Source organism: Euphorbia lathyris, chromosome 1 (assembly GCF_963576675.1).
Source record: "Euphorbia lathyris chromosome 1, ddEupLath1.1, whole genome shotgun sequence".
NCBI lineage: Eukaryota > Viridiplantae > Streptophyta > Magnoliopsida > Malpighiales > Euphorbiaceae > Euphorbia > Euphorbia lathyris.
Window position 1 is genome coordinate 97,788,528 of NC_088910.1, and position 144,179 is coordinate 97,932,706.

A 144,179-nucleotide genomic window follows, 5' to 3' on the forward strand; every position below is an offset into this window, starting at 1 on the left:
ACCGTATATATAGACTTATTAAAATCTAACTTTTAAGACCAAAATAAGATATTCAAATTATTTTAGGGTCATTTTGATATGTTGTAACGCAATGTAATATAAGGTTGTAATGTAATTAAATGTGTAATCAAATTTGAAATGTATTCTATTACCCGTTCTTTACTTTTCCAGTTCTTTTCCCCCTTTTTGCTCTTTTCCGTTTTTTCTCATTTTTCTTTTCTCATGGTTTTCATGTTTTTTCGTTTTTTTCGTTTTCATTTTTGCATCTCATTTTCGGTTTTTTCACATTTTTCTCCTTTTTAGCACTTTTCCGATTTTTATGTTTTCATGTTATTTTTCGGATTTCGTCATTAATAATAAAAAATACAAGGGTTAATCGTAATAGGGATTCATGCATCTTTTGTGCGTAATGGTCATTACATAAATTTGCAAAGACAAATTGAGTGATGTATTTGTGATTTCATTACGATAAAACTGATATGACTAACCAAACATGGTAATAAACCTTCATTGGAATGGACATTCCGTTACAACGCCCATTACAACGTACCAAAAGAACCCTTAGTGTCCGTTTGGTATGTTGTAATGCAATGTAATGTAATCAAAGTTGTAATGTAATCAAATTTGTAGTGCAATGGAATGGAATCATGATTACATTACCATATTTGGTTGACAAATTTTAATAAAATTCATAAAATGCAATTTTTTTTTTGATAGAAATTGGGACGAGACAGAACTTGGACGGGGTTCATAAAATGCAATTATTATAATACGTATGTTTATATTAGTTAAATACGATTTTCATGTTTTTTTTTTTGCATTTTTCGGATTTTCATGTTTTCTTCAATTTCTTTTTTCATTTTTCGTTGTTTTTCTCATTTTTTTTTTCATTTCACATTTTTTCGTGTTTTTTCTCGTTTTCGTGTTTTTCATATTTTTCCTCGTTTTCATGTTTTTTCATTTTTTTTCATTTTTTTCTTGTTTTCGGTTTTTTCACATTTTTTCTTGTTTTTTCTCGTTTTACCATTTTCGTGTTTTTCATATTTTTTCTCATTTTCATGTTTTTTCGTTTTTTGCATTTATTTTCTCGTTTTCGGTTTTTTCACATTTTCGCATTTTTTTTTGTTTTTATGTTTTTTTCGTATTTCGCCGTTAGTAATAAAAATACAAGGGCTAATCGTAATGGAGATTCATGTTTATTTTGTTTGTAATGTCCATTACATAAATTTGTGAAAAAAAATGATGTAATAGTGTTGGCCCAAAATAAAATAAATTTTATATTATGTATATAGAATACTTGGGTTTTGATTTTAGGATTTAGTTTGTATTTTATCTAGAAAATAATAAAATAAAAATAAAAAATACATTTGTAAACTCACCTCAAACACGCAGGGCGTACCTTCCTATACGCGAAGCGTATACCAGCCATCCGAAGACGTTCCGCTTCAGAGACTCCACTACACGGGACGTACCTCGCTATACGCCACGCGTAAAACGCATCAACAAGGCGCTTCAGGATCAGGAGCACAAACAAGCGGGGCGTACATTTCCATACGCGGAGCGTATACCGCGCATCCGAAGACGTTCCGCTTTAGAGACTCGTTTATGTGGGACGTACCTCCCTATACGCCACGCGTAAACGTCATCGACAAGACGCACCAAGTTCACGAGCCGCACTACGCAGGGCGTAGCCAGACATACGCGGGGCGTGCTCTCTCTCTCTTGGCAAGCAGTTAATGGCAGTTAAAGGAAGTTGAGGTAGTTGATGAGGTGGCAAGTTAGTGGGAGAGAATTTCAAGGGGTAGTTGATGAACAATTACCAAAATGCCACTGAACAATTACCAAAATGCCATTCCAAAAAACTATAAATAGACCCCCTCCCCTTCATAAAAAATCACTCATTCAACACACAAAACCCCCTCTCAAAGCTCCAATGCTTAGTCTCTAGTTTCTTTTGTTCTTAGTTCTTCAAGTTCTTCCTTTCGTTCTTCATTTCTCTTAGTTTCAATTCCTTCTTTAGCTCTCCTTTAGCCTCAATTCAATTCCAATAGCCTCTTTTCAAGTTTTTCAATTCAATTTAGCATTCCTAAGCTCTTAATTTGCTCAATTCTTAGCTAGAACTCTGTTTCCAAATTAATTTTCCAGATTCGTCCATTTATTTTCAAAGCCCGATTTTGTCCATTTAAATTCATTTTCTGCTTTCAATCCCTTCGACAAAGTTGTTCCTGACGTCCTGAAGTTCGATCTAGTGTATTTATTTTCCCAATTCCGTGCCCAGAAACCATAGTTACAAGCCAATCTTTATAGCTCAAATTCTTTTAGATACTCTGTTTCCAGAATTTTCCAGATTCGTCCAGTTATTTTCAACTCTCAATTTCTCCCTTTTAAAGTTCGTTTTAGCCTTAGATCCCTTATAGAAGTTTGTTCCTGACATTCCAAAGTTAAATTTAGACTATTTAATTGTTCGATTCCGAGTTCTTAAGCACCCAATCGAGCTCCCCAAAGTTAAAGATTAAATTTGCCCCATTGGCCTACCACACGTTTCGACATTGCCAAAGATCACGTACCGTACGGGCCCGACCGGCTACAGCTCTCCGAGGACCTCGCACCAACACCAAAATTCAACATCAATCCGAGATAGCTATTGTGGCTCCGAGTTTGTTGTTGAATTTCAATTTATTTTATCGCATTTCAATTCTTTGTATTGATTTGTTTATTCTAATTCAATTGATTACCTATATGTTTAATATCGAGATTTCTCAATTGTAATTTATTTCATTTTAATGCTTACTTTGAACACATATATTCAAACACTTATTCATATCAATAAATATCATTTTTCCCAAAATCTCGCGTTAATTTCGCACTTTAATTTGCTTTATTTTCCCGTCTTCAATTTGCACGCTTAGCTTAAATAAAAATAATCAATCTAGCAAAGTTTCTATAACGGCGCTAGAGACCCAAGAGGGACTTTTTCAATCCTTGCGTCCCTCGCCAATCGCTTCGATTTAGAATTCATGTCTTCGGCGCACAATTTCACAAACGTAACCGTTTTTCATAATTGAGAAATAATTTCTCTGGCACGCCCGCACCCTAACCACACGTGACAAGGTTGAAATTAGCATATTTCGAAAATATCGCTAACAATTTTTGGCACGCCCAGTGGGACCTATTTTTAAGCTTTGCCAAAAATTTTAGAACCCGTTTTTGTGCCTATTTCTTCCGTAACTTTTTTTCATATCACATTTATTTTTTTCGGCCCACTTCCACTTTACCAAAATTTATTAGCTAACGCTAACAATTTTTGGCACGCCCAGTGGGACCTTTTTTCTTAGGCTTTGCCAAAAATTTCAATACTCGTCACACACAATTTTTCCACACTCATTATCCCACTTTACCTTACCAAAATTTATTAGCTAACGTTAACAATTTTACACCATTGTTTTTTATTTTTCAGACCTCGTATTGTATTTTTCATTCAGTTTTTAAACTACTTGTTTTTCATGCTTTGCTTTTATTCCATCAATAAGTGTTATTTATTTTCTTGTTCTTTCTTTCTCAACACTAGATTACTAACTCGATTTCATCATTTTTATCTATAAATACTCACGAAGGATGCCTCCTAGGAAGAACACCGGGAAAGATCCAATTCCATCGGACTCCGAAGAGAGTCAAAATCAAAACCAAGACCGTAACAATGAGTCCGGAATGCCCGAAGGCTTTGTGGCTGAGACTGTGAGTCATAGTCGCGATACAAACCAACAACCACCTCAAGGCCCGCCCACATTCGACTTGGCACCATTTATAGCAAATATGGAGAAGCAAATCAACCAATTTCTACATGGGTTTTCACAATCCATGAGAGAGAATCATGAGGCTATATACAGCGCAATGCAAGCTAGCAACGAGGCCATGTTCAAAGCTAACAGCGAGGCGATAAACGATTCCAACAAGGTTCCGGCCCTCGAGGAGAGGATTGTCGATTTAACCGGAGAAATCGGCAAAATCCCAGAAAAATGTGCCGAGCTTTTCTCACAAAAGTCAAGATCCCAAGGACCGGCAAGCAATGGAAAAGGAACACCGATCTCAGGTGCCAGTGAAAGGTATACCCCTCCACCAATCCGGGAAGAAAACCTCAGGTTCAATGAGTGCGACGATAGGATCAGCCCAGAACCCGTTCAAGTCCCACCACCTCAACAACAGTTTAGGTCTCATACTGGGCCTAGTAACCATGCCGAACATTACGAGGAGAGCTATACTCGTAACTTGGGGGGCAATAGGAGAGGAAGCAGCTTTCACCCACAACGGACGACGCACACACGCGTGGAACCCACCAGCAACGTAGGAGAGGCCCAACGCATAAAGAACATCGTCCAAGAGATTTATGGGCCAGTCGTGAGGGAGGTGTACCGACCCGAATTCTAAAAACCGTATCCACGGCAGTACGACCAACTATATCCCTTACCTCACAATTTTAGAGTCCCTGATTTCACTTTATTTTCAGGAGAGGAAGGGCAATCCACCGTAGAGCATGTGGCACGCTTCACCTTTCAGTGCAGTGGTTTGAGCATGGACACGAACTTCGACATGTTGCACTTGCGACTATTCCCAGGATCACTAACGGGACCAGTGTTCTCTTGGTATGCCACTTTGCCATCAGGATCCATTCATGTATGGGAGCAAATGGAAAGGCTTTTCCATAACCAATTCTATCGAACGGAGCCCGAGGTTTGTGTTGCAGAGCTATCCCGAATGACTCGACATGGGGAACCGGTTGAAAATTTTATCAATCAGTTCAAAAAGATGCGAAATCGATGTCAAATCAATATCCCCGAGGTCGAATTCGTAAAGATTGCCCAACGCGGACTAGAATTCGAAAACCGGAAGAAATTTCAGGGAATCGATTTTCACGACTATTATGAGTTGGTGGCCAAGGTTTCAGAGTATGAGGAACTGATGAGAGAAGATCATCGACGCAAGAAGAACTCGATGGGAAGCTATCAAGGGGATGTACAAACACATGAGGTAGCCATCGCCGATTTAACAAACACCAGATCTCGAACATGTCTCGTGTTGTTAAAAAATCCCAAAACACCAGAGGTAGTCAAAAGGAATCCGACCACCCAATATACTTTTGACATCTCAAAGACGGAAGAAATTTTCGATTACTTGTTAAAAGAAAAATTCATCACGTTACCGCCTAGACACGTGATCCCATCCAAAGATGAAATACGCGGAAGAGATTATTGTAAGTATCATGACAACTGGAGCCATAATACTCAAGCTTGTTTTGGTTTTAGAAATGCCGTGCAGGATAGGATTAACCGTGGGATACTCCAATTCCCGGAGAAGAAGGAAAGCATGCTGATCGACGATGACCCATTCCTAGTAGCCAACATGATCAATGCCACTTCGCTAGTGTGGGGGGGGGGGGCAAAGGAAAGCAACGTTGCGACCTAAAGACCCGGCAGATATGGGTACCAAAAGCGATACCGTCTAAGTTGGAGGAAAGTTCAAGGCAATCACAAAATACAAAGAAAAGAGATGTGCAACAACAACAACAACGACCACGTTTTGTGACACCTTCGAGCACGTTGCCCATCGATCAATGGCAATTGAATAGCCACAAGAAGATCCCAAGGCCTCTCTCCAAAAACGCGAAAAGAAGATTAAGGAAAAGAGAGGCAGAAAAGAGAAATGATCGAAAGGAATCATCCAGCGCCAACTCTAATGATGCGAAAGGAGGAGGAAAAAACCAAGAGAAAAACCTTCAGATCCGGGTTGGAGATTTCATCATACAGATAGAGTGTGCATCTACCTCTTTAATCTTACCTTCGGGTTTTAGAGGGGAAGACACCAAGGAGGAAGTCCCCAGACTCAAGCATAAGGAGCAAGAAGACACGATACCGAGCGCATCGAGTGAAGAGGGTATGAAGAGGGTTTATTTTGACAAGCCTGTTGGTCCCTTATAACGTTACAAGTATAGTTCTAAGGGGGGGTTAGGAACTATTTAAAAATTTTAAGCTAGGGCAGACTTCTTTTTCGTGAGAAAAAGGTTTGGACAGCGACGCTGAGTGAATAGCAAGATACTGGCTTAGTCAACTAGTGACTAGGTCAGTTTCTTTACTTGAGTCAGGAGATAGCACTTGGAGTCTATTCCTGAGCTCAGATATTCAATGTGCACAACTCAGCTTGACCTCTTTACTTGGTCAGTTTTTGTTTAAGCAAGCAATAAATATATAAAGGAGTTTAAGGTTAGAAATATGTTACTTAGCAGATTTATCCAGGTTCGGCCTCCAAGCCTACGTCCTGTCCCCGGAACACGTTCCGAGATTTCGAATTCTCTACTGAGCTCTTTAACGGTAGAGCATCAAACCTTTTACAATCTTAGTAACTGAGTATAACAAGAGTACCTTCCTCTATACCTCTACTCAATCCTAATCTCTCGCTGAGTACTATAACCGAGTACTCAGCCTCTCCTTTCTAATCTCTAGAAATGATAAGTGTTTGTCCTAAACAATGATTGCTAAGACACCTTAGATGATTGAATAATCACTCTAGACTTTTACACAAAAGATATGAAATTTAGTGTAAGATTGCTTTGCTTTTTGCTTGCAGAACTTTGCGTAGAAATTTGGTCAGCGTAATGGCTTGATCAAGTTCTATGTCGAATGAAGCAACTGATGGCACTATTTATAGAGACGTCTGAGGTGTCGGTCATTTCGAATTTCGAAATAACCGTTGGAGGGAAACGGCTTCCTGTCGTTGTCATCCTGACTTGCTCAGAGCTCTCGGCCAATCAGATTTGAGTATCTTCTGTCCTCGGTCAGCTTTTGGTCAGCTCGGCAGAGTGTCTCTCCATTTATGGTAATGTCAACTAGACAGCATACTGTGTCTTCTGAACTTTACCCAAAGTGGAAATACTTTATCTGGAAGTTGTTCTTAGTCAGCTGCTGTCTTGTACTGTTTGTCGAATCAACTCAGCAGCTTCGTCCCGAAGTTGTTCCCTGAAGTTCTTCTAGATCCTTCTTCTGTTGAGTTGCGTTTTGTCCACAACGACAACGTTTTGACATACGCGGGCCGAGTTGCCTTAATCTGTTTGACTTGGGCTTTGACTTCCGAATTGGGCTTGGGCCTTTTAAACTTTGTATCTTATAAACAATTTAACTCAACATTGAACAAACACATTAGTAGTGTAAATCAAAGCATTTAAACTTAGTGTGTTTAGAATATGTTTTTAATTATACTTAAAACAATTTTGTCAAATCAAAATTATGTGGAAAGGTGTTTCAACAAACTCCCCCATTTTGATGTTGGCAAAACTATTCAGCGAAGAACTCAGTATTGAGCTCCCCCATGATAGTTGACCTAATATAACTTAGCAAACTCCCCCGTAAGGGTTGAGCTACTGACTTAGTTTTACTCTAAACATTTGAAGGTTTAATCGAGTAAGTCTAAGGTCAGTTTTTAGATATAGGTCAGCTCATGGAACATATTCTATTTTACTCAGTGTTTAAGCGGAAGTTATAGCATTCAGAGGGCGCTGAGTAATTTGTTGTTCAATGAGTTTTATAAGACAATGTTATATAAACATACAAGTCAATGTCAAACATGTTATCAGCATTGGGTACAATCAACAAGTTTTATAAGCATTAAACATGGTTGATGTAATTGAAGATACATAATAACTTAATACTCAGCATCATAGATAATAACTCATAACTCAGTTTTTGGATAAAAAGATGCAAGTATTGATATTACTAAAAGTAGTCAGCGTATACAATGAAAGACAAAAGAAAAAGAACATAGAGACTACACATAGCATATACTGAGCTAGCCTACTTCTATTTCTTTTTCTTTTGCTTAGACTGACTAAGCTCATGCTGTGTTCTAGCTACTTCTTTCTCCCCCGTTTTGTCAGCATCGGGAGGAGGAATCCTAAAGGCGTCGGTAAGGACGGCTCTAGTCAGCTCTGTGGACAGCGCCTTAAGCCTATCGGCGCTTTCATTGACACCATCAAAAATTGCAACTCCATTATCTGATACCTCGGCAGGTATATTGAGTTCAGCAGCGCTGATCATGCTTACTATGAAAGCTTGAGATTTACCTATCCAGGTAAGTGCATCGGTCAGACCAGCAACGACTTGATGGAATGTCTTGAGTAAGGATGTGTCGTAGTATTGACGCTGAATATTTGTGTGACGTATGTGGTTGAAGGTTTGTATGGTGATAGACAGCATTTCATTTTTCTTCATAGCGTCAGTATCCATCTCTTGCTTGTTCAAGTTCAGCAATCGAACGACCTCACCAATTTGCTCTACTGAGCACTGAGAATAGGAGACCATTTGCTCGTTGGTTTTGATTTGCTCGGTGTGAAGCTGAGCAAAAAGCATTTTGACTTCATCAGAAGTTGCATAGCGTGTGTTCGCAGCTGACAAAGTCTAAACTTGTTCTTGAAGAGCGTTGAGATGTTGAACTATTGTCAGCTGGATCTCAGCCAGCTTTGCGATGGAATCCTGCTTAGCTTGCTGTGCTTGAAAGGTAACGATGACACTCAGCAAGTCCTTGAATCCCTTAACTTCGTTGAGAAGCTGAGTTACATGGGAGAGCTGAGATGTCTCAGCAGTAGAAGACCCAGCAGCACGTTGAGTGGTTTGATGAAGGTATTTGATTAGTGTTTGCACCGAGTCGATGATTCTTTTTCCAGACTCAGTGGCATGCAAGTAGCTAAGAGAGCCTTCATTAACTTATCTTGTTTCCTCAGTATGACCGGTTGGGAGAGGAGTTAGAGAAATGATATGGTCAGTGACTGGAAGTGTGTTTCCAATCTGCATTTGAGTTTCAGGTAGAACTGATTGATCGGTAGAGGTGTTGATTGGAGAAGAGGTAATTCTAATGCTGTCTGTGCTGACTGGTGCAGGAATGTTGTGAGTCAGCACAATGCTTGGATTGACAGCATTTACAGGAATTGACTCAACTTGACTTGTTGAGTTGGCGGAAGCATTGCGTGTTCCTTTGGTGAAGAAACAGAGGCTTGCTTTTCAAGGGAAGCCGATGGAGTGGTGGTTGGTTGTTTTCTGAAAAATTTCAGCTTCAGTTTAGAAGGGTCTTGGGTCGGCTTCTGAATAACAAAGTCAGGGACAGTTGGTGGTTGAACAGGAATGTCAATTACTGACTTCTGACTTGCCTTAACTAGTCTTCTTTTGCGAGGAGGAGTGTCAGCTTGAATAGACTCTCCTGAGTGAGAGGGAGAAGTTTCCTCTTGATCAGCATTAAGCTGGTCAGCTTGTTCTTGTTCTTGATGAACATTGGGTTGGTCAGTTTCTTGTTCATTTCTAGCAGCCAACTCAGTATTTGTTGGCTCAGCTCCAACCTCACTAGCTGTCTCCTCTGTGTCCTCAGTGTCATCCTGACCGCTGGCTTCTTCTTCTTCTCCATCATCTTCTTCACTATCGCCATCTAACTCTTCCTCAACTTGTGCAATGAACTGATCGTCCAGATGCACCTCATCTTCTTGATGCTCAGCTACAGTTCCTAGACACTGTGTGTAGTGAGAGTCTCTAGGGACAACTACATCAGTAGGAATAGCATCAATAGGAGTCAGTGTAGAAGATTTTTGCTTCTTTTGAGGCTGCTCATCAGCATCTGTTCTTTCCTCAGTTTCAGGCTCATCTTGCCTGCTCATTTTCTCAGCTGACTTAGGTCTCTCATGACCTGGTTCAGCAGCTGACTTAGGCTTCTTGGCCTGAGGCTCAGCCTTCTTTGAAGGAGTCCCAACAGCTTTCCTCTTGCGGGCAGCTGGAGCCTTTGTCCTTTTGCTTTGCTTTGGAGCTGTTTCCTCAGCTTGTTGTTCAGCAGCAGCTTTTCCTTTCTTTAGTGGCTGATTGAACTTCAAAGCCCTCAGCGAAGCCGCAGTAATCTCAGATCCTCTAGCCTTTGTTTCCTGAGATAGATCAATTTGATGATCTAAGAGGATTCTGGTGATGAGTGATCCCAGCCTGAGAGTTCCAGTGCTCCTTAGGAACCCAGCAATCAAGAATACTGGCATATTGATCGGCTTGTACGTCAGCATATGCCATATGAAGCATTGCTCAAAATTCGTTGCTGAGGTGGTGCAGTTGATCTTGGGATAAATAAAGTAGGTCAGCAAATAGTGAGCCATCTTTTGGTGCTGACCCATTGAGGTACTTGAGATTTCTCTAGAATGACCAGGGGGCTTTCAAAAGTTGACTTCGTAGTTAGTGTTATCCTGATCTCCAGTTCTTCTCAGTTTTGCTCCCTCATTTTTCAACTTCAGCAAATTTGCCAAATAGGTGGGATTGATGAAAATCGTTTTCCCCTTTACTACTATTGCCAGATAGTCCTGGTTATTATCAGCGACTCGGAGGTTGTTGTAGAACTCCCTTACTAGGTCAGGATAGGTGTGATCCCTAATGGAGAACAGCTCGGTCCAACCATTTTGCGATATCCATTCGCAGAAGGGTTGCTCGGATGTCACAAAGGTCTCAGAAACCCATCGTGAGAAGTCTACTTTCCATTCGCTAATATCTTCAAATACCTTGGAATAGGTTCTTGCCTTGGTCGGCTTTGCCTTTGCTCGGCGTAGTGACCTTGGTAATTTCAGGCACAGTAGTTTGCCTGAAGGGTTCATCGGAGCTAGTCTTAGGGTGACCGACACCGGAGATGTTGACGGAAACTCTAGTCATTGTTTCAGAAAAGGATTGGAAGCTTTGAGGGTTTTTAGAGAGAGAATGCTTTGCCAAAGAATTCGGTAAGTGTAAAGAAAATAAAAATGGGGATTTACCCATTATTTATAGTGGTGAAGTGTGGATCTTATCGAATCCATGTGTCAGTTTTGCCTTGGGATTGTCAACCGACGAAGATCCTGGCTTTTATGACACATTCGGCGCATACGTCATCCTAGGTGGCTATTCACGTGCTTTTGCATTTAATGCAACGGATCTAACACTCAGCGTTTAGAATACTAAGCGTTTTATATTCTAAGTGGTCAGTAGTATATGAAAGGGCGATTTCTCAGTTTGAGATTACTACTTGGTGTGCACATTTACTCAGTATTGATATGTATTTTGCGTTAAGTACTCAGCATAACAATCACTCAGCATGCATTTGCATAAATCATTCAGCATAGTAATTCACTCAGCATAAATTTTCTTTTTAGAACAGGAATTTACTGAAGAGGATTAAACATACCAATGGCTTCTCTCAGTATGTTGAACTGTTCACGAGCCAGTGGCTTTGTGAAGATATTCGCAAGCTGCTCATCCGTTGGGACATAGGTCATCTTTATCTCACCCTTGAGTACATGGTCTCTAATGAAGTGATGCCTTATGCTGACATGCTTCATTTTGCTGTGTTGAATTGGGTTCTTTGATAGATCAATTGCACTTTTGTTGTCGCATTTGACCTCAATTGTCTTTGTTTGAACACCATAGTCTTCAAGCTGTTGCTTAATCCATAGGACTTGAGCAACACAGTGACCACCAGCAATGTACTCAGCTTCAGTGGTAGACAAGGCTACTGACGCCTGCTTCTTGCTGAACCAGGATACAAGACAGCTTCCTAAGAAATGACATCCTCCAGAGGTGCTTTTCCGTTCTAGCTTGTCTCTACCATAGTCAGCGTCAGTGTATCCAACGAGTGTAAAGCCATGAGTGTTGGGATACCATAAACCTGCGTTCACTGAGCTTTGCAAATATCTAAGGATTCTTTTTACAGCTATGTAATGAGATTCCTTAGGGTTAGATTGATATCTAGCACAGTAGCATACTGAGAACTGAATGTCCGGTCTACTGGCTGTTAAGTAAAGTAGAGAGCCTATCATACCTCGATACAATTTGTTGTCTACTGACTTACCATTCTCGTCAGCGCAGAGGACAGTGTCAGTGCCCATAGGAGTGGATATTGGCTTGCAATTTTCAAGATCATATTTCTTCAATATCTCCTTGGCATATTTAGCTTGACTGATGAAGATGCCATTCTTTCCTTGTTTGATTTGAAGTCCAAGGAAGAAGTTGAGTTCTCCCATCATAGACATTTCAAACTCAGTCTGCATTTGCTTGCTAAATTCCTTGCACATTGACTCATTAGTAGCACCGAAAATAATATCATCAACATATATTTGAGCCAGCAGGGTATCTTTACCCTTTCTCTTAATGAATAAGGTTGTATCAGCTTTTCCCCTGACGTAGTTTCTAGTCAGCAGGAAACTGGTCAGCCTCTCATACCAAGCACGTGGTGCTTGCTTGAGCCGTACAGAGCCTTTTTGAGCTTATAAACGTGGTTTGGGAATTTAGGATCCTCAAACCCTGGAGGTTGATTAACATAAACTTCCTTGTTTATAACTCCATTAAGAAATGCACTCTTAACATCCATTTGAAACAGTTTAAAGTTCATGTAAGATGCATATGCACATAAAATCCTAATAGCCTCTAGCCTTGCCACTGGGGCAAAGGTCTCACCGTAATCAATACCTTCTTGCTGACTGTAGCCCTGAGCTACAAGCCTTGCTTTGTTCCTGACTACGTTTCCTTGCTCATCCAGCTTGTTGCGGAAGACCCATCTTGTTCCAATGGTCTTCTGACTCCTTGGATGTGGCACTAGCTCCCATACATCGTTTCTTCTGAATTGGTCAAGTTCCTCTTGCATTGCGCTCATCCAGAATTCATCTTCCTCAGCATCAGCGAAGTTCTTAGGTTCCTGAACTGAGACGAAGGCTACTGTTGGGCGATTTCCGCAAGTGCACGGTATACGCTTGTAGTAATAAAAGATATCGATCCCACATGGAACGTTTTTCGAACAAAACTTATTTATAATCGGTTAAATTTACTTTTAGGTTTATAATATGGAAAAATCGTTTAATCGGTTTTGGTTTTGAAATTGCTAGAATAAGAATTAGATTAGAATATGAAGATGTTAGAAAATATTTGATTTAAGATTGAATTTGCAAAACAGGAACGTTTTAGTACTTTAGAAAAGTAAACATGTATATTTGTTTGCATTAAGCAAAGAAACAACTTTAAACTTTGTACGAATTATAAAGATGAAATAAATGACGGAACCTCTAATTAATTGGCTTTGAACGCGACAAAACCCTTATCCGGGATAATTGCCCTTAACCAAATTAAAACTCTACCGAGATGATAATTTGCCTAAGTGTTCAACAAAGTTTCCTTATAAAGATTTGGATTAAATACGTTTTAATGAAAACACCAGCATCAATCCACTTCGGCTCATTTACCAAAGTGCTGCATAAGAATCTATCGAATAGAACGAAATTTATTAGATGAAATATAAATTGATACAAGTTTACAGAGAACATGGAGCATTGAATTCTTCGACGGCGTGCAAGTGAACGGGTTGTCAATCCTTTCCTTGGGTTTCGTTCGAGTTTGTTAGGCTCAGGGGCGAATCCTCTACTCAATCTTCTCGCTGAATCTTCGTAATAGAGACTGGGTCGGTCTACTACCAAAATGAAAACTAAACTGGAACAATGTCTAAACGCTACTGAATTTGTTATTATTGAATAAACAATGTGTGTACAGCATATTGCTTTGAATAGAAATGAAATCTAATCTCTGACTCATTTCTGAGTCAGAGTTTTTGCATAAACTCTGCACTAATCTAACTCTCTCAATATTCATTCAACTCTTAATCAACTCTTTATTTATAGATGTTGAAGAGTCGTGATTGAAGTGTCGTGTCCGTTGTGAAGAGACGTATCCATTGTGAAGAGACGTATCCATTGTGAAGAGACGTATCCATTGTGAAAGGACGTCTTTATCCACCCGAACGAACGTGTTTCTTGGAATTAAACATGTGTTCATTGTACTTGGCAGAATTTCTGCTCTTACCGAGAATGGAAATTCTCTGCCGAGAATGAGAAAGTGATTTTTCAGCCTTCGGACGAAAGGGGGAAGGTGACTGGCGACGCGTGTCGCGACCGAGAATTTTGAGATTCTCGGTCGCGGCCCCCAAATTCTCTACCGAGAATTTTGGATTCCCTGCCGAGAATGTACATTTTTCTCTATTTCTGACTTCGTCTTTGTCCTCGTTTTGGTGTAATTGATCTTTGTTGTTTTTGACTCCTTTTGTAAGGTTTTTCTTCTGTTTTTAATCTCTTTTCGTTCATATTTGGATTTTACCAAATATTTATGTACCTTGCAAGAAAGAAACATATTCAAGAGTAAAAGCTTTCCAAACAGTTATAAATAGTATAAATTCGTAGCAATATTGATGTAATTATCGATGATATTTTAGGTATATTTTGGGCTTAACAAATCTCCACACTTAATCTTTTGCTAGTCCCGAGCAAAATTTCTCTGATTTTATTCTTTAACTAATCTCTTTATGAAAATAAAACATATATCTTTGTATTACCTTTTAAATTAGTTAAGCCGAAAAGACTAACTTCGCATGGCAAATTTATACGCAAAATATCAAACTAACTTAGTATAAATACGATATATCATTCGTCTTGTATTTCCAATTTTTGTATTGAAGCATTGGGGACGAAATAAGCACGCATGTTATTGAGTCTTTCATCTTAAGGCAGTTCAAAGCACAAATTTTCCTTTCCCAAACCTAAACTAATATATGAGATATATTAAAATGAATAAGTACTTGATTGTAATTTATTTGCTTGGTTACGCCCGAAATAAGGGTGGTTTCAACCGTAACCTTATACGCTTTTTACTTTGTGTTCGCTTAAGAGGTACCGACCATGCCATGGGTGGACGCAATCGTTACTTTAAACTTAAACACGCTTATTATTTTTTTTAAACGTTCATTCCATACCTCGATTGTGATAAGGGTGGTCGCAACCATGGCCAAAAGTAAACGGTACTTAATTTTCTTCCCTTCCATACCTCGATTGTGATAAGGTTGGTCTCAATCGTGGCCAAAAGTTAAGAATTCAACTAATTGATTAATTAATATGAATTATAAAATTGTAACTTGGGAAAAAGAAAGATAGCACATTCATCCTATATTGACTTTAAAATTCAACATGTATTATGGCTAAAGTTTCCTTAAAAACTTCAATTGGTTTTAATGTAAGACGAAATCAAACCGAGCTAAAATTGTTAGTTCAATTTAATGCCTATAAACCTAATTGAAAATTTAAAATAAGATTTATTGTATCATGAATTGCATGATATAAAATAGAGATTGAATAAAAATTTTTTACTTAAATACATTCACTCGAGACAATTTTACTTAAAATCGTATCGGAGATTTGTGAAAAATTTGAAAAATATATTACCCGTATAGAAATATTGTTTCTAACGATAATGATAACCTAAACAAATAATCATAGGTTAAAATATTTTAAACATATGAAAAATGTTATATAAAAATGTTATTGAAAATGTGTTGCAAAATATGTTGCACTTGCACAAAAACAAGTGTTGCGTTTATAAATTTTGGTTTAAAAATTATTCGTTGCATTTATTCGTACTAAAAACAAAATGATATATGCAATATCTCCTCCCACACTTAAATTGGACCATGTCCTCATTGGTGCAAAAATTGATAAAACACGAAAAATGTGTACGAAATAAATCATAAAAATAGATAAATATGAAATGGATTTTATCCAATCAGAAATAGAAATAGAAATTTTACCAAACGTAAGCAAAAAGAACATAAAGGATAAATGAGTGGAGAAAAGATAAGATAAAACCTATTCTGGAGAAGGGGAACCCGGTGGAGATGGTGTAGTCACTACGTTTGGACGACGGAAACATTGATAATAACTGGCGTCATGTTGACGTGTGATCTCTCCTCAAAGTATGGATATGTGTATCCACCGCGTTTAATCATGAACTCATCTCTTGATTATTCTCCATAATAGCATCGAACCGCAAATGCATATGCCGATTGTGTGGAGGCATATGGTCCAAAATTTGTGGCAAATTAACTAGATCATTAACATTGTGCTCTTCCTCAACATGTCCTTGTGCTTGTGTGGAGGCATCAACATGCGCATCTTTCTCACCTTCTTCGTCATCATCATAATGCATATCGTCATCCGCACAAAAATATGTCTTCGCATTACTATCCTCTTGAATACTATTACCATGTGAACTGGAAGTACCAACTTTGAACTTGCAAAACTAGCCAACAGTGGCTAACCACTATGGATGTGTAAAAGGTGTGGCATAATCCAATATCGGAAAATAAGTAGGAGTAAGTGATTAGAAAACTAGTCCATAATACTCGTGGCATCCAAAACAAAACCTGTAATCCAAGGACGCATATGAACGTGCTTAGTGGTTAAAAATGGAAACATGGACCTAATTTGTCAAAAACTAATCCAAGTGAATCTACCACGAAATCCTTTGCTTAATCCAAAAGGAACAAATATACCCTCACTTCAAAACTTGAGATTAATTGCATCCAAACTAGGCAAATTATGTCCAACCCGGATTGGTTAGAAAATTGAGGGCTTAACAATAACCTATTTTGTATGATATCCAAACCAAATACTCATCTCATCATCCTCATCTTCATAAAATTAACCTAAATCCTAAATGTAATCCGCTCATTCTTTTGAGAATAGGAAAGAGTAACCAATACAATAATGTCTGTTTCACGATGCATTATGTCCAAAATAGTGCTTGTACCATGTGCCCAACCCCATCTAAAATAATGTTGAATGGAGGTAGAGGAAACCTTGTGAGTAACCTTCTTATGTTTAGGCATGGTGTGGAAAAAGTGGAGGTTATGGATGTGGTGTTTGGGAAAGATGTATATAGGTATGAGGAAGTAGTGTAGGAATAGGAAAAGGTTGCAAAATTGGATAATTTTGTGCCTATACCCATCCTACAGGTCGCGTGTCGCGACCGAGAATCGCAAAGCCGCGGCCGCGGCACGCGACTTTCATGGAAATTTGGCCCTGAATTGTGGTCCATTTTTGCTGCTCATACTGAGAATTATTAATTCTCGATAGAGAATTGGTCAAAACTGGCTATTTGGATGCATTTTGATTTGGTTTGTGCAATTTTGTTGATGGATTGGTTCCTGAATGTAATATAAACTGTACCTGCACTCAAAAACTAAAATAAATAACATTAAATGTAAGGAAAACCAAGGGTTTATCCTTATTAAATTAGTAGTAAGGAAATATTAAATTCCTAATTAGAGTTAATGTAGAATCAATGTGCATTAAGTCTCATAAGGTAAATTAATCATGAAACATTTATTCATGCGTAAAACTTAAACATGATCTTTATTCAAATTAAAGCAACATTCAAATAATGAAACATTTAACCTTAAACATTTACCTTATTCTAATTGATACAGATTCATATGAAAAATTGTATGTTTCATTATAACAAGTTCATACATATTTATTTAATAATCAACACGAGATAAGTCCATAATTTCATAATTAAAATTAAACTCAATGGTTGCATGAAAATGAAAATTATTATCATGTGAAATAGTTAATAAGGATTATGACTTATTAGTAGTTAAGATATATGGATAGATTAATTTGCTAATAGTTTATAAATTTTAACAGACATAAACCAGAATAGAAGATTAAAGTATGAAATGAATTGAATTCATATTGCAGGAACTCATATGTACATAAATCAACAAGAATATATGTACTAGGAAAACAAACATATATACAGAAACAAACAAATAGATTAAAAATAATAAAAACAAATTATTAATCACTAATTCACATTAAATCTGAAGCATTGAAACTTATGCAGATTAATGAAATGATATACAGATTCATTTTAACATCATATACACATTCATGTTTGAAGGTTTTACTGATTCATGTTAACATATAGATAGATTCATTGAAATAATTTGCATATATACTAATCAAAAATAACCAAAGAATCAAAAGTGGATATGTTTATCAAAATTGAAAAACATATGTAGAGAACTAAACTTAGAATTATCATGTAAAATGAATGGTCATGAACTCGGCCAATAGGTAGAATTATCGTATAAGACGAATTAACATATACTGTTCCGAATTAGTATGTAATATATATGAAAAGTCAGATGTTCAGAAACATTTTCTGAAATGAATATAGATTCATTAAAAATAAATAAAGATTCATGTTAAAAGATAAACTATTTCATTGAAACTGTAGATTCAGATGTATTCCTATAGCTTGTATGGTTAACGTATATTTAAACAGAAAGAATCAAAGAATCAAACTTGATAGTTTTATTAAAATTAGAAGAACACATGTAAATAATAACACAAAGAACATACATATATAAAAATGAAAACAAACCTATTTACAAACTAAACACACAAAAAGTAAAATTAAACAGAACAAAACTAAATAAACTAAATTTTCATCTCGTTGAATTGGGATTTGCGTAGCCCGATAAAGATCAATCTTCGCTTGCACGAAGATCTGTCTTTTGTCAAAAGAAAGAACTCATGGGCCAACTCATATGGTGTGCAGCAGTAATCTTCTTGGAAGATTAATGCTTGGAAATCATGGTTCTAAAAGAAGAAAAAGTTTCTGTAACTTTGTTTTTTTTATGTGTGCTAACTAAGAAGAAATCAGATTTTGTCTGATAGAGATGAATAGAAAATGTAAGCAACAAAAATCTGATCATTGCCAATTGTTTATAATGATGTGAAGAGGAATTAAAGTTTCTGTTGGTAACGAAAAGGTACAAATTCACACCATTTGAACATGAAGAAACATAATTTTTCAAAATGGTGTGGAACTGAGGAAGAAAGAGAAGATACATGTCTGATATAAACCCGTGTCGCGACCGTGAATGGCGATTCGCGGTCGCGGAAAAGTTTTTTTTTTTTTTTTTGTCTGAAGTTACAGAGAATTTTAAATTCTCGGCAGGGAATTTCAATTCTCGGTAAGTTCAGAAATAAAAATTTTTGTGCAAAACATTTAGAAAGATGATTTTAAAGAATTTTTATTGGATAAAACTTGTTTATACACAAATCAAACTTATGAAATAAAAATAAAACAAAAATAAATTTAACTAAAAATAAATAAACATAAAAATTATGAACAAGAGATAAGAAGTATGAAAATCTAAACGTAAAACTAAGCGAATTAATTTTCAAAGAACTTGTTCGCAAATTCAATTGCTTGAATTGGAGCTCTTTCTTATTCAAAATATTTTTATCAACTAAATACGAACTTGTTCATTTAAACTTACCTGGAAATAATTTCAAGTGGGAATTAAAAAGTAGAACTATACCCCCAACTTGAAATTAGTATTGTACATATATTTTTTTTCTCTTTTTTTTTAACATTTTTTTTAACATTTTTTTAAGCGCTTTCTTTTTTAGCGTTTTCTCAATTTAAGGATCTAATGATTTCGGTTGAATGCCCGAACTTCTAGTTCTGGCCACGAACAAAAAACTACGTACATTAACTGAAACTTTCAAAACTATATTGAAAGTATACAATTCCTTCCTGGCGGATAAGATAATTTCATCCTACTTCTGATATATCTTTCTTTGATTAGCTATTTCTTAGAGAGATAAATGTAGGTGTTTGTAAGGAAAGGATAAAAAGAGAAATTATTTGGGTTTATATAGGAATTGAATAAATTTCTTAACAAAGAGATATGATGTTTTGGTGAAGGACTAAGTGTATAGAAAAGAGGTAAAGGTTTCTGGGAAGATTTTTTTTTCTGGAAAAAATTATCTGTCTTGTTCCTGATACTGCAGTTGCGGAACCCGATATGCAATTTGAAAAATTTCCATTCCCTTCTGATGTATTTGCTAGCCGAATTTCTTTTCTGTAGACTCCTTCTGTGAATTTCATTGATAATCAAATCTCCAAGTTATCTTTGAAAAAACTTGAATTTTTTATCTGCAAACATCTAATTGCAAACGTTAAATAACAACGGGGATTTAGTCCTAGTGACCATCCTCAATAAATAATAAAACTATAAATATAAATAAAAATGAATAAATAAATATATTATAAACCAAGGTTCGAAATAACACGAAAAACATAAATTTTTGTTAAAAATTTGGCGTTCCCCGGCAACGGCGCCAAAAACTTGTTGGGCGATTTCCGCAAGTGCACGGTATACGCTTGTAGTAATAAAAGATATCGATCCCACAGGGAACGTTTTTCGAACAAAACTTATTTATAATCGGTTAAATTTACTTTTAGGTTTATAATATGGAAAAATCGTTTAATCGGTTTTGGTTTTGAAATTGCTAGAATAAGAATTAGATTAGAATATGAAGATGTTAGAAAATATCTGATTTAAGATTGAATTTGCAAAACAGGAACGTTTTAGTACTTTAGAAAAGTAAACAGGTATATTTGTTTGCATTAAGCAAAGAAACAACTTTAAACTTTGTACGAATTATAAAGATGAAATAAATGACAGAACCTCTAATTAATTGGCTTTGAACGCGACAAAACCCTTATCCGGGATAATTGCCCTTAACCAAATTAAAACTCTACCGAGATGATAATTTGCCTAAGTGTTCAACAAAGTTTCCTTGTAAAGATTTGAATTAAATACGTTTTAATGAAAACACCAGCATCAATCCACTTCGGCTCATTTACCAAAGTGCTGCATAAGAATCTATCGAATAGAACAGACTTTATTAGATGAAATATAAATTGATACAAGTTTACAGAGAACATGGAGCATTGAATTCTTCGACGGCGTGCAAGTGAACGGGTTGTCAATCCTTTCCTTGGGTTTCGTTCGAGTTTGTCAGGCTCAGGGGCGAATCCTCTACTCAATCTTCTCGCTGAATCTTCGTAATAGAGACTGGGTTGGTCTACTACCAAAATGAAAACTAAACTGGAACAATGTCTAAACGCTACTGAATTTGTTATTATTGAATAAACAATGTGTGTACAGCATATTGCTTTGAACAGAAATGAAATCTAATCTCTGACTCATTTCTGAGTCAGAGTTTTTGCATAAACTCTGCACTAATCTAACTCTCTCAATATTCATTCAACTCTTAATCAACTCTTTATTTATAGATGTTGAAGAGTCGTGATTGAAGTGTCGTGTCCGTTGTGAAGAGACGTATCCATTATGAAGAGACGTATCCGTTGTGAAAGGACGTCTTTATCCACCAAAACGAACGCGTTTCTTGGAATTAAACATATGTTCATTGTACTTGGCAGAATTTCTGCTCTTACCGAGAATGGAAATTCTCTGCCGAGAATGAGGAAGTGATTTTTCAGCCTTCGGACGAAAGGGGGAAGGTGACTGGCGACGCGTGTCGCCACCGAGAATTTTGAGATTCTCGGTCGCGGCCCCCAAATTCTCTACCGAGAATTTTGGATTCCTTGCCGAGAATGTACATTTTTCTCTGTTTCTGACTTCGTCTTTGTCCTCGTTTTGGTGTAATTAATCTTTGTTGTTTTTGACTCCTTTTGTAAGGTTTTTCTTCTATTTTTAAGCTCTTTTCGTTCCTATTTGGATTTTACCAAATATTTATGTACCTTGCAAGAAAGAAACATATTCAAGAGTAAAAGCTTTCCAAACAGTTATAAATAGTATAAATTCGTAGCAATATTGATGTAATTATCGATGATATTTTAGGTATATTTTGGGCTTAACAGCTACATTGCTGAGGTACCTCCTGAGTTGATTTCTTGTCATCAGGGTATTCTCAGCGGCATCAAGGATTGCACTCTCTAAGTGCCCTCTTGGAATCCTTATCTCTTTGGGTAGATTGATGTCTTGTGCTGCCTGTGTTTCAACAATCTCTGCAGGTGAAGACTGGTCAGTGAAAACAATGTTTGGTTCACTTTTACCTTTAGTCAGCCCTTGAGGAAATGACTCAGCGGCTGTATCTTGATCAGCGGGTGCTGAGTGTGGATCATCCTCGGTCAGCGGCAGATGTCTTCCTGCAGGGTTAGTTTCGTCGAACTCAACATGTACTGACTCTTCTAAAACTTGAGTTCGTTTATTGAAAACTCTGTATGCTTTGCTGTTTGTTGAGTAGCCTAAAAAGATAGCTTCATCAGCTTTTGAGTCAAATTTAGCTAGGCTATCTTTAGTGTTTAAAATAAAACATTTACAGCCAAAGGCACAAAATTATCCAATGTTGGGCTTTCGTCCTTTCCAAAGCTCATAGGGGGTTTTCTTTAGTATAGGTCTAACAAGAGCCCTATTAAGAATGTAGCACGCTGTGTTAACAGCTTCTCCCCAAAAATACTTTGGAAGCCTATGCCCACTCAGCATTGTTCTGGCTATTTCAACCAATGTTCTGTTCTTCCTTTCAACAACCCCATTTTGTTGAGGCGTCCTAGGAGCAGAAAAATTATGGTCAATGCCGCTGGCTTCACAGAATTCAACAAACTGTTGGTTTTTGAATTCTCCACCATTATCACTTCGAATGTGAGCCAATTTTAGGTCTTTGTCATTTTCAAGTTTTCTAACCAAGTTTGAAAATGTCTCAAAGGTCTCATCCTTGCTACTCAGCAAGATGACCCAAGTGTACCGAGAGAAGTCATCTACAATGACCAAGGAAAATCTTCTTCCACCCAGACTCAGCGACTGGACTGAACTGGACCGAAGAGATCCAAGTGTAGTAATTCTAACGGACGCTTAGTTGAGACAATGTTTTTGCTATGAAAAGATTGTTTGGTTTGTTTTCCAGCTTGGCAAGCGTGGCATAATTGATCTTTTTCAAATCTAAGTTCAGGCAGTCCCTCAACCAATTGCTTTCTTGCTAATTTGGCCAGGAGGTCCATGCTTACATGACCAAGTCTCCTGTGCCATAGCCATGAATTTTCTTCCTTTGAAACTAAGCATACAGTTTTTGAAAACTTTTTCTCTAAGTCTAGCATAAAGACATTATCAATCCGAGGGGCAGTTAAAATTAACTCATTTGTTTTTCCCTCGTATATTTTACATCCAGTAGCATCAAATATAACTTTTCTCCCATTATCACATAGCTGAGCTACGCTGAGTAAGTTATATTTGAGTCCGCTGACTAGGGAGACTGACTCAATAGTAGGATTACCTCCGATGGTTCCTGACCCTACTATCTTACCCTTTTTGTTGTCTCCAAAACTTACGCTTCCTCCTCGTTTACGCTCAAATGTGATGAACTGAGTTTCATCACCAGTCATGTGCCTCGAGCATGCGCTGTCAATATACCACATCTTTGACTTCTCAGCACACCTCAGGCTTACCTGCATTGTAACTAGTTACTTTTAGGTACCCAATTCTTTTTGGGTCCTTGCTTGTTAGGTTCAACAGGTAAAGCATCATATTTTATTTTATGGCGGCATACATGGACAGTATGTCCATTCTTTCCACAGAAGTCACAGCTGACCTTCCGTTTAGGATTTTTCACTGACTGGTCAGCACCCCAGTGCTGAGCGTGCCAGCACACCTTAGTGGTGTATCCTTTCTTCCCACAGAAGTCACACTGGACATTTAGCTGGGGATTCCATCTCTGCTGACCAGTACTTCGGTACTGAGCATTCAGAGGAATATTCCTTTTATTTTGAACCTTTAGTTGGTTCTGGATATTTGTGACGTCCTTTCTCAGTTTCTTTGAATCTGATTGGACTTCAGAGACAGACTCATGTATGATTTTCATGTTATCATGCAAAGTTGAGTTGTCCTGAAGAAGGTATCTGAGGTCACTTAGCTTGACCTCTTCAACCTCGTCACAGCGCCTGCTGAGTGCTCTAATTTTCTTATTACACTTTTTGACAAGTGTATAGAGATCACTCAGAGCATTACCCATTTCGTTTCTGAGCTGGGAAAGTGATATTATGTCATTTGATTGCTCCTCATCGTCAGATGCAACGGAGGGGTCAGCATGCTCAGAGACGCACAGCTCAGCAAGTTCGTCAGCCATGAAGCATATCTTCGCTGACTCGGTGGCCTCAGCTTCTGTTGATGAAGACTCATCACTGTCACTCCATGTAGCCACCATTGCCTTTTTGCCGTTCTTCTTATCTTTCCTCAGCGTGGGGCAGCTTGACTTTATATGGCCAGTTTGATGACATTCAAAGCATGTAATGGGCTTTGAGTTGTCTTTCTTGTATTTGCTGTCGCTGGACTCAGCTTTATACTTATCAAACTTTCTGTAAGGCTTCTTAGAATATTTGTCATTTTTCCTGAACAGCATTTTCATCTTCCTTGTGAACATAGCCATCTCTTCATCATCTGTTGAGCTCCCATCAGTGGAGTCAGCTTTCATGACAAGAGATTTCTGCTTCTTGTCTTCAGACTTTTCCTTCACCTCAAAGTTTTTCATTGATATCTCATGGGTCAGCAACGAGCCGATGAGTTCGTCATATTTGTAGGTGGTTAAGTCCTGAGCTTCCTCAACAGCGGTCTTCTTTGCTTGCCAGTCTTTAGGAAGACTCCTGAGTTTCTTTTTGACTTGTTCTTCCTCAGTGAAGATCTTCCCAAGTCTCTTGAGCTCATTGATGATGTTGGTAAACCTTGCATTCATGTCAGATATACCCTCATCATTGTTCATTTCGAACAGCTCGTACAGTCTCATCTGCTGGTTCACCTTGGATTTCTTTACTTTATTGGTTCCCTCGTAGGTGACCTCCAGCTTTTTCCAGATCTCTTGCGCCGACTCACAACCTGAGATTTTATTATATTCTGCAGCATCGAGCGCACAGTGAAGCATATTTATAGCCGAAGCATGATTTTGTAGCTTCTTGAGATCATCCTCTGTCCATTTGGCCTCAGCTTTAACAACTGTTTGGCCAGCCACAACTTCGACAGGTACAAATGGGCCTTGGACTATGGATAGCCAGGCACTCATGTTTGTAGCCTGAATGAAATTTTTCATCCTATTCTTCCAGAAGGTATAGTTAGACCCGAAGAATAGGGGAGGCCGAGTAATGGATAGCCCCTCATGTAAGATCTGAGTTGTTTGGTTTCCTGGGAGAAACCGAGTGCTATTTTCGCCCATAGTGGGGGATCAGCTCAAGGTGGTTAAACCTTTTGCAGTGAGCTTTTAAGCTCTGATACCACTTGTTGGTCCCTTATAACGTTACAAGTATAGTTCCAAGGGGGGGTTAGGAACTATTTAAAAATTTTAAGCTAGGGCAGACTTCTTTTTCGTGAGAAAAAGGTTTGGACAGTGGCGCTGAGTGAATAGCAAGATACTGGCTTAGTCAACTAGTGACTAGGTCAGTTTCTTTACTTGAGTCAGGATATAGCACTTGGAGTCTATTCCTGAGCTCAGATATTCAATGCCAACTCAGCTTGACCTCTTTACTTGGTCAGTTTTTGTTTAAGCAAGCAATAAATATATAAAGGAGTTTAAGGTTAGAAATATGTTACTCAGCAGATTTATCCAGGTTCGGCCTCCAAGCCTACGTCCTGTCCCCGGAACACGTTCCGAGATTTCGAATTCTCTACTGAGCTCTTTAACGATAGAGCATCAAACCTTTTACAATCTTAGCAACTGAGTATAACAAGAGTACCTTCCTCTATACCTCTACTCAATCCTAATCTCTCGCTGAGTACTATAACCGAGTACTCAGCCTCTCATTTCTAATCTCTAGAAATGATAAGTGTTTGTCCTAAACAATGATTGCTAAGACACCTTAGATGATTGAATAATCACTCTAGACTTTTACACAAAAGATATGAAATTTAGTGTAGGATTGCTTTACTTTTTGCTTGCAGAACTTTGCATAGAAATTTGGTCAGCGTAATGGCTTGATCAAGTTCTATGTCGAATGAAGCAACTGATGGCACTATTTATAGAGACGTCTGAGGTGTCGGTCATTTCGAATTTTGAAATAACCGTTGGAGGGAAACGGCTTCCTGTCGTTGTCATCCTGACTTGCTCAGAGCTCTCGGCCAATCAGATTTGAGTATCTTCTGTCCTCGGTCAGCTTTTGGTCAGCTCGGCAGAGTGTCTCTCCATTTATGGTAATGTCAACTAGACAGCATACCGTGTCTTCTGAACTTTACCCAAAGTGGAAATACTTTGTCTGGAAGTTGTTCTTAGTCAGCTGCTGTTTTGTACTATTTGTCGAATCAACTCAGCAGCTTCATCCCGAAGTTGTTCCCTAAAGGTCTTCTAGATCCTTCTTCTGCTGAGTTGCGTTTTGTCCACAACGACAACGTTTTGACATACGCGGGCCGAGTTGCCTTAATCTGTTTGACTTGGGCTTTGACTTCCGAATTGGGCTTGGGCCTTTTAAACTTTGTATCTTATAAACAATTTAACTCAACATTGAACAGACACATTAGTAGTGTAAATCAAAGCATTTAAACTTAGTGTGTTTAGAATATGTTTTTAATTATACTTAAACAATTTTGTCAAATCAAAATTATGTGGAAAGGTGTTTCAACAAAGCCCAGTCCAAGGATGACCCGCCATATTAAACCTTTATACGTCAAGGCTCACGTAGATGGCAAACCAATCTCCAGAGTGCTCATCGACAATGGATCAGCCGTTAACATCATGCCGATGAAGATGGTCCTAGCCTTAGGAAAATCGGAGGAAGATATAATCTCGTCAGAGGTGTCAGTTTCAGCCTTCACGGGAGAAATTGCGAAGACATATGGTGTCCTGCCTTTGGAGCTCACCGTTGGCTCTCACACCGCCATGGCTGCTTTCTTCGTGGTAAATTCAACTGCGAGCTATCAGGCGCTTTTAGGGAGAGATTGGATTCATTCCAACTCGTGCATCCCCTCATCATTACACCAACTCCTTCTATTTTGGAAGGGAGACGAGGCGGAAGTTGTTCGGGCTAATGAGAAGCCATTCGAAGCTTACTCCGATGTGGTCGAAGCTAGACTCTACGAGGAATCTGTTGGCCCAATCCGAGTTGGGTCCAATCACAAAGAGCAATCATGTGGCGAAGAGATTAAGAACATCCTAAAGCCAACGGCAATCGTGCCTCGCCGAAGGCCAGTCCGTAATGAACCGATTATTGAAGAAATTCCATGATTAACACAAAATCGGGAAAAGAAGCGGTAGCTTCAGCCGCTATATCAAAACTGAATGCCCAACAACTAGCGGAGAAACTGTACCAAGAAAAAAACATGAGGGTCTCAGAAGTCAAAACCCCCAAAGGAATAACAGAACTGAATCCTCAAGGAGAAGAAATCCAACTACAAGATCTGAAGAGGGCAAACCCAAAGTTAGAAGATGAAGGTTCCATGGCAGTCGATCCTTTGGACGAAGTAAATCTAGGAACAGAAGAGGAACCTCGGGTTACATTTGTCAGTAGCCTACTACGTCCAACGTTGAAAGAGGCCATTATCAGTTTGCTTCAGGAGTTCAAAGACTGTTTCGCTTGGAATTATGATGAAATGCCCGGGTTGAGCAAAGACGTTGTGGAACATAGATTGCCAATCAAACCTGAATTCAAACCCTTCAAGCAACCAACAAGGAGAATGAGCAAAGAAGTGGAAGGCAAGGTGAAGGAGGAGATAGAAAAACTTTTCAAGGCTAAGTTCATCAGACCAGCAAAGTATGCTGTATGGCTATCTAACGTCGTGCCCGTAGTGAAAAAGAATGGTAAAATACGGGTATGCGTAGATTTCCGCGATCTAAATTTAGCCACGCCAAAAGACATCTATGTGATGCCTATAGCCGACATGTTAGTAGATGCTGTGTCTAAAAATGAATTAATATCTCTGTGTGATTGCTATGCGGGATATAACCAAATCCCCATTGCCGAAGAAGACATTGCAAAAACGGCATTTCGATGCCCAGGGTCAATCGGCACGTTCGAATGGGTCGTCATGCCATTCGGTTTAAAGAATGCCGGCGCCACATACCAAAGAGTAATGAATGCATTTTTCACGATTTACTCGGCACCTCTATGGAGGTATACGTAGACGACATCGTTATCAAGTCCAAACGAGAAATGGAGCATGTCGACCATTTGAGGAAAAGCTTCGAACGAATGCGAAAGTATAACCTAAAGCTCAACCCTCTGAAGTGCGCCTTCGGGGTCAAAGCAGGGAACTTTCTCGGATTCTTAGTCCGCCAAAGAGGAATCGAGATCGACGACAATAAGGCAAAAGCAATCAAAGAAGCACAACCTCCGAAGAATAAAAAAGAGTTACAACGATTCTTGGGTCAAGTAAACTATTTGAGACGATTCATATCCAACTTGGATGGAAAGTCCATAGCATTCTCAAATCTGTTGAGGCACAAAGATGAAGAAAGCTTCAAATGGGACGACAAGCATCAAGCGGCGTTTGAGGAGATCAAAACTTACCTGAGTAATCCACCTGTTTTGATGCCACCAAGAGAGGGCACTCCACTCAAGCTCTATATATCAGCAACCGACGAGTCAATTGGGTGTCTACTCGCCCAAGATAATGCAAACCGCCATGAACAAGCCATCTACTACCTAAGCCGAATGTTGTTATCAGTAGAGACAAGATATAGTCCAGTTGAGAAAACGTGCTTAGCCCTCTATTTCGCTTGCACGAAGTTGAGGCATTACTTGCTCAAAGCAAGAGTTTACGTGATCGCCAGCACAGACTTGATCAAGTACATGCTAAACCAGCCCATCCTCTCGGGAAGAATAGGGAAATGGTCACTAGCATTGGCCGAGTTCACCTTGACATATCTCCCGCAATCCTCAGTAAAGGGGAAAGCAATCGCAGATTTTGTAGCCGATCACCCAACCAGTTTCCAATATCCCGAAGAGGCGGAACTTCCAATCTATCTAACACATAAAGAGCCTTGGCAGTTAAAGTTCGATGGTTCGAGCACAGACAGCTCCAACGGAGCAGGAGTAATCATCACAGCCCCATCCGGGACTAAGACGATATTAGCTGTAAACTTGGATTTCGAATGCACGAACAATCAAGCTGAGTATGAAGCTCTGATCATTGGTTTGGAAATCTTGATCGACCTAGGAGCAAAAGAAGTCAAGATTTTCGGAGATTCACAATTGGTCATCCGGCACCTAACAGGAGAATACAAATGCTCAAGTTTATCTCTGTTACCTTATTTCGCATTTGCAATCCAACTTCTGGAAATGTTTGACGAGGTCAGTTTGGAGCATATTCCAAGAAATGACAATTGGGAGGCTGACGAGTTATCCCAAATCGCTTCTGGAATGAAGATCTCTAAAGAGACAACATACAAAGTCGTCATCATCAGAAGACAGGGTCATCCTTCCGTGGCGGATAGAGGTGTCCAGTTCGAATCATTCGACATCGATATCAATTTAGCTCAGGATTGGAGGAAACCGTTCATCGAGTACCTCAATGACCCATCCAAAAAAGTAAAATATTCACTAAGCATTCAATCTCGAAATTACATGTTGATGGCAGGTGATTTGTACCGTAAGAGCTACGACGGAATGCTACTTAAATGCCTCGGCTTCCCAAAAGCAATGGAGGTCATGAAGCAAGTCCATGAAGGCATATGCGGAGCTCACCAGTCGGGAAGGAGAATGCGGTGGCTTATTAATCGTCATGGGTACTTCTGGCCCACGATCCTACGAGATTGCATCACATATGCGAAGGGTTGCAAGAAATGCCAATTGTATGGCCAAGTCCAACGGGTGCCCTCAGAAGAATTACACTCAGTTGTGAAACCATGGCCTTTTAGAGGATGGGCTATCGATCTAATTGGGAAAATATTTCCAGCTTCATCAAAAGGCCATTGCTTCATCATAGTTGCCACAGATTACTTTTCCAAGTGGGTAGAAGCAGCACCAATGAAGCAAGTCGGCCAAGCACAAGTAATCCAGTTCATCAAAGAGAACTTAATTCATAGATTCGGAATTCCAGAATCCATTACCACGGATCAAGGAACCATGTTCGCAGGCGAAGATATGAATGAGTTCGCAGAAGAGTACGGGATTAAATTGATTCATTCCACTCCATTTTATGCACAAGCGAATGGTCAAGCCGAGGCATCCAACAAGATCCTGATCCAAATCTTGGAGAAGATGTTAGAAGACAATCCTAGGGAGTGGCATAAAGTTCTCTTAGAAACACTTTGGGCCATGCGAACATCTAAGACACGAGCGACTGGAGTGAGCCCGTTTTTCCTAACGTTTGGTCATGATACAGTAATACCATTAGAAGTCATCGTGCCTTCATTGCGAGTAATGCGTCAGAATGACTTGGAGCCGGACAATTATGTGCAAGCCATGGCCATGGAACTAGAAGATTTGGACTACGAAAGGCAGAAAGCGCTCGATTGCATGATGATCCAAAAGAAGAAAGTGGAAGACGTGTACAACAAGAAAGTGAAAAAGAAAAGCTTCAGAGAAGGCGAGCTAGTATGGAAGCTAATCCTACCAATCGGGACGAAGGACCGTGAGCTTGGGAAGTGGTCGCCCAACTGGGAAGGACCATTTCAAATCCACAAGGTGCTTCCCGGGAACGCGTATTGGTTGAAGAGTTTGGGTGGAGAACCACATAGGAGATACATCAACGGCAAATATTTGAAGAAATATGTTCAAAGTATGTGGGACGTAATTAACGTAGGAACCGATGAGAACGTCTTACACCGCACGGAGCGTAACTTATAACACGCGGAGCAGCCAGCCCACGAGATGTAGAGGAAGCTACTGCCGGAGGACAGCTCGAAGCTCAAAACACGCAGAGCGCTCCTCCTATACGCAGGGCGTAGATCAGACACGCGTAGAAATCATACTCCAGAAGCTCGACTACGCGCGGCGTAACTCCAGAAATGCCCCGCGTAAAACTCATCAATAAAGACGCTCCAGGTTCAGGAACTTAAATACGCGGGGCGCTCCTCCAACACGCAGGGCGTAGATCAGGCACGCGTAGAAATCATACTCCAGAGGCTCGACTACGCGCAGCGTAACACTAGAGACGCCACGCGTAATCATCATCAACGAGACGCTCCAGGATCAGAGGCTCCTGCACGCGGGGCGTAGCCAGACTTACGCGGGGCGTGCTGTCTATCTCGGCACTAACGGTAAGTATTTGGAGAAATGTTTTTTCGAAATATGTGGGATGTAATTAACGTAGGAACTTAACCAATAAATCATTTCAATTTTCAACCAATGCCTGCGTTTCTCCTTGTATCCTATGCATTTTCGATTATTTCACACGTACCATATGTTTCGGACATAAAAATAGATAAATTAGCAAATGATCAGGCGGCAATTAGCTCATAAAACAATGTCCATTTGTGCTACATAACTAAATAAATGAAAGAATGAGCGTACATGGTCACAAACTCAAAACAAATAAGGAAAGTACAGGCAACCCGTGAACGTACCTCACGGAAACAAACAAAAACCAGGCTTTGGGTATTTCGCCCAAGATTCACAAAGTTTGGAGGCAGCCTCTTTGTGTTGCTCGCTCTGTCGGTGCCATTCCAACATCTCGTCATAATGATTGGCCAATCGATCTTTCTCACGGCCCAGCTCTTCCTCCATCCGCGGGAAACAAGCTCTAAACCCGGAACTAGCTCTAACCATTTCCTCTTTAGACGCTCGAGCTTCAGCCACCTCCTTCTCTAATACCAAAAGACGCTCCTCTACAGCCGCAATTTTGGCTAACCGTTGCCTATCCGCTTCTTCAGCGTCAACCAAAGCATTAAATTTCTTGCTATAGGACTCAAGCTCCGCCATGTTTGATCTAACCCGAGCTGCAAGACCCGCTGCCAAGTTTTTCTCAGTAACATAGGACTGATATCAAAACAACACATGGTTCTTGGCAGATTTCAACGGCTCAGTCTTGAAAGGATGAGCACACGCACCCATCATGAGATCAAAATTAGTCATTTCCCTTTCAATATGGGTGGGAGTCCAGGAGTCAAGAGGAGAAGCGACGAGCTTACTAAGATTGGCACGAGCGTCACTCAACGAGTCATCACTAGGCAAGGATGAATCAGCTGCGGCAGTAGACGGTCCTTTCAAAAATGAAAAATCCAAGCCGGCAAAAGGATTATCAGCTTTAAGACCGATGGGGACCAACAAAGGACGCACAAGAGCTGATTCCTGCCATATTTCAGCAACCCAATCAATCAATCTAAACAATTTATCTCAAGCATGGTTCATAAATAACAGATTAACAGGAACATACAAACCTGAGACAATGGTGCAAGAACCAGTCGGTTCAGGGAAGATGCGGAAGGAAGATGGTTTCGTGCCGGAAGTTGCAATGGAGTCATAGCCACCTCAGTCGAGTCCTCACCAAGGGACAAGGTGCCAAGCGAAGACGTCAAGTTCCAACGTTCCCCCAGTTGATCCAGCGTTTCATTCTCAAAACCAAAGTATAGGCCTTCGTCGGAGTCCTCTTCTTCCATTTGTCTCACGGAAGGCCCTGCAGCAGTAGCCACCCGCTCTCCCTCGTCCATCATGACTGCCTTTCCTTTTCCCTTGTCGTTAATGCTAAACACATTCTGGGCTAGGAAAGTCAGATTGTTGTCCTTCCCTGAGCTACCGCTTGAATCTAAAATATATATATATATATATATATATATATATATATATATATATATAAAACAAAAAAAATTAAATAATATAAGATAAAAAATATATAACTAAATAAAGCAAAATAACTTACCAACAGGTGGGATGCAATGTTGAAAAATGGTCTCCCACCAAGCATCAAACGAAGGTTGATCTGATCCAAGAAGAAGTGGTCCCTGATCATATCCTGCATCCAGAACTGTAGCGGCTATATCTTCATCACTGGCCCCACACCGATGAGAAGAGGTAGGAAATGGGAGTTGCCCCGGGATAGATTGGAAAAAGCCTAACTGACGTGCCCAAAGACAAGGTGCATACAAGGTCAAACCAGGGTTTGATGATCGAGAGATTCTGGTTCGGTTAACCCCATGGTGTAACCGACGTGTCGCACATACCGTCATCCACCATTCAGCACCTTCATGGGGGGCAGCAGACAAGTAAGAGAGAGCCCAAGATGGTAGACACGAGTTATCCTTTTCCCAAAAAAGAAACAGCTTGTTATGAGTAGATGACACCAAAGTACGAAGAAATCTCACAACTACACTAACAGCCAAACTCGAAGAGCTGTAGCAAAGGTCCACGCCAAGATGTCCCGAAGTCTCCATTGACGATGCGGTGGCCAAATGAGGAAAATAGACAAAAAGCCACAGCTGCAATAGCCACAAACCACCTTTAGGTTTTATGAATGGTCTATCCTCAACAGTAAGAGCTAGACGGTGGAATGTTGAGGCTAACAACATGGTTCCAAGAGCTAAACGACGGCCCGAAGCCAGAGCCTTAGCGATGATCAATATTTCTGCAGTAGGTCTGAGGCCTAACGGCTCGAAGATATAATTGCTGAGCATCATCCACAGAAAATGCACATGATCCTCGTTATCCAACTCTCTCTTATCCAATTTCATTCTGATCATTTGGACATACGTCCCGGCCTCTTTGAATAAGATAGCCTTCACTTCAGGGAACGCATTTGTCTCGACACAACTCGGGACTTCCTCCCCGATAATAGGCAGCCCCGTCAAAGCAACTACATCACGTAAAGTGATAGACATGGGACCCAACGGAAGGATCAGCGAGTTACATACCGGCGACCAATAGTTCAGCACCCCCTCAAGCACATTCACACAAGGAGTAATTTCATGACGGGTCAAACGAACAAAATCCCTAATGCCAACCTGGTCCCAAACACTCGCATATCTCGGCTCTAAGCGATCTATAAGGTCATTCCATCCAATGTAACAGCGAGGGAATATCAGCCCTTTCTTACTTGCAGGGAATTGATAAGTTTTCCTATGAAGAGCCAATTCAGTAGAACTACTCATGGGATAAGGGGGCAAAGGGGAATTATTCGCAGCAACAGGGCTAATGGTAAAGACACTATCCTGAAATTGAAGTATAAATACGATAAATTAAAGCCTATGGATGCTACCTTCAAATACATGATCAGGAAATTGCAAAATTCATTGAAAATTACCTCATGCAAGCCAAGAGTTATGCTCAGGCGAGAATCAGCACGAATGGTGTCAGAATATGAACACGCAGCTGAGACAGACAAATACAAAATTTCAGCAATACAATCTCACTCACATGTGGTAGTTCTAAAATTCTTACATTGAATTCCAATTCAATTTATCAGTTTTTCAATGAATATAATTCTACATATACAAAAGCAAAAGAAAATCAACAAAGAAAGAAAATAGAGAAGGAAAATAGTTTGCATACCCATGTTTGAAAAGATTGAGAGCTTGATTCTGAATGCTTGTTGAGCTTTGGGAAAAGAAAATGGCAGAAACAAAAATAACAAAAGAGGAAGAAGAGTTGTAGATTGATTGAGATAGAGAGTTCCTAGGAATTCAAATTCTAAAAATCCTGCAGGATTCTTTCTCTATTATCTTGATTATAAAAAAAAAAGAGAAAAAGATATTTCATAAAACTTCTTTTATGCATAAATTTTATTTTTGCTATTTCATTTATGCACAAAAGAGGGGGGCAATTGTTGGCCCAAAATAAAATAAATTTTATTTTATGTATATAGAATACTTGGGTTTTGATTTTAGGATATAGTTTGTATTTTATCTAGAAAATAATAAAATAAAATAAAAAATACATTCGTAAACTCACCTCAAACACGCGGAGCGTACTTTCCTATACGCGAAGCGTATACCAGCCATCCGAAGACGTTCCGCTTCAGAGACTCCACTACGCGGGGCGTACCTCGCTATACGCCACGCGTAAAATGCATCAACAAGGCGCTTCAGGATCAGGAGCACAAACACGCGGGGCGTACATTTCCATACGCGGAGCGTATACCGCGCATCCGAAGACGTTCCGCTTTAGAGACTCGTTTACGCGGGACGTACCTCCCTATACGCCACGCGTAAACGTCATCGACAAGACGCACCAAGTTCACGAGCCGCACTAGGCAGGGCGTAGCCAGACATACGCGAGGCGTGCTCTCTCTCTCAGCAAGCAGTTAATGGCAGTTAAAGGAAGTTGAGGTAGTTGATGAGGTGGCAAGTTAGTGGGAGAGAATTTCAAGGGGTAGTTGATGAACAATTACCAAAATGCCACTGAACAATTACCAAAACGCCATTCTAAAAAACTATAAATAGACCCCCTCCCCTTCATAAAAAATCACTCATTCAACACACAAAACCCCCTCTCAAAGCTCCAATGCTTAGTCTCTAGTTTCTTTTGTTCTTAGTTCTTCAAGTTCTTCCTTTCGTTCTTCATTTCTCTTAGTTTCAATTCCTTCTTTAGCTCTCCTTTAGCCTCAATTCAATTCCAATAGCCTCTTTTCAAGTTTTTCAATTCAATTTAGCATTCCTAAGCTCTTAATTTGCTCAATTCTTAGCTAGAACTCTGTTTCCAAATTAATTTTCCAGATTCGTCCATTTATTTTCAAAGCCCGATTTTGTCCATTTAAATTCATTTTCTGCTTTCAATCCCTTTGACAAAGTTGTTCCTGACGTCCTGAAGTTCGATCTAGTGTATTTATTTTCCCAATTCCGTGCCCAGAAACCATAGTTACAAGCCAATCTTTATAGCTCAAATTCTTTTAGATACTCTGTTTCCAGAATTTCCCAGATTCGTCCAGTTATTTTCAACTCTCAATTTCTCCCTTTTAAAGTTCGTTTTAGCCTTAGATCCCTTATAGAAGTTTGTTCCTGGCATTCCGAAGTTAAATTTAGACTATTTAATTGTTCGATTCCGAGTTCTTAAGCACCCAATCGAGCTCCCCAAAGTTAAAGATTAAATCTGCCCCATTTGCCTACCACACGTTTCGACATTGCCAAAGATCACGTACCGTACGGGCCCGACCGGCTACAGCTCTCTGAGGACCTCGCACCAACACCAAAATTCAACATCAATTCGAGATAGCTATTGTGGCTCCGAGTTTGTTGTTGAATTTCAATTTATTTTATCGCATTTCAATTCTTTGTATTGATTTGTTTATTCTAATTCAATTGATTACCTATATGTTTAATATAGAGATTTCTCAATTGTAATTTATTTCATTTTAATGCTTACTTTGAACACATGTATTCAAACACTTATTCATATCAATAAATATCATTTTTCCCAAAATCTCGCGTCAATTTCGCACTTTAATTTGCTTTATTTTTCCGTCTTCAATTTGTACGCTTAGCTTAAATAAAAATAATCAATCTAGCAAAGTTTCTATAACGGCGCTAGAGACCCAAGAGGGACTTTTTCAATTCTTGCGTCCCTCGCCAATCGCTTCGATTTAGAATTCATGTCTTCGGCGCACAATTTCACAAACGTAACTGTTTTTCATAATTGAGAAATAATTTCTCTGGCACGCCCGCACCCTAACCACACGTGACAAGGTTGAAATTAGCATATTTCGAAAATATCGCTAACAAATAGTGATTCCATTACGACAAAAATGACATGACTAAGCAAACATGGTAATGAACCTCCATTGTAATGATCATTCCATTACGACGTCCATTACAGTGTACCAAACGGGACCTTAAAGTTTATATCTAATAACCCTAGATTTAACACAAACTAACCAAGTTGACTTGGTTATTTAGAGTACGTGTAAACACTACAGCTTCACTTAGACCTGTTGGCTCCGAAGAAAGAAATTGAAAAACTCTTCAACCTCTCAAACTTCAACCTACACCAACCCTGTTCCTCCTAGTTTTTTGGGCGAGAGAGCAGTAATTATCAACGATGAGAAGGGTATATATGTCAATGAAAGCTTAGCATCCATGGACTGGAAAAAACCAGTTAGGGGAATTAACATGGTATTAATTTCAGTGGTCATGAAAGAGATCCATGGCACAGTAGATACAATTTATGATAACCATCTTGTCATTAAAAGGAAACTAGAAGGGGATGATGAAGCAAGTAAGAGTAAGAAAGAAGTATGCAAAAACAAAGATAGATAGCTTGACCTGTCTGAATTGCTGAAAATATCCAGTTATAAATGGGTCCTATGGTGATCAATAGGACTATTGTGTAAGAATTGTCAAGGTATGGTGAACCCCAAAACCAAGGTTATAAAAAATGTTTGATGCTAGTCGGATGAGCATGACATTCGAGGATTAATCAGAGATTAGTCGATGATTAACCATATTTCTATTTTTGTATTTTTCATTTGTTAAAAAAAAATTATAATATAAATTCTATTTTAAAATATTTATTATACTATCTAAAAAATAATAATATAAAATAATTTAATATAAAAAATACGTATATTTGTAACATAAAAATGTGCAAACATCAATATTTCAACGACAATCTTATTGAAACAACTCAAACAAATAGAATATAATGTTCACAAGTAATATAATTCATGAAAAGCTATGAAATAATATTCTTAAAGTCTTAAACCATATCATGAAAATAAGTAGGAAACGCAGTTAAATGAAAATATTTAAAAATAATAAACACAATTCATGAATAACGATGCGACAAGGTTTGAAATTGAATTATAATAAAGCAAATAATAGAAAACTCTTTAAAAGCGGTGAAAAATCACTCAAAGAGTCAAAAAAAATGTCCAAAAGGAGTAATAAGAGAATATCGGGATGAGTTATCGATTTTGAACATCTAGATAAGATCTAAACAGTCCAGAAGACATTGTTTTTAACACTACCTATAACTTTCCACCACCTTAAAGAGATTATCAAATATCATTCTCTCATGTACTTTTTCTTAGTGAGACAGAAAAATAAAGAGCAAGAATGCTATATTTATTATCAGGGGCAAATTTAACATGATCTTGTTGGAAAATGAGAAGGAGGGTGGCATCGAGAAAATTTTTAGTGTTGATTTCAGGATGATAGATTTGGTTAATAAGTTGCAAGTTATTGATATAGGTTTCTCAAACTTTCTCTTCATTAAATGGAAGAGATCAACATGCTAATATAAAGCAGAGGGTGGGCCATTTTACAACATCAACTGAATGGTGCGTTTTGTTTGATAAAGCTCTACTATTACAATAACAACAAACCCTTCATTTTAAAATGATTCGGAGTCGGTTAACATGAACCATCATACGAAATCATAAAATCAAGTCGTGTCAGCAATATAAATTCTCTCTATCCACTCCGTCCTATCCACTCTTCCAAAGCCTACTTTGTGGTGCCTCATGATTCTCAGGATGCTTGTATGCCATAATAAAAAACAACAATTTATGCCATTAAAACAACCTATGTGCATAATTGGTTCCTTCTCTGGGTCGACTTGGTAGTTAATCGTTGAAAAAGAGTTGATTGAGAGTTTCATATCTTTGTCTTAATATTTTGGATAATCCTGCTGTTAATTCGCTTGCTACTGCTCAGTCATGATCATCGGTGGAGTTCTTTCCTTGATTTTTGTGCTAGTTTGTTTAATAAATTGATTTTTGTGCTAGTATTTCGGCATATGCCCCATGTTTTTCTTTTCTTTAATAAATTGGTTGGAATTAGAGGTGCTCCTTTAACTAAGCAGTCTACTTCTAGTAAACGTAATCTAATTAGATACTAGTAAACGTAGTCAAATGAAAGTTGAAGTAGAAAATAATTATGACAATGAGATGATAAATTTACCAATTGGGTCCGATATATCATTAAACATAAGCTCACAACTCAAACTTTGTAACCTTCCCATCCAAACTTAAACTAATTCAAAAATAAAGATGAAATCATAATGCATATTAGATACATATTGTTTCTACAAAATGCATTGACGATCCTTCAACTCCTAAACAATTTTTTTCCAGACATCTAAATTCAACCACACTTCTAATTAATAAACTATTTTTTCGATATATTAATTGCTGTAAATGTATGTAGTACAGTAAGACTTAATTATTGAACCGAGCTGGGAGGAGCTTTGGTCTGTTCATGCTCGGCTTTGCAGAAAATTAACGAGTTCAAACCGAGCTTAGTCTCTTCATGCTTGGCTCCGCAGAAAATTAACAAGTTTCAGCCGACCTTTGAGCTCTCAAAATCTTGTTCTCGAGCTATTCATGAGTAACTCGTTAATTCTGTTTATAAATGTTGCTTTGAAACATCTCATTAATTATGTTCACAAGCAAGCTCACGAGCCGTGAACAAATAAACAAATTGTCACCGCAAACAGTACATCTATTGTGTTCGCGAACGAGCTCACCTAATTAAATAATAGTTTTACTACTTAGTTTTGGAACTTACAAAACTATTTTAATTTTACATTTTCCCCTTTCAATAATAATAATAAAAATAGTATTATTATTTAAAAAAAAAATAGAACCGAACTTGTTCATGAATATTATAATTGAGTTTGTTCACGAACCTATAACTAAGCCTGTTCGCGAGCTTCCATCTGGAGTTTCGCCCTGCTCAACCTTGGCTCGTTTATAAATGGAACGGTCAAACTTTTATCGAACCAAATGTGAAACTGTTCATAAGCAGCTTGACTCACTTACATCTTGCACGTAAATGCTATTTGGACTTAAAGTGTAGGCTCAATCTACATGTACTTACTGAGCCTGTTCGCGAGCTTCCGGAGTTTCTCCATACTCAATCTCAGTTCGTTTACAAATTGAACCGAACACGGTCAAACTGTTATAGAACCAAATATGAAAGCGTTCATAAGCAGCTCGTCTCATTTACATCTTGGATGTAAATGCTATTTGTACTTAGAAGTGTAGGCTCAATCTGATAAGGATTGACTGATGGTCTTAGATTTGTTTTCAATATATCTTATTTACATTTCAACTACAGCGGGCACTTCTATTGACCTAAAACTTTCAGCAAGTTACTGTGGTTTGGAAATAGTTAGGCCATGTACTCTCATTTATCACATAATCTAACAAGTCTGGAAAATTTATCAAATGAAGAAGGGTAATATAGAGCTATAAAACATTCAAATTTTCTAACGTTTGAATAACATCAATGTCAAAAGAATCTTATCCTATATAATCATCAAAATCCAAAATCTCAACTCCATGTTTGATAATTTTGTAAGCAGAAATTCAAAAGTATTTGACACCCATGTCATGAAACTATTACTAAAAAGTTGAAACTGAGAGGTAACATCAAGAATAACTTTATTATCTTTGATAAAAACTCACACACCCAAATACCTCTTTGAATTTAAGAGAAATGAAGAAAAGAAAAGCATTTTGATTTAGGGACCTTCACTTTCCTGGCATGTATAAAAAGAACATATTTGCCGACCACTTTACATTAATAACTTCTCTTCCTATATATTCAGTTTAGGACCACGACTTTAAATCTTTCTTATTTTGTTTCAACTTTCAGAGTTGAGTGCCTCTTTTGACCACCTAAAGCTGCTCTTCCTTCCTTCCATTTACTTACTATATTTTCTTGGATCTCGTGTCCATTTTACACTTCTCTATTTTTATCTATCTATATATACAATTTCTTTTCAGCACACTTTAAGCAAAGAAAAAAAGGGTATCCTCCATCATTCCTCTTTATCTTCTCTAGGGTTTATATAACTATTTAACAAATTATTTCTAATTCAAATACATGTTTATTATAGTTTGTTCAGGTTTATAAGGGGACAAATAACTTTATTAATTGTGGTCATTAGCTGCACCGGAAACTGAAACAGAAACAAATGCAGAAAAACATTATTTAAAAGCTGGGAACCATGTAAATATTAAAAGTATAACAAGAAAAAAAATTGTATTTATACTCACAGATGATTGCAACAGTGACCAGAAAGCAGACATAATCAGAAATTGTGGAAAGAAATTATCATCAATTAAATTAAGAAGTTCTAGCTAAATAGCAAGTTTCAATTAGCTAGAATCATAGTTTGAATTGGAATTAAATTTTGTTTCGTCTCCTAAACTTGAAAAGCTTTTCCGATTTTCAATATCTAAACACACTCGGAAACGCGTTGTACTAGTTCCCAGGAGTTTTCGTTTCCCAAATGGATACTAAACACCGAAACATTACTAAAGAGGAGTTTCCGTGCAACATAATTAACCTTACCCTTAAGTAACCAAAAGTTTAAGCTGATACAAAAAGTTTAAAAAATAATATTTAGTATGTCTAATTAACACTCGGATCATTGCTAGCTATGATTCAACACCATACTGATTTATAACATAAAAAAGGAAGAAGAAAAGAAGAAGATGATGAAAAAAAAAAGCAAGGAATTAGGGAAGGAAATATATAATAAAACTCTCCTAGGAATTGATATAGACTTAAAAAATAAACATAAGATGGTAATATCTGTTACATAAAAAAAACATTTTTTAATCTAGACATACAAGTGTAACACTTAGGGACAAGTAGAAATCAATTACTAAATTGATATTTATAATTAATTAATTATGTGAAGTACCTTTTCCTCTTGATCAAGAGCTTTATTTCACCTGATAAATAAGCCTTGTATTCTATTCAAAATGATGTCATTTACAAGGAAAATCCTGGTCCTTATCAGCTGCCTGATCACTTCCTTCACTGTTGGAATTGAAAAGCCTAGGAGCTATATTAAAATGGAAACCTCTGGCGGCACTGCCTGAAGATTGATTCATAGAGTATGGATTTTGAGTAAAAGAATTTGGAAACAAGTTTTGAGTGCTTGAACTAAACATCTGATACTGGTTTATCTGTCTCGGATCAGTCTCCGCAGCAGAAGATGTAAGATTGGCAGGGAAATAAGGCTGTGGTACAAAAATCTGAGAGCCAGATGATAGAGACAACGCAGGAGGCAATGGAACAGCATTTAAGTTGTGTAAATCATGATCTGTTTGGGGGAAATTTGGATGGTCCATTTGAAAGAAGGAACCATATGGTGCTAATGTGTTGTTATTTATAAAACCTGATGATGAAGAATGAACTAATTGGCCTTCATTTCTTTCATGTTGATCATCATTTTCGGTTCTTTTAATCCAATTTTCTTTCTGATCATTCACACTAGTATGATCTCTTGCAACTTGTTTTGATTTATTCCTCAAAAGTGAGTCATTGCTCCAAAAATCTTGTCTGCTTAAACCCTCATGATCTTCCCAATTATTTATCTTGAACCCTTGCTTATTAGATTGGGAAATTGCAGCAATTTCATGAGCAGAATTTAGATGGTTGAGGGTGAAATTGAGCGGTGAGATTGGAAGTGGAGGAAGTTCATCAATTTCTTGCTTAGCAGCATTAAGCAACCAATCAACAACTTTGCTAGGTTGATTAAGACCAAGCCTGTCTTGAAGGTCATACAATTGAATAGCTGTAGGAACTGAAAGCCTAACTCTTCTGTCTCTTAATCCTCTTATAGTGCAAACCTTGCTATGCCTGTCTTTACCCCCAAAAGCACGAGAAACACGAACAATTCTTGGATCTTTCAATCTTAACCATGGTGATGCTGAGCTTGATGAAGCCTTGTTAATCTTTCCATCTTCCTCCTTCTTTGTTGGAGAATCCTCTTCCTTTGAAATATTAATCATCTTATGCCTCTCATTTTTGGTGCATATGTATCAAACTGAACCACAAGAATCATATCAGATATGCTTCTAATAAATCATAAACAGGATGAAATTATATAATCTTAACACTAGATCTATCCAAAAGCATGCTTAATGTTTAGTATTTTATGGGAAACTGAAGTTGAATTAGTAATAGATTCAAGAAACCATTGTGATAATCTCCAAATTGCAGTTCACCTTCTATTTTATGAAGGGGAAAACAACAAATTACATATAATCATAATCTCATAACTTAAAACAGTAGAATCATGCTATGCTGGTGAAATTTTGAGAAGAAATTCAAGTATATATGCATAAAACTAACTTGGACTTACATTAATAGTGAATAGAACCTGAAATTGAGTGAAAGAATTGAGCTAGAGCTGCATAGAAATAAGGAAGCTTTAATTGGAGGAGAATAAAGAGATAAGTGAAGTAGCTTCAGCATATAGAAGATGCCGGAATTGAACCGACCATGCTCCACAGGGAAGACGTAAAGGAAAAGCAATGGCATCTGTTGTGCCACGTGTGATGTCTATCAGTCAAATAAATGTGCTAGTCCATATCTTATCATTTCCTTTACCACGCATGTTCTGCAATCATTTTCTCAATCAATCTTAATTTCTTACTTCAATTTCAATAATTGTGCATAATACCAACACTTAGCTGATTAAGGCGGCTTGCTTAATTTATATGCCAACCTTCAATTAACTAAACCAAGTATGCAATAAAATGGTTGGATTTTGGGACCATATTTGGAAAAGGGGTAAAAGTAATGCTTTATCGACAACTATAAAAAAGTTTTCGTACAGAATCCTTGTCACATGGTCGAACAATGCATGCTTAATCTGGAGTAGAAACAGTCGATGTTAATGAATGATTATCAACTAAGAAAAAAGTTCATAATTCTCATTAAATCAGTTATAGTTCGTTTTCGTGTATTTGCTACTCAGATAACCATAGTAATTATAGAGTATTTAATACGTGCAACTAGTCCCAACTTCTGACAATTGTACACTTATTAGTAATAGGTCGATGTGCACGACCGCCCCCATTTCATAGACAGGTTATGCAACAAAGGGATCCTAGCCCAATCTCATACCCCTAGCTAGGTCATCCGGGATCAAAAAATACAATAACAGGCTCCGAGTCAATCCACGGACAGATTTGTGACCATTCACGTCCAACTGAGGCGGATCACTGGCCATCCGCTTCCCTCTCAACAATTTCAAGCACTCTTTAATCCTTTTTTTCAAAGTTTTTTCATTGGTTTGATCTAACAACTTATATTGAAAGGTAAAGCCAGCACCAAAAATGTCTCCCACAACCTTGAATCGTGTATATATATCATAGGTCCACTTAGTAGCGGATTTACACTCTCAATCACTTGGTATAAGAGATAATAACAAAAACTATTTTTGACAAATGAAACTTTTGATTAGTTCAATTAGTTTCTTGGCATATACTATATGAACAAACTAATTGACCTAACAACTTAAATTGATAGCTAAGATATAAGAATAACTTTTATTAGTGTCTTTGATAACAATCAACCCAAAATAGATTGAGAAATTAAAGAAAAGCAATATAAAAAAGAATCGGAGATGAGTTAAAAAGGAATGGCCTAAAATCAAGGTTTGAGTATGAAACATTAAGGCATAGCCTGTGATAAAATATTATAAGAAGATTGTAAAAAAAGCATGATTTCGACGTATGTATATATGGATGAAAATTACAGAAGAGAGTAGGTTAGGGACCAGCAATCTAAAATTGATTAAAAGAGGACCACGGTCGATGCATACTTTGATTTGATATATAAACATGGAGCAATTTGAAGTTTTTGAAACCTAACACCTCACACATCTATATCAAACATATGTGAGGAAGAGTTAATATTGCAGAAACCTGTATGCAATTTTATTAAAAAGCTTTTGCTTTCAGGTTGTACAATCATAAGGAATTTAGTCCCATCTGTGGATCCCAGTTTCCAAAACCCTAAATGCCTCTAACCACATCACAACCTACCTCTACCTCATGCCTTCTTTTCTATAAAACTTGCATTTCATTTTATATATACACACAGTATATTATATAGTGACGGATTCATAATTCACTGATAAAGGTGCTTTGTGGTGATCTGTCATGATTTATGGATGCTAAATTGATAGTTTTTGGAATTTTTTTACATAAAAAGAATAAAACTACATACACAATTTTCATTTAACTTTAGACGTTTTCCTGTCCAGTGGGTACTCAAACCCCCCTAGCTCCCCATACCATGTCATCAAGATCTTGGAATAATAATTTAATATCACGTCATATGTTTTAGGGTTTAAAGTTTATGTTTTTTCATAAAATTTTATATAAATAATTAAAAAAAAATAATTACTTAATTATAATATTTTATTAGTAAAGATGTAATGTGATATTAAATTATTGGCTCAACACATAGATAACGTGGTGCGCTGGGTGTATAAAATAGTTTCTTAATTATATGATTGGCGCACCATGTTATCTGTTCGCGAAGCCAATAGTTAGATGCCACGTTGCATCTCAATTAATAAAAAATTAATATTGTGCAATTAATTATATATTTTTTTAGTTAATTATTTATATAAAATTTTACTCTCTAAAAATAAACCCTAAATTATAAACAATAGACCCTAAAATATAGCAACATTAGACAAATTTGTTTCTGGGAATTTCTATTTATCGTGCATGATTCTTTCATTGCAGATTTTTTTTTTCCAAAGTTCTAAACTTTAGGTATGTATGAATATGTGAAGAGTTTGTCTTTTTTCATCTTCTTTGAATTGAAAAATGAAGAAATGTTGTGAAACCCTAAAATGTGTCATCTTTTTCTGTTTTTCTGAGATAAGTAAGAGAAAAGAGAAAAATATACTGTAAAGGTTTATTAGCTAGTCAGTAATTAATTGAAGTGCAGGTAATTACATCCAAATAAGAGACTTTCAGATTTTCTATGTTCAAATTTCCATTTTTAGTGAAACAAGAAATTTTTTTTTTTTTTCTTGAAACCCTAATAATACATCGAATTAAATGCAAGAAATAAAACCAAACAGCATCATCAGATCGATTATCAGAAAGTGAGTAGAAGAATTAAAATTGCAGTAAGGCTGAAAAAAGAAAGAAAAAATGAATCCCTATACTCTGACTTATGTATTAATTAATCAATGAGAGTCCAGAAAAGTTTCAGTTTTTTTTTTACTTAATTTGGATGGATCTGAAGAATTAGGATATATAAACAAGTTTACTTTTTAGGAGTAATATTAATAGAAAGAAAAGACAAAGGGTGAAAAGAAGAGACAAGAAGAGGAGAAAGAGACAGATGAGAAATACTTTTGATAACTTTCTGTCTGGCTGTGTAATAAACAAGCAGAAGCAGTAATGGTTGGCATCTCAAGAAAGAAAGAAGCAGTAGAAAAAGGTTTCTATTACAGTTCTGATAATCCAAAGGCCACCATTATTGCTAATTTAATGGTCCCCAGATTCCTCCTGACATTCACCTCTTCAATTACTTGAGACTTTTATTTCGTTTGCAGCTTTCTTCTTCCTCCATTTTATCTCCCAACCCTCCTCTTTTCTTGTTTTTAATCACCATTTTTACTTGTTCTATGGACATTATTTAGATATACTTGATTATTATGGTTTACAGGAAATATAGGGTTAAACTCCAATTTGGGGCTCACCTTCAGGTTAAAAACAACACCATTACGGCGCCATTTGCGCAATAATAGTGAATTACTAACGTTAATATTCTAAATCCGGGTGCCGGTTGAGGTTAAGTTACTTGTATAACTGATATAATCTATAGTGTTGAGGATAAAATTCTTGATCTTAAGCATAGTTGAGGATAAATATATTGACATTTAAATTTGCATAGTACTTTTATTATAGTTAAGTTATTTTTAGTTGGAGTTGGAAGGATTATAGTGTAAGTTTATATAATGATCAAATTAAGAGTTTATAGGTCAAATAAGAAAATTGGATGACATTATAAATTTTATTGACTTCTATATGTGTAAAGGTATCATTTGGAGTTTGAAGAAAAAAAAAACATTGATTATCGTAATTTAGGTAATATATATATTTCTTGACTATATGGTTTGAAGAAATCGATTGAAGTTTATTTGGTTGGACTAATGGTATATATGGCAGTGAGAAAAAAAAATAGCATAGTAGTTCAATTGAATTTAAAGAAACAAATGGAAATTATATAAGAGTGGTATAGATATTAAGATTTTATGAAATGAGTTTTATTGATAGGAAATTATATTATAATAATAAGGTTTATATTTGATTGATGATGATGATTGAAGATTATAATATGAATCATGATTGGAGTGAAAATTATAGATATAAATATTGTTATTATGATGAAATAAGATTATATATTGATGCAAATCATCGATTCAGATTATTTGAAGTTTAAGAAAAATATAATATCATACATATTGGTGGTTCAAAAGTGATTTTTCGAAGTCTATAGAACTTGGAGATATGTGAAATATATTTGATATATGAAAGGGATGAAATCAATTGTGATTTAAATCTATTAAAGTGAGATGGGGTTTAATGCTAGTAAAATACGAATATAAAGTTATCAATATAATTGAATCTATGATATTTGAAGTTTTATCGTGGATTTATTGGTGATGGAATTGACTAGGTTGAAGTTTAGAGTTACCAAGAGCTATATAAATGATTATTATAAAGATATCGATACTGATAAATGATGAAGTTAATGGAGGGAAACATTAGAATTTGTGGTCTTATGATGATTATGAGGAATCTTGATAATTTTAAATAATTTCATGAACTTGAAGAATGTTTGAGGAAGAAAATTAAGATAGATTAGAAAGAATATGAATTTCGAGGACGAAATTCTTTAAGGAGGGGAGAATTGTCACATCCGTGTCCCTAATTTTAGTTATTATACCCTAATATAAGGTTATATCATAATTATTTATTGATTGGAGAATTAATTGGGTATTATGAATATAGTTTGGAAGCCAATTTCATATTTTAAGTATAAAGTTAAAAGTTTAGGGTAAGTTTTAAAAGAAGTTAAAGTTTAGAAGGGACCAAAATGGATATTATCCAATATTGGGAACATAAATTCCACAATTCTATACATGAATTTCGGATTTACCAATATTTGGATGTTCTCAATGCTTCAACTCCTCCATTCCCACTCCTCTTCTTCTTCATTCATCTTAGAATTACATAGCTTCAGTGATCATTTGATATCCGGAGATCTAACCGTCCGATTGAGCCGAAATTTTTACAGTAGCTTCTAGACATCCTAATACACATTGTGGTCGGTGTGATTTTGATTTGGAGATTTCTATCATGGGATTCGACCTAGGCAGATTATGGTGATGAAATTTAAGGTTTTAATGTGTTTTTCTCTCAATTAGTGCTAAAGTAAGTAATTATCAACTACCCTTTAAAGTTTTTATGTATATATATGTATATATAACTCTATATTTTTCAGAAAAATTAGATTTTTGTTGTGATTTTTGACATGCATTTGATTAGTTGAAGTTTTTATGATTTAGTTTTTAACATGAGCTTAAAGTTAAGTTCAAGTGATTATATATGTATTTGCATGTCAATTTCAACATATAATATATGTTTATGTATACATGATTTGAGTTTGGTTTTGATGAACTTAGTATATTTGATTAATATTTGTGTAAGATTTGATATTTTGAAGAGTTAAAATTCAAAGAAAAGTTTGTTGAGAAACTTTATTGATAATTGATTTATGAACAATGATATATTTATATATTAAGTGATTTTCTATAAATTTATTTCTCAAAGTAAATTTTAATTTTAATTAAAGATTGTTAAGGTTGCAATTTTGATGAATTTATGATTTATTGAAATAAAGTATATTTTTAAATTATTTATTGATGATTTTAGTACTATAATGATTTATGATGAAATATTTTAGAAATTTATTTAGTAAAGGCATTGAGAAACTCTTTGATGTTTGTTTATGAGTTATATATATATTTTGATATATATATATATATATATATATATATATATATATATATATATATTTCTTTTTTTAAATTATATTATGAAATTATAATATTTTTAGTATCCATCAAGAGTAATCCGGATAGGTGGCTTTAATTAAAGTCCGTATTTAGTGAGAAATACGGCCTGTGTACACAGTTAAGACCTAATAGGACATGACAAAGAAGTGTTGAGTAAGACCATGTAGGGTTAGGCAAAATTATGAGATATACGATTTGTGAAGTAATTATTGACATACGATTTGTGAGGTATCTATTGAGATACAGTTGATGAAGCTTTTATTAAGATACAGTTTATGAAGTATTTATCGATAGACAGTTTATGAAATATTTATCGAAATACGATTTATGAAGTATTTATTGATTTACGGTTGATTTGAGTAAATGGTTAATTACGAACCTATTTATTTTGTATAATTGAGATTTTAAACAAATAAAATATATATAGCTATTTTGGATATGAGTTTTATATTAAGTGTTTTAATACCGTGATTTACGTTTTGACTATGTGTGGTATTCGAGAAATTATAGCAAGCTTATGATATTTTAAAGTGCATATTTGGTTAAAAGTACTACTTTGAGTATTTTATTATGGCTCAATCCATGAAGTGTTCATTTTTAAGAATATGAATTTTATATGATGCATTTTGAAAATTTAACTATATACATAGCTATTTTGAGTATAAGTACTTTATGTAGTTGATAATTGCTTACTGAGATTTCTGTCTCACTGTTTTTAAATGTTTTAATGTTTTAGGCGAGAAAGAGCAAGGTTTAGGAGAACTCACTGGTTGATAAACAAGGTTGAAGTATCAAGTCATCATTTTTGTCATTAGTTAGGACAATTATCTTTGCAGTAATTTGGAGATTTGGTTATGTTGGTGGCACTTAAATGTAATAGAAATATGTATATAGTCTAAATGTACTTGAGAGGAATTCTAGAAAAGAATTGAAATTTATAATATTTGGATAATTTGGAGACTTATAGATATTGATTCTGATCTTTCTATTTCACGCTCGATGCCGATTGAGGTCGTTCAAGGGTCGGGTGTGACAGATATACTTGCTATTATTATGGTTTACAGGAAATATAGGGTTAAACTCCAAATTGGGGCTCTTTGGGTAAATTAATACACATCCGGCTTAGGTAAGAAAATAATTCATGTTTTTAACCTTCGGGGTTAAAAACAACACCATTACATCACAGTTAAGTTTAAGTTACTTGTATAAGTGATATAATCTATATTGTTGTTTGTATAAGTAGGAAGTCTTTTCATTTTTGTTGGTAATGAAGTAGATATTTTAACTATGAAATTGAAGTGTTAGAATATAGTAATTTATAATGATTTAGTACTATATATGTAAAAATAACATATTTTATGTGGTATAGAAAATATTAATGTTAATAAAATAACAATAACAATGTCTTAAAAATGCATTATAGGAAAATATTACATTGTCAATGATTAAAAAAATTTGTATATGTTGGTACATTATAATATATGATTACATCTCGTACATCATTCATTAGGGTGGAAAGATAAACATTTTTACTTATGGTTTTGAAATACGACGCTTCTAGTACTTCATCAAGGAATAAATGTTTAAATTTACTAATAAATCATCATATGCTACACTGGTGTCTCAAATATCCAAAGCAATCGGATTGGATGAAGATAAAAAGTTGACGTGAATTGTCTACAAGTCTCATACATACGGAGGATCATTAGTAAACTTTTCATATTTTTTCCTATATGATGACGATGATGTTGGACTCATTTATGATAACTTAAGTTATATTTAAGGTTATCAAAATATTGAGGTGTTTGTTGAGTTCGAGAAATTCACATTTGGGAATAATAACAGATTAAAGGTCATCAGAACGAACACAACTAATGATGTAATAATATTCAGACGACTCGTACTGAAGATAGTCAGGATCCAACAAATGTTGATGTCATGTGTTATTATTCTTTTGTCCCATCAAATGATTTCAATAATTATGTTGTGAGGAGTCAATTTGAGGAGGATGTGGGCGGCAACCAGTTGCAATATTCCTATCTAAATATGACATACAATGCATTTGATGTTGATCTGAGTGATCCTTGTAGAGTTGGGAAATTTAAGTATAACAATTATTGATCGTGTGACACGGGCAGTAACAAACACATTCACGAGGATTGTGAGACTTGATTTCGAAGAAGATATTGATTTAAGTTGTATATTGCCTGATGATGATGATTTCGATCATGCCGAAATAAATGACATCGAGAGAAATGAAATTGATCTTAAGGTTAATAATGAAGACGATCGGGATGATAGCATACAAAACGAGGTAGCTAACGTGAAATGAGAATGATTGATTTAAATATATGAGTCTTTGAGGTTCCATATTTGTATGGCTCACCAACAATACATCCATTATCAGAATTTATGTTTCCGCCTTCTTATTGTATGAACCTTGTGGAATCTGATGTAGGTCTTATAGAGAACCCAATCATTGATGGTATGACCATATGGGATGTAGTATCGTAATTAAAGCTAGGTATGGTCTTTATTGGGAGACAAGATGTCCAAGCGGCGATTTAAGAGATACTGTATTAAAAAGAATGTAACCTTTGCAGCATTAGAATAAAAGTTGCACAATATTCTATGAAATATATTGATGAAAATTGTTGTTGGAGGTTGAGGGAGATTCTTAAAGAAAAAATAGGTTGTTAGCGTATCACTAGGTATAGGGATCCATATACTTATATCGAGTCTCTTGCAATATAGGATCATAATAATGGGTTGCAGGTTGGAGATGCTTCGTGAGTCACCATCGCCGCGGGTCAATCCAATAGTTGGAGATATAATAAGTCGATTTCAGTTCACAAATTCTTACAAGAAAGCTCGGTCTACAAAGAGCAAGACATTATTGACTATTTATGGAAGTTGGGAGGGATAGTATAATAAATTGTTTATTAAAGTTCCCTTAGATTATATTATTGGCTAATCATATTCATACTATAAGGATTTTGATCACAATATTTGGTCAAAAATACTTTAACCAAACCCTATTGAACATATAAATGACTTCAAACTCTATAAGGCTCACATATATGCCTATTTGATTAAAAAAATCATAGGGCAAAAGATCGAAGGAAAAATAAACCATGAAACGATTCAGTAAAAAATTGACAAGAGAAACTGTTGAAACATCTTTCCACATGATTTTGATTTGATAAAATTATTTAAGAAGAATTAAATCTCCATTATAAAAATATTCTAACACATTAAATTTAAATGCTTTGATTTATTTGTACTAATGTGTTTGTTCAATATTGAGTAAATTGAATTATAAGATTAAAGACATTAAAAGTGAAAGGCCCAAAAGCCCACAAGAGAAAGTCAAGCCCAAGTCAACATCTGAATGCCACGCGGCCCAAGTAGATCAAAACGCAGCTCAAGCTGAATGAAACGCAAGCCCAGCAAAGAGAAGGATCGAGAAGCCTTCATCTAAGAGCTTCAAGACGAAGCTGCTGAGTTGTGCGACAAGGAAGTTAGGTCAGCGGCTGACCTGAACAAACTTGGAGACAAAGTATTTCTACTTTGGGTAAAGTTCAGAAGATGCAGGAAACTGTCTGGAAGACTTTGCCAAAAATGTAGAGACACTCTGACTAGCCTGACGAAAAGCACCTGAGCACTGCCGAAGACAGAAGATACAAGAATTTGATTGGCCGAAGACGCTGAGCACAGACTGAGTGAAAGCGACAAGAAGCCGTTTCCCTCTAACGGTTATTTCGAAATTCGAAATGACTGATGCCTCAAGTGTCACTATAAATAGGCCTTTCAAACGCTTCATTGATGCATATCTTCATCAAGTCGAAACGCTGACCAAATTGATATTCGAAGTTCTGTATTAGAAAAGCAAAGCAAATCTTACACCAATTCCAATCTTTGTGTAAAAGTCTAAAGTGATCTTAGTTCATCTAAAGTGTTCTTAGCAATTGTTGTTTAGAACAGAAATACTTATCATTTCTAGAAGTATAGAAAGGAGAAGCTGAGTACTCGGTCATAGTACTCAGCGGTAGAAAAATAGGATTGAGTAGAGGAATAGAAGAAGGTACCCTTGTATACTCAGTTGCTATTGTAAAAGGTTTGTGCTCTACCTTTAAATAGCTCAATAGAGGATTCTGAAAAGCTCGGAAGGAATTCCGGGGACTGGACGTAGGCGGAGAGGCCGAACCAGGATACGCCTGCTGAGTAATATCTTTCTAACCCTTAACTCCTTTATATTTTGCTTGCTTAAACACTGCCTAGTAAAACATTAAAAAGAACATATGCTGATTTGAGTGAACTGAGAAGCTGAGTTCAGGAATAGACTTAAGTGCTATTTTCTGACTCAAGGACAGAAGCAGCCTTAGCCACCCGTTGGCTAAGCTTGTGTCTGGAATTCACTCAGTATCACTGTGCTAAAAGGCTAAGTTAAAGTCTTAGGCTAAAAACAAGTCAGTCTTAGTGACAAATTTTTTAAATAGTTCCTAACCCCCCCCCCCCCCCCCGGAACTAATATTGTCACGTTACACGGGACCAACAGAAACAACCAACAAATTCTCATTAAACAATATTTCTTTACAAGAAAAAGAAAGACAACTAACATAAAAGCTACTCTACAAGATGATCATCATCGCCCGAGTCATCATCGTACATAGGCTCATGATCAGGCAAAGGAAACTCTCATGGATCATGGAACTCATCAGTGAGCATATTATTGAGATGAGGGTGGAGGTTAACCAAGAACTTATAGTCCACATCAGGATATCTCTAGCGCAGAGCCCGTAGGATAAGAATATGAAAATGGTTTTAAACGCTGATAGCTCCACTCTTCAACTCGCTCCACTATAGAATGAGCCAGAAGGGCTAGATCCCCCACTAACTTTCACCTAGACACCTCGACATTAAGTAGCCTCTACTTAAGATCAGCTTGGAAGCACTGAAGAGATCGAGAGTTTAAAAAGTCATCATATAATGCTTGCTTCCTTGGCATATGCAAGCGACTCTCATTACACAAGTCATCCTCTCACTCCAAGACCTTCTCCTCTATTGAGGAATAAACAGCCTTCCACCACAGGCTATTTCGACGCTCTTCCACCACTAACACCCTTAGTCGCTCAATCTCATCGCGGCCACCAATCGCCTCCTCCCTCAGTCATTTAAACTCAATGCGACTGCCTATGGCCTCCTCTTTTATATGCTTAATATCATCATCATTCTGCCTCAAGGTAACATACAAAGAGCAAACTTACTTCTCTGCTCCTTACAGATTGTCTTCCAATTCAGCAACTTGACCAACCCAGCCTAGAGCCTCTTTTTCCTTCTTCTGAGCTTCTTCCTCGGCTCTTTAGAACTGAGTTGCTAAAGTGGATGCCTTTTTTTATCCCTGGTTTTGCCTTATCCGTACGAGCTTGCACTCTCAACAGCTCTTCAACGAGATTACCACCTACTCGAGCCCTCTCCAGCTCGTTCTCCACCTGAACGAATTGGTGAGCAATGATTTATTGGTCCCGATGTGCCTTGTCCAAAATCATATTAAGTTTCACATTATGCTCAGCCAGGAAACTCCTGGTTAACGAGGGAGGGGGGGGGGGGGGGGGGGTTAAAGAACTATTTAAAATTTTGTTCTATTATGCTAACTTGTCTTAGTTATGACTTAAGATTTTTATTTAATTCTTAGCATAGTGATGTTGGGTAAGGTTAGAGGCAACTTTAGTTGATCAATGACTAAAGCTGCTTCTAACATTGAGCCAGGGAATAGAACTTGGGAGTCTATTCCTGAGCTCAACACCGAATCACTCAACTCAGTATTCGTTCAGTTAAGCATTTACTAGACAAAATAAAAAGCAAGCAGATAAAGGAGTAAAGGGATAGAAAAGGTTACTCAGCAGTTTTATCCTGGTTCGGCCTCCTGCCTATATCCAGTCCCCGGAATCCTTCCAAGCTTCAATCCACTACTGAGCTCTTTTGGGTAGAGCATAAACCCCTTACAATAGTCAGCGAGTATACAAAGTACCGTCCTCTATATCATATACTCAACACTATCTACCTCTGAGTGCTAAATACCGAGCAACTTAGAGTCTCCTAACAATTTTAGAATTGATAAGGTTTTTGTTCTAATAACAAAGAACACTTTGAATGGTCTAAAAACTAATCTTTTATACAAGAATGAGAGTTGGTGTAAAATTGCTTTGCTTTGCTTTTGCACAGAACTTCAAGGAAGAATTTTGGCCAGCGTTTCGACTTGTTGAAGAACTGCATTGGTTGAAGCAAATGGGAGGCCTATTTATAGTGACACTTGAGCCATCAATCATTTCAAATTTCGAAATAACCGTTGGAGGGAAACGGCTCTGCTGTCCCTTTCGTTCCCCAGTGCTCAATATCGCGGCCAATAAGAATGTAGTCTTTTCTATCTTGATCAGTGCTTCAGTTGCTTTTGGTCAGTAAGCGTCATGTTGTCTCTCCATTTTAGGCAAAGATTCCTAGACAGCTTTTTTGTTGCGTCTGATCCTTTCCTCATTTGGATTAGCTTTGCTCCCAAGTTTATTGAGTCAACTCTTGCTTTGTCTATGTTGTCTTTTGAACTCAGCGGCTTCGTTGTGAAGGAGTTGCCAGTCTTCTGGATCCTTCTACTTGCTGGGCTGAGTTGAATCACAAGCTTTGGATCTGTTTTGACTTAGCTTGAGCCTTGACCTTGCTTATTGGGCTTTGGGCTTTATCTTAATGCCTTTCACACTTGTATAATTAAATACTCCAAACAATACTTGAACAAACACATTAGTAACAAATAAATCAAAGCAATTAAATTTAATGTGTTGAAATTTTATCTTAGGTATTTAATTCTAATTTAAATAGATTTGTCAAATCAAAATTAGTATGGAAATGTGTTTCAATACAAACAACATAGCAAGTCTATCTCTATCATTTGGATCATGTTTGCACAATCCCATTACATATTCAAATCAATAAGTAGCTGATCCACAACTTTTTCCTTAGCCTCTAACAATGCCCGCTCCTCCCTCCACATGCTTTCACTAGGAACATGATTCTAATCCATACAGAAGGGAAATCTGTCAGAATAAGGGATATTTGAACCATCCTTGTTGGGGCTAGCCAAAAAACACTTCATCTTGAACCCTTTGAAACTATCCTTCTTCTTGGTCAAGAAGTTAGTCTGTTTCTTATCCATATCCTAAATAATGAGCTCATCCACGGTCCTCAACTTGGGCCTCCAAAGGCGGTGAAATATGGCTCCGTCTAGCATGATATTGAAGTCATGACAAATCCTGGCAAAAGGAAGCACCTCCACCCAAGATTTTAGGGAGATGTAAGAAGGACAAAAAGCGAACTCTGCCAGAATATGCTCCACACTTTCTTATAAGAGGAAATCATTGCCCATCTCCATATGTTGGTATAAATACCCAAGTAAACCTTGACTATCAATACCTACTTGGAAGGATGGGTAAGGTATACGAGCGTCGACAACTTCTTTTCAGCATCCAAATAAACCTTCTCTGACTTCTTATTCGCCATGGACTTGTCCGCTTATGAGGTTTTCTTAGGGCTTTGTTTGTTTTTGTTTTTAAGAGTCATAACCAAGAAAAGGAAAGCTGATAACTCGTAGAAAATCTTTGATCGGAGCTTTTCCCTGTGAGGCATCGTTCGATTTGGTCGGGGACACTCTGATGCTTAAGTCAGTAAAGATTTTGATAGAATAAACTATAAACACAAAGTTGGGAATCAGAATGTGTACCTTGAATAGCTCAGAGTGTGAGTATTTATACTAGATTCCATAACCATCTGATAACTTGTGGAAAAATCCTTGATCGGAGCACTTCCCTGTGAGGCGCCATTGGGATCGGCCGGGGACACTCCGATGCCAAAGTCAGTAATATTTCTGAGAATAAACTGTAAGCAAAAAAGTAGAGAATCAGTAAGTGTACCTTTGATCCTAGGAAGCTAGGGTATTTATATAGGTTTTTGTAACCTTCAGCATTAATGGGGAAGCAGGTGAAGAGTTGTGCCATTACTCATCTTTGATTGCTATCAATTCTCCATTAATCACAACATTTATCATTAAAACCCTCAGAGTTGAGGTATTCGAACAGTCAAGTCTTTATTCCCCTTTAATGGCTATTAATTGCCATTTAATTGTATTTATTCCCATTCATAGATGGTAATAAAGGCGCCTTTTGGTATTCTTAGATCCGTCAAGGCGTATGTACGCTCTCCTTGAGAACAATGGCGGGTCTCCATTACTCGCTCTCATCGGGCGTATCTCGTTATGGCGTATCTCGCCATGGTCCACGTGGTGTGGCATAATGCTAGAAACTCCTTCCTTTTCCTCATTATTTGCATATTCACTCCTGCATTAATTATCATTAATTCCACATTAATCATGCATAAATATCTCTTTTAGAAGAAATAATGGTTTGTCATTATTTCTATTTATTTTCCTTTATTCCTTATTCAAGAATAATTTGGGTTGTTATCAGAAGCCCCCCTAAAGGTATAAAAAGCTCTTTAGGGCTGTCTAAATGGTGTTTTATTTTTCTATCTTGGAGGAAAGTGGACCCGCCCTAGATGGGGGATCATATATAGAAATGATGCGCCTTTTGGGGCTTCCTTATGCGGGATCTTATGAACAAGATCCGCCCTATGTGGGATCATATATGGATATGATGCACGTTTTGGGGCTTTTGATTCCTTGTGGATAGGTGGCCAACTGTATCCATCGTTATCCTCTAGGGGCTTCTTGAGAGTTATATTTCCTTTAGAAAGGGAATAACCCGCCCTTTATTGGACCATTTATTCCTACCGCATAGGATTATGATTCGCCTTAGGGACTTCTTTTGTTCAGTTCTGCCATATTGAGGAGAATGACCCGCACTTAGGGATCAGTAAGAATGATCAGCCATTTAGGGACTTTTGTGCATTTTGTGGAGGCGAGACTTTGTTATTTCTATGATGAAGATGCGGATTCATTACTTTGATGAAAACGAGGCTTCATTAATTGGATGAAGACGAGGCTTCATTGATTGGATGAAGACGAGGCTTCATGAATTGGATGAAGACGAGGCTTCATGAATTGAAAGAAGACGAGGCTTCATTAATTGGATGAATAGCAAGTAACTTTTTAGAATCTGGTTTAGGATTTCTCCGATTGTTTAGGGTAGGTGGCCAGCCGTACCCCAATGTGTGAACCTTTATGAAGGTTAGAAGCTTTTATTCCTGGTGAGGAAGTTAAGCTGCCTTAGGCGATCGATTTGCTTCCTATCTTTGAGGTGAATCGATCCGCCGCCAGGTCTTGAGACTTTTCTTTGGGAAGAGTATTTGAGAGTGTAAAGTTCTCACGTCTGAGAAATGTTTTAACTCTGTCTCTAACGACGATCAATTGTTTCCTATCTTTGAGGTAGATCGATCCGCCGTTGAGATTATTGTCCGATTGTTTGTAAAACTTAAGTACAATTGTTTTAATCCTTATTACGTTTGCGTAAGTAAATATATAAGTTTGTAGGATTTAATATGGAGTAGGTGGCCAGCCATACTCCGTTGTGCGAACCTTTGTGAAGGTTTAAAGCTGTTCTATTCCTTCTAGAGGAAGTAAAGCTGCCTAGGGGATCAACTTGCTACCTATCTTTGAGGTGAAGCAATCCGCCCGTAGGACTTGTGAACCCTTCTTTGGGAAGGGAGTGAGAGAGTGTAAAGTCCTTGCATCCAAGGAATGTTTTAAATCTTTCTCGAATGGTGATCATCTAAAGATGGATCCGCCCATGAGAGTGTTCTCCTATCTTTAAGGAGAAAGTTGAGGGTGTAATGATCTCATGTTTGAGACGATTTTAACCCGCTTTTGATGGTGGTCAATCCTTTTCCTGTCTTTGAGGAGAGAGTTGAGCTCATTTGAAAGCTCCTGAGGGTCTGTGCTTCTTATCTTTATGGAAAGGGGATCCGCCCGTAATGGGATCAATTGTCCGATCTTTGAGGTAATTGATCCACCTGTGGAACTTTTCATTCGCCAGTCACTGGGCGTATATCAGCACTAAAAGCTAGGCAAATGAATATAAGAAGTATGGCAAGAAAGAATAAATTATAAAATATAGGATACTATAACAGTTTAATGCACATATAAGAATATGTAAAAATACTGATTTTTAGGCCCATGGTTCCATCTTTTCTGAGCAACTAGAACCGCATCCTCAATGATGTTTAACTTATGAGTAATCACATCTGGGCTTACTCCTGTGGGGATCTCATTCTCCTATGTAAATACACTCTCAGACCCAATGAGAACTTTTTTAACATCCTCTTTGATCTCAAGTTTTAATCCTTTGGCGATCCGCACCCGCTTTCCATCAGCAATAAGGAGCATTTCTGTGTCGCCCAAAGCTGTAGTGACAAGTTAATATTTCTCACCTTCGTCCTCTTTGGATTGTGGGCGGATTGATAGTGATGCCGAGTATAAGTCTCTTTAGCCACCTTTTGGTTCCCACTAATTATTACTCCTCCTTTGCTGGTGGGAATGTACATTGTCAAACGACGGATGGAAATTAGGGCTGCAACCTCTGGCCCTTGGTCTGGATAGTGTGACCCGTCACTCCAATGATGTCAATAATGGTTGTTTCTATTTGGATCGGATCAACCTTTAGTTTGGCGAATGCACCTTTGGTGATGACATTACGAGAACTGCCCGTGTCTTTACTCGCTTTATTTTCTCTCCCATCCTTGAATCGCCATTGTTACTACCAATGCATCTGCATGTGGAGAGATTACTGGACCTGTTTCTGCAAAAGGAGCAATGGAGGGATGTTTTATCCAAAGCGGATATTTTTTCTTTTTCCACGGGTGGCTGATACACTGGTCCATCTGCTATGACATTAATGACACTTTTGAATTTATTTTTGGGATCTGTCTTCTGCTTGTCATCTTGTTATTTGTTATTCTGGACAAAGCTATCTAGTTTGCCAGCTCCCAGCAAGATTCAGTGTGGTGGCCAACATGTAGTACGCTTTGGCGTTTCTTCCAACAGTTATATGCTCCCCTCCTTTGGGTTCGGGATATGTAATGTCCCGTTTATATTGACTCTTCTCCTTTATATTGTGGCAAGTTGGAAGCTTTAAACATTCTGTCCGCCTCGTACCTCAAGATCTGTGCTGTGAATGGCGAATTCCTATTAACTGGATGGCGTATCTTTCTGCATTGTTCTCTTGTCTATCCAGAGCGGCATGCACTCGCCTTTCAATCTCATCATTCGTGTGTTTAATGTTGAATCATGATGGTGAAGCCGGCTCTTGATCTTGATCGCGATCATGTTGAGGTTATGTTTGGAGCTATGGTTTAACGCGGATGGATGTTGTCACAACCGTGGGAGCTATTTTATCTAGCTTCGAATATCTTGTCTCCGCATTCTTCAACATTTTGCTAACATAATAGATGGAGAACTGCTGACCTTCTTCTTCTTGAATAACCACGGTGCATATAGCTTTATCCATGACAGATTGATACAAATGCAGGTCTCCCCTTCAGATTGGTCTGCTCATCAAGGGTGGTTCTGCTAGGAATTGTTTTATACCTTGATATGCTTGTTGACAATATTTCTAGTATGATGATCCGCCCGTTCAACCTCTGGATCTTTCTCACCCATTGTGGGGTTTTCATTTAGGCGCTCTTTTCACATTTTTCCTCGCATGGCTTTTATTTAGGCGCTCTTTTCACCTTTTTCCTCGCAAGGCTTTTATTTTATCTGGATTTGCTCTAACTCCTTTTTGGCCAATGACATAGTCAAGGAATTTTTCTGAAGTGACTCTGCATATACACTTCTTTGGATTGAGCTTTATTTTTCATATCAGTGTTTGCACTGGTTGTAGTATTAGCAACTCCCTTGTACCTGTGGGTTAGCACTGAAAGAACTCCAGAAGTGGGGCATACTCTTTCCATTATTAAAAGATTGTGGTAAGTCATAAAAGCTATATTCACTTACATTGGGGATCAATGGCTTGATCCATGGAACATACTTCATAGCAAAAGAATGTTTGCATTTGCCTTGTTGGCAAATATCATGTATGATGCAATTCTCTTTATGGAATTTTTAATTCATCTTGGAATCAACTTAATAATTCCTTCGCGTTGGTCCCTGACTCTAGAATGAACTTAGTCAAAGGATAAAACCGAGTAAATATTATATGTCAAACAAATTCATAATAGAATTTTAATCGTGCTTGTTTTAATAATAATATCACGTATAACGGTCATAACCATAAAGATTGCTACTGCACATGAATATCATAATGAATTCTTAATAAATAACCATAATGAGAATGGTTTAAGAATAATGTCCTTTTGTATTTCAATGCGCATTAATATCCAAGATAGCATATTTATTTTAAACGTCATAAAAGTTATGACATTCTATATTGGGTAAGATATCTTACATAGTTGCTATTTACTTGCAATTAATATTGTGCATCCATACATTAATGGCATTCAGAGATCATTAAAGCCTCATTTGAATGAGGTGTAATTAAAGAAAGGTAAGTGATAATTTAATAATATAGTTATATATAAAATTACTCTTATATTATTTCATTTGTGCGAATAAAATAAAAGAGAAAGGGTAATTTTGGAAGAAAAATACATGTACCATGATTCTCCTCCAATTTGGAGCGTAAGGAAAATTACTCAAAATCCACTCTCACCTACCTTCACATACAATCCTCCAATTTTTAAGGAATTCTCATGTATATCTTAAGAATTTCGCATAAATTAATGTTCTGATCCGAAACCGACACTTGCACTATTTTGTAGTTAGCTCAGGACATGAAAGTTTTGTTTATCCAATTTGGTAATTCATCAACTCATAATGGCCTTAATAGTTAGGGACAATTACAGGATAATTACAAATAGACTCAATATTTTCAAGTCTCTTGTGTTGGTAACAGAAATTCTAACAATGTCAAATAAACAGTTTTTATATGAATAGACACATCCTTGTAAAAAAAGGGAATGAAATAACTGTTTGACAAAACAATATTCAAAAATATGAATTTCTGATATTAAAAGTACTATATAGGAGAAAAGCCATATATAGATGGTGAATTGTACAAAAAACCAAATATGATTTTTTTTGTAATTTCTTCTAATAGTTATATGCATGTTCATCCAAAAGACCGACCATATCTAAATCATTTGTAATTACATGAGCCCTTTTATGGTATTTTTAATATCAAATGACAAAATCACATTGAATGGATGATTTTTTGTATAAATCCCAAGATTATGGGTCTTATATATGCGTTTGTACTAATTCAATGATAATATCATATTACACTTGTCATGCATAAAAATATGAGGGCATAGTAAGAATGCAAGATTTAATGAAAGATTTGTGTTTATGACTTCATCTTTCACAGTTTATTAGATTTATCATAATAACATGTAATGATATTCATAGCACTTTATAAGAGTGAGGGATCTCAATTTTCTTTAATTAAAAATGGAATAAGAAAGGGGAGGAAACTTATCTTTTTCATCATAAAATTCCAGATTTAATGTAGAAAACTCTTTCCCACCAATATATGGAGAACTGTATCTTTGGATAGATTTGTTGTACTGATTGAGCCAAAGTTTGAGATTGTGATTTCTATTCTGTTGACTCCATTGTTTTGTTCTTTGTGAAACTCTATACAATCAAGATTTTGTGATCTTCTGTTTGTTAGAGATCCACGATCACCGCACCAATTGATAACTTGTGGAAAAATCCTTGATCGGAGCACTTCCATGTGAGGCGCCGTTGGGATCGGCCGGGGACACTCCGATGCCAAAGTCAGTAATATTTCTGAGAATAAACTGTAAGTACAAAAGTAGAGAATCAGTAAGTGTACCTTTGATCCTAGGAAGCTGGGGTATTTATATAGGTTTTTGTAACCTTTAGCATTAATGGGGAAGCAGGTGAAGAGTTGTGCCATTACTCATCTTTGATTGCTATCAATTCTCCATTAATCCCAGCATTTATCATTAAAACCCTCAGAGTTGAGGTATTCGAACAGTCAAGTCTTTATTCCTCTTTAATGGCTATTAATTGCCATTTAATTGTATTTATTCCCATTCATAGATGGTAATAAAGGCGCCTTTTGGTATTCTTAGATCCGTCAAGGCGTATGTACGCTCTCCTTGAGAACAATGGCGGGTCTCCATTACTCGCTCTCATCGGGCGTATCTCGTTATGGCGTATCTCGCCATGGTCCACGTGGTGTGGCATAATGCTAGAAACTCCTTCCTTTTCCTCATTATTTGCATATTCACTCCTGCATTAATTATCATTAATTCCACATTAATCATGCATAAATATCTCTTTTAGAAGAAATAATGGTTTGTCATTATTTCTATTTATTTTCCTTTATTCCTTATTCAAGAATAATTTGGGTTGTTATCACCATCGAAGTGGTAAATAGACAGTCCTTCATTTAATTCCCCTTGAATGTATTAATGATACATTCTTTATGTCCGGTCATTAGTGCCTTTAAAGAACCATTAATGCTATTGGTTATAGCGGTTTCCTAGAAAACGGCTTGGCGACACCATGGACGAATCTATATTGGAAGGTGTGTCTATTGCAGCCTGACGGACGTAGGTCCTTTACGGCTTATGGTAAAGTCTTTTATGGCGTATGGCTTCTGGTATATGCCACTGCCTTGACTTGGCCGATCTTTGTTGAAATACCTTTCCATATGATTTTGATTTGACAAAATCATTTAATCCATGATTAAAGGACAATTAAATTTAAGTGCTTTGATTTAATTGTACTAATATGTTTGTTCAATGTTGATTATAAATATAAATGCAAACAGAAATAAAAAGTAAGACAGGACGAAGTCAACATAAGATCACAACATAAGCTGAGTAGAGTGGAACTCAACGTGAGAGAAGTTAAGTCATCTTCAGAACAGAAGCTTAAAGATCAAGAAGCTGAGTGGAATGGAACTCAGTATGAAGAGTAGGAAAAATCCTCTTGGGAACTATGTCTTGCAAAACGAAGCTGACCATGGAAGCTGAGTAAAAAAGAACTCAGTATCTGAATTGGCAACAATCAAAGACAACGGACGTCAAAGTCAAGCTGAGTAATCTTCAGGACAGCATGAATGATCCGTTAGCTAAAAGACAAGTCCGACAACTGCTTGCACCAATAGTAGAAACCTTGGAATTACGCAAAAGCCAATTTCGAGATGCATGGGTCAACTGTTCCGTTGCTAAAAGACAAACTCGCACAAAAAGACGAAACCTGCTAGAAGAAGACAAACCTAACGACTGTAAAATTTAGACGACAGGATTGGCCTGCATATCTGAAGCTGACCAGAACATTGTCCCCAAAAGAGCCGGTTTGGATTCAACGGGCAAATCAAATTCAAATGATTTGATCTTCAGATTGCAACTATAAAGGGACAAGTATACCTCTTGGATCATTACCGAATTACAGAAAATACAAGAGAGAAAAATACAAGTAAAAAGCACATCAAAACGAAAAGAGATCTTACACCAACTTTCTATTCTTGTGTAAAAGCTAGAGTAATTTTTGTAATCATCTAAAGTGTTCTTTGTCTGAAAAAGAACAAGTCTGTATCAATTGTATTATTGAGAGAACTGTGCTGAGTACTCGGTGTTGAGTGCTTAGTGGTAGAGAAATCTAGGTGTTTGGTTATAGCACTTAGTAGGAATTGAGTAGAAGAATAGAGGAAGGTACTCTTGCATATTCATCTGCCTTGTAAACGGTTTGTGCTCTACCTTTAAAGAGCTCAGTATTGGATTTCAAAAGCCCGGAGGGACTCTAGGGACTGGACGTAGGCGGAGAGGCCGAACCAGGATAAGTCGTGTTGAGTAATCTCTAACTCTCTCAATATATATATATATCTGTATGTGTTGCCTATTATATTTACTCAGCATATAAATTGTCTAAATTAATATTGAGTAAATAAGAGTGCTGAGTTGGAAGCTGACCACAAAAGTGTGAATTCCCAACTCATATGTAAAATAGTTCTAGTCAATATCTGACTAAAGCTGTCTTACGTAACAAACGGCCGTGCTGACCAAAGCTGAGTTGACAAACTTAAGAAAATACGTTAAGTCAGCTTAATTAATTTTGAAAAAGTTATATTAGTTCCTAACCCCCTTCTTGGCTTCTTTCTTTTTACAGCCCCCCCTTTGGAACTAATCACACGGGACCAACAATCTTATCATGCGATGGGGCTTTGTTACCAATTGATCCTTTTACTTATGGATTCTTATGGGTTTGCCCCAATGATAATATCTGGATGTTATCAAAAGCAAAGGAGAAAGAGAATAGAATAAATACTTACTCGAAAGTCGAAATTGATAAGAAAAGTTCTAATGGAGAACTAAGCAAAAATGAAAATAGAGAGTAAAGAAAAACCCTCTAACAAAATCATACTTTTTTATACTATTAGGAAAATAGCCAAAGCGACAGGCGCCATCATTACTTATTAGTAATGACTAAAGAGGCATTAAATGCCTCTAACACGCACCCCTAAAAACACAATTTACGCCATATGGCGCACAAAGAGGAATTATCGTCAACTCGAAAGACTCCCAAAAGCACAAAAAATATGTCCTGACATTTGCATTTATGAATGCTGGACAAATGGCAAATTAAGCATCAGAAGTCCTTATAGTTCCTATCAATTTTTCAAAAGGTACCAAAATTAAAACCAGCTCCAACAACTTATTAGGAAATGATGAGGACAACGCTTCCTGAAGATAATACCTTTTTTCATCCTAAAAAAATGATAAATTAGACATGGGTAATCTGATATTTGACAAATATAAACTTGCCACGTGGAACTACAAATGCCTGAACCTACCCTTTAGAAGATAGAATATGTAGCTCCTTTATATAAAACACAACAAAACGATGACGTACTAAAAGCTTGATTTAGGAGACCTCACAAGACCCAATCAAGAATCCAGATGTTGCCATAACCACCTATGATCCCAAAAATCAGGGGCCAAATGGCCTTGAGGGATATCAGGCTGTGATATTTAGGCTCATACTCTCCTATCAACAAGAGATACGTCATACCCGTCTTCTACAGCTGATCATCAGTATAAATAAAGTAAGCCCTGCTCGAGGTAAGCATGTTCATTGTACACATATACATTATATTTTTAAATTATGGATTGTGAGCATCCTTTAGTCTTCTCCACGAACCTCCCCCCTACTTTTGTAATTGAGGTTGACACGTAGACTTAGAAGATTCAACCACGACAATTAATATTGAGAAACAACTCCTCATGATAGTTATTTTGGAAGAAAAAATAGTTAATTTATCAACTAGGGGTGAGCATCGGTTCAGTTACCAACCGAACGAAATATATAAATTTTTAATTTAAATGTTTAAAATTACAAATTTTTATACAAGAAAAAAATTATGAAAATAATATAGTATTTCTTGTAAATTTGAATTTCATTGAAATTAAACATTAATTAGGATTTTTCAAAATCAAATACACCATCAAATACACCTACACACACGTATGTTTAGTGAATATAAAATAAGATTATAATTTTTTTTATTTATATATAAACATCGGTTCGGTTTCGGTTAAATTAATATTTTTTACGAAATAACCGAATTGATAACCGATTATCAAACTAAACCTAAATGAAAACCGAATGGAACCAAACCAGAAAATAAAAATAACCAAATTAAATTAAAATTTCGGTTCAATTATCAGTTGGGTCATCGATTATTTTGCTACCCTACTATCAACTACTAGTAATATTATACAATTAATAATAATAACAATAAACAATAAATAACAATAGTTAAAATAACAAAATCTTGGTATAATAAACAGATGGAGGGAGGAAGATCTTGTTCTAGCCCTTTCAAATAAAAATAAAAAGGCTCTCAACCAAGAAAAATATGAAATATTGTTAAACTTATATAGCTCAGTGTTAATTAAAGTTTCCTTTTGTTAAAACGCTGCATCATATGTTGTCATTTCGCTTGAAGATAAATGAATCAATCTTAATCAAAAAATACACAAAAGATTCGCAATACTATATGACAAGAAATTTTCAAAATATCTTCTAAAAAAGGTATATTGCATTTGAGGATATTTCCAAATCAAAAGATACCAGATGGTTATGAATATATATCAAACTTATTATATAGTTTATTTTGACCTAATTTATTCCTTTCTCATTTTTCTTTTTAGAAATTTTTTGTTATGTAGTTAGCCTGCTTTTCTTTTTTCCTTTTCTTTTTATACAAGTTTTCAACTTGATATGTATACTTTCTTTTTATTGGAAAGATGCTATATTTTGAATGTTTGATTTTGGAATTTCCTTTAAATCCCCTCCTGGTTCATTTCTAGATGAATTTAATAATAATTTTGGATCATTTTTATTTCTTTAACAGCTTTTGAAGGCATAATTTGGAATCAAATAAAAAAGATGTAGAAAATTTATGTCAGCAAACATTTCCAAGGGAGGGAATATGGATCTCATTTTTTTTATTAATAGGATCTATTACAATTTACATCCGACCCGCCGTAAAACTTTTAGTATTAATGAGGGGAAAGTGCTCCCTCACAATTAACTTATAATGATACACTATAAAAAAAACAGTCTTTACCGACGGAATTTATCTTCTGTAACAACACTTTTTTCTGTCGTTATAGACTTTAGCGACCGCCGCAAAAACGTTGTTTCAACAGGCGTTGCTACTCTAGCGACGGTTGTGGCGTTTTGACAGTTTTCAGACGATATTGTGATGGTTTTACGACAATTTTGAATTATGATACTGACGGTTTTGGTTTTACCGACGGTTTTACGTCTAGAGGCGTTTTATGTTGAATAAAACGATGTGTTTTAATTACTGTTATTGATTAATATTGTTGTTAGATATTAGGTTTAGTATTAGTATAAATATAGGGCTTGTGCATATGTTGACATTACTTTTGTTTTTTTGCGTTTCTTCTTCTTCTTCAATATTATTCTCAATTTCTTCTTTTGTTATTTTTGAGATGGTATCAGAGCATTCCGCATAATTTTCTTTTCTTTCTGTCTCTTATGAGATTTTCTCGAAGCTCTTTTTAAGAATTGATTTCGATTGGATTTTTTTTCTCTTCTTTTTTTCTTCTTGGTTGATTGTTCAATCGTTTCAATGGCTAGCCCTAGAATTCCAGAATCTAGTCCGTATTATATACACCCGAGTGAAAATCCATCACTGGTATTAGTTTCACCTATGCTTACCAATACAAATTATCATTCCTGGTCAAATTTGATTTTGTGGATGGCACAATTCAGAAACCTAACTCGACAGACTCAATATTTTCTACATGGAAGAGATGCAACAATCTGATTTTATCATGGTTTGTTCATTCCGTATCAACTTCAATTGCTCAAGGTATTATTGGGCAAGAATCTGCAAGAATAGTTTGGGATAGTCTGAAAGAAAGGTTTTCTCAAGGGGATGTGTTTCGCATCGCTGATTTGCAAGGTCAGATTTACACAATTCATCAAGGTGATAGATCTGTGACAGAATATTTTACTTTCTTGCATAATCTGTGGGATGAATATGAGGATTTGAAAGCTTGGCCTGAGTGTGTGTGTAATGGATATGACTGCAATGCTTTGGCTATTATTAAGTCCAAATTATTAGCAGATTTTGTTATATGTTTCTTAAAAGGACTTAATGAAACTTTTTCTACTGTGAAATCTCAAATTATGGTGATGGATCCATTGCCAGTTGCAAATAAAGCCTTTGCCATGGTTTTGCAACATGAAAGACAATTCTGTTTGCAAGATTCCTTTGGTTTGCATCAAGAAGTTGTTGTTTTGGCACAGAACACAGAATTCTAATCGTAATTTTAGAAAGCCTATGGCTAACAATAATAAAAAGGTTGTGTGTACTTATTGTGGTTATGTTGATGGACACACTGTGGATAGTTGTTACAAAAAACATGGGTATCCTCCTGGTTTTAAAAGTAAGAACAGAGTAGCCAATGTTAACATGGTTAATTCAGAGGATTTTTCTTTAGGTGAAGATGAGGGTTTAAACGATTTTGGTATGCAAAATGTTAAGCAAAACAGCGGTTTAGAGGGTAAACAGCAAAATGCAAGTTCTTTTGGAGGATTTTCAACGGAACAATTGCAGCAGATTGTACAGATTGTGCAGAATCAGAATCAGGCTCATTCTAAGGGGCAAATTAATGCTGTTTGTGGTAACGTTACTTCAGGTATGTTTTCACATTATTCCAATTCATGGTTTCTTGATACAGGAGCAAGTGCTCATGTAACAGGAACATTGAGTTTTTTTAAAACTTATAAGGCTGTCTCTAATTGGTTTATTACATTACCTAATCATCAGAAATTGCAAGCAACTCATATAGGAGAGGTCTCTTTTTCACCTGATTTTGTGCTTTACGATGTGTTGTATATTCCTGATTTTGCATACAATCTAATTTCTGTTACTAAACTAACATCTTCACATTATAATTTGGTATTTTCTGCTCTTCAGTGTGTGGTTCAGGATATGAAGAGCAGGAAGAAGATTGGTTTAACTAGTGTTGAAGGTGGATTATATCGTTTAGTTGAACCTGTTTTGTTTGACAAAATTAATGTTTTGACTAGTTGTAATGCAGAAGAATTATGGCATTTTAGGCTTGGACATTTGTCCAAAGCTAGACTTTTAGATTTGCAAAAAGTTTATCCTGATATTGATGTATCTACTGACTTTGTTTGTGACATTTGTCACTTGGCTAAACAACGAAAATTGAAATTTCCAGTTTCAATAACCAAAACTAAAGCTTGTTTTGATATTTTACATATGGATATATGGGGTCCTACTGTGCTTTCTATCAATGGGGAAATATATTTTTTAACTATTGTAGATGACTTTAGTCGTTTCACATGGGCTATTTTGCTAAAGAAAAAATCTGATGTTTCTGCTGTTATAAAGAAATTCATTATCATGATAGAGACACAATTTAGGAAAAGGGTTAAAGTTATTAGAAGTGATAATGGTCCAGAGTTTAAGTTGTTCAATTTTTATGCATCAAGAGGTATTTTACATCAGACATCCTGTGTGGAAACACCACAACAGAATGGTTTAGTTGAAAGAAAGCATCAACACATTTTAAATGTGGCAAGAGCTTTGAAATATCAAAGTAGTTTGCCTAGTCTTTATTGGAATTTTTTTTTGTAGGGCATGCTGTATTTCTTATAAATAGAATTCCAACACCTTTATTGGAAGGGAAAACACCTTATGAAGTTTTATATGGAGAAATGCCTGATTATTCAGATTTGAAAAATTTTGGTTCATTGTGTTTTGTAAGTACTTTACAGAGAAATAGAACCAAATTTGATTCAAGGGCACAAAAAGTTGTTTTTTTAGGCTATCATCAAGGACAAAAAGGCTATAAAGTATTAATTTTAGACACTAAGCAAGTTGTGGTATCTAGAAATGTAATTTTTTATGAAACAATATTTCCTTATGTAGATAGTTGTTCTAGAGAACTACATGATATAGAATTGCAGATTTCACAGAAGCCAGAAGAATCTAAAGAGAGTCTACCTGAGTTAGTATTTAGGAAGTCTAACAGAGTTCTTAGACAACCTAAGTATTTACATGATTATCATTGTGCTTTGTTAGATTCTAGTACAACTAGCACATTAGAAAAAGATATATATCATCCTATTTCTGATGTAGTTACCTTTGTTACAGTAACATTTCAAGCGAAGTGCAGATTTAGTCCTAATGTATGAAATTATGCAAATTTAACACTAATGTTTTCAATGAAGATCAATTTTAACCATACGCTATCGGAAATTTGAAATTTTTTTTTATAAAATAAATATAATAAGAAATTAGTGTATCATTTTATAAAAATAAAATTATATATTACAATAATGTTATTAAAATTTTCGGTAGCGTATCGTTAAAATTGATCTTCATTCGACAAACCAATTTCATACATTTTTTTTGTAATTGTATTAATAACACAGTAAAATATTTTACACAATTTAAAAAAAAAAAACTAAACTTGCTACATATAAATTAATCACAATTTTTTTTTAATTGTCTAAAATATTTTACTGTGTTATTAATGCACTTAATAGTTTTTTTTGGGCCCTCAAAGTCCCCTACCGCATTAGGAGTTTCCTATGGCTGGGAGTCAAAGACAGGCTCCTCACGAATGCAGATAGACACAGAAGGCACTTGGCTGTATCTGGTGCCTGTAGCAGATGCAGCGGCCATGTGGAAACCTTGTGCCATGCTTTGAGGGATTGCCCGAATAGTAGAAAGGTTTGGGAAGGGGTCCTTCCTCACCACATCCTTCCTTCCTTTATGGGGTTCTCTGATATTGACTGGTTCTCTGAAGGCGTTAATGGGAATTTGTTGGCCAGTATGCAGCACGGGGCTATTCTCTTCGCTATTATTTGTCACCAAATGTGGAAATGGAGGAATGAAGAGTTATTTGCTGAGAAGACTGTCTTTATTCCTGACCTCCGGTTTTACTTCTCGAAAAAACTCTCTGTTATTACAAAGAGTTTTGAAGGAGAGCTCCTGGTTCACCCCTCTCCGGTTAAAGAGGTCCAGTTAGTTGGTTGGAGGAAGCCCAGGGAAGGGGTTGTCAAGTTGAATACGGATGGCTCCTGCCTTAGTAATGGCAGAATTGCTGCTGGTGGAGTTCTTCGGGATGCTGGTGGCGCCTGGCTGGCTGGGTTTACCCATAACTTAGGTACGGGCTCCTCCTTTACTGCAGAGCTCTGGGGGATCTTGTCTGGCATTAAACTCGCCATTCGCATGGGTGTTAAAAGACTTTCGGTGGAGTCTGACAACTTGGAGGCTATCAACAGGATTTCGGATAGACATGCTGTTTGTCTTAAGAGTCAGAATCTCATTAAAGCCATCTTGAGGCTTCGTCCTGCCTTCGATTCTCTTACCTTCTCCCATATTTATAGGGAGCAAAACTGCGTGGCGGATCGCTTGGCAGCTGCTGGGCATGGGGGGATGTTAGGTGTTTCTACCCTTTCCGTTCCTCCTTCTTTTCTGTTACCTTCTCTTCTTGAGGATAGGATTGGGGTCAGTCTTCCTAGACTGATCCCGGGTTAGGTTTTTGTTTGTTTGTTTTTTTCTTCCCTTCTTACCAAAAAAAAAAAAAATAGTTTTTTTTTTTGTTAGTAATGCACTAAATATCGAACATATACGTTTCAAGCGAAATGTAGATTTAGCCCTAATGTATGAAATTGTGCAAATTTAGCCCTAACGTTTCCAATGAAAATCAATTTTAACCATACGCTACCGAAAATTTGAAAAAAAATTATTTGACTGTTATTTAGCCACGTCAGACTTTTTAAACCAGTTTGTCGATAATGTCTAAAATATTTTACTCTGTTATTAATATACTAAATATATTTTTTTGTTAGTAATGCACTAAATATTTAATCATAACGTTTCAAGTAAAATGCAAATTTAACCACAACGTATAAAATTGTACAAATTTAATCCTAATATTTTTAAGCAAAATTAAATTTTAATTTTAATCAAAATTCAATAACATTATTGTAATATATAATTTTATTTTTATAAAATGTTTTTATATTTGTTTTATAATTTTTTTTTTAGTTTATTAACAATATTGAAAACACGAGATCCAAAAAAAGGAATGGCGGAAACCCTAAGAACTCCCCAGCAAACCTCGCGCCCACCACCGTATGTTCCGCCGGACAAGCTTGGCTGGCCTCCGTCAGATGAACCAACCACAAAGCTGTCTTGGAAAGATATCGCTTCTTCAAAAGCGAACTCCCATCAACCTCGGCCACGAACCGACCTGTGCGCAGCTGGTCTTATGCAAATCTCGATAGATGAGGCAAACCCCTTACAACCAAAAGTGATGATCGACCCTGAATTGAGGAAGAAACTTGAGAAGCCGTGGGAGAAGGCTCTAATTGTTAAATTGCTGGGCAGGAATTTGGGCTATGTTGCCCTGCAGAAACGAACTATTGAGCTATGGAAACCAATTGCTGGCTTTAACATGATGGACCTAGGAGAGGGATTTCACCTTGTCCAGTTTGATGATGACATGGACAGAAACCATGTTATCAACGATGGACCCTGGCTTGTACAAGGGCATTATTTGACGGTTCGCACCTGGTCTGCTTCGTTTAATCCTTCAGATGCATGTGTTGAGAAGTCGATGGTATGGATTAGGTTCCCACAACTTCCCCTACTGTACTATGGTGAAGATGTGTTGATTGGACTTGCAGCGACTGCAGGCAAACCAATCCGGGTGGATGAGAATACAGCCATGAAGACAAGAGGCCGGTTTGCACGGGTATGTGTTGAAATTGACCTACTAAAACCTTTAATTGGGCAGTTTGAGCTTGATGGGGAGATTCAGAAAGTGGAATATGAAGGCTTGCACATTGCTTGCACACATTGTGGACGCTACGGGCATATCAGGGCAGATTGTAGCTGGCCAAGTGCCATTCCTCCGAAGGAATCCCCAACTACTAGTGCTTTGATCATTGGTGAACCTAATAATACAGAACCAGGAGATCGGACTACAGAGGTACAATAAGTATCAGAAACAGAGGACTTGAACAAGGCAAATATCGATCCGAAAGTTTACGGACCCTGGATGATTGTGCCTCAAAGAAGGTACAATCCTCGCGTGGCAGGGCAAGGGGGAGTTAATAAGAAGTATGAGAAGGAATGGGAACAGATGAGCACTAACCCGTTTGCAGAAGTTGAGGGGACAAAAAAATATGAATCAGAACACAGCTGTTTTCCAGGGTTTTGGAAAGAATGGTGAAGCCTCTAGCCTTCTACAACCAGCCGATAGTAATCTGAAGCAAGTCAAAGGAAAAGCTATTAGAAATTCCAGCGCAAGGGCTAAGGAAAACTTAGGGACAACAACTCACGAACATCCGAACAGATTTGCAAGCCACTTGGAGGGGCACATGGAAGTTGAATTTGGAGGAAATTCAGGGACAGCTCCCCCAGAGAAAGAACCAGGAAGGGGGAAAAGGATCCGGGTCGACTCAGATCATCAGAATCCACTCCTCGAGATAGATATGAACAGAATAAGTACGACAACGCAAGGGGGTAAAGGGAACATGCGTTTAAATCAGAAGTTGCGTGACCGCTCAATAGTGCAAATTTTGATAAAAGATCCGAGTGAGGGGGAGCCTTCCCCGCGCGTTTGACTTTGGCTGGTTAGCCGCCATCTCAGTCTTGATATTCTTATGATGAAAGTCCTAGCATGGAATTGTTTTGGTGCAGGAGGTACTGCGTTTCAAAGAGCCTTAAGACACATAATCCGTATTCATCGCCCGACAATCCTTTGTTTGATGGAAACTCGGATTCCCGGTTCTAGGGCGCTGGCTATTGGCAAGCAAATTGGGCTTCCCAAGTATGAACTGATTGAGGCTGAAGGGTTCAGTGGCGGGATCTGGATATTTTGGGATGAGTCTGCCATAAAGGTTGAGGTTATTAGTAGGAACATCTAGTTTTTACATTGCAAAGTGACTATCCAAAGGGGCATATGGCATAACAGTTCCTTCCTTTTATCTGCTGTCTATGTTCGCCCGCAGATGAAATTTAAAAGGATGTTCTTTCAAGATATGAAAAGTCTAAAAGAGGATGTGGATAGCCCTTGGCTGGTCTGTGGGGATTTTAACTGTATCAGAACTATAAATGAGAAGCAATGAGGGTCTGCTCGGGTTCTTGACCATTGTGCGCCTTTTGCTGATTGGATAAACCAAATGGAGCTTGTGGATCTTGGTTTCGTTGGACCCCAATTCACTTGGTTCAGAGGCTCGTCCCCGAGGACTAGAGTCGTTTGTAGGCTGGACAGGGCTTTATCGAATGTAAGTTGGAGGAATCAGTTCCCGGGAGCTATTGTGCGCCATCTCCAGCGCATACAGTCGGACCATGTGCCCATTTTAATTGATTTTCAAACACCCGAAAAGACAAATGGGGTGCCTTTTCGTTTCATGCGAGCCTGGCTTGAGGATGAGTCCCTTTCGCCTTGTATAAAACACAGCTGGAATCCTGACAATTTGCTAGGGGATGCTCTAAAAGGCTTATCTAAGGAGCTTACGGTTTGGAACAAACATGGCTTTGGGAATATATTTTGGAGGAAAAAACGCACTTATGCGAGGTTGGGGGGAGTCCAACGGAAGTTGGTAGAACGATGTACGAAGGGACTGTTGCGACTAGAAAGACGGCTAGGAGCGAAACTGGACTCAATCCTCCACCAGGAGGAGCTGTATTGGCGGCAGAAATCCCGAATTACCTGGATCAAGGATGGTGACCGGAACACCACTTTTTTTCATACTTCTACGGTGATCCGCCAAAGATGTAACACTGTTGCAGGACTCTGCGGTGATGATGGCTCGTGGATTTGGGAGGAGGGAAAGTTGAAGGAAATGGCTGGCGCCTATTTTAGTAAGCTCTACCATGAGGATCTCCTAAGCCGTGTCCAGCTTACCACGCAGCATTCATTTCCCCGGATGGAAAATTTTGAGCTTGAGCAACTTGGTAAGGCGTACCAAGCCAAGGAGGTTCAGATTGCAATTGAGTCAATAGCGCCGTGGAAAGCTCCAGGGCCGGATGGATTTCAGGCAGGCTTCTACCAGAAATTCTGGGAAACGGTAGGACCCGAAACTTGTAAGTGTGTACTCAGAGCCCTGAATGAAGGAGTGTTGGATGAAGGTTTGAACGAGACTCTTATCACCCTTATACCAAAGGTCAAAAATCCGGAGAGCCTGACTCAGTACAGACCTATAAGCCTTTGCAACGTCAGCTACAAGATGATCACCAAATGTGTTGTTAATCGCCTGAAACCAATTCTGACGGAAATAGTGGGACCTATGCAATGCAGCTTTGTGCCAGGGAGGCAGATCACTGAGAATGTTATTTTGGTGCAGGAGACAATCTTTTCTTTCAAACGGAAGAAAGGGAGGAAGAAATTCATACTGCTCAAGTTAGATTTGGAAAAGGCCTATGACAGAATCAGTCGGAGCTTCCTAAAGGATACGTTATCAGTCTTGGGGTTACCGTCAGGTATGATTGCAACCATAATGCAATGTGTTACGTCTTCTTTCATGAATGTTCTGTGGAATGGGAACAAGGGAGACAGATTCTCTCCGTCTAGGGGCCTCCGCCAGGGTGATCCCCTCTCACCGTATCTTTTTGTCATGTGCATTGAGCGTTTGAGCCACCTAATTCTGGATGCTGTGGCTAATGGCTCGTGGAAACCGGTTGTGTTATCAAAAGAGGGACCAAGGCTGTCTCACTGTTTCTTCGCAGACGATATTATTCTGATGGCAGAAGCCTCTCATGAGCAAGCGGTTGTAATAAAGGACATTCTAGGATATTTCTGTGACTGCTCAGGGCAGAAAGTCAGCCTGGACAAATCCTGTGTGCTTTTCTCGAACAATACCGGAGTAAGAACTCAAATGGAAATTGTCCGTGAGCTGGGGATTAAAAAAACAGAGAACTTAGGCAAATGCCTTGGAGTTCAATTGATTCATGAGAAGATTGATAAACAAACGTATGGCTATGTGGTGGATCGGGTTAACTGTCGGCTCGCAGGCTGGAAAGAAAAAAGCCTCTCTTTTGCCGGACGCTCAACCCTTGTGCGATCGGTACTCGCAGCCTTACCAGTTTTCACTATGCAAACAACACTGCTCCATGTCTCTGCATGTCGGAAATCGGATGCCATTAGTAGGAACTTCCTTTGGGGAAGCAATGACAGGGGTAAACGAGTTCATCTAGTTCGATGGACCGCTGTATGTAGGCCTCGCAAGCAGGGGGGTCTGGGAATCAGAAGCACCAGGCAGGTCAATCTCGCCAGTATAGCGAAACTAGGATGGAGAGTGCTAACGGAACCAAGTAACCTTTGGGTTCGTGCGCTGAAAGGTATATATTCGGGTAAGAGGCAGGGTATGGATATGTTCAGGAACAGGAAAGTAAAAAGCAACACCTGGCGGAGTATTATCATGGGTGCTAAGCTTCTTGAAATTGGAGTTAATAATCTGGTTGTTGACGGAAAATCCACTCGGTTTTGGAGCGATTTCTGGCTGAAAGACAGACGGCTCTTAGACGAAGCCTTAATTCCGGTGACGGAGACAGAGAAGGATCTCAGAGTAGCTGATTACTGGTGCGCTGCGAATGGTTGGGATTGGGAGCGTCTGTAAGGCTCTTTACCAATTGAAACGCTGTTCAAAATTGCGTCAATGGTGCTGACTCTGCAACATGGAAGATCAGATGGATGGACTTGGCGACTAACAGAATCAGGAACTTTCTCGGTTAATACGGCTTACCAATTGTTAATCAGGAGGTTGGGGAGCAGAGAATTAGAAGAAGACGAGATAGACTGGAGCATCATTTGGAAGGTAATAGCAATGGAACGAATCCGTTTTTTTTCCTATGGACTGTAAATCACAATGCGATCCTGTCAAATACTAATAGAGTCCGAAGACACATTAGCACATACGATAGATGCTCAGCGTGTGGTAGACCAGAAACGATAGAGCATTTGCTAAGGGACTGCGATAGAGCCAGAGCTGTCTAGAACCATTTTGTCCCACAGACTTGGCAGAGGGAGTTCTATGCAGGCGAGCTAAAGGGGTGGTTAAAGCGGAATTTGAGGATACAGGCGAGTTGGGGAGGGACACCTTGGCCGACGATCTTTGCTGTCGGGTGTTGGTGGATCTGGAAATGGAGAAACGAACAAGTTTTTGAAGACTTGGTAGTTGATAATACCAGCAAAATAGAGACTATAATTCGATCAGCAAAAGAGATGTATGCGATCAGTAAGAAAAATGGCTAGGACAGGGAGGCGAGGAACGACCAGCAGGTTATGCTCGTCTTCTAGAATAGGCCGTCGGGGGGCTGGGCTAAGGTCAATTGTGATGGCGCAAGTAAAGGAAACCCCGGTTTCGCTGCGTGTGGAGGATTGCTTCGGGATGAAAACGGAGAGTGGATAGGGGGTTTTGGTTGCAATTTGGGGATATGTACGGCAACTCTGGCCGAACTATGGGGACTGTATTATGGAATTGTTCTAGCTTGGAGGAAAGGAAGGCGGAAAGTTGTTTTTGAAGTTGACTCGTTATCAGTAATGAAGCTTATTAATCAGCCTGGTCAAGTGAATCATAAATATATCTGGCTGATCGAGGAATGTCGTGTTATGTTAAAGCAAAAGTGGGAAGTCACGGTTGTTCATACCCTTCGCGAGGGAAACAGAGCAGCTGACTGGTTGACGAACTTCGCAGGATCATTATCCTTTGGGCATCACGAGTGTGAAGGTCCCCCTGCAGGCCTCTTGGACATTCTCATTTCTGACAAAAGCGGAACTGGCATCCCTCGGAACATAAGAATTTAGTTTTTTGGTTTCTTTTTTCCTGCTTTGGGGTTGTTTGTTAACCCTTCCCTGGTATAAAAAAAGAATAATTTTTTTTTATAAAATAAAAAAAAATTTGTTGGGGGCAGTGGCCACTGCCTCATTTGTGTTGTGGACAGGAATAGAATTCCTATCCACTTACTCATTACGACGCCTTAGGCACCGTAATGAGTAAAACCAATTAAAAAAATATAAAAATTAACCCTGGTTGGGAAACAGCCCATTCTAGGAAAAATTTCCAAACCAGGTCTAGTGGGGTAATTTTTTATATAAATTATCCCAAATTAAGGTTTAATCCCATCATCAGCCTCTTTCTCAACAACAGCTGCCTCACACTGAACAGCCAGTCGATTATTTCGTTTCTCAAGCTTCCATTTGAGGCCAGTACAAGAAAAACATTTATTGAGAACGCTACTAGTGGACAGAAAAGGACTTGTTAGATTGAAGAGGTTTGGAGTGGCTGATCGACTCGGGAGAGGAGAACGGCACAGTGGTCAGGGAGAACACTGAGAAGATCAGAGCGAGCAGTCTCCCTTTGCTTGGATCTACACCACGCCGCCTGAATGAAAAACTTAGAAATCCATCTTATTCGTAATGGTGTTGGCCTTGTAAAAGCTTTAGATATCCATTTAGGTTTTGCACAAAAGCAGACAAAAAAGCAATGATGGGCCAAAAATGAGTGAACATTAATTGGGCCTTTTACATTGCTTCGTTTTACAAAATAAAGTAACTAGTTGGATAAAATTGAAGTAAATAAAAATAAAGGCTTAATGGTTCTCCAGCCCCCTTAACTTGTCCAAATTGATCATTTTACACCCTCAACTCATCGAATGTCCTGTTTAGCCCTTTAACTCCATAAAAATGGTATTTTTCACCCCCTCAACTTGTCCATTTATCACCCCTCAACTTATATAATGTTCTATTTACCCCATTAACTCCACAAAAGTGGTATTTTCACCCCTTACAATCCGTTATCGAAGCCTAAATTGATAACTTTTTTTAAACGTTAAACCTATATTTATGCTATTTTATAAGTGGAACCTAAATTGATACTTTTCTAAAAATCATAGGCCTATTTTGGTACATTATCCCTACATATAATGTATTTAACTTGTTTATATTAATGTTCTTGTTATTTATATTTTTTATTCGTTAAAGGGATAAGAAATACCATTTTTATGGAGTTAAGAGGGTAAATAAGATCATACGTGGTGAGAAATACCACTTTTATGGAGTTAAGGGGTAAATAAGATATTCGATGAGTTGAGAATGAGTAAAATGACAAATTTGGACAAGTTAAGGGGGTGAGAAATACCATTTTTTTGGAGTTAAGGGGTAAATAGGACATTCGATGAGTTTGAGGGGTAAAATGACCAATTTGGATAAGTTAAGGGGGCTGGAGAAGCATTAAACTAAAAATAAATAAGTAGATTTTTTGTGACTTTTTAAAAAATGTATTTACAAAAGTGTTGTTATTGGAGTATCTTCTTGTAGTGATAGAAATTGTGGCCTCATTAAATTATTTATAATCATAAAAAAATTACATCTATATTACAAAAAATAAATAAACACTACAAAAAAAAAAATCACTATTGTCTACAAAAATTTCCGTAAATAATTATCTAAATTTCAACAGAAATTACAATCTCCAGCGGATTGTTTTCCCGACCAAATTTGTATCGCTAATTATTTTCCTAAATTAAAAAATTTTAAATTATTTTTTTTATTCAGTTTCTTTGGATTGAAGGGAAATATATAAACAACTTAATAAAATAAAGCACATTGAGATTACTTCATTTGAGAAAATTCATACATATAGTTGCAAGGGATAAATCTGATATAAATAACCCACTACTAAACATATAGAAAAGTAGATTTAGCCAATATCTAATAAATTAATATAAATACTATTAATGGATTTCAAATTAAAAACGTAATCTTTTAGTTTAAGTGGTTCCATGATATTATATTAGAGTCTTCTAGACCATGTGGTCAAAGGTTCAAATCATGACAACTTCATTGATTGGTGAAATTAAAAACAAATGGTGAGATAGACATGTGTTGTACATACTTCAAGCTTAAGAGGCATTAGCATACAAGAATGTGTTAGAAATTAATATAAATATTATTATTAGAGTTAACTATCAACTCAAGTTTTTAATTAAAGTAGTTTTATGGCAGTTCAGATTGATATATTACATCTGTAACTAGTATTTTTGGCTTGTGGCTTCTTCCCATAACCATTTTGTCTACAACAAATGCAAATAATGCAAAAGGATTTAGAATTATCCAAGTTACTCCTAATATGCATCTGTTATCACGGAATTTTCTGACCCTAATAATGAAATTAGTTTGCTGGTGCTTGGTACATTACAGGTGGATCTTGCGTCTCTCTGAACGGGATCAACGGTAAAAAAATTAGAGTTTAAAGTCAACTATTTTCTATTTTAAGCCTAACATACTTTTTTGGATTCAATTCGGAGGTCAAACGAAGGAGTTATGACCATTCGAAGTTTTCCGAACGGAAGTTCCATTTAGAGCTATTATTCGGCTCATGTTCAGCCTTGGACCTTAACATGAAATATCCGTCTCGTCGAGACGAATCCAACTGTATAAGAATCATCAAAATTGAAGGTCGAAAAGGAGGTTTTCAGACCTCCAAACGGTCTGGGCGCCTGTTTGAGGAAAGGGCCAAATCGGCCACAGACGTCAGTTACATCATATTTTCTCCATTAATTTCATTTAACTTGCCCACTAATTTGGCAGTTGATTACATATGTCTATACACGACTTAAGAGGCCTAAAAACATTCAGAATGAAGAGGAAAATGATAGTTTTGAGAAAAAGGGGAATTCACAGAGGTTTAGTAGATATGCTAGAGAGAGAAAGTGGGGATTCAAAGGTTCTTCTTCTTCAATGAAAAAAAAAAAAATCTAAGGTTGAGAATCCACCCTAAAATCATTCAAAAACACCATAAAAGATCAAAACCGAGTGATTAAGGAAGATAGAAAAAAAGAAAAAAAGAGTTACATGAAGTTACAAAAAGTATAAAGAGCTCCAACTTCATCTTCTTCAACTGAAATAATTCTAAAACCATCCCAAATCTTCCCCAAATGATCTTAAACACCAACTGAGATCAGAATATTGAGTGAAATCCTCAATTTCTCTCACTGATCTTTCGGGTAATCACCCAATTCAACATCCTAATCCTTCCAAGAGGCAAGGAAATGGATCAAATCATTCTTTTGAAGTCAATTCATTTCAATTCGGGTCTAATTACACTGATTTGGGATTTTGCTCGCGGGTTTCGATTGCAATCCTGTTTGTCTGTTCGTGAGTCTACCTTCATGCAAAGCTGGATTATAGCACCAAAGGTCTTTGAAGGGTTTAAAAGTCTTCTGTTAACTGTGCTAATTGATTTTGATTTTTTTTTACACTACAGTAGTTTGTGGTGTAGAAAAACAGAATTCTGTAATTTCTGTTTTATTCTAGGTTGTTTATGTAACTTTCATGCTTTTGGTAAATTTATATTTAATTAGGTGTAAATAGACGAATAAACACGCAAACACGTAAAATGCGATTAATAACGGGTTAGGGGTATTTCTGGAATCTATTAAATATGTTAGAATAGATAGATTTAGTTCATAGATCGAAATGCATCACTCTATCAAAATTGATGACGTGTCCTGGGGCAATATTGTAAAATAAAATCACATTTTTTTGCTACCTTAGCAAAATCATGAATTTTGCCTCACTCCGTCAAAATTTTGACGTATCCTAGGGCAATGTTGTAAATAAAATCACATTTCTTTTATTTTGAAGAGTATTGTGAATTTTGGCATCACTCTGTCAAAACTGATAACGTATCCTGAGCAATATTGTAAATAAAATCACATTTTTTCTGTCAAAATTGATGACGTATCTAGGAATATTGTAAAATAAAATCACATTTTTTGTTCATTTGCTCCGTTAGCAAAATCACATTCTTCTTCTTCACATTTTTTTCTTTGCTCGGTTAGCAAAATCTCCTCCTCTTCCTTCAAACCCCTAAAACCTCATGTTTTTAAAAGTCTTTTTATTTATCTATTTGAATTTATTTATTTATTATTATTATTAATCACTTTCTATATATTCTCAATTCTTTTGTACTATTTTTTTCCTAAATCAATTTTTACATTTTTAAGGCTAAAAAAATTAAATTTTAATTTACGAAGATTATAAGAAATTCGTAATTGAAAATAAAAAGATAAAATTATATAATTTTGAAGAAATTAACGTTAGATTTATAAAATATTAAATATATCTACTTTTTTTAAGCTGAGCATTTTTAGTTTTTTATTATTAAAAAATTAAATTTTAATTTACGAAGATTATAAAAAATTTCTAACTAAAAATAAAAAGATAAAGTTATATAAATTTTAAAAAATTAACGCTATATTTATAAAATATAAAATATATCTATTTTTTAAGCTGAGCACTTTTAGTTTTTTTTATTATTCAACACACCGAAACAATGAAAATTTGGGATGCTGGAGGCTAAAATTTTTGCCTAGCCTTGACGGGTTAGACTTGAGAAATTTCCAAGGTTGTAAAAGATATTAGGCGCTAGTCGGGCGGACATGACCCTTAATGATTAATTAGGGATTAATAGGATTTGTATTTTTTGTATTTATTTATTTTTATTAAATAAAGTATTGTATAAATAAAATTAATATATGAATTATACTATTTAAAAATAATAATAGAAAATATTTAGGATAGAAAAACATACATATTTTAATATTATTTACATTAATGTCCTTAAAAAAATAACAAATAGATTAATAAATAACATTTATAACAAAATGTGTCAAAATAAAATAAAATTAATATTCTTAAAAATAAATTTAATAGTTTAAAGTTTTTTTTTAATTTTTTTTTGTTATTTAATATTTCTTTAAATTAAAAAAAATTGACCTAAAATTTAAAGATTAATTTTTTCAAAAAGACCCACTGAGACCGCATGGGACCGTCTAGGAGGCCAAAAATCGGTCAATCAATTTATACCACCTGATTAGTGGAAATCGGGACGATGTTCTAAAAAATCACACCTAGGCGACCGCCTTGGCCAATTTTTAGAACACGAAAATTTCCCACAACTCCGACATCGACAACACAATTAAATTTAGATGCCCATGTATAAAATAATGGATCCGCCACTGCTTACATGTCTTGGTTTTATGGAAGGTTGAGATAGTTAGTGTATTCTGGCACACTCATAATCTAGCCATTTTCGAGGACGTGGCCCTGTCTATCCAAAGCAAATGTTGCCAATAAAGGCTACTCGAGGGTTGCCTTGGTCGAGTTTTATGAAATGGCTCAGCTTCACATTTCTCCTCGTGCTCCAAACATCGTTCGAATTCATTAGAATCCTCCTGCATCCAGTTGGGCAAAGGTAAATACAGACGACTCTGCACTCGGTTCCCCAAAATCGACTGGTGTTGGCGGGATCTTTATAACGTCTCAAGCATTTGTTAGATGTTGTTTTTCTTTCTCAATTCCAAAAATATATGCATATATTGTTGAACTTAAGGCGGTGGTTTTTGAAATCAATTTGGCTCAGGAAAAGGGCTGGACTAAACTCTGGATTGAGTGTGATTCTACCTTTATGGTTAATTTGCCTAAAACGCGCTCCGTTGAGGTTCTGTGGATGCTACGTCAAGATTGGTTAGCATGTCTCATCCACTGCTCGTATATGGAGATATTTGTTTCCCACATTTATCGTGAAGCAATCGTGCAACAGATGCCTTAACTCGCTTTAAAATTCTGACTGATCGGATCATGTGGTGGAGCTCTGCTCCTCAATTTTGTAGTTCCTTTGTTTTTTTTATGATCTTTAATTTTTTTTTGGGTAGGAAAGGAAAGAAAAAAACAAGCCACAAAAACAAAGAAACTTAGCCCGAGATCAGCCTAGAAAAACTGACCCCACCATATCATCCATCAGAAGAGAATAAAGGAAGTTAGGAGGAGAAGAGAAGGTAGAAACTCCAAAAATCCTCATGTGGCCTTCTGCTGCAAGACGGTCCGCCACCTTGTTCTGCTCCCTGAAAATATGGCAGAAACTGATGGTCTCAAAGGAGGAACATAACCTTCTAATCCCTTTGATTAAGTTCTTGCCATTTAAACAAGTAGCATTAATATCAGAGATCATTCTGATAGCTTCCATATTATCAGATTCTACGATCAGCTTTTTCAACCCCAGATTAATAGCTAACCTGAGACCAGAGTAAATCCCCCAAAGCTCCGCAGAAAAGGAAGACCCCATACCCAAATTCTGAGTAAACCCAGACACCCAACCACCTCTTGCATTTCTCAACACCCCTCCAGTAGAAATTTTACCATCTTTCAAGCAAGAGCCGTCCGTGTTTAATTTCACCAACCCTTCACTAGGCCTACTCCAACCAAAGAGATGGACATCCTTCCTCTGAATAGACTCAGCTAAAGAGTCCTTTTTGAAGCTATCCACAATAGTCCAAATCTTTTTGGAGAAGAAATAAAACAGATTGGGAATAACTCCAGTTTCTCCTCCAAAAATCTCCTCATTTCTCCATTTCCAAATCTGGTGACAGACCACTGCAAAAATGGTAACACCATGCTCAAGATCAGCCAGCAGTTTCCCACTAACACCATCAACAAACCAGTCGAGATCAGGATGGGACAAGAACGCAGTCAACAACTGGTCAGGGAGAACTTTTCTCCACACATCTTTACTCTTAGCACAATCTCTAATAGCATGACAAATGGTTTCTTCATACCTACTGCATCTGCTACAATCTTTATAGTTTAGTTAGGTTAAGGTTTATTTAACTTTTCCCCGTTATTTCTTCTTTCATTTTTTAATTAATAATATTTTGGGTTCGGTTTTTGTTCGGCGAAGTAGGGATGCCAATATAGTTGGGATGCCTGCTTCCCGTTCAACCTTCTGCTCTTATTTAAAAATATCATTTTAATAGTTTAATAAATATTTTATTAATTTTTGTAGCCCCCCTGGCCACCGGCTCCGCCTTTTAATACTGGTCGATTTGTCCCGTGTAGCCCTCCTAAAATTATTATATATTGACTCTATGTAGCACTATTTTGAAATTGAAAGGTAGATGAGATGGTTAAGAATGTATGCTTTTAATTGGGAGGTTTATGTTCAAGTCCCTCAAACCTCTTTTTTTAGAAAGTTTTTATTTATTTTAATTTTATTTTTTAATAATTATAAAAATATGTTACCATTATTAATTAATTTAAATGGACTCTTTAATTTTGATAATACCTTTGAATTCATTTTTATTATGTTTTTACCATTAAAAAAATAAACATATTTAATTTTCTATTAGTTTAATACTAGTTTCTAAAAAAAATGATAACATTTTAATATTTTAACATTTTTATCGTGTTGGAGGCTAAAAAGAATTCGCCCAGCCCTAACGGGTTGGATTTTGAAAATTTATCCTCAATCGCATGTTAAAATTAGCCCCCAATTTTAAATTCCTGGCTTCGCACTGTTTACATGCCACTCTTAAGGACCATTTTTACATTGTTTTCCTACTCAAAAAAACACTACCCAACTAATAGAGAAATTCACAAAAAAAAAAAAAAAAAACTAATAGAGAATTTGGTTTTCATATTGTCCACATTTGGAAACTATCCATATGAAAAGAGTGTTTTAATTCTGACTTATGGATCCAATAATTGAAGAATGAAAGTGTTTTAATTAATAATAATTATTAGATCATATCAATATTATTTAATGACACAATATTTATAAACATTATTGTCTAACCCATTAGAGAGATTTGTTTTTATCAAAAGTGTTTTATAGTTGGAGAGTATTTTTTTTTTTTTTATGAAGTCACATAGTTGAACCCTCCAACCATTATGGATACCCTTAATCTTTGTATACTTATTTGAAGTGGTCTATTGACCATCTAAATTTATTTGAAGTAATTGATCGGTCCCTTGAACCTGTTTACAATGATCTATTCGCTCGTGAACTTGCTTCATATTCTCCATCGTTTTGCTATATGAACTTAAAGAGTTAATCATATTATTTTAAACAAATTCAAGGAGTTTACAAGATAGTTTGAAATTTTAAGCAGACAATCAGATTTTTAAATCAAGTTTAGTAGGCTCGTAATGGATTAAGACTTAAAGAGTACTATGACACCATAAAAAATTACTAAGAAAATATTTTAGTGTTGGGTAAGATAATCTCCAACTCGCGTTTGTTGATTTGAGATTAGCTGGATTTTCTGGCTAACAACTGTCTATCGATGATTTATTGTAGTATTATATTATTGAATGAAAGGTTAATTTGTCTCTTAAAGTTGACAAACATGTTTAATTTAGCCTAAATCAAAGTTTATGTATCAATTTAGCCATAAAGTTTGTAATATTTGATAAATTAGTCTGAATGCAATCAATTTCAATACTTAAAAACTTGTCAAATTTGTGATAATTTATCAAATATTACTAACTTTCAATTTGAATTAAAGGAAAATTGTTTGCTAACCTTAGAGGTGAAATTTAACCTTAATTCATAATATTATTACTAGCTACGAACAAGGGAACATTACACAGAAATTCATCTTTTAACAATTATTTATAACTATGTCAAGTCATAATTTTGGATTATGTCAAACTAATAAAATTAGTACTTTTAATATATTTTAAGGATTAGAATTTATAAATTAGAAGTCTAGAATATATTTTCTAGGGTTTATGATTTATGAATTGGAGTCTAGAATTTTTAAACTATTGTATAAAATCATAATATATAGAAAATAATAACATATTAAAAATTAAGTTTAGTGATATAACTGACTACAAAAAAAAAAGTTTAGTGACATGACTTATTTATAATTTTGTACTTAATTATGATATTCATGTACAATGCCATTTGAACAGTTTATGGCCAGCTAGGTTACACAAACCTATCTTTTATGGATTTTGTGGATCAGCCATGAACATGACTATTTCGTTATTGGCCCAACTCGATCTGGTTGTATATAAAATAAATAAATTGGAATTATGATTTATTTTAAAAGCTTGAGCTTGGTCCAGCTTTTTTTTTTTTTTTGGTAAATTTTTTTTATTCATGTACATTGTACATTGCTAAATTTTATTAAATTCTATTTTCTGCATTATTTATTATTTATAATTTTAATTTTAGTTTTTTTTTGTCATAAATAATATTTTATAAGCTGGCTGAATTTGGGAATTAATTTCCTTAATTTGACCTAATCATATCAACATGTGAATATAATACTGGTTTAATATGGAAAAAGTAATTAAGTATTAAATGTTAGATATAATAAATCTTAACTATTAGTTTAATTAGATGCACAACAATTTGGAGACCCTAAGTTAGGGGGTGTTTAGGGTCCTGACATGTGCTCCAGTATTATGGTCCTTATCCCGAAGGTGGAGGGTACGATATCTCTTGATCGGTATAGGCCTATTGCAATGAGCAACTTTAGTTATAAAATAATTGCAAAAATTTTGACTGACAGACTCGCTTCTATTGCATCTCGCATTGTTTCTCAGAATCAATTTGGATTTATTCCTGGGCGAAGTATTCACCAATGCATTTCGCTTGCTTCTGAAGGCACTAATATGCTTTGTAAAAGTGTTTTGGAGGGAACTTAGCCTTGAAGGTTGACATCAGGAAAGTTTTTGACACTTTAAATTGAAATTTTTTACTTGTCGTGATGCACGCTTTTGGTTTCTCTATTCAATTCAGAGATTGGATTCTGAATGTTTTATCGGCATCTCGGATTTCAATTTTGAACAATGGAGCCATTAGTGGATATTTCAGATGTTCAAGAGGGGTTCGATAAGGCGATCCGCTGTCTTCTATATTGTTTGGTATTGCCGAGGACTTTCTTAGCCGTTGGTTGCTTCACCTCGTGGATACTGGGCGACTTGCTCTAATGCAATATACTTCTGCAAAGGTGTTTTCGACTCATTTATTTTATGATGATGACATTCTTCTCTTCTGCAGGGCCTCTTCGAGTAATCTAGCTGTTATTAAGGGTGTATTTGAGCTGTATGGATCTATCTCGGGTCAGTGTGTTAGTTGGAACAAATCTGAATTATTTCTGGGCTCCTTTGTTTCTTCTGGACGTGGCAATCGTCTTGCTAATATTATTGGTATTCGTCAAGGGTCTGTTCCATTTCGCTATCTTAGAGTCCCTTTGTTTTTTGGTTTACCAAAGACACGACATCTGACTAATTTAATGGATAAAGTGCTTGCTCACTTTGCTAAATGGAAAGGGCATTGTTTGTCTATGGCTGGGAGAGTGGCTCTGGTAAATTCTGTAATTACTGGTAGCTTCATTCACTCTTTTAGCATTTATAAGTGGCCCTCTACGCTGCTTACACGTATGACTAGGCATATGAGGAATTTTATTTGGTCTGGGTCCATTAATTGCAAGAAGCTTGTCACTGTCCCTTGGAAAATTTGTTGTCAAAACATCAAGGATGGAGGTCTTGGAATCAAGAATCTGTCTATTCTAAACAAGGCGTTGAATGGAAAGATGGCTTGGGGTCTCCTTCAGGAAAAGTCTCTCGGCTTTAACTTACTTAGAACTCGTTTTCTCAATAAAGCGGGACAGTCACGACATTATATCATGAATTCTTCTATTTGGGGCTCGATAAAATCCATTTATTCTGAAGTTGAGCATCACTGTTTTTGGTGAATTGGTCAGCACTCTGAACTTAATTTTTGGAATGAGGCCTGGATGTGTCCTTCACTGGCTGCACAGGTTGGCCTATCTGCTAGTCAACAACGTCGTTGTTTTGATTTGGTGGAGGATTATTTGGATGGTAATAATTGGCATAATCTGCCCGTGTTACTTGCGGATGTGGAGAATAGATTGCGGAATATTAGGCGGGGTAGGGACGATGTTGATATTTGTGTTTGGAAGCCTACTACGAGTGGGGTTTTAACTGTTAAGCTCTTGTACGCTTGGCTTAGATCTCCTCCTACTCAACAGCCTTGGAGTCGTTTTTTAAGGTGTCAGAGTGTTCCTCCTGCACACTCGCTTATTGGATGGCGGGCTTATCTTGGGTATTTGCCAACACATGCTCAGCTTCAGTTGCGCGGCTGTCAAGTTGTTTCTCGTTGCAGTTTGTGCTTGTTAGATACTGAAACGTTGGACCACCTTTTTATCTCCTGTCGGTTTTCCAAATTTATTTGGCATGGTGTTAGCTCATTGTTTGGAAGACGAATTAACACAGACTCGACTCTTAGGAATCTGGTTGATCATGCTGTTATTCAACGTTTCAGTACTCAAATCGCTGATTTGTGGGTGGCAGCAATTGTTAATACAATTTGGGTTCTATGGCTTGCTCGTAATTGAGGATGAGAGGGTTGATACTTCCGTCACGCTGAGACAGATTTGGGGAGCTGTTCGTGAATCTGCTCACACTAGACGGGGCTCCGTTTGGAATTCGCTAGTTGAACTTCAAATCTTAGGTGAGCTCGGGATTGAAAAGCGTCTTGCTAAGGCTCCGCACATTACTCCGATTTTTTGGCAACCACCTCCGAGGGATTGGATTAAGATCAATACTGATGCGTCTTTCATGGGTGCTCCTGGTCCTATGGGTTGCGGAGGTATTTATCGCTCGCATACTGGCATGTGCCTTGGTGCGTTTGCCTTTCCGATTGAAAGTTCCTTTGCTTATCTTACTGAACTATCTGATGCTATTTACGCCATTGACATGACTATCAGCAAAGGTTGACGGAAAATTTGGCTTGAAAGCGACTCAATATATGTTGTGCAGATGTTCAAATCTAAATCTTGTTCGGTTCCTTGGTTGCTTAGACAAAAATGGTTCAATTGTTTAAATCAGATCGATTTTGTGGCTTTTGTGGTGTCTCATATTTTTCGTGAAGGAAATCTGTTGCGGATTCGCTTGCAAATTATGGACGGAGGCAACAGCTTCAACTTGATGGGATGTTGTCCCGAATTTTTGTGGATCGGTCTTTTTTCATGATCGTGTAGGACGTTGCATTTATCGATTTTCCTAATTCTTTGGCTTCATTTTATTCTTTATTCTTTTCGTATTATGACATTTATTTACTCTTTTAATAAATTTGGTTCGGGCCATTTTTGGGTTTGTGGTGGGGGTGCCAACATAGCTGGGATGTCCGCCGCTTACCCTTCCTCGCTAACAATCTTTAATCATAAGATTATTATAAAAAGAAAACGGAAATAAAAAGAAAAGAAAAAGAAATAATAAAAATCAGGGGCAAATTTGCACCATTTTTCAGTAACCCGTCCAGTAACTTCGACAATAAAAACGGATCCCGAAACAGCAAGATATCAGACAATTATTTTTTTTTAGAAAGTTCGGGATGTTAGCTTTCCGGAATGTCAAAGACAGAGCAAAACGGAGCTAAAACGAAGCGGTAGAATTTTTCAAAGAGAAGCAGTGCTGAAAAATGGGTTTGAATATGTCTACCTATTTGAGGAACGTATTTAACGGCATTACCTCCATTTTTCCAACTCCCAACTCAACCATTTTCTTTCTTCAACTTATGGGAAGGTAATGTAATCATGGGTGAGAATTTTAAGGGCCACTAACATAAGATTTGTTACTCAAAATCCTATAAATAGAGCTCAACTCTTTCATTCCAATCTCCACTCAAAATCAATCAAACACAGAACAACTCAATTTTTCTCTCAAATTTCTTGCCAAAATCGGCCTGTTTTTATCAATCATTAGTTTCGTAGAAATCGTTCTTTAGCATCTAATTAGTCTAAACAAACTCTCAATTTCCAGAATTAGTTCTTCAATCTCGAGTTCCTCAGAAAAGCTTCCAATTTTCAGAAACTTCAAATCCGAAATTCTCTTAGTTTAATCAATCAATTCTCAAATCGTTTTTTACAATCTCTTAGTTAAGTCAGTAAAATCATTACCCAATTCCCGGTTCAAGCTTTCTTAGTCTAAATCAAATTTCACCATTGTTATATTCTTCAAAGCTTCAAGCATTTTCCGTGAAACCAAGATCACTGAAACCCCATTTTCGAGTCATTCTTAGTTTACACACCTATTCCAAATCATGTTTAGAAACTTTTTATTGATCTCAATCAATTAACAAGACCCAGAAAAGAAGCTTTTGAGTTTTTCATCATTGAAAAATTCATCAAACAACTTTTCTGGTGAGCCGTTTTCCAAATTTTATTTAGAGTTCGTTAGCTGATCATTTTAGCCCAAATTAATTTTAATCTCTTTATTGACATCAATTCTCGAATTCTCAATTTTTATTTTGTAAAAAACGACATCCTATAGCCTTCTTAATCGCCCCTAAAGTACCCTCCACGAAACAGAATCAAGCTTTTGGTTTTTCAACCATCAAACAATTATTCTGTCACCCAATTTTCAATAATTTATTCCGACTCATTTACTCGACCTTTTTCTGAAATTCTAGTTTTAAACCCTTCTTTCGCACACTAACTTTAAATACTAGCCTTCGTTTCGCTATAATTCGACCTGTACAGCTCCCGAAATTGAACTAGAAAGTTCCACAAAATCACTGTTTTTGTTCCCCTAAGTGCGGTTGATTTATTAGCTTGATGGTAAATTTCTGTCTAAGTCCCTGAACTCTCCGAACTGCTCCAAATTCACCCAGAATTACCCAGACAACGCAATAGCCCCCGAGCCAATTTTCCGGAGTTCCAATCCTTAATTTCACGCATCCCAACGACATCAAAGAGATCGGTTTAATTTTATTTCATCCCGTACATATTTGTTTTTCATGACTTATTTACATTTCTAGCTTTAAAGTTATTATTTCCTTTTAAGTTGTAATTTTCATGCTTTATTATTATTTGTAATACAAAAAAAACATTGAAAAATATTTACAAAATCAATAAAAATATAAAAGAAAATTAGAAAAAAAAATCATATTTTTGTGTCGTTTTATTACTTTATTTTTGGTACTTATCTTTAAAAATTATTTTTCCGACCGACCTGTCAAGTAACGTCGGGGTCCAAGACCGTTATTTTTATTTTCAGTCCTTGTAACGGTCGTCAATCACTTTTTCATTTAGAATTCAAGTAATTTAGGCTCATTTTATTTAATTACTGTATTCAATTACCATTTTATCCTTTGAGAATTAGCTTCTCTGGCACGCCCGTATTATTTTTACCATTTTTAATCCCCGCAAACGCGTATCAAGGTTGAAAATTGGGATATTTCGAAAATATCACCAACAATTTTTGGCACGCCCAGTGGGACATAAAAATATATTTTTTAATTAGTACCAAAACTACGGTTTCTTAAGTTTTACCAAAAATTTAAAAACATTTTTTTTAATACCGATACTTTTTTTTACTAAGTACATTTTTTTGTTATGGTATTTTTTGCTTTGATAATCTGTTTTGACAATTTATTTCCAAACTTTTCTAATATCATTTGTTGTTTAAGATGCTTCCAAGAAAAAATACAGGTCGAGAACTGCCCATTCCGGAGTCTGATGAAAATCAGAATAGGGGTCAAGATGAAAACGTTGACACAAATGTACTCGAGGGTTACGTTGCCGAGACCGTGAGCCACTTGGAAGACGTTCATCGGACGTCAATGCCACAACTGGATTTTAACGCATTTTTTGCGAGACAAGAGGCCCATATGCGCAACCTAGAAAGACTTGTATCCGAGATGGTTCAAGCGTGTAAACAACCCAATTTAGAAAACAGGATTAATAATCTCACCGATGAGATGAATAGGATCCCGGATAGGTGTGCTGAAATTTATGCTAAAAATTTGAATTCTCACAATGTTTCAAATAACACGAGGGAAGACACTCCCCAAGGCGACTGATATAGGCCTCCGTCTAGTCGGGAGGAAAACATGAGATTCAATGAGCGATGAGATCGAAGAACCTCAAAACAATTTTCAATACCCCCAAATGCGCCTCATTTCAGGTCAAACACCAGACCTAATACCCACTCAGAGCACTATGGTGACAACAACGCCCGTGGTTCGGGGGGCACGTGGAGAAATCAAGACCGCGATCATACCCGCGAATATACTCATGAAAATATTCGTGAGAATTCCTGTGATAATAATAACATATCTCGTGTTTCAGGTGTGAGGAGCGAAATATGTAATGAAGCGGAGGATAGGCAATGTATTCGGAACATCGTGCAAGAAATTTATGGACCTATGGTCCGTGAAGTGTACCGCCCGGAGTTTCAGAAAGCCTACCCTAGGGAATACGACCAGCGATACCCATTTCCTCATAATTTTAGAATTCCAGATTTTTCTTTATTTTCAGGTGAAAGTGGACAATCTACCATCGAGCATGTTGCTCGATTTTCATTCCAATGTAGCGGGATTAGTGCGGAGCAAGACTTCGATATGCTTCGTTTACGTTTATTCCCCGGATCACTAACTGGATCGGCTTTCACATGGTATACGAAATTACAACCTGAATCTATCAGAAGCTGGGGTCGCATGGAACAATTATTTCATTCTCAGTTCTATCAAACTGAGCCCGAGGTATGTGTCGCCGAACTATCTCGTATGGTTCAGCGCTCAGGTGAGTCCGTTGAAAGTTTTATTAACTGTTTCAAGAAAATGAGGCATAGATGTCGAGTTAATATTCCTGAAATCGAGTTTGTTAAAATTGCTCAACGTGGCTTAGAGTTTGAAAATAGGAAGAAATTCTAGGGCATTGATTTTTGTGATTATTACGAACTTGTTGCTAAAGTGTCAGAATATGAAGAATTAATGCGTGAGGATAATCGTAGGAAGAAAAACTATGTAGGTAGTTACCATCAGGATATAGAAACCAATGAGGCACATGAGGTAGCTATAGCCGAACTAACTAGAACATGATCTCGCGTTTGTCCAATGCTAGCAAAAAGTTCAAAAGCTCCCGAAGTGGTTAGATGAAATACAAATGTGCAATACACATTTGACGTTTCTAAAACCGAGGAACTTTTTGATTATTTGTTAAAGGAAGGTTTTATCACCTTACCTCATGGGCACATTATTCCGTCTAGAGATGACACCCGTGGAAAGACTTATTGTAAATATCATGATAGTTGGAGCCACAATATGCAATCTTGTGTTGTCTTTAAGAATGCTGTGCAGGACAGAATAAATAAAGGCGTGCTTAAATTTACCGAAAAGAAAGAAAGCATGTTGATTGACGAAGATCCATTTCCAGCCGCCACCATGATAAATGTGACTTCCATCGAGATACCACGTCCTAGGCATGATGTCCATAGCAACACCTGGAACCTGAAGGAAAGTCACTTCGGTCACCCAAAAACAAGGCAAATTTGGGTACCAAAAGGCACCTTTCAACCCGTCGAGGAGAAGGAAGAAAAACCCCGAAGAAAACAAAAGCCAAAGAATAAAAATGGCACAAACCAAGGCCAACCGCGTTTCGTCACTCCATCGGCACAAGTTCCTACCGATAAATGGTTCGTCAACTGGCATAAAAAATTCCCACAACCTCTCTCAAAAAAATGCAAAAAGAAGAATAAGAAAAAGAGAGGCAGAAAAAAGAAGGACAAATAAAATGGATTTGTCTAGTGTCGATTCTAGCAATGTTTCGAAAGAAAAGATACAAGAAAAGAAAAAAGTGGAAATTCATGTCGGAGACTTTGTGATCCAAGTTGGATGTGCGGCTACTTCTTTGATTTTACCAATAAATTTCAAAAGTGAAGATCCAAAGGAGGAAAGAAATGAAGTCTAAGAAGAACGATAAAGTAGTGTTACAACACAAGCTTCATCGGAAGATCGGATGAAGCAAGTTTATTTTGATAAACCCACTTCAAAGATGACACAGAACATCAAGCCATTATACGTCAAAGTGCATATTGATGGCAAGCCATTGTCGAGGGTTCTAGTTGATAATGGATCAGCCGTTAACATCATGCCATTAAAGATGGCACTGGCTCTCGGGAAATTCGTAAGCGACATAATGACGACAGAAATTTCTGTTTCAGCTTTTACTGGTGAAGTCGCTAAAACCTATGGGGTTTTACCTATGCAACTTACCATCGGTACCCAAACCACTACATCAGCATTTTTTGAGGTGAATTCTACGGCAAGTTATCAAGCTTTGCTCGGTCGAGATTGGATTCACTCCAACTCATGCATTCCGTCATCCTTGCACCAGCTTTTACTATTTTGGAAAGGAAATGACATTGAGATGATTCGAGCAAACGAAAAACCATTTGAGACACATTCAGATATGGTGGAGTCTCGGTTATACGAAGATAGCATTGATCCAATCAAGATCGAGACCAAAGGCAAGAACAAGTCATGCACCGATCAGGTGAAAAGCATCTTCAAGAAAAGCACCATTGTGCCTTACCGTAGGCCAATTAGCTATGGGCCTATCATTGAAGAAGTTTCATGATGTTATTACAACTAAAGGGAAAAGCGGTGGCATTGATCGCTATAGAAAAATTAAAGATGCATCAAGTGGTGGAGAAATTGTACGAAGAAAGCGAGGTCGACAATGTGGGGGTAGAGGAAAACAGTGACCCCGTGAATTCCATGGAATTAATTTTGCACGAGGAGGAAAATCACCTCCAAGATTTGAAGATGGTAGAACCTAAGTTGGAAGATGAAGGATCGATGGCCATTGATCCGTTGGAAGAAGTTAATTTGGGAACTGAAGCCGAGCCTCGTATCACGTTTGTTAGCGGATTATTGTGCGCTAGTTTGAAGGAAGAAATTGTGAAATTGCTTCACGAGTTTAAAGATTGTTTTGCGTGGAGCTACGATGAAATGCCTGGACTTGACAAATATGTGGTTAAGCACAAGTTGCCAATTAAACCCGAATTTAAACCTTTCTAACAAGCAACGCGATGAATGAGCAAAGAAGTGGAGACGAAAGTCAAAGAAGATATTGAGAAACTTCTCAAGGCTAAATTTATTCGACGGACGAGATACGCGGAATGGCTTTCCAATGTTGTTCCCGTGGTGAAGAAAACTGGAAAATTATGCGTATGTGTTGATTTTCGTGATTTGAATTTAGCCACACCGAAGGATGTGTACGTAATGCCCATTGCAGACATGTTGGTGGATGCAGTGTCAAAGAATGAGTTGATTTCTCTATGTGATTGTTTTGCTGGCTATAATCAGATCCCCATAGCCAAAGATGACATTTCAAAGACCGTTTTCCGTTGCCCAGGATTGATCGGAACATTCAAATGGGTGGTCATGCCATTTGGATTAAAGAATGCTAGGGCGACATACCAACGAGCGATGAATGCAATTTTCCATGACTTACTCGGAGTTTCCATGAAGGTTTATATCGATGATATCGTCGTAAAGTCACAACAAACGAGGGATCACGTCGAGCATTTGAGGAAAGCATTCGAAAGAATACGAAGGTACAATTTGAAACTCAATCCTTTAAAATGTGCATTTGGAGTCAAAGCCGGCAATTTTCTCGGATTGTTAGTGCATCAAAGAGGCATTGAGATTGATAAAAATAAAGCTAAATCGATCCGAGAAGCTCAACCCCCGAGAAATAAAAAAGAGTTACAAAGATTCCTCGGCCAGGTAAATTATTTGAGACGCTTCATCTCAAACTTGGCCGGGAAATCTAGAGTGTTTTTCGAGTTGTTAAAACTCAAAGACGAGAAAAATTTCAAATGGGAGGAAAAGCATCAAAAGGGTTTCGAGGAGATAAAGAATTATTTGAGCAACCCACTAGTTTTAATGCCACCAAAGGAGGGGACACCACTCAAATTATACATTGCCGCTACCAAGGAGTCTATTGGTTGTTTGCTAGCCCAAGACAACTCCAATAAGTATGAGCAGGCGATATACTATTTAAGCCAGATGCTACTTCCTTCCGAGACGCGTTATAACATGATCGAGAAGACGTGTCTTGCCCTTTACTTTGCTTGCACCAAGTTGCGTCATTATCTGCTCAAGGCAAGGGTGTACATGATTGCAAGTACAGACTTGATCAAGCACATGTTAAATCAGCCTATTCTTTCTGGAAGAATTGGAAAATGGTCGATTGCATTGGCAGAGTTCACGCTAATTTATTTACCATAGACGTCGGTAAAAGGAAAGGCGATTGCAGAATTCGTAGCCGACCATCCCTCAAATTTTCAATATCCCAAGGAGATGGAGCTCCCAATTCACATGGTACGAAAGAAGCCATGGACCTTAAGGTTCGATGGTTCAAGTACGGACAACTCCAATGGAGCGGGTGTAGTCATTACCTCTCATACTGGCGTAAAAACTATCTTGTCTATCAACTTAGATTTCGAGTGCACAAATAATCAAGCGGAGTATGAAGCCTTGATTATCGGACTCGAGATTCTCATTGACTTCGGAGCCAAAGAAGTCAAAATTTATGGAGATTCGCAATTGGTGATTTGACATTTGACAGGAGAATATAAATGTGCAAGTTTATCGTTAAATTCATATTTTACATTCGCGGTGCAACTTTTGGAGGAATTCGATGATATTGAACTCGAGCACATTCCGAGAAGCAAGAATTAGGAAGCTGACGAGCTCGCTCAAATTGCTTCAGGGATGAAAATTTCGAGGGAGACCATGTACAAAATAATTCTCATCAAACGTCAAGGCCACCCGTCAATCTCCGAAAGAAAGATCCAACTCGAGTCATTTAATATTGATGCTAATTTGGCCCAAGATTGGAGGAAGCCATTCATCGACTACCTTGAGAACCCGTCCAACAAAGTGAAATATTCACTTCGAGTTTAAGCTCAGAATTATATGCTATTTGAAGGTGATTTGTATCGGAAGAGCTACGATGGAATGTTGTTAAAATGCCTCAGATTTCCAAGGTCAATGGAGGTAATGAAGAAAGTCCACGAAGGCATATGCGGTGCACATCAATCAGGAAGGAGGATGAGATGGCTTATCAATAGGCATGGTTATTTTTGGCCTACGATTTTAAAAGATTGCATGACATATGCGAAAGGTTGCAAGAAATGTCAAAAGTATGGCCAAGTTCAACGAGTTCCTGTAGAAGAATTGCATTCGGTAATCAAGCCTTGGCCATTTCGAGGTTGGGCAATCGATTTAATTGGGAAAATATTTCCAGCGTCGTCAAAAGGGCATTGCTTCATTATTATAGCAACAAATTATTTTTCCAAGTGGGTCGGGGCCTTACCGATGAAGAAAGTTGATCAAAAGGATGTAATTCGATTCATCAAAGAGAATTTAATCCATCGTTTCGGGATCCCAGAGTCAATCACTACAGATCAAGGACCAGCATTCCGAGGTGAAGAATTGAAAAACTTCATGGATGAGTACGGGATTAAGTTGATCCATTCGATGCCATTCTACGCATAAGCAAATGGACAAGCCGAGGCATCAAATAAAATTCTCATCGGAATCCTCGAGAAGATGCTCGAAGAGAACCCGAGAGATTGGCATACCATTCTATCCGAGACACTCTGGGCAATGAGAACGTCCAAAACGCGAGCTACTGGGGTAAGTCCTTTTTTCCTAACGTTTGGTCATGATGCAGTTTTACCACTTGAAGTTGTAGTACCTTCGTTGCGTGTTATGCTGCAACACGAGCTCGAACCCGACAATTATTTACAAGCCATGATCATGGAATTAGAAGAGGTGGACTACGAACGTCAAAAAACTCTCGACAATATTCTCGTGCAAAAGAAGAAGGTTTCAGATGTTTATAATAAAAAAGTAAAAAAGAAAACTTTCCAAGAAGGTGATTTGGTATGGAAATTGGTTTTACCAATTGGTGCTAAAGATCCGGAGTTAGGCAAGTGGTCGCCTAATTGAGAAGGACCGTTCCAAGTTCATAAAGTCTTATCGGGCAATGCATATTGGCTAAAAGGTCTAGACGGAGAGCCTCATCGGAGATACATTAATGGGAGATACTTGAAAAAGTATTTTCAAACAATGTGGGACATAGTGAATTTGGGAACGAATAACACATAAAATGCGCGAAATCAGACACGACCCAAATGTTAACATTCAATGAGGTACTAAGTATTGTTTAATTTTTTGTGTTTTGCTGTTATCATTTTTTTAGGTTAGTTTCTTGTTTAATTAATTTACATCTTTGGCATAATTAGTATATTAGGATGAATTAAGCATCTGTTAAAAAAAAGATATATAGGAATGTGAAAAATAACATGACAAAAAGAAGTAAACGAAATAGTCAAAAGTCCGTTTACATGTCCTAAAAAATAAAATAAAAATAAAAAAACTGGGATAATAAAAGAGGTGCGCCAAAAATAAAGAATAAAAAATAAAGCAATCGCTAAAACACGCGATCAAAATGTATCGGTAATAAGCAAAAATAAATCAAGGCGCTAGGAGAGAAGATAACAATGAAGTGATGTAGGCTCGAGACTCACGGTGCCACTTTTTTTTTAAAGTTGCGCAATGCGCTTACATTAAAGAAGAAAGGAAAATCCCCACCAGACCCGGATGTGATTCGAACCCATGTCGGCTCGAGACTCATGGTACCACTTGTTGAAACACCTTTCCACATGATTTTGATTTGACTAAATTATTTAAGTTAATCCCATGATTAAAACAATTAAATTTAATTGCTTTGGTTTAATTGTACTAATATGTTTGTTCAATGTTGAGTAAGTAAACTGACTAGAACAGGAACTAAGTGCTCATAAAAAGAAAGACAGAACAAAGTCAGCAGAAGCTGAGTAGAATGCAACTCAGCTTTACGAAATAAATGTCTTCTTCAGGAAAGCTTGAAGGCGAAGCTACGGAGTCAAGCTGAGCAATATTCAAGATGCCGCTAAGACAAGCTGAGTAAAGATCAAGTCAGCGCCAATGATCCGTTTACTAGAAGACAAGGTCCGACAATTCTCTGCAACAAATCAGAAGCCTCGGAAATATGATCAAGGATCTTTTCGAGACGCATGGACCGTCTAGATTTTGGCTAGAAGACAAACCTGACACTAGAAGACGAACTTGGCACAAGAAGACGAAACTGGAAAGCCTGCCTCCTGCGCAAATCAGAAGATAGGATTGGCCTGCGATTCTGAAAGCTGGCCATATAATGACGAAGAAGACCATTCTTCTCAACGGCTATGTCGGATTTTCAAATCATTGAAGCTTCAGAATTCACAATAAATGGACAAGTTCATCACTTGGATCATTGCCGAACACATACAAGAGATACAAATAAGAAAAATCTTCACTAAGTCAAAAATCCAAAAGAGAAGCTGTCTGAATAGAAAAAACAAGTTCTTACACCCAATTCCAATCATTGTGTAAAAGTCTAGAGTGAATTGTATTCATCTAAAGTGTTCTTCGATTTGTGAGAACAATCTTGTATCAATTGTAAAGGTTAGAAGAGTAAAGCTGAGTACTCGGTTATAGTACTCAGTGGTAGAGAAAATCTGAGCACTCGGTTATAGTGTTCAGTGGTTGATAGGATTGAGTAGACGAATAGAGGACGGTACTCTTGCATACTCAGTTGCTATTGTAAACGGTTTGTGCTCTACCTTTAAAGAGCTCAGTAGTGGATTGAAAAAGTCCGGAGGGATTCTGGGGACTGGACGTAGGCGGTGAGGCCGAACCAGGATAAGTCTGCTGAGTAATCTCTAATCCTTTCTCTTGATATATATGTATATGTATGTGTTCCTTCCTTAAATTACTCAGTAAATAATTTGTACAAGCCGACGGTGAGTAATCAGAGTGCTGAGTTGGAAGCTGACCTAAAGTGTTACTTCCCAACTCACAATTGAAACAACTCTAGTCAGTATCTGATTAAAGCTGTCTCACACTTCACTCAGTCTTGCTGACCTGAAACTGAGTTAAATTATCAAACATTTAATTAAGTCATCATTATTAAGCGAAAAAGTTATATTAGTTCCTAACCCCCCCTTGGAACTAATCCTATTACGTTACACGGGACCAATAAGTGGTATTAGAGCTCAGTAGCTCACTATTCAAGATAAAACTATTTTGAGCTGATCCCTGTAATGGCTGAGAACAGCACTCGTTTCCTTCCAGGAAATCAAACAACACAGACACTCCCCGAGGGATTATCCATTAGTCGGCCTCCACTGTTCTTCGGGTCAAATTATACATTCTGGAAGAACAGGATGAAAAACTTTATTAAGGCAACAAACATGAGTGCATGGCTAGCTATAGTCCAAGGCCCGTTTGTTCCTTATGAAACTATTGATGGTGTAAAGTCCGTCAAAAGTGAGGATAAATGGTCAGATGATGACCTTAAAAAATTACAAAATAATGCTTCGGCTATCAATATGCTTCACTGTGCGTTAGATGCTGCAGAGTACAACAAAATTTCAGGTTGTGAGTCAGCACAGGAAATCTAGAAGAAGCTGGAGGTGACCTATGAAGGAACGAGCAAGGTCAAGGAGTCCAAAGTGAATCAACAAATGAGACTATACGAGTTGATTGAGATGAACAAAAATGAAGACATCTCTGAGATGAACTTGTTGAAACACCTTTCCACAGGATTTTGATTTGACAAAATTAATTAAGTGAAATTAAATATTCTACAACACACTAAGTTTAAATGCTTTGATTTATTGTTACTAATGTGTTTGTTCAATGTTGAGTTTATAATTTATTATAAGACATAAAGATCATAAGGCTCAAGCCCTATATGGAAGTCAAGGCCCAAGTCAAACAAGCCCAAGATCACTCAGCCCGCGTATTTCAAAACACTGCCGTTGAAGTGATGAAACGCATGCTGAGCAAAGAAGGATCCAGAAGATCCACGTAGACAACTTCGGCTAGAAGCTGCTGAGCTGTCTCGACAAAATGTACAAGACAGCCGCTGACCACAAGACAGCTTCCAAACAAAGTATTTCCTCTTTTAGTAAAGATCAGAAGACGCAGCAAGCTGTCTGGTTGACGTTACCTAAAATGGAGGAACATACTGTCACACTGACCGAAGAACAGAAGATGCTGGAATCTGATTGGCCAAGAGAACTACTGACAGACTGAGTGAAAATCACCTGTAGCCGTTTCCCTCCAACGGTTATTTCGAAATTCGAAATAACCAGAAGCTCTCACAGCTCTCTATAAATAGAGCATTCAGAATCCACATTCAATAGAGAACTTTGAGCTAAAGCCGTTACGCTGACCAAACGTGTATAAAAGTTCTCCATCAAAAGCAAAGCAAATTCTTACACTACAAGCTTATTCATTTGTGTAAAAGTCTAGAGTGATTGATCCTCAATCATCTAAGGTGTTCTAGCAATTGTTGTTTAGGACAAATCTTAATCATTTCTAGGAATAGAAAGGAGAAGCTAAGTACTCGGTTTTAGTACTTAGTGAATTAGAATAGAAGTGAGTAGAGGTATAGAGGAAGGTACTCTTGTTATACTCAGCTTCTGACTTGTAAAGGGTTTTCGAGTCTCTACCTTTAAAGAGCTCAGTAGTGAATTGGAAATCTCGGAACGTGTTCCGGGGACAGGACGTAGGCTTAGAAGAAGCCGAACCTGGATAACTCCGCTGAGTGAAGTATTTCTAACCCTTAACTCCTTAATATATTGCTTGCTTAAAACAAACTAAAACTGACCAAGTAAAAGAGGTCAAGCTGAGTTGTGCGCTACCAACGAGTTAGTTCAGGAATAGACTCTAAGTGCTATTTCCTGACCTAAGCAACGAAGCTGACCTAGTCACTAGTTGACTAAGCCAGTGTCTTGCTGATTGCTAAGTGCCACTGTTACATAATCTTTTCTCAAAGGAAAGAAATCTGCCCTAATCATTTTAAAAAGGTAAAATAGTTCCTAACCCCCCCTTGGAACTATATTTGCAACCTTACAAGGGACCAACAAGTGGTATCAGAGCTTAAAAGCTCATTACTAAAGGTCTAACAACCTTGAGTTGATCCATACCATGGGTGAAAACAGCACTCGGTTTCTCCCTGGAAACCAGACAACTCAGATATTACCTTAGGGGCTGTCCATTACTAGGCCTCCCCTATTCTTCGGGTCAAACTATACCTTTTGGAAGAATGGGATGAAGAACTTCATTCAAGCTACAAACATGAGTGCCTGGCTATCTATAGTCCAAGGTCCGTTTGTACCTGTGAAAGTTGTTGCTGGCCAGTCAGTTGTCAAAGCTGAGATTGAATGGACAGAGGATGATCTCAAGAAGCTACAAAATCATGCTTCGGCTATAAATATGCTTCACTGTGCGCTGGATGCTGCAGAGTACAACAAAATATCAGGTTGTGAGTCAGCACAGGAGATCTGGAAGAAGCTGGAGGTGACCTACAAAGGAACCAACAAGGTGAAGGAGTCCAAGGTCAACCAGCAAATGAGATTGTATGAGCTGTTTGAAATGAACAATGATGAGGGGATTTCTGAGATGAATGCAAGATTCACCAACATCATAAATGAGCTCAAAAGACTTGGAAAAATCTTCACTGAGGAAGAACAAGTCAAGAAGATACTCAGAAGTCTTCCTAAGGACTGGCAAGCCAAGAAGACAGCCGTTGAAGAAGCTCAGGATTTAACCACCTATAAATATGATGAACTCATAGGCTCACTGCTGACCCATGAGATATCCATGAAGAATTTCGAGGTGAAGAAAAAATCCGAAGACAAGAAGCAAAAATCACTTGTCATGAAAGCTGACTCAACTGACGATGAGGAGATGGCTATGTTCACGAGGAAAATGAAGAGGCTGTTCAAAAGAAATGACAAATACTCCAAAAAGCCTTATAGAAAATTTGACAAGTATAAGGCTGACTCAAGTGACAGCAAATTCAAGAAGGATAGCTCAAAGCCCATTACATGCTTTGAGTGCCATCAAACCGGACACATCAAGTCAAGCTGCCCAACTCTGAGGAATGACAAAAAGAATGGGAAGAAGGCAATGGTGGCAACATGGAGTGACAGTGATGATTCTTCATCAACTGAAGCTGAGGCCACAGAGTCAGCAAAGATATGTTTCATGGCTGACGAACTTGCTGAACCATGTATTTCTAAGCATGCTGACCAATCTGATGAGTCAGATAATGAAAAGCAATCTAATGAGGTAATCTCACTCTCTCAACTCAGAAATGAAATGGGTAATGCCCTGAGTGATCTTTATACACTTGTAAAAAAGTGTAACAAGAAGATTAAGTCACTCAGCCGGCGCTGTGATGAGGTGGAAGAGGTCAAACTGAGTGACCTCAGATACCTTCTTCAAGACAACTCAGTTTTACATGAAAATATGAAAACCATTCATGAGTCTGTCTCTGAAGTCCAGTCGGTTTCCAAGAAACTGAGGAAGGATGTCACAACCATTCAGAACCAATTAAAGGTTCCAAACAAAAACATTTTTCCTCTGAGAACTCAGTATCAAGGTACTCGTACCAAGATACTCAGCAGAGTCGAAATCCCCAGCGAAGAGTCCAATGTGACTTTTGTGGGAAGTTAGAACACACCACTAAGGTGTGCTGGCATGCTCAGCACTGGGATGCTGACAAGTCAATAAAGAATCCTAAACAGAAAGTCAGTTGTGACTTCTGTGGAAAAAGTGGCCATACTATCAATATATGTCGCCACAAAATAAAATATGATGCTTTACCTGTTGAACCTAACAAGTCAGGACCTAAAAAGAATTGGGTACCTAAAGGAAACTGATCACAATGCAGGTAAGCCTGAGATGTGCCGAGAAGTAAAAAATGTGGTATATTGACAGCGCATGTTCAAGGCATATGACGGGTGATGAAACTCAATTCATCACGTTTGAACGTAAACGAGGAGGAAGCGTAAGTTTTGGAGACAACAGAAAGGGTAAGATAGTAGGATCAGGCACCGTTGGAGGTAATCCCACTATTGAATCTGTCTCCCTAGTCAGCGGACTCAAATATAACTTACTCAGTGTAGCTCAGCTATGTGATAATGGCAGAAAAGTTATATTTGATGATACTGGATGTAAAATATATGAGGGAAAAACAAATGAGTTAATCTTAACTGCCCCTCGGATAGACAATGTCTTCATGGTGAACCTAGAAAAGAAGTTTTCAAAAACTGTATGCTTAGTCACAAAGGAAGAAAATTCCTGGCTATGGCACAGGAGACTTGGTCATGTAAGCATGGACCTCCTGGCCAAATTAGCAAGAAAGCAATTGGTTGAGGGACTGCCTGAACTTAAATTTCAAAAAGATCAACTATGCCATGCTTGCCAAGCTGGAAAACAAACCAAACAATCTTTTCATAGTAAAAACATTGTCTCAACTAAACGTCCGTTAGAGTTACTACACTTGGATCTCTTTGGTCCAGTCCAGCCGCTGAGTCTGGGTGGAAGAAGATTTTCCTTGGTCATTGTAGATGATTTCTCTCGGTATACGTGGGTTATCTTGCTGACCAGCAAGGATGAGACCTTTGAGACATTTTCAAACTTGGTTAGAAAAATTGAAAATGAGAAAGACCTAAAATTAGCTCATATCCGTAGTGATAACGGTGGAGAATTCAAAAACCATAAGTTTGTTGAATTCTGTGAAGCCAGCGGCATTGACCAAAACTTCTTTGCTCCTAGAACGCCTCAGCAAAATGGGGTTGTTGAAAGGAAGAACAGAACTCTGGTTGAGATTGCCAGGACAATGCTGGATGAGCATAGGCTTCCAAAGTATTTTTGGGGAAAAGCTGTTAACACAACATGCTATATTCTGAATAGGGCTCTAGTTAGACCTATACTTAAGAAAACCCCCTATGAACTTTGGAAAGGACGAAAGCCCAACATTGGATACTTTCGTGCCTTTGGCTGTAGATGTTCTATTTTAAATACCAAAGATAGCTTAGCCAAATTTGATTCAAAAGCTGATGAGGCTATCTTTCTAGGCTACTCAACAAACAGCAAAGCATACAGAGTTTTTAATAAGAGAACTCAAGTATTAGAAGAATCTATACATGTGCAATTCGATGAAACTGACCCTGCAGGAAGATACCAGCCGCTGATAGAAGATGAACCAAACTCAGCACCTGCTGATCAAGAACCAGCTACTGAGTCCTTCACAAAACGGCTGACCAAGAGTAAGAGTGAACCTAAAATTACTTTCACTAACCCATCTACTTCTGCAGAGAATGTTGAAACACAAATAGAACAAGACACGAATCTACCCAAGGAGATAAGAGTCCCAAGAGGGCATTCAGAAAATGCAATTCTTGACTCAGTTGGAAATACGCTGATGACAAGGAATCAACTAAGGAAGTATCTCGGCAATGTAGCTTTCGTCTCAGTTCAGGAGCCGAAGAACTTTGCCGAAGCTGAGCATGACGAATTCTGGATGAATTCCATGCAAGAGGAACTCAACCAATTCAGGAGGAATAATGTATGGGAGCTAGTGCCACATCCAAGGAGCCAAAAGACCATTGGAACGAGATGGGTCTTCAGGAACAAGCTGGATGAACAAGGAAACGTAGTCAGAAACAAGGCAAGACTTGTAGCTCAGGGCTACAGTCAGCAAGAAGGTATTGACTACGGTGAGACCTTTGCCCCAGTGGCAAGGCTAGAAGCAATTAGGATTTTATGTGCATATGCATCTTATATGAATTTTAAACTGTTTCAAATGGATGTTAAAAGTGCATTTCTTAATGGAGTAATAAACGAGGAGGTCTATGTCAATCAGCCTCCAGGGTTTGAGGATTCTAAGTTCCCAAACCACGTTTACAAACTCAAAAAGGCTCTGTATGGTCTCAAGCAAGCACCACGTGCTTGGTATGAGAGGCTGACCAACTTCTTACTGACTAGAAATTATGTCAGAGGTCAAGCTGATACAACCTTATTCATTAAGAGAAAGGGTAAAGATACCCTGCTGGCACAAATATATGTAGATGACATCATATTTGGTGCTACTAATGAATCTATGTGCGAGGAATTTAGCAAGCAAATGCAGACTGAATTCGAAATGTCAATGATGGGAGAACTCAACTTCTTCATTGGACTTCAAATTAAACAAGGAAAGAATGGCATATTCATCAGTCAAGCTAAATATGCCAAGGAGATATTGAAGAAATATGAACTAGAACATTGTAAGCCAATATCCACTCCTATGGGCACTGACACTGTCCTCTGTGCTGATGAGAATGGTAAGTCAGTAGACAGCAAGTTGTACCGAGGTATGATTGGCTCTTTACTTTACTTAACAGCAAGTAGGCCGGATATTCAGTTCTCAGTATGTTATTGTGCTAGATATCAGGCTAACCCTAAGGAATCCCATTACATAGCTGTAAAAAGGATCCTTAGATATTTGCAAAGCTCAGTAAATGCAGGTTTGTTGTATCCAAATACTCATGACTTTACACTCATTGGATACACTGACGCTGACTATGGACGGGACAAGCTCGAAAGAAAAAGCACCTCTGGAGGATGCCATTTCCTAGGAAGCTGTCTTGTATCTTGGTTCAGCAAGAAGCAGGCGTCAGTAGCCCTGTCCACAACTGAAGCTGAGTACATTGCTGCTGGAAGCTGTGTTGCTCAAGTCCTATGGATTAAACAACAGCTTGAAGATTATGGTGTTCAAACAAAGACAATTGAAGTCAAATGCGACAACAAAAGTGCAATTGACCTTTCAAAGAACCCAATTCAGCACAGTAGGATGAAGCATGTCAGCATAAGACATCACTTCATCAGAGATCATGTACTCAAGAAAGAAATTAAGCTGACTTATGTGCCAACAGATGAGCAGCTTGCTGATATCTTTACAAAGCCTCTAGCACGAGAGCAATTCAACATACTGAGAGAAGCCATTGGTATGTTTAATCCATTGTCTTAAAATTCCTAAGTAAAAATGTGATATGATGCATGCTGAATGAGTGATACCATGCTGAGTGCCTAAAGATTTTCATTCAAAATCACATGCCCAGAAATAAATGCACACTGAGTGAGTTATCTCATGCCGAGTAACTAATCTCTATAACTATCCGTTGAACAAAACTGACTACTCAGAAAATGAAACGTTTATAACAACACACGCTGAGTAAAAGTAATTATTAGCATTTAATGCCACCACACGCGTAATGACACCTGTACTGCGCATGCGCCGAATACGTCTTAAAGTGTCATAAATGTCAGGGTTTCTGCCGATTGGACAACCCAAGGGAAAAATCGACCTAAATTCAAACGGAAACCTAAGTTAAAAAATCTATAAATAGTGGGTATTTCCCCACTACCTTCTCTCTACGCGTACTGAACTTTAGAAAGCTTCAGAATTTTCCTTAAGCACTTAAGAACTTCAGAACTTCAAAAATGTCCTATAGCAAAAGTACCTTCTCTCCAACCCTCAAAACCACTAATCAGGCTGGTCCTTCAACTAGCATGATAAGAAGGATGATTAAGGTACACTCTTGGGCCAAGAATCAAGAAGTACTAAGGAGCCGATACTTTCCTTCTGGTTTCGTCTCTTCTGAGAAACCATTCTGTGAATGGATCGAAAAGAACAAATGGAAAGGTCTCTTCTCCCTTTCAGGACAAACCTATCCCACGATAGTGAGAGAATTCTACTCCAACCTGCACGTTGATGCAGATGACTCTGACTACTTAGAGACCACAGTTAAAGGTCAAAAGATAGTGATAACTCCTGATTATCTAGCAACACTGCTAGATATACCAAACACAGGGATCCAGTTCAGGACAACAAAGGAGCCAATACCAAAAGCCATCGCAGAAAAGATGAAGGGGTTCTGTAAACCCATAGACCACAAAGGAGAAGTACCCAGCACCTGCATGGGCAAAAATCAGAAGATGGTCCACTTCATGCTGACCAACTTCATATTTCCTAAACTCAGCTCACCCTCATCCGCCTCCAACTTTGAACAATGTTTCATCTGGCATATGCTGACCAGCACTCCATTCAATCTTCCTGTCTTTTTAGTCGGAGCTTTTCAACGAAGTGGAAGGAAGCTCCGTTTGGGTTATCTCATCACAAAGATAATACAGGACAAGAATATAGAGACTATAGGTGAAATAAGTTCATCAGGAAATGTTATCACTGCAGGTCTGTTGAATGGACTATCACATAGTCAACCCTTGAAAGGATATGACGGAAATGGAAACACCGAGAAGGAGGATATTATGGCTGAGATTGAGCAAGCCATTAGAGAAATGGAAAATCTAACAGATCTGGAGCAGTCTTCTGAAACTGCTCAATCTGATGAGGGTACAGAACCAACAAATGAACCTAAAACTGAGTATACTTCTACTGTGCCATCTGAGATTGCTCAAGCTGAGAAGGAGAAGAAAAAGGGAACCTGCTCGAAGGATATTCGTACTGTCCCAAGAAAAGTAAGGCTAATGCAAAGAAATAAGACGAAAGCTGATCAGGAAATAGCTGAGTCAGCTCAGAAGAAAATGAGAACAGCATGAGATATGGATAAGGAAGAAGAAACTGTTCTTGAGCCCAACATCACTCAAGAGGATTCTCCATAAAAACAAGCCTCTGTTACTCAAAATGAGAAACAAGCCACAAACCCTGCTAGTCCAAAAGAAGCTCAAATTCCACCTCCAACTCAATACCAGAGCAACTCAGCACCTGAAGTCAACACACCCCGTAGTCCTGTTGCTACTCAAGGCACTCAGTAAGAGCCCACTCCTACCCAATTTGCACACCTAGGTGCTACTGAATCAGGACGGTGTGTCATTGCCTCAGCTCACACTCTGCTTAAAGAACAAGTTCATCCTCCACCAAACCATAACTAGTCCACTCAAGATCAGTCCTCTCATCCATCTGTAACTCACCAAATTCTGCGTGAAATCCATGACTTGATCAACCACTTCTCTTTGGTTCAGGCGCAACAACCAACCCAACCTTAAATGACCAAAATGACAGAACTCATGTTGACTATGGTCAATCACATGAATTCTTTGGAGGGTCAAATTCGTCTGCTGCAAGAACTCACCAAGTCCACTGCCCCTACCGGGAATTTGCCTACTGTTGATGCTGGCAAAATGGGGGAGAAAAGTGGCAATTCAGGAGAAGGAACTCAAAGTTAGAAGTTAGGGAAGAATTTAGAAGTTAGGAATTCCCTATATATGTCTTTTTATTTTTATTTTTATTCAAGCAATTCAATATGCCTAACTTCTTTTGTTATTCATCCTTTCAAATGCTAAGTATTATCTGAATGCATGCTGCGTAGAAATTAATGTTTGAACCTGTCTAAACTAAACCATTGAACAAATAAATTACTCAGCGCTCTGTCACTATACATTACTTCCGCTGAATACTGAGTAAAATAGAATATGTCCCATAAGCTGACCTATACCTGAAAACTGATCTTAGACTTATTCAATTAAACCTTAGAATGTTTAGAATAAAACTAAGTCAGTAGCTCAGCCCTGACGGGGGAGTTCACTTAATCAAAAAGGTCAACTATCATGGGGGAGCTCAACGCTGAGTTCCTTGCTGATTAGTTTTGCCAACATCAAAATGGGGGAGTTTGTTGAAACACCTTTCCACAGGATTTTGATTTGACAAAATTAATTAAGTGAAATTAAATATTCTACAACACACTAAGTTTAAATGCTTTGATTTATTGTTACTAATGTGTTTGTTCAATGTTGAGTTTATAATTTATTATAAGACATAAAGATCATAAGGCTCAAGCCCTATATGGAAGTCAAGGCCCAAGTCAAACAAGCCCAAGATCACTCAGCCCGCGTATTTCAAAACGCTGCCGTTGAAGTGATGAAACGCATGCTGAGCAAAGAAGGATCCAGAAGATCCACGTAGACAACTTCGGCTAGAAGCTGCTGAGCTGTCTCGACAAAACGTACAAGACAGCCGCTGACCACAAGACAGCTTCCAGACAAAGTATTTCCTCTTTTAGTAAAGATCAGAAGACGCAGCAAGCTGTCTGGTTGACGTTACCGAAAATGGAGGAACATACTGTCACACTGACCGAAGAACAGAAGATGCTGGAATCTGATTGGCCAAGAGAACTGCTGACAGACTGAGTGAAAACGACCTGTAGCCGTTTCCCTCCAACGGTTATTTCGAAATTCGAAATAACCAGAAGCTCTCACAGCTCTCTATAAATAGAGCATTCAGAATCCACATTCAATAGAGAACTTTGAGCTAAAGCCGTTACGCTGACCAAACGTGTATAAAAGTTCTCCATCAAAAGCAAAGCAAATTCTTACACTACAAGCTTATTCATTTGTGTAAAAGTCTAGAGTGATTGATCCTCAATCATCTAAGGTGTTCTAGCAATTGTTGTTTAGGACAAATCTTAATCATTTCTAGGAATAGAAAGGAGAAGCTAAGTACTCGGTTTTAGTACTTAGTGAATTAGAATAGAAGTGAGTAGAGGTATAGAGGAATGTACTCTTGTTATACTCAGCTTCTGACTTGTAAAGGGTTTTCGAGTCTCTACCTTTAAAGAGCTCAGTAGTGAATTGGAAATCTCGGAACGTGTTCCAGGGACAGGACGTAGACTTAGAAGAAGCCGAACCTGGATAACTCCGCTGAGTGAAGTATTTCTAACCCTTAACTCCTTAATATATTGCTTGCTTAAAACAAACTAAAACTGACCAAGTAAAAGAGGTCAAGCTGAGTTGTGCGCTACCAACGAGTTAGTTCAGGAATAGACTCTAAGTGCTATTTCCTGACCTAAGCAACGAAGCTGACCTAGTCACTAGTTGACTAAGCCAGTGTCTTGCTGATTGCTAAGTGCCGCTGTTACATAATCTTTTCTCAAAGGAAAGAAATCTGCCCTAATCATTTTAAAAAGGTAAAATAGTTCCTAACCCCCCCCTTGGAACTATATTTGCAACCTTACAAGGGACCAACAGAACTCAAGATTCACCAACATCATAAATGAGCTTAAGAGACTCGGCAAGAACTTCACAGAAGAAGAACAGGTGAAGAAAATCTTGAGAAGTCTCCCCAAAAGCTGGCAAGCTAAGAAGACAGCTGTGGAAGAAGCTCAGGACCTGACCACGTACAAATATGATGAGCTCATTGGATCTCTGCTGACCCACGAGATCTCCATGAAGAATTTTGAGGCCAAAGAAAAAACTGAGGACAAGAAACAAAAATCTCTTGTCATGAAAGCTGACTCAACAGAAGCTGACTCATCAGATGATGAGGAGATGGCCATGTTCATAAGGAAGATGAAGAAGCTGTTTAAGAAAAATGACAAATACAGCAAAAGGCCATTCAAAAGAAGTGATAAGCACAAAGCTGAGTCTAGTGACAGCAAATACAAGAAGGACAGCTCCAAGCCCGTCACCTGCTTTGAATGTCATCAAGCTGGGCACATCAAATCAAGCTATCCCACCTTAAAGAAAGACAAGAAGGGAAGCAGAAAGGCAATGGTGGCCACATGGAGTGATAGTGATGAGTCAACCTCGTCAGAAGCTGATACCACCGAGTCAGCAAATATCTGTTTCATGGCTGACGAAGCTGCTGACCACTGTCTCTCTGAGCAAGCTGACCTCTCTTAAGAATCTGATCATGAGGAACATACAACTGAGGTAATGTCTCTACCCTTGCTCAGAAATAAAATGATTAATGCTCTGAGTGATCTCTATACACTGATAAAAAAAGTGTAATAAGAAAATAAGAGCACTCAGCAGGCGATGTGATGAGATCGAAGAGGTTAAACTCAGTGACCTTCGACATCTCCTTCAGGACAACACTAGGCAAGATGAGAATCTAAAAATCATGCATAGGTTTGTCTCTGAAGTCCAATCAGATTCCAAGAAACTGAGGAAGGACATCACATCAATACAAGATCAGCTGAATACATCAACTAAGAAGAGGTTCCATCCAAAAGCTGAGTACTTAGGTACAAGTCAGCAAAGGTGGAATACTCAGCGGAATGTCCAATGTGACTTCTGCGGAAAGAAATGACATACCACAAAGGTATGCTGGCATGCTCAGTACAATCGTGCTGACCAAAAATGGAAATACCCTCAACGGGTAGTTTATTATGACTTTTGTGGGAAAGATGGCCACACCATAAATGTATGCCGTCACAAAATCAAATATGATGCATCACCTGCTAACTCTAACAAACGAGGACCCAAAAAGAATTGGGTACCTAAAGATAACTAGTTACATTGCAGGTGAGCCTGAGGTGCACGGAGAAGTCAAAGCTATGGTACATTGACAGCGCATGCTCAAGGAATATGACTGGCGATGAAACTCAGTTCATCACACTTGTGCATAAACGAGGTGGAAATGTAAGTTTTGGATACAACAAAAAGGGTAAGATAGTGGGATCAGGTACTATTGGAGGAAATCCTACTATTGAGTCAGTCTCCTTAGCCAGGGGTCTTAAATATAACCTATTGAGCGTAGCTCAGCTGTGTGACAGCGGTAGAAAGGTTGTATTTGATGCCACTGAGTGTCAGATACTCGAGGGTAAAACAAATGATTTGATTTTAATTGCCCCTCGTGTTGACAACGTGTTCATACTGAGTTTAGAAAAGAAGTTTTCAAAAAATATATGCTTAGTGTCAAAGGAAGATAATTCTTGGCTATGGCATAGGAGACTTGTTCATGTAAGCATGGACCTCCTTGCCAAATTAGTAAGAAAGCAATTAGTTGAGGGATTGCCCAAACTTAGATTTGAGAAGGATCAACTATGTAATGCTTGTCAGCAAGGTAAACAAACCAAAAAGTCTTTTCAAAGTAAAAATGTAGTCTCAACCAAGCACCCATTAGAGTTACTACACTTGGATCTTTTCGGACCAGTCCAGCCGCTGAGCTTGGGTGATAAGAGATTTTCCTTGGTCATTGTAGATGACTTTTCTCGGTATACTTGGGTTATCGTGCTGAGTAGCAAGGATGAAGCCTTTGAGATGTTCTCAACGCTGATTAGAAAACTTGAAAATGACAAAGACCTAAAACTAGCTCACATCCAAAGTGATAATGGCGGAGAATTCAAAAATCAACAGTTTGATGAATTCTGTGAAGTCAGCGGCATTGACCATAATTTTTCTGCTCCTAGAACTCCTCAACAAAATGGGGCAGTTGAAAGGAAGAACAGAATCTTAGTTGAAATAGCTAGGACAATGCTGAGTGAGAATAGGCTTCCAAAGTATTTCTGGGGTGAAGCTGTCAACACAGCTTGCTATATACTCAATAGGGCTTTAGTTAGACCTATACTTAAGAAAAACCCCTATGAACTTTGGAAAGGAAGAAACCCCAACATTGGATATTTTCGTGCCTTTGGTTGCAAGTGCTTTATTTTAAATACTAAAGACAACCTTGCTAAGTTTGATTCTAAAGCTGATGAAGCTATCTTTCTAGGGTACTCAACAAACAACAAAGCATATAGGGTGTTTAATAAACGAACTCAGGTCGTAGAAGAGTCTGTACATATTGAGTTTGATGAAACTAACCCCTGCAGGGAAGATAAGTCAGCCTACTGAAGATGACCTATGCTCAGCTTCCGCTGACCAAAATGGAGCCACTGAGTCACAACCTCAAGGGCTGACCAATGGTAAGAACGAACCTGAAATTATCTTTGTTGACCAATATAATCCTGCAGAGATTGTTGAAACACCAAATCCTGAAAACTCAACACTGCCAAAAGAGATCAAGATTCCAAGAGGACACTCAGAGAAGTCCATTCTTGATGCGGCTGAGAATACCCTGATGACCATAAATCAACTCAGGAGATATCTCAGTAATGTTGCATTCGTCTCGGTTCATGAACCAAAAAACTTCTCAAAAGCTGAGCACGACGAATTTTGGATAAATGTTATGCAAGAGGAACTTGATCAATTCAAGAGAAACGAAGTATGGGATTTAGTGCCTAAACCGAAAAATCAAAAGACCATAGGAACAAAATGGGTATTCCGGAACAAGCTAGATGAACAGGGAAACGTAGTCAGGAACAAAGCCAGACTTGTAGCTCAAGGTTACAGTCAGCAGGAAGGTATTGACTATAGTGAGACCTTTGCACCCGTAGCTAGATTAGAAGCAATAAGAATCTTATGTGCATATGCTAGCTTTATGAACTTTAAATTGTTCCAAATGGATGTTAAAAGTGCATTTCTTAATGGAGTTATAAATGAAGAGGTTTATGTTAGTCAGCCTCCAGGGTTTGAGGATCCAAAGTTTCCAAACCACGTTTATAAACGCAAAAAGGCTCTGTACGGCCTGAAGCAAGCACCACATGCTTGGTACGAAAGGCTGACCAGTTTTCTGCTGACCAGGAACTATGTCAGAGGAAAAGCTGACACAACCTTATTTATTAAGAAAAAGGGTAAAGATACCCTGTTGGCACAAATATATGTAGATGATATTATCTTTGGTGCTACTAATGAGTCTATGTGCAAGGAATTTAGCAAACAGATGCAAACTGAGTTTGAAATGTCAATGATGGGAGAACTCAACTTCTTCCTTGGACTTCAATCAAACAAGGCAAGAATGGCATCTTTATTAGTCAGACAAAGTATGGTAAGGAGATATTGAAGAAATTTGATATGGAAAATAGTAAGCCAATATCTACCCCAATGGGTACTGACACGGTGCTCTGTGCTGATGAAAAAGGTAAGTCAGTAGATAGCAGATTGTATCGAGGTATGATCGACTATCTACTCTATCTAACGGAAAGTAGGCCAGATATTCAGTACTCAGTATGTTACTGTGCAAGATATCAAGCTAACCCTAAGGAATCTCATTACGTAGCTATAAAAAGAATCCTTAGATATTTGCAAAGCTCAGTGAATGCAGGTTTATGGTATCCAAACACAAATGATTTCACACTCGTTGGATACACGCTGACTATGGACGAGACAAGCTTGAGCGGAAAAGCACTTCAGGAGGATGTCAATTCCTTGGAAGCTGTCTAGTGTCTTGGTTTAGTAAGAAGCAGTCGTCAGTTGCCCTGTCAACAACTGAAGCTGAGTACATTGCTGCTAGAAGCTGTGTTGCACAAGTCCTATAGATCAAGCAACAGCTGGATGATTATGGAGTTGAAACCAAAAGGATTAAAGTCAAATGTGATAACAAAAGTGCCATTGACTTATCTAAAAATCCAATCCAACACAGCAGGATGAAGCATGTCAGTATAAGGCATGACTTCATCAAAGATCATGTACTCAAGGGTGAGATCAAGCTGACCTATGTTCCAACAGGTGAACAACTTGCAGATATCTTCACGAAGCCATTGGCTCGTGAGCAGTTCAGCATACTAAGGGAAGCTATCGGTATGTCTAATCCTCTTTAATAAATATCTGAGCTAAATGAATATTGAGTGATTATAATATGCTGAGTGATCATTACATGTTGAGTAACTATCATATGCTGAGTAAAACCGAATGCTATGAAATCACTGTATACTGAGTTGCTATATATATTGAGTGATTACTAAATGCTGAGTTACTTCACATGATATGAATCCCTTCTACGCTAAACTGAGCACTCAGAACTCCAAACGTTTAATATCTTAGATGCCGAGTAAGACAACTTACGAAAATTAATGTTTGCACGCGTATTTAAGTAGCCATCTAGGATGATGTAAGCATAATGATTAGAAACTCATACGCCGAACGTATCATAAATGTCAGAATTTAAAGCCGTTGAACGTTTCAAAACCAAACCGCCATTCTGACCTATCAGATCGACGCACTCCGACTATAAATAGTGGATGATTTCCCACTAACTTCTCTTTATGTTTGAATCATATCGCAAACGATCTTTCTCTCTCTCTCAATTCCCTAATCTTCTGCATTTCTCAAATCCTCAAGAACATCATGTCGAGCGATTCCTAGAACAACTCCAGCGAAAACTACGACGACAACCGCTTAGACATTAACCCAGTCTCTCCTGCTGAGCAGGAATATAAAGAGACGTCTTCAGAGTCTCAAGAATAGTCACATGGTCAGCATGACCAAGCTATGCCCGAGGTCAGCATCCTCGGTGAAAACCCTCACATTGACCAAACGACTCATTCGAAGAAGAAGAACAAGAAACCTAAAGAAAGGAAGTTCTACCTGTTGGTGTGCCCTAGTTCTTAGGCATTGGTTCATGTATATTGTATTATGCTTTTTGATTATTCTTGCATAGATACACTATTTGTGTTACATTAATAAAGGCATTAATTTAGTTCATTTATATCTTGTGCTATAATATGAATAGAGAATCCATTGATTGATAATCGTAAAACCATATCCCAAGTCTATTCTATCATGGGAATGATTAGGACCACGGACTTGTATATTCGACGACTGTATGGTAGTAATTGATACTAGCCATACATGTTGTATACATGTGACTGGATCGATCCGCCCGAGAAAACTACATGGTGGTTGTGTCATTAGTTTTCTTAAGTAGGTCTCTAACTATCTTCAGACCACATTTCATTATAATATCAATATGGGATCCGGTTCACTTTGACATACGCCTAACAGGTCTGTAACAGGATGCTAAATACGGGTATGATTGGGTGAACAGGTGAACACGTTGGTATTGATATTGAAGTGATGGAATTACCACTCATGTAATAGTGAGATGATATCACAGGCCACTTGATAAGTGAGATTGATAAGTGTGTGGCCACACCCTGATAAGTAGTTTACTTATCTGTTTCATCAATCTACTTAAGATCAAGAAATATCATAAACATCAGAGAGGATGACAGCCGCCATGCCTCTAGTTTATAATATCGATATCAAATGGTAAAAGAAGTTAAGAGATAACTACAGGGTCTCTGCATCTTTAGACTGCTGAAACTCTGTCTTGGTTGCGGGCAATAATGGTTTGCTAGAACCCACTTACTGTCTGTGGGCCGTGAGCCCACTGCTAGCTAAGGACAGTCCCATAGGATCGTTCACATCGAACATCTGAGTTAGAACTTATAGAACGGTACATTGGAGAGATGAAATTAATTAATTGATTGATAGTAAACTATCAAGGTAATTAATTGGTGGTTAATTAATTGATTAATTGATACTTTGTATCAAGGTAATTGATTAATGGTCTTAAGTGTTGAGTATTTAATTGATTAATTAGTTTACGGGATGTAATTAATTAATTTGTAAATTAATGAAATTGCATTCGGTGAATAATTAATTAAACTAATACATTAATTTATTAATTAGTGTTGTTTGTTTAATTGGGGTAATTAAATTTAATCTAATCATAATTAATTGCATAGAATAAATATTATTGGTATTTATTTATTGTTGAGCGATTTCCGCAAGTGCACGGTATACGCTTGTAGTAATAAAAGATATCGATCCCACAGGGAACGTTTTTTGAACAAAACTTATTTATAATCGGTTAAATTTACTTTAAAGGTTTATAATATGGAAAATCGTTTAATCGGTTTTGGTTTTGAAATAGCTAGAATGAGAATTAGATTAGAATATGAAGATGTTAGAAAATATCTGATTTAAGATTGAATTTGCAAAACAGGAACGTTTTAGTACTTTAGAAAAGTAAACAGGTATATTTGTTTGCATTAAGCAAAGAAACAACTTTAAACTTTGTACGAATTATAAAGATGAAATAAATGTCGGAACCTCTAATTAATTGGCTTTGAACGCGACAAAACCCTTTCAGGATAGTTGCCCTTAATCAAATTAAAACTCTTTCGAGATGATAATTTGCCTAAGTGTTCAATAAAGTTTCCTTGTAAAGATTTGAATTAAATACGTTTTAATGAAAACACCAGCATCAATCCACTTCGGCTCATTTACCAAAGTGCTGCATAAGAATCTATCGAATAGAACAGACTTTATTAGATAAAATATAAATTGATACAAGTTTACAGAGAACATGGAGCATTGAATTCTTCGACGGCGTGCAAGTGAACGGGTTGTCAATCCTTTCTTTGGGTTTCGTTAGAGTTTGTCAGGCTCAGGGGCGAATCCTCTACTCAATCTTCTCACTGAATCTTCGTAATAGAGACTGGGTCCGTCTACTACCAAAATGAAAACTAAATTGGAACAATGTCTAAACGCTACTGTGTTTGTTATTATTGAATAAACAATGTGTGTACATCATATTGTTTTGAACAGAAATGAAATTCTAATCTCTGACTCATTACTGAGTCAGAGTTTCTGCATAAACTCTGCACTAATCTTAAATTCTAACTCTCTCATTAATTGTTTCAACTCTCAAATCAACTCTTTATTTATAGATGTCGAAGGGTCGTGATTGAAGTGTCGTGTCCGTTGTGAAAAGACGTATCCGTTGTGGAGAGTCGTATCCATTGTGAAAGGACGTCTTTATCCACCCGAACGAACGCGTTTCTTGGATTTTAAACATGTGTTTATTGTGCTGCAAAGGCTGCTGATCTTACCGAGAATGGCAATTCTCTACCAAGAATGAGGAACAGATTTTTCAGCCTTCGGACGAAAGGGAGAAGCTGCTGGTCGACGCGTGTCGCGACCAAGAATTTGGGATTCTCGATCGCGGCCCCAAAATTCTCTACCGAGAATTTGGATTCTCAACCAAGAATTGACATTTTCTTCTGTTTCTGACTTCGTCTTTGTCCTCGTTTTTGGTGTAATTGATCTTTGTCGTTTTTGACTCCTTTTGTAAGGTTTTTCTTCTGTTTTTAAGCTCTTTTCGTTCCTATTTGGATTTTACCAAATATTTAGGTACCTCACAAGAAAGAAACATATTCGAGAGTAAAAGCTTTCTAAACAGTTATAAATAGCATAAATTCGTAGCAATATTGATGTAATTATTGATGATATTTTAGGTATATTTTGGGCTTAACATTTATGTAATTAGATTAGGATTGGATTAGTTTTGTAATTAACCAATTAACCTTAAACCAAAGAATACACTATATATATAAATTAAAACACTAAAACCCTAATTAACTACTATTCATTCGGCCAACCTATTGCTTTGAAGAAGCAATACACAAAAAAAAACGCAGCCACCATTCATGGCATAGTGGGATTTTGTTGGCTAATTACATAATCTCTCCAGTTCTTCATCCGTTCTTCGGCTAGCACCGGTTCTGGCTCGATAGCTGTTCGTGCACCTAACTATGGAGATCTTACTACTTTGTGGATTCTTCAGCCGTCTCTAGAAGAGACAGTCCGGGTAAGTTTTTACCATTAAACGGATCCAAAAGGGTTTTATTCAATCAATGGTTAATGGACAAAGATCAAACTAAAAGGGATTAGAAATAAATTTTAAACCGCAATTCCGCTGCGCTACAGTTGATTAACTGGCAATAATCCCTAACACTACCAAGTCTTCAATAGCATAAAAGGCCTAAACGTGTATCATTCCCGATGGTTTTTCGGGAGCTTTATCAATGAAAAAAAACCCTTCTGTGACTGGATTACCAAGAACGGGTGGACCGACCTCTTTTCTCTACCTGCAACTACTTACCCGCAACTGGTGAAAGAGTTCTACGCAAATCTAACGGTCGCTGAGGATGATGATGACTATTTGGTCACCAGGGTCAAGAATAAGGAAATCACCATCACCCCCTCTTACCTTGCTATCCTGCTAAAGCTTAAAGCAGAAAGTGCTGAGTTACGATGCACGAATGACTATAAGCGGGTTAAATACGTTGTTGAGTTTTGTAAACCCAAGAACCACAAAGGAGAAATTGCCAGTACCAGTATGGGTCAGCATAAAAAATAAGCCCACTATATTCTGACCAATTTCTTGTTTCCTAAGGTTAACTCCTCCTTCTCAGCTTCCAATTTTGAGTAGTGCTTCATCTGGCACATGCTGAACTACAAGCCGTTCAATATGCCCGTTTTTCTTATTGGGGCTTTTCTACGCAGCACCGGGATCCTTCGGATGGGTTCTCTCATCACCAAAATTCTTCAGGATCATCAGGTCAGCTTCAAAGGAGAAATTGACATCGAGGGAATCGAGATCACCTCAGCGATTTTATTTGGCTTAGCTCACAGCCTTCCCATCAAACCTAAGAAGGGTAAGGGACCCTTGGTCGAAGAAGTTCCTGCTGAGGAAGATGTGATTGAAGAGACAACTGCTGAGTTGTAAAAGAAAGGAAAGAAAGTTATGATTGACACAACACCTGCTGAGTGAACTAGGCAGGAAAGAAAAAGAAAAGCTGACCAATCCTCAACCCCACTAGCCAGGGATATTAATAAGGCTGCAAAGAAAATCAGGGTGGTAGTTGGTGGAAAGAAAGCTGCTCATGCTGAGCCAGCGCAAGAAAATCCAGAGTCAGCTGAGAAGAAACAGAAGAGAGCTGACCCTAAGGAAAGTGAGGAGACTTCTGAGCAACCCCTAAAGAGGAAGAAGACCTCTGGGATGACATCGTTGGAAGCCAACCCCATAGACTTCGTCATTCCCAAAGAATATCACTTCCTATGAGCTCAGGAGATCGACATGGAAAATACACCTTGTGATTAGGAGGAAGAACAAGGTTGTACTGAGGAACTGGCTCGAGCTAACAAGGTACATTCTATTGAGCCGAGTACAACAGCTGCTGCTGAGTAGACTGATGAGCACGGAGTTAAGTCTCCAGTAAAGGACAAGGTTGAGGAGAACATCTACGCTGACTTAAGACTCAACTTCTCTTCTGAGTCACCTAACTCCCCTACCGCTGACCATTCTCCTCCAACCAAAACTCCAAAGGTCAGTGCGGACAAGCATTTCAAACGCAAAGCTCAGAAACCCAACATCATTGACCTGTTGGATGAATCTCCCCTGAGGGACCCTATCACGGACTTAACTGGGCTCTAGTTCCAATTCTTCACTACCATCACTGAGCCCACTCCGGATCAAGTCAAGGAAAAACAAGCATCTATTTCTCAAGCTGAGGAACAAGCCACTAAGGGTCCAATTTCTACCGACACCTCTGCTCAACCTTCCACTGAGCAAGTGCTCGATGTTCCTGCTGCTCAACATAAAGAGTTAGCAAAGGAAAATCCACATGCTAAAGACAGTGTTGAGTTGCATCCACCTCAAAGTTCTACTCAACTCCAGACTGACCCTAAGCAGGTCAATAACACTAATGAGCAACCACTTCCTTCTTCTATTGAGTAGTTAGAAAACCAGGCCACTCCTGTCGGCCTCAATAAAAGTGCAGCTGCTGATCAGGCTGGCACTTCTACTTCTGGGCAGCCTCACACCTCTCCAATTCCTGCTGCTAACCAGAAAACGGCCACTGAGCACAACACTGATGATTCCTACACTTATTTGGATGCTTCTGAGTCAAGAAGAAGAATCATCCAATCTACACAAACTCTACTTCAAGAGATACACCAATCTCAAGCTGATGCTGCTGGGTCCATTCCTGCTGAGCCAACTCAATTCTCCTCCGTCACACAACTTTTGACCGAACTCAGAGGTCTTAAGGAGCTGATGAGTGTTATGACTTCACTAGTCTCTCAGCAGCCCAAGCAAGAATTTCTAGTCAAGCTGGCCGAACTTCAGCTGATGATGGTTAACCATATGAACTCAATCGAAGGGAAGATCAATGCCCTGACTGCTGTGACCTCATCATCCGCCACTTCTGCTGAGGTCACTCAGCACTTTACCCAGCTGAATGCCGAGCTAACCGGGGCTCGTGAACTTATATACTCCTTTTCTCAATGCTCCATAGAACAAATTGGAGAAGCTATATGCTTACTCAACTTGAGCAAAGAGGAAATGGATACTGACCAGGTCAAGACCAATGACATTCTGCACCGCACCAGGTCAACACTTATGCATGTCCGGCACATCAATGCTCAACGTCATTCGTATGATACTGCGATGCTCAGGATGTACGATCAATCCTATGGACGAATGACCGACTCTATTACTTGGATTGGGAAATCTCTTGAGTATTTACTCAGTATGCTCAGCGCGAACATTAAAATCCCTGCTTCAAGTATGGCCAATGGCGTGCAAGTCTTTAAAGGTCTTAGAGAAAGTACGGGTCACATGCAACACTATTCATCCATATTGACTCGTGTTGTTCAACAAGGGCAGTTCCTTGCTCCTCCCCTCCAATCGAATGATGCTGGCAAAACGGGGGAGAAAGATCAAGCTAAGCAAGCTTCCGGAACTCAGCAGAAACCAGGGGAGAAAGTGAAGGATAAACAGCCAGTTGCCGAAACTCAGCAGAAGCCTCCTGGTTCAACTTCTACTGTCCCGAGCAATCAAAGTCAGCAACAAAGAACAGCCAATGGCAAAGGCAAATCTAACCAAGTTCAAGTCAACATGAAGAAATAGATTAGCAATAGTCTTAGCTTATGACTTGTGATTTTGTATCTGGCATATCTTTGTTGAACTGACTATCTATACAAGCATCTTTTTCTACAAACTGACTATATTTATGCGATGCTTACTTGTTGTACGTAATATCTCTGATACCTAAATATAGATAAGTATCAAAGCTGAGTAATGACCATATGTTCCAAGTATTGACCCTCTTCTGAAAACTGACCTTAGGCTCATCTGAATTAGATCTTGGAAGGTCTAGAATTGAACTAAGTCAGTAAATGCAAGCCTTAGTTTCACTCGATTAGATCTTAGAAGGTTTAGAGTTAAACTAAGTCAATAGATGCAACCCTTACGGGGGAGTAATTTTAGAAAAATAGGAAAGGTCAACGTTCATGGGAGCTCAACGCTGAGTTCGAACTAAATACTTTTGCCAACATCAAAATGGGGGAGTTTGTTGAAACACCTTTCCACGTGATTTTGATTTGACAAAATTATTTAAGTTAATCACATGATTAAAACAATTAAATTTAAGTGCTTTGGTTTAATTGTACTAATATGTTTGTTCAATGTTGAGTAAGTAAACTGACTAGAACAGAAACTAAGTGCTCATAAAAAGAAAGACAGAACAAAGTCAGCATAAGCAGATCACACAGCAGAAGCTGAGTAGAATGCAACTCAGCTTTACGAAGTAAATGTCTTCTTCAGGAAAGCTTGAAGGCGAAGCTACGGAGTCAAGCTGAGCAATATTCAAGACGCCGATAAGACAAGCTGAGTAAAGATTAAGTCAGCGCCAATGATCCGTTTACTAGAAGACAAGGTCCGACAAATCTCTGCAACAAATCAAAAGCCTCGAAAATATGATCAAGGATCTTTTCGAGATGCATGGACCGTCTAGATTTTGGCTAGAAGACAAACCTGGCGCTAGAAGATGAACCTGGCGCAAGAAGACGAAACTGGTAAGCCTGCCTCCTGCACAAATTAGAAGACAGGATTGGCCTGCGATTCTGAAAGCTGACCACATAATGACGAAGAAGACCATTCTTCTCAACGGCTATGTCGGATTTTCAAATCATTGAAGCTTCAGAATTCACTATAAATGGACAAGTTCATCACTTGGATCATTGTCGAATACATACAAGAGATACAGACAAGCAAAATCTTCACTAAGTCAAAAATCTAAAAGAGAAGCTGTCTGAGTAGAAAAAGCAAGTTCTTACACCCAATTCCAATCATTGTGTAAAAGTCTAGAGTGAATTGTATTCATCTAAAGTGTTCTTCGATTTGTGAGAACAATCGTGTATCAATTATAAAGGTTAGAAGAGTGAAGCTGAGTACTCGGTTATAGTACTCAGTGGTAGAGAAAATCTGAGCACTCGGTTATAGTGTTCAGTGGTTGATAGGATTGAGTAGACGAATAGAGGACGATACTCTTGCATACTCAGTTGCTATTGTAAACGGTTTGTGCTCTACCTTTAAAGAGCTCAGTAGTGGATTGAAAAAGCCCGGAGGCATTCTGAGGACTGGACGTAGGCGGTGAGGCCGAACCAGGATAAGTCTGTTGAGTAATCTCTAACCCTTTCTCTTGATATATATATGTATATGTATGTGTTGCTTCCTTAAATTACTCAGTAAATAATTTGTACAAGCCGACGCTGAGTAATTAGAGTGCTGAGTTGGAAGCTGACCTAAAGTGTTACTTCCCAACTCACAATTGAAACAGCTCTAGTTAGTATCTGATTAAAGTTGTCTCACACTTCACTCAGTCTTGCTGACCTGAAACTGAGTTAAATTATCAAACATTTAATTAAGTCAACATTATTAAGCGAAAAAGTTATATTAGTTTCTAACTCCCCCTTTGGAACTAATCCTATTACGTTACACGGGACCAACACCACTCATCACAAAGGGCCATAGCTGCCCGGCGGTGCGCCTTGCCCTCCTCGTGCCAAGTCCGCATCAAAGCCACTTGACTAGTCAACCGATCTTTTTCTTTTTGCATTTCGCCTTGAACATGCCTTAAAGTGTCCCTATAATCAACCCCAGACCTCACCAACTCATCACACTCGGCTTTTATCACGACCATTTCTTGCTCCAATTTTGTCAGTCGAGTCCTCTTGACCCGAAGAGGCTCGATTCGGTCTCGATCCTGTGATTGATCTTCTTGAATCTTGGCATATTGCTCCTTGTACTTGTTAATTTCGGCTAAACCAGTTTTGGTTTGAAAAGACAGTTGAGCCGCCAACATATTCTTCTCAGAATAGGAACCGACAGTAGAAATCATCTTGTCCTTCAAAGTGGTCAAGTTAGCAGCCTCAACCGGATCGGTGCTCGCCGAGATCAACACAAAAAAGCTAGTCGTGGCCCTCTCCACTTGATCACCCTTCCAACTGCACAGCCGAATCGCCATCAGATCCGAGATAACACCATAAGCGTCACGGGTGGCACCCAAACTCAAAGACGTCTGGGGGGGGGGGGGGGCAGGTTCTGGCATAAATGAAAAATCCATATTATCAAATGGATTCTCGACTTGAAGCTCAACCGGATCAAGACGAACATCGGTCAAGCACGATTCCTGAAGAAAAAAAATGGCAACTCAATTAAATCCAAATTGAGCACCTTAAGGGGGCGTTTGGTTCACAAGGGGTAAGAGAAAAGGAATCAAGAAAGGAAAACTAAAGGAAATGAAAGGAATAAGCATTCATACCCATATGTGTTTGGATATGTTTAGGAAAGGGAATGCAATTCCACCCCATTCTCTTTGTGGATGTTTGGTTCAAATAGGGAATCAAAACTATTTTTTTTAACTTCATATACAATCAAAAAAAAAATCAAAGAAAATGCATAAACATTATATTTAAAAAAAATAATTATTTTAAAATAATTAAAAATAAATATTAAAACTGAATAATATGATAAAAGAAAAAAATTTGGTCAAAATTATTTTTCAGGGTAAAAAGGTAAAAATAAATAAGTATAAGAATCAAAAGTGAAATTAATCTAGTGATAAAATAAATAAATATAAGGATTAAACAAAAATAAAAAAAGTAAAATTTAGTCAAAAATATTTTTTGAGTGAAAAATTAAAAATATATAACGAAAATGAAATTAATCCAAAGGTAAAGAAATGTAAAAATAAAAAATATAGAGACCAAAATAAAAATAAAATAGAGAGTAAAGTAGAATTTTATAAGGAGTGTAGAAGTTTAAGTTAGAAAGAGAGGGGAAAGGGAATAGAAAACCTTAGGGGGAAGTGGGGAATGGGTTAGAGGAGTTAGGGGTAAACCCAAAACTAAAAAAGGGTAAAGGGAATCATTGAATTAGCAAAACAAACACCAACAGAGGGAATGAAACCTCCCATTTCCCTTACCCTTTCCTGAAACCCCCAAACCAAACGCCCCGTAAGAAAATAATCAACATAAAAAAAATATAGAGTTGCAAATTGACCAATGGTTTGGTTAAATTTCAGCAGCGTTTTTTGGATTTTTTGCATCTTTAATTGTCAAAGATTAGGAGCCGAATCAATTTTGCAATTTCAGGCTAATAGCAGTGCAAAAGAAAATTTTAGCAGTTGTTCTTTAGTTGAAACAACAAAATTTGATTTCAAAAGAAAAATTCTTGCAATTTCAGCATATCCAACAATTAGTTCATCAACAAGCAAGCCATAGTCGACAAAATTTCAGCATCATGGAACACGCATAAACGGGACAACAACAATTTTAAGAAATAAATAAATAAAGGTGCAGTAGATTTCGTCATATACAACAAAAAGAAAAGAAAATTGGATTAGAAATCAGCAGCATCAAGAAAAAAAATCAGCAGCAAATTATTGATTCATCAACACAAGCAACAACGCAGTTCAAGAAGTTTAAGAAGAAGTGAGTTAGAAGATGAAGATGAAGGCAAATAATTTATAAACAGTAAAAAAAAGGGGAGGACCAACCTGTGAAGGATGTGAATTGAGCAAAATGTTTAGCGAGGAAGAACTCTGAAGAAGTGTCCTTGCCGGGGGTTGCATCAGTGAAGAATCAGCAGCAATAGAACTGAAAGTGAAGGTCGGAGAAGTCGATAATGTGTTGATATCACTGAGGCTCGAGACTCTTATGATACCAACATCTTCATTTTTTCTCCTTTCGGCATCTTCATGAGCCCCCCATCATCATAAACCAAAAATGAGCTCTCACTTGGTTCGTTTTCCATCTTACGGATCACGGGATCAGCCCTTTCGATCCCATCTCCTTCATTAACTACTTCTTCCACCCGCTCATCACTTTCCACCTCCTCTTCGTCCTCACATTGCTCATTCACACGAGCATAAATCACTGGAATGTCGATTAGCATTTTCTCATCTTTGATCAAAGTCCTAGGGGACATTTTCGTTCCATTACCTAAAGGAGTCGGCTCGTCTTCAGTTAAGTCGATAGGATTGGTGTTGGTGTTATGAAAGCCAAGACCAACCCTATGGTTTCGTCCCGAGCGCCTTGTATTCATGTCATAAATCGGCCCACCCGACGTCACCTTTGTAATTTGGCCTTCCAGATTGGGAAATATTGTCATTACAAGCCGCGGAGTCCTCAATTCTTCCTCTGAACTTCCACTTGCATCTGTCAAAAGCAAATAAAATAAAAAATTTAGAATAGAAGGATGAAATTGAAAAATTAAAAAAGTCAAAAAAGCAAAAATGATGAAAAAAAATTAGAGGTGAGAAACAGAAAAATAAAAATAAAAAGAGCTTAAGAGTCTAGAAGTTTACCCGTAGGAGGCATACACGAGTTAAAGACAATGCTCCACCAAGAATCAAAACTCGGATAATCCGGATGAAGAAAAATTATCCCATTGGATCTCTCCACACCCGTCTCAGCCTCTGTTAGAGCAGTTGTGATGTCATCCTCATTTGCCCCGTGCCTTTATTGACTAGAGGGAAATGGTAAAGGCCCGAGAATGCATTGGAACAAGCCAAATTGTCGTGCCCACAAGCAAGGAGCATATAAGACCATCCATGTAGTTGATGTTTGTGAACTTCGGGTCTTAGACGTACCGTGATGCAGCTTTCGTGTCAAGCAAAACATTTTCCACCACTGCTGATCCTCCTTACTAGCTGCATGAAAGAAAGTCCTAGCATAGGGAGGCAAGTATGAATCACTCCGAGTTGAGCAAATGAGCAAGTCATTGAGAGATGAAGGGATCCTAGTCCGGAAATAGCGAAGCACCTCTTTCAAACTCAAGTCAGAAGAGCGGTAGCACATGTCAATTCCTAGAAATTGAGACTCGGGCCTGTAATTCCTTGTTGACAAATGAGGGAAATAAGCAAAGAGCCACAGTTGGAGGAGCCACAAATCGCCTTTCAACTTGGAAAATGGTTGATTTGTCACTGCAATGGACAAACGGTGATAAGTGTTGGCCAGTAGCATCGTTCCTAAGGCGCGTTTCTGCCCCATAACCAAGGCCTTAGCAATCACGAGGACTTCCAAAGTCGGAGAACATCCCATGGGCTCGAAAACCTATTGGCTCAAGAGAATCCAAACGAAAACCAAGTGATCATCTTCAGTAAAAATTTCCTTATTTGCAAGACTAGTAATCATAGCAGCATAGGTTCTTGAACCCTTTCCTATCACATTTGGGAAAGCTTCACATGTAACCCGACTCAGAACCTCATCTCCAAAAATCGGCAGCCCGGTAATTGCCACCACATCTCTCAAGGTAATAGACATAGGCCCGAGAGGTAGAATCAAAGAGTTGCAATGAGACGACCAAAAATTCAAAGCTCCATCTAATACTGTGGCAACCATGGTAATCCAATGAAGCGACAAATAAACGAGACCAGCTATGCCCATACGTTCCCAAGCAATTGAGTAAGTACCTGTTTGTCTCTTTTGTGAGTCCCACTGGGCGTGCCAATTTTTGTTTGGCTCTTTTGTGGGAAATTGCGGGCGTGACAGATAATTATAATATTATCAAAATATGGAATGAAATTGAGTGCACTTTCTAACTTCTAAATATCAAACGACTGTAAGAATTAAAGAGACCGGAAATTCCTAAAGATTTGATTATCAAAACGATACCGACTTTACAGAAAATGATTGAACAACAAATAAAATAAAAATATACTGGGAAATGAATGAACTTTGGATCTGAAAATTAAATCTAAGGGAACAAGTGAGAATTGTAAAAGATGTTGAAGTCTAGAGGTAATTTGCTAGAGTTTTTGCTTGGGTTTGTTGAGTTGTTGAGTTGGGGTTGTTCATCGTGATTCATTCCTTTTATAGATGTTGGAGGTAACTTCCTGATTCTTCCCACTAATCCACGTTCTCCACCACATTGAGTAACCGTTCCACTTTGACTTCCACGATAACATTGATTATGGCGCTTTCTAACTTTCCTGCATTCTAATTGGCTCACAAAAATACACGTTAAAATATTAACTAGCCTTCTGATGTCCTTTGATTTACCTTAGATTCCCCTTGAGGTTCATCCTAGAAAATAGTTTTCCCTCGGTATTCACTATTGGAAAATCTATTTAGATATAAGTTGGGCCAATTAATATATTAAAAATAATTAAAAGCCAAAAATTATTTATGGTGCAAACAGTACCTTTGATCTTATTAATGAGATCATTCCACTCCTTAAAGTAGCGAGGGAAAATGAGGGACTTCTTGGTTGAATGGAGCTCTCGAGTATTGACATTTAAAGCCAAATCCTGATCACTTGTAAGCGAAAACGGAGGAGGCAGCAGCGTATCAGACTCAGCCGTAGGTCCACACGACATGAGCATGTCCTGCAAATTGAAGAAAGAAATATCAACAGAGTATCAAAAGAAAAAAAAAATTCCATCACATAATTTGTGAAATTGCAACATCAATGTTCATACAAATCTTACCTCAGTGAGTTTCATCTTCTTTCCGAGCCATGAGCCGGGAGAAACCATACAAGCACATTACGAGGAAGCTATCAGAAATATAATGAAATTCGTCAAAATACAGCTTGTATCGTCATTCATTTGCGTTCTTTTTCACCAAAGATTGATCAATGAATCATAAAAAATGATTACAAGAGAAGATTGAGGTAAGCAAGGAAAAGAAAAAAAATGAAAAACATGGGAAGGTTAGTCGAGCTCCTGCCGTCAATGGAAGAAATCGACAAAATCAATTTTCTCAAATCATTTGGTTCCAAATCAGTTCCTAAATCTGATACACGTAATCTAAACACCACCAGCACCTTCAATTTCGGATTTTACGAACCGAAAATACCCATAACCGAACCTCCATTTTTCACAGACATTGGAACAAAAAAAAAACCATCAAACACACATTCAAAACCAAATTCTAGCTTCCCACTGTGATCCTAGAAGCCTAATCACATATTTCCACAAGAAATTCACAAAAAAAACAAAGAGTTTATCAAAAACCGAAATGGGTATCCATAGCCATTTTTCTTCAAAAGTGCAAGCTTCTAAAACTATGGAATTTCATCGAAAGTGAGTAAATAAAGAAACAAAAGAAGAAGAACTCACCCATTTGTGATTGATTCTTGGTCTTGAAGCTTGGAATGGTGTTGCCTTGATGCTAGATGAGTTTTTTGGTTTTCACTGTTTTGAGAGAAAGAAACGTATTTGAGTTACAAGAGAAGAAGATGAAGTGTTTAGGTGGGAGAGTTCTATTAGGAGAAGCAAAGAGTAAGTGAAAATGTGAAAGAAATTAGGGCCAAATGTTTGATATTAGAAAGTTTGGGGGGTTATTTTTCAAAGACTTATTTTATATGTAAAGTTTTTTCCAAATCCTTTACATATAAAATAGGGGGCAATTGTTAGGGGCTAATTAATTTTTTGTGTTTTAACATAGGTTATAATTTTTACTCTATAGTTATTTATTTTAATTAAATTCATTTTGCAATGAAATAAAAATGTGATAAAAGAAAAATAGAAAATAATATCAAAAGATTATTATAAAAAGAAAACGGAAATAAAAAGAAAAGATAAAGAAATAATAAAAATCAGGGGCAAATTTGCACCATTTTTCAGTAACCCGTCCAGTAACTTTGGCAACGAAAACGGACCCTGAAACGGCAAGATATCAGACAGTTATTATTTTTTTTAGAAAGTTCGGGATGTTAGCTTCCCGGAATGTAAAAAACGGAGCAAAACAGAGCTAAAACGAAGCCGGTAAAATTTTTCAAAGAAAAGCAGTGCTGAAAAACGGGTTTGAATATGTCTACCTATTTGAGGAACGTATTTCACGGCATTACCTCCATTTTTCCAACTCCCAACTCAGCCATTTTCTTTCTTCAACTTATGGGAAGGTAATGTGATCATGGGTGAGAAATTTAAGGGCCACTAACATGGGATTTGTTACTCAAAATCCTATAAATAGAGCTCAACTCTTTCATTCCAATCCACACTCAATCAATCAAACACAGAACAACTCAATTTTTCTCTCAAATTTCTTGCCAAAATCGGCCTGTTTTATCAATCATTAGGTTCGTAGAAATCGTTTTTTAGCATCTAATTAGTCTAAACAAACTCTCAATTTCCAGAATTAGTTCTTCAATCTCGAGTTCCTCAGAAAAGCTTCCAAATTTCAGAAACTTCAAATCCGAAATTCTCTTAGTTTAATCAATCAATTCTCAAATCGTTTTTTGCAATCTCTTAGTTAAGTCAGTAAAATCATTACCCAATCCCCGGTTCAAGCTTTCTTAGTCTAAATCAAATTTCACCATTGTTATATTCTTCAAAGCTTCAAGCATTTTCCGTGAAACCAAGATCACCGAAACCTCATTTTCGAGTCATTCTTAGTTTACACACCTATTCCAAATCATGTTTAGAAACTTTTTATTGATCTCAATCAATTAAAAAGACCCAAAAACAAGTTTTTGAGTTTTTCATCATTGAAAAATTCATCAAACAACTTTTCTGGTGAGCCGTTTTCCAAATTTTATTTAGAGTTCGTTAGCTGATCATTTTAGCCAAAATTAATTTTAATCTCTTTATTGACATCAATTCTCGAATTCTCAATTTTTATTTTGTAAAAAACGACATCCTATAGCCTTCTTAATGGCCCCTAAAGTACCCTCCACGAAACAGAATCAAGCTTTTGCTTTTTCAACCATCAAACAATTATTCTGTCACCTAATTTTCAATAATTTATTCCGACTCATTTACTCGACCTTTTTCTGAAATTCTAATTTTAAACCCTTCCTTCGCACACTAACTTTAAATACTAGCCTCCGTTTCGCTATAATCCGACCTCTACAGCTCCCGAAATTGAACCAGAAAGTTTCACGAAATCATTGTTTTTGTTCCACTAAGTGCTGCTGATTTATTAGCTTGGTGGTAAATTTCTGTCTAAGTCTCTGAACTTTCCGAACTGCTCCAAATTCACCTAGAATTACCCGGACAACACAACAACCCCCCGAGCCGATTTTCCGGAGTTCCAGTCCTTAATTTCGCGCATCCCAACGACATCAAAGAGATCGGTTTAATTTTATTTCATCATGTACATATTTGTTTTTCATGACTTATTTACATTTCCAGCTTTAAAGTTATTATTTCCTTTTAAGTTGTAATTTTCATGCTTTATTATTATTTGTAATACAAAAAAACATTGAAAAATATTTACAAAATCAATAAAAATATAAAAGAAAATTAAAAAAAACTTTATATTTTGTGTCGTTTTATTACTTTATTTTTGGTACTTATATTTAAAAATTGTTTTTCCGACCGACCTGTCAAGTAACGTCGGGGTCCAAGACCGTTGTTTTTATTTTCAGTCCTTGTAACGGTCGTCAATCGCTTTTTCGTTTAAAATTCAAGTAATTTAGGCGCATTTTATTTAATTACTGTATTCAATTACCATTTTATCCTTTGAGAATTAGCTTCCCTGGATCGCCCGTATTATTTTTACCATTTTTAATCCCCGCAAACGCGTATCAAGGTTGAAAATTGGGATATTTCGAAAATATCGCCAACACTTATATGATATCGGAATTTATTTTTAGCATTTTAACAAAAATTGTATATTTTTATTAGTAATACATTAAATATTTTAGGCTTAGAAACGTTATGATTAGATTTATACCAATATATGCCTTTAGTGCCTTTTATGTTTACTTTATTTTTTACTATTGGTTGATGAAATATAAAATCCATCTAATAGTAAAAATACACAAAATAAATTTTTCCACCCTTAAATAAGTTTAGTTTAATAAAGTTCATCACTATCTAATGGTAGAAAAAATAAAGTAATACTTACTTTGAAAAAAAAAAAAAAAAAGTAAGGTTATTATAATAAGTTAATAAGAAACCAATTGCCTAACTTTCTATAAGTGTAAACACTCGTTAAAGTAGAAGACAAAATGGAATGACATGGGCGGTGATGTCATGAGTTCCCATCCACTCCTATAAAAAGGTGGCCAAATCTTAAGTTTTTGAATCAGAAACCAAACATGTCTTCAAAATACATGCTAGTGTTATTCCTTGTTGGAGTAATTACACTCCTATCCTCCACCTCTTCACTTGGTGATCACCACCATCAACCTCCTAAAGGTAAAGGAGGAGACAAACATCATGGTCACCTCCTAGCCCAGAATGTGGAGGAGGACTTTGATGGTAAAGAGCATCATAAACCCCCATCCCACAAACACAAACCACCCCACACTCGACGCCTTTTAGCTACGGAAGTAGTTGATGAGGACTCCCATAAAAAGGGGGTTAAACCACCCCCAAAACACAAGCCACCACACCACGGACATCTTCTAGCTGAGGAAGAAGTTGAGGACTCGTACAAAGGAAAGGGAAAGAAGCAACCACCCCCAAAACACAAGCCACCACACCATGGACATCTTCTAGCTGAGGAAGAAGTTGAGGACTCGTACAAAGGAAAAGGAAAGAAGCAACCACCCAAACACAAGCCTCCTCATCATGGACATCTTTTGGCTGACCCCTACAAGGGAAAAGGAGATAAGCCACCCCACAAGCCTCCCCACAAACCTCCATCTGCCAATTAATTATTATAACCTTTTGCAATAGAGTTAAGGAATAAGAAATATAACATTGCTCTTCTGTAGTGTAGTTATGTGATTTTCTGAGTTTTTAGTTTCGCACACAGACACTTATGAGCATTGTACACTCTATTGCATGGATTATTATTCTAATATGAGTTTTATTATAATCTCTAACATACCTTGTATGCAAACGTTTTCTAAACTTAAAGCTTAAGTTATATATGTTTATCCTATGATATGTTGAAAATTTATTAGTAAATGGGAGTTGTTATAATTTTACCTCCAACCACTTGATAAGAATTTCAGATATATGTTAACAAACTATTTGATACAAGCTAATAGTTATTACAATAATAATTCTATGGAAAAGGATAAAAATAAATTGTGTGGTTTAATTGATTTGTAAAAATCGTGGTTTAAAAGTTTATAAATATGAGTTTGTGATTTGTGAAGATTGCCGTTAATGAATATTTCGGTGAAACAATACTTGTGATTTAGTTAATTTACAAACGTTATGGCCAAATTTACACTTTCTAAAAAATGTTAGGCTCAAATTTATCCATTATCCTTAAATAAAAAGAACGTTAACTTATAGGATATCTCTCACCTCTTACAATAGTTGCTAAATTTTTTATTCATGCATTATAAAGTGGCATGAAATTATCCTTATGACATGTTTGATTTATATGTTGTTTGCTTTTGTTGATAGATAGTAAATTCAAGTTGATTTTCTTTTTTTAGAAGCATCTATTTTTAAATGATACTAAACATTTTTCATCTCTAGTTTAATATTAAAAGAAAAAATAGTTCTGAAAATGGAAACAAACTGAGATTGGTGTATTGTTTGATAAAACTGAAAATTAAGTGTTTAGAAAATAAATACTAAATTTTAGGTATCGTTTGATAAAACTGAAAATTATGTGCTCAAAAAAATAAATACTAAATTTTTAGTGGTGAATATTATATATGCTGAAAATAAGTGTTTTAACTTACACATAATCTTCTTTCAAAAAAAAAACTTACACATAATCGCATTGCAATTCATTTTATATAAAGCTTAAAAAATTATTTAACATGATTTTAGAACAAAAAATTTCTAATGGTAATGCATGTCACTTTTTTAGAGAATATATAATGCATATCATTAATTTAAGGGTAAATAATTGATTAATCCCATCTTTTTACATAACACGCTGTTTAAAAAACACATTATAGGATCTCTATCTTTTGTCAATATTAATCCTTTGGTCATTTTGTCTATTTTTTCGATTTTTAACCGAATATATCTTAGCTTTCAGGACATTCATAGTATGATACAAAATGATCATATTACTCTGTTATTTTATATCTTTATGTTAATGTCAAATATAATGATTAAAAATCTAAAAAAGAAATTAGATAAAAGGACCAAAGTGTTAATAGTGACAAAAGATATGGACTTTATGATATGTTTTTTAAAATAGGGAACTAAATAGTGTGTTAGGTAAAAATGAAGGGACTAATAAATTATTTATCCTTAATTTAAATAGGGACAATATTAGAAAATTAATTATATATTTTTCTAAAGTGGACTATAATTTAATTAAGATAAAAAAATAACTGCACACCGTATATTTTTTATAGGATGGAGGATACATATATAGGAGAGATGAAAAGAAAGAGTATCCAAAACCATGAATTTATGTTTTTAATTTTTTAAATTTCTTCTAAAGTTCTGAACACCCCATAGAAAGAAAAGAAAAAAAAATTCCACAATTTGGTGAGAAATTTTATAGTATGTAATATATATTGGATCACTGGATATAATTTTATATACCTCTATATTGGAAATAATTGATGTAAAGAAAAAAAAAATATATAACTTAATTTAATTGTCAAATATATTACTAGAAGTTCTTGTTTTGCTTTTCATTCGATTAATAATAATAGGGTTAAGATGCAAAAATACCCCTGACGTTTTGAACCATGAGCAATTTTACTCCTAACGTTTAAAATGGTGCAATTTTACTCCTAATGTTGGAAGCCAAGAGCAATTTTACCCCTAACCTTAATAAATTGGATCAATTTGAGAAATAATTCATCAAACTGTCTTCTCGGTCATGAATCTTGTTATCTACATTTCATACACGTGTCATTCTATCAGTAACAAATCACAAACATTCGTTGGGATGTGAAAAAAAAAATACTGTTTTTTTGTACGGATTAGACAAAAAAAAATCAAAAAATCCACCGAATTTATAAATATTAATCTCAAATTCTATAATTAAATTATAAAAAACATGAAACCCTTTTTTTAGAACGAATTATTATGCAATTGGTGCAGAATAATGAACAAAAATATCTGTATTTTCTAATAGTGTCTGAAATTGATCCAATTTATTAACGTTAGGGGTAAAATTGCTCTTGGCTTCCAACGTTAGGGGTATTTTTGCACTTTAACCCATAATAATAATATCAGTTGAAGCGCATACCATATTATCGAATTATTAATTTGATATAACATCATATTATAACCAATAAAAATAATAAGATTTAAAAATTAAAATATAAATTTAAAACCTAATGACTAAATTTAAAAAAATATAACATAACATTACAATATTGATCTGATGCCATATGATAGGTTGCGTTCGCGGACATATTTTAAAATTTCACATTTTCTCTTCTCTGTGCATAAAGTTCAATAAGTTATTTCTGTTTAAATTCCTCCTGCCTCAGAAAAATAAAATAAAATTTCACATGTTGGAATTAAATTATTGTTTCAATTTGCTGTTTAAATTATTGAGCAGTTACACATCGTGTAGTCAAAATAGATGTCTGCTTTATAACCAAGTGGGTAAAATGGAAATAAAAAATAAGGAATTTAATAAAGTTTGGCATTATATTCTAAAAGGTTTGGTAATCTTGTCTTAGTTACCTTTTATCATTTTAATTAAATTATTTGTTTATCATATGCTTTGCGACTAATTCGAACAAAAAAAAATACTAATAATAATCATGTTGGTGATAGTTGAATAAAGCCACAAGTTACTACTGAAATTGAATTCGAATTGTTGCTTTAAATTTAATTTTGTAGTCAATCCAAAAAAAATGAATTGGTATTATTATTATTTATTTATTTGTTTATGTCGCTTTACCAACTTATGATGCGTTCCGTGTTAGAGGTATGCCTCTAATATCTCGATGTCCGGTCTGTTTAATGCCTTATTAGACGAGTGACCATTTGCTTGTTCATTGCCCCTTTTCCCAAATCTGGTTTAGCATATCGGCTTTATTTGGTAGAAGACTTGTACTTGATTCTTCTCTACAGACCCTCTTGCAACACGCCTTCTCACACAAGTTCAGTTCGCAAGTCCTTTCCCTCTGGCAGGTCGCGCTTGTCAACGCTATTTGGTTGATCTGGTCTGTAAGAAATGCTGCTATTTTTTAGAGCAAGCCACCAAGCATTCATGAGGAATTACGCTATCTTTGGTCTGCAATTCGTAGTTCTGATAGAATCAGCAACGAATCGGTATGGAATTCTGTTGTGGAGTTATCTATTCTCCATAATCTCGGGTTAAACGCTCGTCGTTATCTATTCTCCATAATCTCGTGTCCGTGCGCAGATCATTCGTTGGACAATGCGCGTGGATTGGTTAAATTGTTTAGATTCAATGACGCACATTTAAGTGGTTGTCTCCCATGTGTTTCGTGAGGGAAATCAAGTGGCAGACGTTCTTGCTAATTACGGACATCTGACCTCATATTTACAAATGTGGAATACCCTTCCAGACTTCTGCTCCCTTCTTACTAGAGATAATGCTCTTGATAGGGATATGTTTAGATTTTCTTAAAACATTATTTGTACTGGTTTCGTACTTTTTTCATCTCTTCATTTATATATTTGATTCTTTACCTTTTCAGAGGTTTGGGCTAGGTCCGTATTTCAATAAAAAAACAAGCACATTTAAATTATGTGGATTACTTTCATTTGCATATGATTTAAGTTCAGAAAAGAATTCACATTTTAAAGTTCATTGAAGTGCATAAAAAATTGGAAGCAAGGCAAGTACTCGAGATCTCAAGGAAATCTGCACTAAGCAGCGAAAAAGGATGTAACGTTGTTGCTGACGTCAAATTATGAGCACGTGAATGAAAACATTATAACCAAACAATAATTTAAGCATATAATATGAAGCGAGTCGGTTATATAATTTAGGTTTAATATATCATTTGCCTTCTGAATTTGTTTAAAATAGTAGATTGGCCCTCTGAATTTTTAAAATTTCTCGATAGCTCTCTGAACTTGTATAAAATGTTCCGTTAGCCCTATAAACTTGTATTAAATATAATCAATTAATTACTCGATTGTAAAAAAAAAGTAAGTTAAATGTAAAAGATATGTTGCACGCATCTTAAAAAAGTAAAACAACCAAGATCAGGGTATGCGATTATAATATTAGAAAAGAAAATGTTTTATAGTTGAATAAGTAAGAAAATCTTTTTTAACATGTTTTAATCTATTTTGTTAAGTATGTAATAACATTCTAAGGCACGTGTAACATATCTTCCACATTTGACTTACATTTTTACAACCGAATGATTAATTAATTACATTTTACGCAAGTTTAGAGAACTAACTGAACATTTTATGAAAGTTCAGGGAGCCATCGAGATATTTTGAAAATTTAGAAGATCAATCAACCATTTTAGATAAATTCAATGAGCAAATGATGTATTAAGCCTATAATTTATACTCAATCACAAATGTATAATTGAGTATAAGTTTTTAGGGAAAAAGAAAATGCTTAGTTTCATCGATTTGTGAATAGTGAAATCACATGTGTTATATATATATATATAGTTAGTATATATATATAAAAAATAGGGTAAATTACACCATAATCAAATTGAAAATAATATTTTGTTGGTAGTCAAATTGTTAATTTTTATATACATTATATCATATTTGCCATTTTTATTTTGAAAATGTTACAGGTAATCACATTTTTGTTTTAAAATTTTAACTAGGATAACCTCCATCAAATTAACTAATTATTAATAACTTCCTAATTGACAAAATTCAAAATAAGATTTGTCATAACTATAAATTTTTCATAAGATATGTTTTTCTGTCATTTCGTCACAAACAAACAATTTGGCCCAATTTAGAGACTAACTTGTATATTTAGGCATGTTTCAAAAAAAAAAAACTTAAATATTTAGACTCATTATATTAGTATTTGCGTATCAAACTATTTCAATATGGACTTTCTTATAATAACCTTTATATATATATATATATATATATATATATATATCACTTTAGTTATTTTTTATTCTTCTTCCTTTTTTCTTTCTTTCTGCGAACTCGTTAGTCTCCTTATGCGAATTTATTGTCGATTCCTCAGTGTTTCCTTAGCGATTTCAATAGAAAAAATCGAAAAGAAGGTAAGTATCTAACTGTAATCTACGATTTTGTTCTAAGGTTAGGGCTTGTTTCCTCGTTTTGCGTTTTTTATGATTTTAATTTATGGTGTTTTATCATTTTTGGGTGTAATGTCTTGCATGAATGTTACTTTTTAGGTATTGAGAAATGACCCTATATTAGCGTAAAGAGTGTTATTTTGCCAGAAAAAAACTTCATGATTATGAGTTTGTTCCGCAGTTGTCGCAAACTGTGAAGCAAAATCATCGCACACTACAAGAAGACACCTAGTTAGCTACCGCAGATTTGCGGGATCGTTATATATTGGATTGAGCATTTATCACTCCCGATGAATGGGAGATACATCCAAGGATCGCTTGTGGAAGACTCGACTCTAAATCCTTGCAAGGTGATAGCTTAAGACTTGAAATACAGATTTCACTTAACCTATCTATTTGAGTTGACTCGGCCTGTACAAGTAAAACGAACGTCTCGCTATATGTGACTTGACATCATCCATAGTCATAAGATTCAGTTCAAGGATGTAGTTGATAAAGGATCGAATTATACTGTAACTAATACGGAAAGGTTAACGACAGAATCAACCTGTCTTCTTATAACTCTGGGAGGATGATTACGGACTTGCTAATCACATACTTTGTACATCATTCTGTTATGCAAAGATTAAATATAATTCTTTGAAAATTAATTTAATAACGTTGCATACGGCTAGAAGCAATAAGAACCTAATGGGTCACACATAAGACTTGGAACCTAAAAGAGAGATAGATGTTAATTAATTGATGGAAGCCCAATTGAGCCCAAGAAGGCCCATGGACCAAAAGGGGGTCGAAATTCATGTAAGGAAATACATGAATAATTAATTTGATTTTGTTAATCCTGATTAGATTAGGATTATGAATTAAATTAATTAAGAGATAAATAAGTTAGGAGTTTTAATTAGATTATTATACTCCTATTATTATCCAATAAGGTTATTATTATTATCCTTAATATATTAGATATATAGTGAGATAATAATTAGGAATTCTATTCCGAATTGAATTCCTATTCAGTAACCTAATTCTATCTAACTAGGGATTAGATACAAGAGATTATAAATACCCCTCCCCCTTGAGATTTTCGAAATCTACATGCTAATCCCCTACTGAGATTTTCGAAATCCACCCTAGCACAAGAGAGAGAAAATTCGACACCCCTAGTTCGAGGACGAGTTTTCTCTACGGCTTTCTTTGATCAATTGATTTCATCTATTTCTTTTATCCTTGATCTTGTGTTGATTAGTTAGAGGCAATCTACTTTGGTTGCTATTCAACGGTTGATTCTAAATTAATCTTCCCGTGTTTTATTTCGTGTTTGGAAACTCGGAGAAGCGTTGTGGGCACTTCATTAACAACGGTAGATTGATCATCAAGAGGTAATTCTTCTTATCCCTCTTTATATGAAATAACGGTTAACGGATCTTGTGGTTTATGGAAATAGGTTAAAAAATTTATATTTCCGCTGCTATACCTTAGCCTAATTTTCAACAGTGGTATTAGAGCCATCGTTAAATCCGTTATTTCATATATGAAAATTTAGAAGTTTTCAATAGGATTGAATGAATATTTATAGTTAGGATTAATTAACAAATTGTTTTGATTAGTTAATTCTAAAGATAAATAAGTTTTAATTAATTGTTAATTAGAATAGATTATGCGTATGTTCCTAATTATTTTGGTTGATAATCATTATAACGAAATCTATTAGTTTATAGTTAGATTGATAAAATCAGTTTTATTAATTCTAAAGATAAAACGGAAATCTATAGTAGTTTTTTCTATTTTCTGAAAATCGTTTTAAAACCGTTTTAGAACTGATATATATATATATATATTTAAAATTATTATTATATAAAAAAATAATAATAAATACGACAGCAGCCCGAGTCGCGCCTCGCGGCGCGACTGGCCGCTGTCACGCGGCTGCTGCCCACTCTCGGGCCCCACCCGAGACCCACTTGATTTTAAATTGTTTAAAATCGTTTTTTTTATATTTAAATACATACATGTTTCAGAAATTGATAGTTTTCTATTTTGATTATCGAATGAAAATTTGTTTAAAAGTTTGTTTTACCAATTTGTAAATCAAAATGTTAAATGAATTAAAATCAAAATAATTGGAACGTGCATAATTAAAGTTTTGTATAGTTATATTAATCTAAAAATTTATATAAAAGATACGAAACTGTTAGAAGTAAAATTGGATGAAAGTTAATTAATAAGTTAATGTGATTAACATAAATATTACATAAGATAGTTATGTAATCAACCAATTAAATTTATTTAATTGAGTCTATGCATGTTTGGAGTTATGGACATATTTGGACCCTCTTTTAGTCTTTTGGTATTTTTGAAATAGGGTCTGCGAGTCCTGCCTTTCTACTATCTATTGTAATTTCTCCTCTCATCTAATTCCCTTCAATTCAATTGAAGTTTTCTTTAGTAGTATAGAAATTAATATGTAATTTCTAAGCGCCATGGAGAAGACGGAGGGCCTAAAGAGAAATATGTAATAGTTAGTATTTCCTTAGGTTTTGCCCTTTTATTCCGTCTCTGGCTCGACGGAATAATTTAGATGATATGTCCATAACGCCAATGTATGTGAATGTATGTGTCTGATGTATGCTAAAGCAAATCAAGACTAAGTTAGATTATGAGACCTAAAATAAAATCCCTCATTAAAAAGTTAAGTAAATAAACAAGTTATTAAAATCGGTTGCCCCTCCCTAATATTATAATTCAGCCGGCAGTGCTGAGGGCCTTTGGGTTGTTGAGCAAACTCAAGCTCGGGGTCCTTTCGGTAACACCTGAATTATCGAAAATTACTTTTCATGAATATGGGGTAATACTTAAATTAGATTATGATAATTGGATAAGCAAACTCATGTTGTCATAAACTAATGGGCAAGATGGTTGGGATTAATGTGAATAGCATATTAGTTACTAATGTGGTTAGTAACCCAATAACCTAGGAATCACATTAAAGATGTGATTGATTACATGAATCTACCTAACGAATGAGACTAGCTTGTTGAGAAAACTCAAGGCGAAATCTCAGGAGTTAGGATCCTAGCTCACTAAAGGATTTGTGAAATTTTTTGAATTAATATGGAGGGCTATTAATTTGGCAAAATAGTGGGAGCAATCTAAAATAAACTAAAAGGCCTATAATTTTAGATTGATATACTTTAAGCAAATGAATGACATACGTTTACTCTTTCTCACTCTCAGGTTTAATTAAACATACTCTTAAAATCATGACTAAACCCAATCTGCAAAACATTCTTACCAATAACAAATTGAATGGTTCAAACTTCACCGACTGGTTACGTAACCTCAAAATTGTTTTGAAGTTCGATAAGATAGGGTATGTACTTGATACAACGATACCCCCTATCCCTGCTGATGATGCTCCCATTGAGGAAATTGATGCTTACCAGAAGCACAAGGCTGATGATGATCATGCCGGATACATCATACTTGCATCGATGACACCGGAATTACAAAGGCAACATGAGGAAATGGATGCCTATTCCATCATCATGCACCTAAAGGAATTGTTTGGAAAACAAACCAGGTGCGAACGCTACGAGATATCCAAGTTGCTATATCGTTGCAGGATGCAAGAGGGCACATCTGTCATGACACATTGTGTCAAGATGATTGGCTACATTACCAAACTTTCTAGTATTGGATTTGCGATGGATAACAAATTAAGCATAGACTTAATTCTTCAATCCCTCCCAGAGAGTTATTCACAGTTCATTATGAACTATCAAATGAATGACTTGCAAACCTCTCTTGAAGAGCTTGCAAACATGCTCAAGTCAGTTGAGCCCAATATGAGGAAAGACAAAGCCATACCGGCTCTTGTCATTGAGGGATCAAAGAAGAGGAAAGGGAATTATCCCAATCCTAAATATCCCAAGAAAGGTAAGAAAGTCGTGCCCAACAAAGCTAAGGGAAAGGAAGTGAAGAAGCCCAAAGGAGAGTGCCACTTCTGTGGTAAAGACGGGCATTGGAAGAGGAACTGCAAGGAGTACCTGGCCACCCTCAAGAAGGGAAATGGCGGTGCTTCAACATCTGGTATGTTTTATATTGAAATAAATACAGTTTCACAGTCTAAATCTTGGGTACTTGATACCGGATGTGGATCTCATATTTGTACAAATATGCAGGAGCTAAAATAGACTAAGGAACTAAAGAAAGAAAGCATAAACCTGCGAGTAGGAAATAGAGCAAGAGTTGCCGCCCTCGCCATTGGAGATTATGTTTTAAATTTTCCCTCTGGGCTTGTAATAGAATTAAGGAACTGTTTGTACGTTCCGCAAATGTCTCGTAACATTATTTCTATTAGCCGTCTTGTTGACGACGGTTTTCATATTTCAATAAAAGACAAGAGTTGCAATTTTTATAAAGATTCGATCTTTTATTTTTCAGGAATATCACAAAATGGGATTTATGTGTTAGATGTCAAAATTCCTGTTTTTGCAATTGATACCAAAAGACATAAGCTAGATAATTCAACTTACTTGTGGCATTGTCGTTTAGGCCATATAAACAAGAGACGCATGTTAAAGCTACATTCAGATGGGCTTATAGATCCAATCGATCCCGAATCATTGGAAACATGAGAATCATGTTTAAAAGGTAAAATGACAAAGACACCCTTTAGCAATAAAGGTGAGCGTGTATCAAACACTCTAGGACTCATTTATTCAGATGTATGCGGTCCTATGTCAGTCCAAGCAAGAGGAGGATTCAGATTCTTCAT

General features: G+C 37.0%; 1 protein-coding gene across 1 annotated transcript; it reads right to left on the minus strand.

Annotated features, from left to right (window-relative positions):
* Positions 1–41,031: 41,031 nt before the first annotated feature.
* On the minus strand, positions 41,032–42,801 carry LOC136212018 (transcription factor TCP13). Its single transcript, XM_066002749.1, has 2 exons — positions 42,663–42,801; positions 41,032–42,344 (listed from the first exon to the last, which is right to left on the minus strand). Exon 2 carries the CDS (start codon positions 42,307–42,309, stop codon positions 41,281–41,283), a length of 1,029 nt encoding a protein of 342 aa, XP_065858821.1. The 5' UTR covers positions 42,310–42,344; positions 42,663–42,801; the 3' UTR covers positions 41,032–41,280.
* Between the last annotated feature and the right edge of the window lie 101,378 nt (positions 42,802–144,179).

What these genes read in the sequence shown, in the direction of transcription:
- LOC136212018 (XM_066002749.1), bottom strand. Translation starts at nt 42,309, where the DNA reads ATGATTAATATTTCAAAGGAAGAGGATTCTCCAACAAAGAAGGAGGAA.